This window comes from Erpetoichthys calabaricus, chromosome 13 (assembly GCF_900747795.2).
Source record: "Erpetoichthys calabaricus chromosome 13, fErpCal1.3, whole genome shotgun sequence".
In the NCBI taxonomy this organism is placed as follows: domain Eukaryota; kingdom Metazoa; phylum Chordata; class Cladistia; order Polypteriformes; family Polypteridae; genus Erpetoichthys; species Erpetoichthys calabaricus.
The window spans coordinates 69,653,983-69,798,161 of NC_041406.2; the positions used below are offsets into that span (position 1 = coordinate 69,653,983).

The following is a 144,179-nucleotide window of genomic DNA, read 5'->3' on the forward strand; positions in this document are numbered from 1 at the left end:
AAGTTTATTATATTAATTTAGCTGACACATCTGTCCACAATGCATTACCATCAGTCAGGTTTCTAAAATGCATGTACAGCAAAATATATAAGTGACTCAGGATCACCCAGAAAATGCATTCACCATTGAAATTAAATCTGCAGTCTTAAGGTTTTCGGTCCTTCTCTATTGCTACCATAACAAAAAACAGTTTATGGCACAGAGTAGTGTTTCATACTGATTTGGCACATTCTAAAAATGCAAAGAAACTCAGTCTTATGGTAGATAAATACTTGAGTCAAGAAATATTGATGGGCAGAGTTTAAGGTGTAGCCCGGGAACCCTAGCCCCCTAAAAGATGCACTATGTTAATAAAGTAAGCCTCAAATAAGGGCATTTTTTTCCTAAAAATGTTTAAGGCCACAACTAATGCAAATACTGTATGTTAATAATAAATGAACATGCAGTACAAAATACAAGGTAGAAACTGATTAATGTAAATGGAAATCCACAGTATCTGTCCATTAATTAATTGTAGAACTATGGCCAGTTCTCTTTAGAAGGGATGAAATTGTAAGAAAGAGAGTCAAAGACAAAGTCAGACATAGTCAGAGTCCTGGGGCCTCAACACCGTACGTAGAATTCACACTAAAACATGGTGTACAGACAAAAACAGTAATGTGCATACGCACAAAACAATCCACATGAATAAATCTGTTCGTATGCCAACTTCCACATTCTTCCGCTACATAAATCCCGGTCAGCGTGAAATGTAACGCATGTGCACGCACCTGCCACCCTACCTGACTCCTACCAGAATTACTCCTCTTTGAATATGCAAATCAATATAAATAGCCTCTTAAGTTCATCGTTCTGTGAAAAGACAATTGCAAAAGCACGGGGGAAAAAATATGAATTTCAGCGAGTTCCAGGTGGAGGCAAGGAAAAACTTACTATTTACTATTTACAAGTGACATAGAGTGACGGAGAAACTTGAAAGTTCAAGTTCAGAAAGTCGCACAGTGCCCAAAATAAAAAAGAAGTGGTCACATGTCAAAGTCGCGGTGAAAAAGTGAGTCATAGCATATGAAAGCATATTAGTGTACAGAGAAAAGAAAAAAATAGGGACACGGTGGGAAAAAAAGCTCAAAATGTCAACTTTAATCTGTAACTTTCCACTTTGATTGCATAGTTTATTTTGTCATTAAAGTAGAATGTCATAAACTTCATCTTAAAATCTTTTAATTTACTAGTTTCTCAAATCTCATTGTAACTAAAGTAGCACGTTATATGCTTTGTATTCTACGTGTTCTTCAATGTGCTCTATGTGTGTGAATCACTACATGCTTCTTAAGCGGGCTTTCTCTAAGCCGACAGAACACAGAATATATTACATGCATGATATTACAGCGCTATGAACAATTTAAATACTATGAAGTATACTTTATATCATTTTCATGATGATATGAATTAAAGCATGTATAAAACATGGGGCCATGGTGGTGCAGTGGTAGCGATGAGCTGGTGCCCCGTCCAGAGATTGTTCCTGCCTCCCACAAGATGCTTGCTGCGCCATCCGCGACCCTTGATGAAATAATTTATTGCAGCAGTACTATCTCTTTCAAACATACTATGCCACACAAGATCTGTAATACATGTCAAGCCATCTGTAAGCTTAGAATGCTGATTCTTCAAAACTTTTAAGGAACATTGAAATATCTTCGTAGTACATGTTTAATTATGCCATCCATCTATCCATCCAGAGTCACACCAGTCCCAGCAAGTATAAAGTGCGAGGCAGGAACAGTCCCAGGACGAGGTGCCAGCTCATCGCTACCGCTGTCCACCGTGCCCACACGTTTAATTATTAATAGTATACATTATTTAAATGAAGTAAAAAATGTATCTGTATAGTGTAATATATATACAGGTACTTTAGTGTATTTCATCTTAAAAATGATATCAACATCTCCAAGAAGATAGCACTTGGAAATCTAATTTGACTGAGAAGCCAATCGTCATCATTTGTCAATACGCGCTCTCTTCTATTGAATTGAATCAAGTTCCTTTATTGTTATTGTATGGTTATTATATGACTGTGTTGCAGGCACAGGGGAGATTTAGCAGGGCCTATGATTAGTAGTTTAGTAAATATACTGTAAGTGGGCATTTGTGACGTTAAACATGAATGCATCATATATGCTTTTGCGTTTAAACTCACTGTTTACATGATGACAGAATTTGCCACCTTTAATTATAGATAGAGAAATGTTTGCTTTGAGGTTAGATGCTGTCACAGATGTGCGCATGAGAGACAGCTAGAGGGACCAATCAAAGGTAATTCCAAGCCAGGACATGCCTGCAGATCAAATATGGGAAATTCTGCCTAAGTCCGGCCATGAAGACGTCACTTCCGGTTCCGACCATGAAGATGTCACTTCTGGTCGCGGGTCCATGGTATCACTTCCATTTCCGGTCACAAGAACCTCACTCCCAGTTCCGGCTACATAAATGTCACTTTCCAGTTCCGGCCCCAAGAACTCACTTCCAGTTCCAGCCCCAAGATGACATCACTTCCACCAACCTACTTTAAAAGCAAGACAACCTCCATACGTATTTAGTTCTGTTTTGGACTCAAACCTGTTCACAACTTTACTTGTATTTGCCCTTTTGCAGTCAGGAATTAAGTATACGGGTGGCTGCCCCAAACCTTTTTCTGTGTGTCAAGGCTGTTTATTTTCACAATGCATAAATTCTATTTATGGTTTACCAGTCCAACAGCAAACATAACATAAATGAGCATAAATGAACATAAATAATTAATTTATGGGATCTTGTTTTTAGGACCTGCTTTACCTCAAGCTATTGGGAGAAGAAAAAACACATGGGCTTAAAAGTATACTATATTAAAAATGTCTCCTTGCAGCCTAAGATCTACAAATGAGGCCTTACACAAGCCATTTCAGTACTCTAATAGCTCTGCCTTTAGGAAAAATGGGAGCTGTTTGTTGAATTATAACAAGAGGGGATAGACCTTTGTAAGGAATTGGCACTGAAGTAATAAGGTTTTATCTCTGAGGTCTAAACTTTAACTGAACTGGGAGTCAAACCCATATCCATAAAACTGTGAAGCAGCAGCGTTAATCGATGCACTATTTTTGCAATAAATATACAGTATATACTGTATATATAGTGCAAAGTTGACTAACTGACATACTCACTCACTCATCAGCAGAAACACTATTTCCTGTTTATCTGAAAAACTGAAATTTGACAGGATGGTACATTTAGTCCAGCAGGTATCTGCTAAGAAAAAATTTTTGATATACATACTGTATATCAATATTTATGGTGTAATGGACGGCTGGAGTTCTTACCTGGCCAGGGCACATTGCTGATGGAAGGATCAGGGGACGCCCAGAAGTGCTGCTGGAAGGAAATCATGGGATACCTAGAGCACTTCCAGGTGCTCCATAAAAGGAGCCGTCTCAATCCATTCAGGGAGCCAGAGTCGGGAGGGAGAGGATGATGTTTGCCTGAGAAGGAGTTTAGGCGGAAGATGGAAAAGAAACAAGAAAAGTGCTTGGTGCTGGTTGGAAACTTGTTTCCCACTGAATGTGTTGTGCTGGGACTTGTGCTTTCTGTCTGTTGTATCTGAGGTTTGGGGAGGATGGTGTGCCTCCTGGTGGTCACAAGGGTAAACACTCCCAAAACTGAAACAGAAAAACTATACCCCAAAATCTCAAAAATGCTTTGAGTGATTTGACTGAAATTTGGTGATATTATATAGAAAAAAATTAGCTGACATCTTTTTTTATTTCTCAATATAAAGCTGTATAAGTGGGTTATTCTTAGTCAGTGCATCCTTTTTTGCTTTTGCTGTGATTGCAAGGAGAAATGGGGTGTGCAGTTCCTGCAAATGAACATTGCAAGCAGACTGAGCAAGTTGTGGCTGTAACTGCACAAAGAAATGGGGCTGGGGTGAATGAAAAAGGACAAATGCCCTGCACATGTGGCAAGCTGCATGGAAAATTAGATGTGAAGTATATGAAAGAAAAGTTGGAGAAACCACGAAGAAGACATGGTTAGCAAGTAGGTACACACGGTACTCTGTATTCTGTCAGCTTCTTCTTACACCTCATAAAGTACTATAAAATACATACAAATTCAAGCCGGATTGGATTGCCAAGCACTCTTATATACATCAACTTCAAAGAACAGGAGGTTGGCAAGGGTAGTGCAATGGCATGCTTTAGTCAGTTTAAGAACTTGCACAAACCACAAAAGGGGTCCCCCATGGACAGAACATACAGGAGGTGGATACTGTACATAGTTCATGATTTTTTTTGTTTTCTTCTGTTCTTTTCTGTACAATGCTTAACATTCAGGGGTGGCATGGTAGCGCAGTGGTAGCGCTGCTGCCTTGCAATAAGGAGACCAGCGTTCGCATCCCTGGTCCTTCCTGCGTGGAGCTTGCATGTTCTCCCCATGTCTGCATAGGCCTTTCTCTGGGTCTCCAGTTTCCTCCCACAAGTATACTGGAAATACTAAATTGGTCCTGGTGTGGAGATGGGCAGTGTGTGTGTTCTCCCTGTGTTGGATTGGCACCCTCTCCAGGGTTTGTTCCTGCTTTGCACCCTATGATAGCTGGGATAGGCACCAGCACCCCCCACAAGCCAGTTCAGGACTAAGTTGGTTAGAAAATGACAGACCAAATGGCTCAACATTCAGTTCATTACATGAGATGCATAAATGCTCAGACATCAATGGTGTACTTAATAAGTTCAAGGAAACCACAACTCAGTGTATATTGATTTTAAACACTGAAACCTTTGTAGTGGTACAAGATTACAGATCAAAGCGTTACATTCATATCTGACTGAAGCTACCACTTTCACAGGATCTGCAACATTAAATTGGTTAAAAGTATAGTTACATTCCAAATTCCCATTATTACCACTAATTAGTTTGTATTCAAAAGAATACAGTTTCATGCAAAGACTATCAACAAAAGCCAAGTTAGCAGGAAAGGAAAGGATTGATCTGCAGTAAGAATGTTTTACTTATGTGCAATTGTATGTAGCATGTTTAAGACAAGGTGCTTGAGGATAGTAATAATATTAACCCCTGAATAATAATAATAATAATAATTATATACAAAAAAGTACTCAGTTACATACGTAGTACTTCTGATAAATCCAATTAACAGCCAGCACGATTACCGAGGCCAATTGTCTTAGGAGATTTCCCAGGCAAAACACAGCTAGTTTCAGTATGAGAACACAGATTAATATATGGATATTTCCAAACATATTAACTCTTGTTTCAAGTTATATAATGCTTAGATATTAAGGATGCTCCAGTATGCCATAAATAAACGCGCGCGCGTGCGTGCGTGTGTGTGTATGTTTTGTTGTAAATTGAAATGATTTTAGTGCAAGGTCTTGTCACACACTTTCCATTATTATATTTTACATTGCATATAGTCTGGATCTAAGTTGTCTTTATTACCCAAGTTGCGTACATATGGAAATGGAAATATGGCAAGCGTAACGGCAACACAGCTTTGTATAAATTCAGTAGGAACGAATAAACCGTGCACTCTGTACACTGGGGCATGATAAAAGTGCTGCACTAAACGTACCCCCACGTGTAGTTGAACAGCTTTAAACAGGATTTGCTGTGAGTTGGCGATTTTCTCTGTTTTATTTTTAAGGAATAGTATTTTCCATATTGCAACTACGTGGTAACTAGTGTTATTTATAAATGAAATGATGTATTAATCGTGTTCGAGAGCTATCATATGGTGTTAGTGTTTGAAGCTGATTTTATTAATATACTCCCTTACTAATGGAAAGGGTTTATTTAAATAATTTTAAATGTTTACTTGGAAAAATGTTTAATGACATTGATCATTATAACATTGCAGGTATTAGTAAATCATGACACGTATCACGAATTTATTTAGCCCTTAGTGATTTCATGGGCTTTGATCGTATTATTGTACAGTAGATTGGTCTGACTTTATTCGTGGAAGTTCATGGATGTTCAGTGTCTGAATGTGTAGATCAAATGTAAACGTTAGCACATGGCTAATTCTGCTAAGATGCTCAAGGCAGAACTACGTGCTGATATTTAGAAAAGAGATCTATATTATTGTGTTCTGAAAAAATTGTGTCTATATTTACAGTTGTCGGTATGTGTAGGCGCCAGTAACACTGCGATTTCTTGTAATCAATTAAGCATCCAGCATAGGATTGTTTTACCTGCTACTGAAAAATAATTAAGACCGCGTGGTGTGTAGTGAAGTTGTGTCCTTCAACCTTGCCATTAGCGATTACAATAGTTGTTGACTTTTTTTTGTATAAAGTATGGGGAAAGTATTGTAATCGTCCAAAGATTCGATGTAGAAATTTTGATGAATCTCGACGTTTTAGACCTCCCTGAGTCCGAAAATACAATGTTTGGAATTCTGTGTGTGTGTGTGTGTGTGTGTGTGTGTGTGTGTGTGTGTGTGTGTGTGTGTGTAAACACGATAACTTGAGTATGCTTTCACTTAGGTCAACCAAGTGCATACAAGTATTCGATATAAAACGTAGATTTCTATCAACTTTTGGACTATTTCCGTTAACCGGAAGTGGTACTTTACCTTTTATTCATGCAGCTTCAGAGTCCGATTTATTCAACTTTACTTTTATAATAATTGTTCAATATATTAATGATTTGATTTGTTGTGGGTGGTTCTTTAATGAACATTATTAAAAATGTAATCATTGTCTTGCGGTTTACTCCACAAATATCCATCCCCATATCGGAGTACAGTATACGAGAAAGTCTAGGGGAGACCACTCCCGATTTTTATAATATAAGGACTCTCGAATTCAGTTCTGAACTTTATGACTTACAGAATTCTCTCTATATATACTTATTTAGATTTTCTCATTTCTGTTAATAAATGTCAACTGGATATTGTTTAAATAATCATTTAACATTTTCTTTTCTATTATAAATTCCAGTTTTTTGCCCAAAATTGTTTTTGAAGAGACATCTTACGTGGTCCTTTGTCCATGGTCTGGTCAATAACATTGTTTATCTAAATACAAAAAAATAGGCATTTTAAGCAATACTTGAAAAGACAATTTGAGCCCCCATTTGTAACAGATAAACGGCTTTGGTTCTAGCTACTAAATTCTTAAGTTATTTCAAATTTAATCACTTTAAATGATATATTTATATGAAACGCTTGAAACATTTAAAACTTCTATTTCAACACTGTGGCGTACCAAATACCAAAAAAATTATATATTAGAAATAAAATAATTACATTTGGATTATTCTGAGGTAAGGCTTTATCATATAGATAATTTAAAAAATTAAAGAATACATTTTGCATGGTAAGTCTTTTTTTGTAATGTTGTTATTACTTATTTGGCTGACACCTTTATCCAAGGTGACTTATAACATTTGAGATACAATTGAATACAGAATTTTTTCCTTTTCCATTTTGAGCATAGGCAGGTGAAGTAGGTGAAGGAGTTACTTGCATAATATCGTGCAGTGTGAGTAGCTGGGTGCCATGCTGCCTTCCTAATTTATATTGTAATTAAACCTTGATTTTATAATAAATGTTTCAGTGCACAATACCCTTTTCTTTGTGCTAAAATTTTTTTTGAAACGGACAAAAAAAAAAGTTTTTTTTATATACTCGCTGTGAAGCACGCCAAATATCAGTAGTTTCTTAGCAGCCTTTGTTGGTCTTCATAAAGCGTTCGATTCAGTTGATTGAGCTGCCCTATGGGACATCCTGAGACTTTGCGGGATCCCCTCAAGGTTGCTGGATATCATGGCCGACCTGTACACTGGTACTCTGAGTGCTGTGCAGAGTGGAGGCAGAACCTCAGTGTTTTTCCCCCAGTTGATTCTGGGGTTTGTCAGGGGTGTGTTCTAGCTTCTGCTCCGTTTAGTGCTTGCATGGACTGGGTGATGGGCAAGGTCGTGGGGTCCAGCGGCTGTGGAGCATCTGTTGGCAAAGAAAAATTCACTGATCTTGACTTTGCCGACGATGCTGATCTTCGTGGAATCAATGGAGTCTTTGATTGGGGCACTCGGGAGACTGAGCGAGGAGTCTGAGTGTCTGGGCTTGTGAGTGTCCTGGTTAAAAACCAAGATCCAGGCCTTTAATGACCTCATGGACACAGCCATGAGCAGTGTCTGTCTGTAGAAAGAGTGATGTTGTCGAGAGGTTTACTTACCTCGTCAGTGACATTCATGTCTCCGGTGACTCTTCCTATGAAGTCAGTAGACGAATTGGAAGAGCGTGGGGGCGTCATGAGGTCACTGGAAAGGGGTGTGTGGCGCTCCAGATATCTATGCAACAGGATGAAGGTCCAAGTTTTTAGAGTCTTGGTGCTTCCCGTCTTGCTATATGGTTGCGAGATATAGACAATATCCAATGAGTCCCGAATGAGGCACATAACCGATGCTCCCTCACAAAGCTGGTAATGGCACTATGGCCATGTAGCATGATTCCCCGAGGGTGATCTAGTTCGTAGGATCCTCCATGTTGAGGATCTGAGTGGCTGGACCAGGCCAAGGGGACGCCCACGTAACACCTGGCTGCAGCAGATAGAGGGTCATTTCTGGAGGGTGGGACTGGACTGCGTGTCAGCCTGGGGGGTTGCCATCCAGGATCCTGAGCTGTTTCGTTGTGTGATGGGTGCAGAAATGCGCTGTACCAGTGCATGCTCCCCAACCTGAATGACCTGAAGCATGGATACCCCATCCAGGGTTGTGCCAAATACAGCCAGGATAGGCTTCCTGAACCTAAATTAGATAAAGCTGGCTTAAGGATGTTATATAAATAATTTACTTTTTTTTTTTTTTATCTTAATTGTACTGGTTACTGTACCAGACCACAGACATAAAAAGCTAAATCAACACACAATTGGTTGTTTCCCAAATGATAAGCTAAATGCAGGAATAGGAGACAATGTTTAAAGTACAGCTTTGTTACTAATTGAGAAATTTACAAAAAGCATTTTTTAATACAGGCATGTGGCATTACATACCAAAGTGTCACTTTAATTAGTAAGATATTTTTATGCCAAATATCAAAAGTAAAATTCTTGTTCTTGTTTTACAAAGCACTTGCTAGGTTAAACACTGAAAGCAGAATTTTAGCTGAAACCTACAAGAAATTTGCAGAGGTGTAAATGTAAATAATTGCAGTACTGCATAGGCAACTTAAATATTTTGCACAATGTTTCTAAGCAGCAGACAAAAAAAATCTGAATGTTGCCCTTTGCATGTCCTTGGTTGCTTGTATGGATAGAAAGATTGTGTAAGGTTATTTTTTTACTCGCAGGAAACAATGGTTATCTTTTTGCTTAATATTGTACCAAAATAAAATCAGGAGCAGCACATTAAGATAAAAAAGTGACTAGCAAATACCAATTTTTAATAGTGAACAACATTCTTACAAGATTATCTTGTTCTTGCAGATCTCTGGGATAACTTGGATACAGATGTATACAGTATACTGTTTTTGTTTTATCATTTTCTTATGCTTTACAGGAAAGTATGGAGGGAGAGGGAAAAAATCAGCTGGACACTAACATCAGTAATGCTAAACAACCGAATACTGACAGAGGAGTTGCTCCCATCAAAATTCAGTAAGTTGCTCTCATTGTACTGTCTCATTTAGTGTATAGAAAAAGTCATTATTTAGAAGTTGTACATATTGTGTAATATGACTCTGATAGTTTATGATTTTTGGAAAGTTTTTTTTTTTTTCTGTCATTTCTAGTTTTGTCCTTTTTTGCTGTTTAATCACAGCATTTGGCTTATTCATTTAAGCCTACATTTACAAGACAGGCTGGTAGGGTGGGTGGGCATCTAACAGATTTTTTTTAGTTAACTGTTTTCTGGTTGAACTACATACTGTTGTTTTGAAATGGTTAATGTTATATTACAGTTACTTAGTAGAGTTATAATATTTTATTGGCAAGTGTGTGGAGATTGTAAAAGAACACATTCGTGCATATTGGAATATTTAATTAAAATGTGTTCTTTTGTGTTAGCCAAAAAAATAAATGGGTATTGTGGTTATTTTAAATGGGTATGAATATCAACCTGTTTGGCACTGTGGAAGTATCATTGCTTTGAGATAGAGATTGTTTTCTTTTATAGCAGAATGAACATGTTTTGAATTTACAGTAGTATCCTGGTGAAGGGAGCTGATGATGTATTCATTGTAAGATTGCACTGAGCGTTTAGTGGGAACGAGTGCACTGCTTTATCTTCTTCCATATCGTTCTATCCTTTGCATCTTCTTCTGTTACACCCATTACCTGCATGTCCTTTCTCAAAACATCCATAAACCTTCTCTTAGGCCGTCTTGTTTTTCTCTTCCCTGGCAGCTCTGTCCTTAGCATCCTTCTCCCAATATACCCAGCATCTCTCGTCTGCACATGTCCAAACCAACACAATCTCGCCTCTCTGACTTTGTCTTCCAACCGTCCAACTTGAGCTGACCCTCTAATGTACTAATTTCTAATCCTATCCATTCTTGTCACACCCAGTGCAAATCTTAGCATCTTTAACTCTGCTACCTCCAGCTCTGTCTCCTGCTTTCTGCTCAGTGCCATCGTCTCCAACCCACATAACATAGCTGGTCTCACTACCGTCCTGTAGACCTTCCCTTTCACTCTTGCTGATACCTGTCTGTCACAGATTACTCCTGACACTCTTCTCCACCCATTCCACCCTGCCTGCACTCTCTTTTTCACTTCTTTCCCACAATCCCTATTACTCCATACTGTTGATCCCAAGTATTTAAACTCGTCCACCTTCGCCAACTCTACTTCTTGCATCCTCACCATTCCACTGACCTACCCCTCACTTACACACATGTATTCTGTCTTGTTCCTACTGACCTTCATTCCTCTGCTCTCTAGAGCATATCTCCACCTCTCCAGGGTCTCCTAAAACCTGCTCCCTACTATCGCTACAGATCACAATGTCATCAGCAAACATCATATTCCACGGGGACTCCTGCCTAATCTCATCTGTCAACCTGTCCATCACCATTGCAAATAAGAAAGGGCTCAGAGCCGATCCCTGATGTAATCCCACCTCCACCTTGAATGCATCCGTCACTCCTACCGCAGACCTCACCACGGTCACATTTCCCTCGTACATATCCTGTACAACTCTTACGTACTTCTCTGCCACTCCCGACTTCCTCATATAATCCCACAACTCCTGTCGAGGCACCCTTTCATATGCTTTCTCCAGGTCCACAAAGACACAATGCAACTCATCTGGCCTTCTCTATACTTCTCCATCAACACATCTGTGGTGCTCTTTCTTGGCAGGAAACCATACTGCTGCTCATTAATCATCACCTCACTTCTTAACCTAGCTTCCTCTACTCTTTCCCATAGCTTCATGCTGTGGCTTATCAATTGTATCCCCCTGTAGTTACTACAGTCCTGCACATCCCCCTTATTCTTAAATATCGGCACCAGTACACTTCTCCACTCCTCTGGCATCCTCTCACTTTCCAAGTTTCCATTACACAATCTGATTGAAAAACTCCACTGCCATCTCTCCTAAACACCTCCATGCTTCCACTGGTATGTCAGCTGGACCAACGGCCTTTCCATTTTTCATCCTCTTCATAGCTGTCCTTACTTCCTCCTTGCTAATCCATTGCACTTCCTGATTCAATATCTCCACATCATCCAACCTGTTCTCTCTCGTTCTCTTCATTCATCAGCCTCTCAAAGTACTCTTTCCATCTGCTCAACACACTCTCCTCGCTTGTGAGTATGTTTCCATGTTTATCCTTTATTACCCTAACCTGCTGCACATCTTTCCCAGTTCAGTCCCTCTGTCTAGCCAATCGATACTAGTCTTTTTCTCCCTCCTTAGTGTCCAACCTCATACACCTTTTCTTTACCCTTTGCCATCTCTCTCTTCACCTTCTCCCTAAACTCAATCTTGCAGTCTTCCTTTTTCAGCTTCCACCATTTGATCCTTGGCTCTGCCCTCACTCTCTTCCTCTTCTTGATCTCTGTCATCCTACAGACCACCATCCTATGCTGCTTAACTACACTTTCCCCTGCCACCACTTTGCAGTCTACAGTCTCCTTCAGATTGACTCTTCTGCATAGGATGTAATCTACCTGTGTGCATCTTCTCTCCACTCTTGTACATAACCCCATGTTCCTTCCTGTTCTTAAAATACGTATTTACCACAGCCATGTCCTTCCTTTTCGCAAAATCCACTATCCTCTGACCTTCTTCATTCCTCTCTTTGACACCATACCTACCCATCACCTCCTCATCTCCTCTGTTCCCTTCACCAATATGTCCATTGAAATCCGCTCCAATCACTGCTTTCTGTCCCTTGGGTACACTGTTCATCACTTCATCCAACTCACTCCAAAAATATTCTTCCTCATCCATTGCACACCCAACTTACGGGGCATATGCACTAACAACATTCATCATCACACCTCCAATTTCCAGCTTCATAATCCTTACTCTGTCTGCCAGTCTTTACCTCTAAAACGCTCTTGACATACTGTTCCTTCAGAATAACCCCATCCCATTTCTCCTCCTGTCCACACCATGATAGAACAATTTGAATCCATCTCCGATCCACCTGCCCTTACTCCCCTAACATTTAGTCTCTTGCACACACAATATATCAACCTTCTGTCTCTCCATCATATCTGCTAACTCTCTCCCCTTACCAGTCATACTGCCAACATTCAAAGTTCCTACCCCCTGTTCCACTCTCTTTACATTCCTCCTGCCTCCGGACACGTCTCCATCCTCCCCCCCACCTCTTCTCCTTCTTTTTCTCCTTCGGCCAACAGTAGCCCAATTTCCGCCAGCACCCTGTTGGCTAACAGTACCGGTGGCGGTCGTTGTTAACCCGGGGTTCGACCGATCCAGTATGGAAATTTGTATTGTTGTCCAAATATTGATTAGGCAAAAGTTTTACACCGGATTCCCTTCCTGATGTAACCTTCCCCATTTATCCGGGCTTGAGACCGGCACAAAGAAACACACTGGTTTGTGCATCCCCTGTGGCTGGGTTGAGTGTACTGCTTTATACATTGCTGGAAAAGGTTTAATTTTTTTGTTTAATACCACTGTGCAAAAAAAAAAGATAAACCTGTTATTTAAAATTTTATTTTTAAATAAATGACTAAAGAGTTTGTTGTACTTGCGTGAAAGCACATATAAAGGGTCAGGATCATTTTGGTCTCAAAAAGCAGACAAATATCTATTTTATTTTAGAGTTAACCTTTGAGTTGAAAGGGTTTTATTAACTTTCTTTACTGCTTTAATTGTTTTCTACACTGCAGTCATGAAAATTAAACGTAGCATTTTTATAACTTAACTGTTTTCATACCATCCCAGGAATTTGCGTCCTTTATTACAACGGGCCTGAAGAAGCCTTCCCGTGTGCATTTTCCAGTTCACTATGGCAAGACTGAAGGAATATGGAATTGCTTGATCCTGTACAGGCTATATTATTTACATATATTATTATATATTATATAACTATATAATATATTATTACAGGCTATGTTATTTTGCATAACATAACTATAAAATACATCGGTACTAGTCACTAAAAAAAAAAAAAGTTATATGATCTCATCATCTCTGTGGTAAATTTTGGTTAAACAGAAAAGAACAGAGAACATTTCTCGTACAGACACTATAGCAGGGGTCTCCAACTCCGCTACTGGAACACTACTGTGGCTGGATTCTAAACCATTTAATTAGTGACCGCTTTTTGCATCTGAGAAAATGAAGGGAAAAGAAGTTAAACTGACTTTTTAAGATTTAGCCCTCTAAATTGCTTAATCTTTTCTTTAACTCTTTTAGGGCGCATGTTGACAAAAGTCAACATCCAGGGGTAGAGGCCAACAATCAGCTGTTAATGGCGACAAAACTCACTGTTACATCACAGGCATTCCCTCTCTGCTTAGAGGAATGTTAGACTCATTGACTCGGCATCTAATCCTTGCGTGTGCGTGAGTTACGAAATGTAAATAAAGGCAAGTTGGCATCGACATCTCACGAGGGAGCGAAGCGAGTGCAGTAAAGAAAATACTCAGCAGGTGATGTTTTGCGCATTATCACTGAGTCGGACTCTGATTTTTCAGAATCTGATTTTGTTAACAGTGATCAGGAGATCGAGCAAGAGAGTGAGGCACCAGCCCAGCTGATCGTCTGCCAGCTTAGTGCATTTGCGTAGCCGACGCACCTACGGCAAGGTTCGTGTGGGAGGAATACCCAGACATTGATCCGTGGGAGCCAAACTGGCTACTGGACTTCACAAGACAGCATGGCTTGCTGTTGCACACAACAGATTACCAGCCGCCAGACTACTTCAGGCTGCTCTCTCCTGATGCTGCTTTTCAGCTACTGCCAGACGAGACAAACAGGTATGCAGAGCAATTTTTTGAATCGCAGGCTGTGCTTGCACCGCATTCTCATTTTTCAAAGTGGAAACCCACAACAAAAGATGAGATGAAGGGCTTTATGGCATTACAAATAGAGTTGGGACTAGACAGGTGATATAACTTCAGGGAGCATTGGTCCAAATGTGCTTTGTCCCCTTTTGGCTTTGGACAGGTTATGCCATGTGATGATGGGTACGTGCTGCTGCAAAGTTTTATTCGCTTCTGTGATAACCAGAAGCAAATTCCAAGGGATGAGCCAGGCTATAACTCCATGTATAAAGTTCAGCCCCGCTTGACAATGTGGAACCAACATATAAACAATTTTATCAGCCTGGCCGTGATTTGTCTGTGCATGAATCTATGATAAAATAAAAGGGACACCTTTTTTTCTGCCAGTATATGCCAGACAAGCCCACAAATTATGGCATAAAGGATTTTGTACTGGCAGAAGCAAACCGTGGTTTCTGCCTGAAAGTAATTACATATACAGGAAAGTATTTCTTTCAAAGAATAATAATAATAATAATAATAATTCTTTGCATTTATATAGCGCTTTTCTCACTACTCAAAGCGCTCAGCAATTGCAGGTTAAGGGCCTTGCTCAAGGGCCCAATAGAGTAGATTCCCTATTGGCATTTACGGGATTCGAACCGGCAACCTTCCGATTGCCAGTGCAGATCCCTAGCCTCAGAGCCACCACTCAGCCAAAGAGAGAACTGTCCCTTGACAAGTCAGGTTGTGCTGGAAATGCTTCAGGGCTGTGAACATTTTGGGTCATGTTGTGTAAATGGACAATTTTTATACATGCCCAGAATTGTTCAGGGAGCTAAAGAGCAGGGGAATTGGAGCTTGTGGCACAGTGAGTGTGAACAGGAGACACAGGCTGAAGATGAAAAGAGGCGACAATACGGTTTTCATGCAGGCAGAAAACTTGGTGGCAGTGGCATGGCACGATGTCAAACGGGTGACTTGTCTCTCTACCGTACACACTAACAATATATGTGAGAAAATGCAGCAACAGACAATTGAAAAGGAAACACCAGTGCAACACATATTGTAAGCAATGCAGTGTGGCAATGCATGCAATTGGCTGCTTTGAGCGATATCATACTTTGTAGGACTTTGCTGTGTAACATGTATGTGATATGTATGTGAAATCATATAGTATGCAGGCTAATACAACATGCAAGACAGTAAGATTTGTCAAAAGTAAATATTTTTTGCTGATTTTATATGTTAAACAATTGCTTTGTGTTCTTTTTTTAAAAAAAGTTAGTTTTTGAAAAAATATTCAGCCCTGGGAGAAAAGAGACAAAAAAAAAAAATTAGCCCTAAAAGAGTTAAACGATATCCAAACAAAAATGATCTGTGAAGTGAGCCAACAGATGAGCAGGGGGCTATTCCACGAATATTTGAAGCAAAGACTTAGCTGAGGACTCCTTGCTTTTCAATTGAGGCTTAGTTAGTTCTATGCACATCAAGCGTTTCTCATTAACTCAAGGCGGGAATCAGCAATCCCCAATTATGCACACACTTGTGAGGTTTAAACAGCCCTAAGAAACAATTGTCGATAACAGGGTTATGTGAAGCTTAGAGGATAGTGGAAAATCTGCACTTTGAGTACCTGTGACTTTAAAGCGTGAAACTGTTGCAATGCATGGCGTGTTATAGGATATCCATGAAAAGTTAAGTTTTATTTAATTGTCATAAAATAGAAGAACACAACACTGATAGTGGTATTCCTTTCAGCATTTGATCAAGAAATACTAGTTAATCAATAATAACACATATGTATCTGCTGTTAAGAAAGTTATAGAGGTTGTGAGGCAAGCCAGATCAATGCCTAAGTACATTATGGTTCTGAAATTGTTACATTGCGTAATTAAATATTGATGTCATTATTCACATTAACAAATGTAAATGTTAATTTGTGAACGCCATACTTGAAACTCATAATACAAGTATTCAGTAGCAGGAATTTTTCTCTGAGGTTTTGTTGCCAATTGAATGGCAATTTTGTTAACTCCAAATCCACAACATTATGTTAAGCTTCACTTTTAGCCTGGTATAGACCAGGCTAAGAAATGATGCTTCATTGCCTCAGTTAATGAAATTAAAAGGGGCTCGGACAAGCTTGGCATCTCCATTTAAACAAAGCTTACATGCTAAGTGCGCTTCGTGGAATACTCCCCAGTTATGTCAGTGCCTCAAACACCAACTAATTTCACTTCAACCAGTTTTTAAATTAAAATCCAATCCATACTGTAAATTTAACCCATAGTTTCATTCCATTGTTTGTTAGTGCTCTCATTCTGCCACAGCAGATATTTCCAAAACTGATCTTTTTATTTATTCCCAAAGAGCACTGTCAGAATACTGTATTTTGTTGACCCGAGTAGATCAACATTACTGAGACCTTCAACTTTTATTTTTTCTGATATTGTATGATGGATACAATTGCTGGTCATATGTTGGCTTGTTTTCTATCTTAATATTCTTTATTTAAGTAATTGATACTGTTAAGAATTATACATGTGGGGGTGGCACAGTAGCAAAGCTGCCTCGCTGCTCCCTGGTGTTCCCTGTCTGGAGTTTGATTTTTTTCCTGTTGGGTTTCCACTGTGTGCTCCAGTTTCCTTCCAAGGACATGCAGGTTTTAGGATTTGGTGATGCTAAAATGACAGTAGTGTATGTGTGTGCTTGGTTTTTTTTTGCGATGAGCTGATGCCCCGTCCAGGGATTGTTTCTGCCTTGTGCCCAATGCTATCTGGATTGGGCCCATCCCTGGATTGATGGATGTAATCATTAAATGTCCTTCCTTTTCAGAGATATTGTGCCAAGGTGTCCTGGGAATTTAATGGATATTTCGGGCAATTCACAACACCGTAAAGCCGAACGTTGTTTTCTCACCGTGATAATATCTTGCACTGCCACCTGGTAGAATCCTCCAGGTTTACATAAAGTACGAGCCCAAGTACAAACAGTATGCTTGCGTAGCAGCAGCATCTACAGACGTATAGTAAAGTATAAACCTAACCCAAGGGAACTGGCTGAAAAGTTAGGAGTATCTCTGTCAGACTTCACTCCATCGTGCATGCTGTGCCGGAAGCCAATAACCAATTGGCAAGGCACTATATCTAGTTTTCATATAGTGTGGGTGCACATACATAAAAGACAAAATGGGCTAGCATTTTCACTGGTGTTTTGGTTATTCCTTTCTGAGGAATGTGATTGATTTAAATGTGTTAAATACAGTAATCCCTCCTCTATCGCGGGGGTTGCGTTCCAGAGCCACCCGCGAAATAAGAAAATCCGCAAAGTAGAAACCATATGTTTATATGGTTATTTTTATATTGTCATGCTTGGGTCACAGATTTGCGCAGAAACACAGGAGGTTGTAGAGAGACAGGAACGTTATTCAAACACTGCAAACAAACATTTGTCTCTTTTTCAAAAGTTTAAACTGTGCTCCATGACAAGACAGAGATGACAGTTCTGACCTCACAATTAAAAGAATACAAACATATCTTCCTCTTCAAAGGAGTGTGCGTCAGGAGCAGAGACTGTCATAAAGACAGAGAATGCAAACAAATCAATAGGGCTGTTTGGCTTTTAAGTATGCGAAGCACCGCGGCACAAAGCTGTTGAAGGCGGCAGCTCACACCCCCTCTGTCAGGAGCAGGGAGGGAGAGATAGAGAGAGACAGAGAAAAACAAACATGCAAAAATCAATATGTGCCCTTCGAGCTTTTAAGTATGCGAAGCACCGTGCAGCATGTCGCTTCACTAAGCAGCTGCACAGAAGGTAGCAACGTGAAGATAATCTTTCAGCATTTTTAGATGAGCGTCTGTATCGTCTAGGTGTGCGAACAGCCCCCCTGCTCACACCCCCTACGTCAGGATCAGAGAAAGCGCAAGAGTGAGAGAAAAGTAAGTTGGGTAGCTTGTCAGCCATCTGCCAATAGCGTCCCTTGTATGAAATCAACTGAGGAAGCATGTACCAGAAATTAAAAGACCCATTGTCCTCAGAAATCCGCGAACCAGCAAAAAATCCGCGATATATATTTAAATATGCTTACATATAAAATCCGCGATAGAGTGAAGCCGCGAAAGGCGAAGCGCGATATAGCGAGGGATCACTGTAATATAGTGAAATAATTCACTTAATATTTTTTCTATATAATTGTCAAATAATAATGTGAGGTAAAGGTGGCAACAGATTTAATTTGAAAGCATTCATTCCATTTTACATTTGATATCTTATTTGAAAACGTTAGACTTACTGTATACTTTTATTCAATGCAGATTATTGGTAATCAGTTTTTAATTTTTTTCCTCCCGTTTTCTTTTGAGTGGTGTGCTACTTGCATTAGAGTACTTATTTAAGAATATGTAGACTTTGCAAAATTAGAATACCTCTTTTCACAGTAGGGCTAACAACTAAAAAAAGAATTTTCTAATTGATTAGTCTGTCAATTATTTGATTTATTTTTTTTAATCTAATCCACGTTTTGTGCAAATGTGGAAGAATTTTATTTACAAATGTTCAAGTAATCCTTTCAATGCTCACATTCATAACAAAAGTACAAGTATCTAAAATTTACATTTTTTCAAAAAACAGCATGGCAGAACAGTCAACAGAAGTTGCTTGAAATGTGTTGTTTTATTTATCCTCTAGATGGCAGCAAAACAATGAAATGAAATAAACTGGGTGTCAAAGTATTTCAAGGCTACTTTTTTTAAGAGTTACCTTGATAAAGAAATTTTCAATATTGAGTATGATTCAGATTTTGCACTGACATATGAGGATTCTGAGCTGCCAGAAGAAACAGGAAAAAGTGATAATGAGAGTGCGACTGAATTATTCCCCTATTCACATTTTATGGATGTTGTGAGAGAGGACATGAAAGTGATGGGTGTAATAGAACAAGATGCTGTGACAACTCCTAACGGGAGCAGCTGAAAAAAGATTCACATTACTATGATTTGTTTTCTTTTAAGCTGCTCCCACATCACACTTGTGTTCCTGTACCGAGTGAGCTTATTCGGATTTCTTACCAGATATAAAACTGAAATGAGTCCACACTTTTTGAGTGCTTTTGTCTTTAACCCTCTACCAGATTTACATCCTCCATATCTACAATATATCAATATTTATTAACGTTAGTGTTTGTCATTGAAGGGACATAGTGTTTATATATATATATATATATATATATATAATATATATATATATATATAAATACATAAGAAAGCAACTAACTGATAACAAAATTAGTTAATTTACTAGGGCTGCAGGAACATGTTTATGTCAAAAAGCTGTTAAATTTTTGTGTGTATTGTTGGACAGCTGCTTTTCTGTTCATGAAGCATAAGTAGAGAAAAGCCAAGCAAAATGACACCTTTCATTGGCTAACTAAAAAGATTACAATATGCAAGCTTTCGAGGCAACTCAGGTCCCTTCTTCAGGGAAGATGTAATCAATTACATCTTGCCTGAAGAAGGGGCCTGAGTTGCCTCGAAAGCTTGCATATTGTAATCTTTTTAGTTAGCCAATAAAAGGTGTCAATTTGCTTGGCTTTTCTCTACATTCATAATGGCTAACACAGTACAACACCCTAGTACTGAAGCATAAGTAAAAGTTAAAATTTCATGGATAGAGTTAACATGACATAACATTTACAGATAAACATGAAGTTTGCAGTTAATTCTCTCTTTCAGCATTCTTTGCAGCTCATTCATTAACATTAGGTGATCTAAATTTAGTTCAAGTTTCAGCTGTGGCCTTTTGTTGTTGTGTGTTTTTTTTTTTTTTTTGTTTTTTTTGAGAAGTTGTAGCAATTTGAGACTTTAGGGAAAAATTAATGCTGCACTTCCATTACCATTTTTTCAGATATGATTTGTGAATACAAGAATTTTTAAATGAGTATTTTTTTTTTTTTTTTTTGGATCCATACTATTCTGGGTTTTTGTCTGTTTGTTTATTTTCAGGTTTGTCACAACAAAAGAAAAATTCCATGAGTTCATAGATTGTGCTGGTAAACATTCAGATAAAAGTGTGGAAAATGAGTCGACGACTAATCAAGACTCCTCCATACATGAAACAGATGAACCAGAGTGCAAAAGAATAAAACTGGATGAAGGTCAGGAAGACAATCTAAAAAGTAAAAGTGATGATAAGGTGAAAGATAATCAGAAAAAGAAACTAAGGGGACAAAACAAATCTAGGCCCCATGTGAAACCCAACTGCTATGATGACAAAAAACTTTGCCCATCTGTGACACAGGTACAAAAAATTGCCCATCACTTTTTTAGTTTTCAGTTCAATATTCAAATTTGTTACTAAGGTGTGTTTGTTATACAGATTGAGTTGACATGTTGAAAAATCTCTTTAAAGGGGCTGCTATTTGTGTTGAATACAACACCCAGTTGCTGTCTGTGTGGAGTAGGGCTCTCAGATTATATAAAAATTACAGTTGGAATACTTTTATTAAAAATAAGTAAATATTTGCATATATTCAAATGTAAGTTAAAACTATGAAATGCTACTACATTTACATTTTGTATGTTAATGTGCCTTTGTATGTTTTATAATTATTTTTGCTTGTGATGCCTCTGCAAAGCATGTAGTGCTTCTGACTCCTGCATCGACGCAGCATCCTTGTAAAAAACATAGCTCTTTATAAAAATGGGATTTTCTCTGCATGAAAACTGACATGATCAAAGGGAAGAGTGAAACCAGGACACTTCACATACCTATAAATGCTGTTTAAATTTCGTAATTCTAAAGATGTTCTACTAATAAAAGTCAAATCACAAATAGGGCAGTTATTTCCCATTATGTTTAATGAGAAAGCAAACCATTGTGTGTTTTCTGCAGTGATTGCTTAATAGTTTTAATCCCCAGCAAATTAGCGATTTTTTCTGTTAGAGAGTGAAACGTGTCGGGATAAGGAGCAAAACAATACTTTTAGAGAGCTGAAGGAGTGTTTAAAAGTAGTTGTTAGTACACCCTTTATTCAAAAAGCAGAGTAGTGCAGTAGAAGAATCTGTCACTTTTATAAATAACGAATCAAACTAATAATTTAAATTAAAAAAACTGATCGCAGAAGAGATCTGCAAAATACAGAAGTATTGCAGCATAGGGTGTCTGGAACAACACAATGCCAAAATTAGTGTAAGGTAATATAAGGGACCATTCTTGTACAATCGAATGTCAGTGGTTACCTTTGAATAAGAATTTTTTTTTCCATGTAGATTCAAATTGTATTCGATCTGAGAGCCCTGGGGCCTCATGTATAACGGCGTGCATAGAATTCACACTATTAACATGGCGTACGGACAAAAGCGTAAATGTGCTTACGCACAAAAAAATCCAGATGCATAAATCTGTGCGTACGCCAACTTCCATGTTCTTCCACTACATAAATCCCAGTCAGCGTGAAAAGTAATGCACACACCTGCTGTCCTGCCCCAACTCCTCCCAGAATTGCGCCTCTTTGAATATGCAAATCAATATAAGTAGCCCTTAAGCTCAGCCTTCTATGAAAAGACAATGTTAAGTGCACGGGGGAAAATAGAAAAATTTCAGCGATTACCAAGTGGAGGCAAGGAAAAACATACTATTTGTTGGTTTAAGCAGTAATATAATCAACAAAAGGAAGTTGATCGAGTGACCATAGCGTGTCGGGGAAACTCGAAAGCTCATGTTGACAAAGTCGCACAGTGCCCGAAATAAAAAAGAAGTTGTCACATATCAAAAGTTGCCGTGAAAAGGCAAGTCGTAGCCCACTGTCTGTCATATGAAAGCTTATGTGGGTACAGAGAAAAAAAAAGGCACACAGTGGGGGGAAAAAAGCACGAAAAGTCAACTTTAATCTTGAAACTTCCACTTTAATCACAGTTTATTTTGTCATTAAAGTAGATCATCATAAACTTCATCTTAAAATTGTTTAATTTACTAGTTTCTCAAATCCCATCGTAACTAAAGTAGCGCGTTAAATGCTTTGTTTTGTATTTGATCTTCTGTGTGCTCTGTGTGTGAATCACTATGTACTTCCGGGCTTTCTCTGCCTCCGACAGGACACAGAATCCATTACATTCGTGATATTACAGCTCTCAGAATAATTAAAATACAGAGATGTATACTTGATATCATTTTCATGATGATAGGAGTTAAAGCATGTTATTAAACATGGGAACACGGTGGTGCAGTGATTGTTCATGTCTCATGCTAGATGCTTGCTGCGCCATGCACGACCTTCAATGAAATAATTTATTGTAGCAGTACTGTCTCTTTCAAACGTACTAACCCCCCCCCCTAATTCCTGTAATTCCTTTTCTTTCTCCAAATATCCAATCAGCTCTGTAATAGACGTTAAGCCATCTATAAGCTTAGAACGCCGATTCTTCAAAACTTTTAAGGAACATTGAAATATCTTCGTAGTATGTGTTTAATTATTCTATCCATCTGTCCTTCCAGTGTCGCGTCAGCACCAGCAAGAATACAGCGCGGGGCAGGAACAGTCCCTGAACTAGCTAGCGCTGCGGCGCTGTGTCCTCACATGTTTAACACTAGAATTGCCAGAGTCTACGAAAAAACTCATAGATCCGGCCCACCTTAAAACCGTTCTCACCTCTCTTTTGTCTTCTAAATGTGCCGATTAAGACGAGCAGCAAGCAGCTGGCTATTCCATCCCCCACCGTCGCAGAACGTTCACTAAGTTTTCCCAGCTCATGCCTTGTTTGATTATCTGGGGGTGCCTGAACTGCTCCTTCAGCTCTCTGTTTTAGAGTGGAAATAATAGATGTTATTTGGAACACAAGCATTTCATGTGTGTTCTGTTTCTACAGTAATCTGTGTAAACATGTTAAAACAAACTTTTTCATATTTTAGTAATAAATGTTACAAAATGTAGGCATAAACTATAGAATGTGTGAAGCCTGACGTCCAAACATCAAATAAACACTTTCACAAAAGGTTCAAGAACAACACAACACCTTCCGTGGCATAACACTAAGATTTACTGACTCAGAGCACAGCAACCCTGCCGTGCCTTAGAGCAGGGGTTCCCAAACTTTTGGACGTCAAGTACCACCTGAGGTTAAGTGAGTTGCGTTGCGTACCACCCGAATTTTTAACAAAAAATAAAAAAACAAGTACTGCAATGAATGATTAATTCTTAATTAGGTAATATACAGCAAATTCACGACACTGACTACAACCACCCTGAAACCTGAATAAAAGTTAAAGAATTGGAAGAAATTATGCATAAAATTAATGAAAAAATTTGTGCATGTACATAAATTGATAAATTCCATCCCGAAACTAAATCCTGCCTTTGGCCTGTATGTAACGCAGTTACCGAAGACGAAATGGTATCGGCTTTGTGCTTAGATCTAGTAACTACAATGCGATACAGCGGCAGTGCATGTATAACAACAAACGCGAGCGGTTTCTGTGAGTCAGAGTTCCCGAAGACTAAATAGTGTCGGCGTTGTGCTTTCATCTAGTGACCAAAAGCTCAAACAGTGAAGAAGTAGAAGTTGACTTCTGCGAAACGGAATTATGGTAGAGTTAAATGAACTAAATACTGATTTGAATAATAGGTTTTATTTATTCGGATGACGAAATTTCACACCACACTAAATTTGGGAATCCACTTATTATTGTATTTAAACAGTTTCATTGGTTTTTGCTCACAACAGGCTTGTCATAAATGCTTTTGCATAGATAAATTTCAGGGACCGCGATGCGTACCACCTGAAAAGGCTCCGCGTACCACTAGTGGTATGCATACCACAGTTTGGGAACCGCTGCCTTAGAGACCCGAGTTCGATTCCCCACTGGGAATGAAGTGTTTTTTTTTTTTTTTTTGTTTTTTTCTTTGTAGCCTCAAACGGACATAAAATTTATAAATTGGTATGCACTGTAAATCGTTAAGTTTAAAATGTCGATCGTAGTTATTTCTGTTGATTGATTAATGCTTTTTTTACTTAGTCAGAACAGGAGGTTATTCAGCTTCTGATCTGACTCTGATAGCGGCAGTATAAATTCACACCCGATCTGACGCTGTTCGTTTTCAAATATTGCATTACTTCGACGATGTTTTCTGATTGGTACTATTCGCGTCATAAAATGATTTCTTCAAAACGTCACATATATTTGTCTTTCTTTTTTTAAAATGTGCGTTGATGACTGCCAGCATGTAGTAGCACACAGCAACTGGCCACCTGCATGTTCTTGCGCGCACTGAATAAGACGGTGCTATATGCAATCATCAGTATCAAATGTTAACAATTAATAGTTCATACACACGCAAGGATCGTCTTTCCTACATTTACAACGTGTGTACCTGTTATAATGTACACACTTCTCTCTATGCTGTGGTTTCTATTACAAACCTGAAAGAAAGACAATATATGTGAAAACATCATCGCACTAAATGCAATATTTGAAAATGAACCCCGTCGGATCGGGTGTGAATTTATGTTGGAACTGGAAATTCTCTGATGTGGAATCAGTTCTGTATGGTTGTGGGCGTGGGTGTGAGTGTTGGACATAATTGGGAATTACTGTGAATGTGCGTGGTGTTTTGAGATAATGAACAGAGCTGCAAATTACAGGTGCTTGTTCAGTGTAATAGGAACCATAGCACAGAGAGGTGTGTACACTGCAACAAGTAAACATGTCGTAAATGTAGGAAGGGCGCTCCTTGGGTGAGCTATAGCGCATCTTTATATGAAAACAGCAGTGTCAGATGGGGAGTGTCTGATGATTGCATATAGCGCTGAAGTTACTGCTCTTTACTATGCTTTCCTCTGCATGTCCTGGAGTACAAAAGAAACAGCATACAGCAAAATGTGGGGACTGGCAGGATTGGGGGAATAAAAACACGCGGTCGTATGTATCGTGATACACTGCAGAGCTGTAGCACGTCTTTATGTGAAAACAACAGTGTCTGATGGGGTAGGGAAGGATCCTGAACGCAACTGAGAGAATGAAAAGTGAATAAAAAAAAATAAATAAATAAAAACAAAGCTAACCTTCACAAATATCATAAATTACACTGACTGTTACAGACTGAAATCAAATGTATCTTTTTATTCTAAAATAGTAAAAATAAAAGCAGTTCACTTCTCAAAAGGGAGTTGTGCAGGATTGAACTTGTGACCTTTTGAGTTATTGAGTTGCTGATACTGTTGCGTCACGGCAGCAGTCATTGTAAATGAGTGTCAATGCCACACACTAAGGCGGCTTTTTTTTTTTTTTCTGCAGGTATATTTTTGAATAAAAGCACACTTGTTCTGTTATATTTGTACTTTTTGTGAAAGTGTTTCTTTGATATTTGGACTTCAGGCTTCATACATTATATAGTTTATGCCTACATTTTGTCATTTACTACTAGAATATAAAAAACGTTTCTGTTTTAAAAATGTGTTTACACAGATTACTGTAGAAACGGAACACACATGAAATGCGTGTGTTCCAAATAACGATCTATTATTTCCACTCTAAAACTCCACTCCCAAGATAATCAATCAAGGCATGAGTTGGGAGAAGTTCGTGCATGTTCTAAGTCAGTGGGGGGATGGAATAGCCGCTGCTTGCAGCTTGTCTTTATCTGCACATTTAGAAGACAAAAGACGATGGCGATAAGAAGCAATTTAAGGTGGGATGGATCTACGAGTTTTTTCGTAGGCTCCGGTAATTCTAGTGTTAATTATAGTGCTGGGCAGTATACCGGTTCATACCAAAAACAGTTTTTTATTTTTGGTATGATACGGATTTTTCTTATACTGCAACACTGGTTTAAATTGCCTAAACGACATTCGGAACGTGGCACAGCTGGAAACTGTTCAAGTGGGGACCTTTTTCACTGCTACACCGCTAAACACAGAGGTGTTGCACGGGGGCTCTTTTTCACTGCTACACTGCTAAATAGGTGTGGTAGTGTAGGTATTGCGTGGTGAAAATGGACAGAGAACATTCCGAAACTGAAGCTGTAGCTGACGATAAAGTTGAACATGATGACACAGAAGAACTTTTGCCAAAAAAAAACGAGTCACGTCCGTAGTCTGGAGATTTGTTAAGTGTTCCCCGAGCTTCTTAAACTGACTTCCTCTTGCACTAAGAGGAGGCCCCAGCAGCAATCGCCGCACAGAATACATTCACTTGATGATATTCCTGCTCTCTGAACATTTAGAATGCTAAGATAAATACTTGATATAATTTTCATGGTGAAATGTATCAAAGCATGTATTAATCATGTGGAGGCACCGCGGCGTGGAGGTTGCACTGCTGCCTTGCAGAAAGGGTATCTCGGGTGTATCCTGTCTTGCATTTGCATGTTTTTCTGGTGGGTTTACTTCAGTTTCCTTTCAAAGTCACGTAGAATGTGGGGTTTTGTTATGCTATATTGACCCTGCTAGTGTATGTTTTGCTCGTATTCACCCTGCGATGTGCTGGCGACTCGTTCAGGGATGGGCGCCACCCTGAATGGATGGTATAATTAAACATGTATAACGAAGATATTTTTAAAGTTCTGAACACTCAGTGGGCTAAGTTTATAACTAGTTTTAATTTCACAAAGACGTTTATCGTGTGGTGATTGGTTATGTGGAGAAAGAAAAATGAAAGATAGGAATTGGGGTTTTGGTACGTCGGATAGAGACAGCACGCGTGGAATAAAGAAAGCCTGCTCAGAAGAACATCCATTGAATTCTGTGTTAGTGTCTCCGACCACCAGATCACAAACCCAACATTTACACAATATTTAAGTTAAACCTGTGCGATACCCATTCATACATCCAGTTTTTTGGAGCCGCGTCACACCTGCCATAATGTTCTCTACACTGAACATACACCTGGGGACCCCTTACTGCGAGGGAGCAGCACTACCGCCTCACTACCGTGCATGTTTAATACCCGCTTTAATTCATTTCATCATGAAAATGATATCAAGTAATTTTCTTAGCATTCTAAATTTTCAGAGAGCAGGAATATCATGAAGTGAATGGATTCTGTGCGGTGATCGCTGTCTCCTCTTAGTGCGGGAGAAGTCAGTTTAAGAAGCGTAGTGATTAACAACTGGGTCGGGGAACACTTAACACAAAGCATTTAATGTGCTACGTTAACTTATGACGGGGTTTGAGAAAATCTAGTAAATTAAACAATGATTTTAGGATGAAGTTTAGTTTATGACATTCTACTTTAATTATAAAGTAAACTATGAGAATAAAGTGGAAATGTCGACTTTATTCTTGACATATGGTTTGATTTTTTCTTCCCCGTGTCCGTATTTTTTTTTTCTTCACCGTGGCCCTAATACGATTCTGTAGGGCTATACCACAAATAGCATTATAAATGCAAGTTATATTATTTATGCATATAGCTCAGCTTGAAGCAAGGTCCATATTAATGCAGTTTGCCTAAATGATGGTTCAGTTGGTAAAGATGTCATCACCAAGATTGCACTTTTTATTTTATTTTAATTTGGTGAATACTGTGTAATGCACCTGGGCTTGAAGCCTTGAAGTAATAGTGCAACTATCAGTAATAATACTATTATTTATTTTATTGTTATTATTTATTAGTTTAAATATTATGCAGTTTAATGATGGTAAAGTTGTTTGAAAAGTCACTTTAATGTGTCAGTGGACAGAGATTGTTAACATTAACAGAAAGTGTAGTTGGTTTACAAAAATATTTACTATTTGTTCCTTTTCTAAGACATGTTCAGTGCAATACAACTTATGACAAGCACTTCTGGATATTTTACTAAGTCTAAATGCCACTTTGGATGGTTGAAAATATGTTGTCAAAGTTATAGTTTAAGTTTTTGCAAAATTTGTTCAATAAAAAGGTTCTATATTTTGACTGAATCTGTCATGCAATGTGATTCCTTCTCTTCACTAGTGCCACCCCCTTGAAAACTATCACTTTATGGGGCCATGCAAACCTGTATTAATACTTGTGTGCACATTAAAATGTTTTTATTGTACAATGTACAATGCACTTGACAGTGGAATAGGTTATTCTTAGCCAGTAACTGCAGTGGAAAATGTGGTTAACATCCACTCATGCATGGGGAAAAAAATTCCGTTGAATACCGTGAAACCAGGATAATTTAGAAAAATACTGTGATGTAGAATTTTGGTCATACCGCCCACCCCTAGTTAGTTATTAACAATATAGATTATTTAAATGAAGTTAGTTATATCTGTATAATAAACATAATTTGCTGCATTTCATCTTAAAAATGATATCGCCATCATATGTAAATATGCGCTTTATAAAGTGGCTCAGGTTGTGCAATATTATACAGTTAGGTCCATAAATATTTGGACAGAGACAACATTTTTCTAATTTTGGTTCTGTACATTACCACAATGAATTTTAAATGAAACAACTCAGATGCAGTTGAAGTGCAGACTTTCAGCTTTAATTCAGTGGGGTGAACAAAACGATTGCATAAAAATGTGAGGCAACTAAAGCATTTTTTAACACAATCCCTTCATTTCAGGGGCTCAAAAGTAATTGGACAAATTAAATAACTGGAAATAAAATGTTCATTTCTAATACTTGGTTGAAAACCCTTTGCTGGTAATGACAGCCTGAAGTCTTGAACTCATGGACATCACCAGATGCTGGGTTTCCTCCTTTTTAATGCTCTGCCAGGCCTTTACTGCAGCAGCTTTCAGTTGCTGGCTGTTTGTGGGCCTTTCTGTCAGAAGTGTAGTCTTCAACAAGTGAAATGCATGCTCAATTGGGTTAAGATCAGGTGACTGACTTGGCCATTCAAGAAATTTCCACTTTTTTGCTTTAATAAACTCCTGGGTTGCTTTGGCTGTATGTTTTGGGTCATTGTCCATCTGTATCATGAAACGCCGCCCAATCAATTTGACTGCATTGAACTGGATTTGAGCAGACAGTATGTCTCTGAACACCTCAGAATTCATTCGGCTGCTTCTGTCCTGTGTCACATCATCAATAAACACTAGTGTCCCAGTGCCACTGGCAGCCATACACGCCCAAGGCATCAAACTGCCTCCACCGTGTTTTACAGATGATGAGGTATGCTTTGGATAATGAGCTGTTCCATGCCTTCTCCATACTTTTTTCTTGCCATCATTCTGGTAGAGGTTGATCTTGGTTTCATCTGTCCAAAGAATGTTTTTTCCAGAACTGTGCTGGCTTTTTTAGATGTTCTTTAGCAAAGTCCAATCGAGCCTTTCTATTCTTGAGGCTTATGAGTGGCTTGCACTTTGCAGTGCACCTTCTGTATTTACTTTCATGCAGTCTTCTCTTTATGGTAGACTTGTATATCGATACGCCTACCCCCTGGAGAGTGTTGTTCACTTGGTTGGCTGTTGTGAAGGGGTTTCTCTTCACCATGGAAATGATTCTGTGATCATCCACCACTGTTGTCTTCCATGAACGTCCAGGTCTTTTTGCGTTGCTGAGTTCACCAGTGCTTTCTTTCTTTCTCGGGATGTACCAAAGTGTAGATTTTGCCACTCGTAATATTGTAGCAATTTCTCAGATGGGTTTTTTCTGTTTTCACAGCTTAAGGATGGCTTCTTTCACCTGCATAGAGAGCTCCTTTGACTGCATGTTGTCTGTTCACAGCAAAATCTTCCACATGCAAGCACCACACCTCAAATCAACTCCAGGCCTTTTATCTGCTTAATTGATCATGACATAACGACGGACTTACCCACACCTGCCCATGAAATAGCCTTTGAGTCAATTGTCCAATTACTTTTGAGCCCCTGAAATGAAGGGATTGTGTTAAAAAATGCTTTAGTTGCCTCACATTTTTATGCAATCATTTTGTTCACCCCACTGAATTAAAGCTGAAAGTCTGCACTTCAACTGCATCTGAGTTGTTTCATTTAAAATTCATTGTGGTAATGTACAGAACCAAAAATAGAAAAATGTTGTCTCTGTCCAAATATTTATGGACCTAACTGTAACTGCATCGCAAGCTTACAGTGAGGTAATTGTACTAATAAGTACAAATAGTTCTACAAGGAGCACTTGATGGACTGATTGAGTGCGTCTATAGTTCTTGGGATGAAACTGTTTCTGAACCGAGAGGTCTGTACAGGAAAGGCTTTGAAGCATTTGCCAAGTGAGTGCAGTCCAAATAGGCAGCATGGCTGAGGCAGCATGTGCTTGATGCTGTATACCAATAATTAATTTACCAATAATTAATACTCCGAGTGGTGCAGTGAGAGTAATATGGAAAAAGATGATCCGCTGTGGCAACCCCTAACGGGAGCAGCTAAAAGAAGAAAAAGAGTGCAGTGAGAGTAACAACGCTAAAGCAGCTATGGTATTTGGAATACTTTGCTATTCCCTGGAACATTATATTGTTACAGGTTAATTACAATCAGATGCATTAAACTAATAAACAATGTGCGGTTAGTTTCGGTGTATACGATAAAGCCACGTCAGGGATGTGGATCTAAAGAAAGGGTAACCACACAGGAACAGTAGCACTGCTTTGACGCTGGGTGCAGCCAGTCTGCAAAACAGAGCGGAGAACTTACGTATGCCAGGGTTGGAGCTACCATGAAAATCTCTGTGGCTTTACACCAAGTTTAGGCTTTATACATCGCAATTTGAGGGTGGAAACGTTCGTACGTAACATACGTAACATTTTTGTTCATACACACCATTTATACATGAGGCCCCTGGTGTGGTGTGTCGTGTTCTCGGAGTTTATATGGCATTTCACACATATCAGAGATGAGCCTATTAATTGTTAATTACATATAGAGCCTATTAATTGTTAATTACATATAGGCCTTGTGTGAATTTGGGTGTGTGCATTAGTGCTGTCAACGGTGGACTAACACCCTGCCCAGGGTAAGTTCTTCTTTTGATCCTGATGTCGATGGAGTAGGTTCTGTCCACCTTGACTTTGAACTGGGTCATCAGTGTTTGAAAATGCTATTTGTAGCCTAATGAAAAATTTACTTCTCATGTGTGGTCAGATTCCTATTTGTCATTTTAAAATGGCATGTTACTTAGGATTTGGGGAGTTACCTGAATGATGGTGACTGCTACATTATTCTTTTTGTGTAGTTTAATGATTGAGAAAATACACAGCCCTTTAAAGCAAAAATTAATGACCTAAGTGCCTGTCTGTTAGTACAATAAGCTTTATTATTAAACTGTGTTGCTAATGATATTTCTTGGTTTGTGGTTTTTTTGTTTTTTTTTTCCTTCTCAGGAATGCCAAAAGAAATGCTTCTTTGGAGAAAAATGCAAATTTCTTCATGATATTCCTACATACCTGTCTTTAAAGCCAGCAGATGTGGGAGATCATTGCTATCTCTTTGAGACTTTCGGGAAATGCCAGTATGGTATTACTTGCAGGTTTGCAAAAGCTCACATTGGTGAGAACTTCCAAAATGTGTTTAATGAAGAGTTAGTGAAAAAATGGCAGGGACAAGTGATGGTGAAAAATACCTTGAGTAAAGAGCTTCAACAGTCCTTGCGCAAAAGAAAATTCAGTTTTAAGGAATCCGAGAAATACCTGAAACAGATAAGTAAGTATAATAAGCAACATAAAAAAGGAAATGGAGAGACTCTTGAACAATGTGAAATGGTCAACAAGGTGGAAGCATGTTCAAAAGCTCAGACTGATGATTCAAATATGGTGAAACAGACTGGCAGTGAATGTGAAACAAATAGTGGACATTTCACTATTGTACCTCCAGAGGCTGAAACACCAGATTTGCCTTCTCAAGATACTTCTGGGAAAGTTCCCTGTATGAAAACACATGGTGCTGTTACTGATGAAGACATTATAAAGCTTAGACCCTGTGAAAAGAAACAAGTGAGTGTGAATTTCAGCTGAATTTAATTGTTTAATTTGGTAATTACAGTATATTAGACTTAATATTTTCCTCAGAGTGACATAACAAAGTACTAATTAGTATTACTTTTCATAGCAGCAGCTAAATGAAAAATCATTGTTAAAATGAGAAAAAATATAATACCATCATCTGAAAAAACTAATTTTTTTTCCTCTTGAATGACAAAATCACACTAATCTGTTCCTGCCCCAGTCCTTGTATTATGTTGTTTTACCTTGTATTTATGTGAGAACTCCTCCTATGAAAGCCACTGCTATCACACAAGCGATTAGGAAGCATATAGTTACCTCAAGAAAAGTAGTGCCAGAAATATACAATATAATAATTATTTCTAGATCACTTTTTTGTTGCAAACAGAAATGTAGAAGGCATGTTTCCCTATATCAAATTTTTTGCTTCTTCGAAGTGGATATATTTGGTAAGTTAAGCTCCCCACTACATAACCCCCCCCCCGGCCCTGTTCCCTTCTGACTTCCATTATAAAACATCAGGATATGCTATGCATATATTTTTTTTTTTTTTTCTTTTTTCAAATTTATTGAAAATACTTAACAGATTTGTGTAGCAAATGCATGCATACATACCATGTTTACGAAGTTAAAAAATACTGAAGCTATCCTTTAACAAAGTAAACTGCAATGCTAAAATGTCAAAGTGCAGCTTATTCATGAGGCACACTATTGTACACCTAAATAATCAAATAAAAAAAAATTCTACGATGACAAATAAAACACACTAGCCAACCCGCGGCGTAGCATACGCCACATAATTATGTATTGATGGGTGAACACTTCCTGAAAGACACAGTTGTCCAAATGGGGTGGGTTTGAGGATACGACGGTAGGTGAATGAAAAGATGGAACTCTGGAGAGGGCAACATACATTTGTCCGTGACTGAAAACTGGAGGACCGCCGTCGCGCCTCCACCTCCCAGAGTGAGGGACGGGGCTGGATGGTGATCAGGTGCGGAACGGGGGGGAGAGGGGAAGGACGCCCATTCCGAACCCTTCACCCCGGCCCCCCCGCCATTCTAGTCTGCTGATTTCTTAGTCATCTCTTAATCATCGTTAAGTACGCACTGCCTGCTCATGTGCCCGCCCCCAACTCCTCACCTGAGTTGCTTTTGTCTGTGTACAGTCCACATGCACCTGTAAGTCACGTTGACTGTTCTTTTTACAAACACCACCTCAGTCGCTTTCGTCTCTGCTACAGTCCACATGCACCTCTGAGCCACGTTGAATTATCATTGTTCTTTTCGGTTCCGGCTGCTTTTCTATACAGTATATAATCCACCAAGTCACCCGACCATGGTAGTAGCGACGGGGGGGGTGTGTACAAAGGGCAGGGACTTAATCAGTGTGAGCGTATGACCCGCACTTACTGGGAATTCCTCGTTCAAGGGAAACAATTACAAGCCCCGGTCTCCATCACGAATGGGGTTCAGCGGCTTCGCCACGCCTCTCGGCGCCGGGTAGACACATGTTGATCCATTCAGTGTAGCGCGCGTGCAGCACCGGACATCTAAGGGCATCACAGACCTGTTATTGCTCAATCTCATGTGGCTGAAAGCCACTTGTCCCTCTAAGAAGTTGGATGCCGACTGCTCTTTTGTTGCGTAACTATTTAGCAGGAGGGAGTCTTGTTCGTTATCAGAATTAACCAGACAAATCACCCCACCAACTAAGAACGGCCATGCACCACCACCCACAGAATCGAGAAAGAGCTATCAATCTGTCAATCCTCTCCGTGTCTGGGCCGGGTGAGGTTTCCCGTGACGAGTGAAATTAAGCGAAAGGCTCCACACCTGGTGGTGCCCTTCCATCAATTTCTTTTAAGTTTCAGCTTTGCAACCATGCTACCCCCAGAACCCAAAGACTTTGGTTACCCGGTTGGCTGCCCGGCGGGTCATGGGAATAACGTCACCGGATCGCCACTCGGGATCGTTCATGGTTGGAACTACGACAGTATGTGATCGTCTTCGAACCTCCGACTTTCATTCTTGATTAATGAAAACATTCTTGGCAAATGCTTTCGCTCTCGCTCGAATTGTTGGTGGGCGGGGCTCTATCGTGCGTGTGCCATGGTCGGCTGCTTAGTGAATTGTTGGTGGGTAGGACTCTGTCTTGCATGCGTCTTGCTTGCCATAGACTTAGTGAATTCTTAGAGTTAGTGGGCGTAGTTCTGTGAGTTGTCGTCGTATCCCATGGGTGTCTTGCGTGACCTATCGGCTGCTTAGTGAATTATATACAGTGCATCCGGAAAGTATTCACAGCGCATCACTTTTTCCACATTTTGTTATGTTACAGCCTTATTCCAAAGTGTGGGCAGGTTTTTCAGCGGCAGGGACTGGGAGACTAGTCAGGATAAAGGGAAATTGACTGCAGCAATGTACAGAGACATCCTGGATGAAAACCTGCTCCAGAGCGCTCTTGACCTCAGACTGGGGCGACGGTTCATCTTTCAGCAGGACAATTACCCTAAGCACACAGCCAAGATATCAAAGGAGCGGCTTCAGGACAACTCTGAATGTCCTTGAGTGGCCCAGCCAGAGCCCAAACTTGAATCCGATTGAACATCTCTGGAGAGATCTTAAAATGGCTGTGCACCGACGCTTCCCATCCAACCTGATGGAGCTTGAGAGGTGCTGCAAAGGAGAATGGGTGAAACTGGCCAAGGATAGGTGTGCCAAGCTTGTGGCATCATATTCAAAAAGACTTGAGGCTGTAATTGCTGCCAAGTGTGCATCGACAAAGTATTGAGCAAAGGCTGTGAATACTTATGTACATGTGATTTCTCAGTTTTTTTTTTTTTTTTTTTTAATAAATTTGCAAAAACCTCAAACTTTTTTCACGTTGTCATTATGGGGTGTTGTGTTGTAGAATTCTGAGGAAAAAAATGAATTTAATCCATTTTGGAATAAGGCTGTAACATAACAAAATGTAGAAAAAGTGATGCGCTGTGAATACTTTCCGGATGCACTGTATATACCAGGGCTACTCAAATATAAATTTGAAAGGTCCACTTACTAAATTTCCATTCAGTCTGAGGTCCGGAAAAGTGCCAGTCAAATTCCAAATAGAGAACTCCAAAAAAAGGCAATCCCCAAACTTTAGAACTATACACAAAAAAATGACATGGTAGGCCTTTTAGTGTGAAAGGTGACACCTTCTTTGTGCCACCAGTTGTTTGAACTTGGGCATAAAAGGTGTGAGGGCAAGGCAGAGGCACTGATGTAAATGTTCATTGGTGAGGGTGTTGCGGTATGTGTTTTTCACCATGTTCATAGTGGAAAAGGCAGATTCACAGCAGTACGTTGAGGGAAACATTGTAAGAATTTGAAGGGCCATCTTCTGCAGGAGAGGAACACCTGCCGCAGTAACCATCTTTGTCCAGAAGGTGACAAGGTCACAGTGAGATTCCTGCAGTGCTAGGTTTTCTTGTAGCTCAATTAACTCTGTTTGCAGAGAAGCAGCACTGGGCCATTGGAAGACTTTTGTGGCTTCATTTGAGAATTCTGCAATATTTTTGACAAGAAATGGATTTTCGATACACAGCAAGACTTGTTTTCCCAAAGGGAAATCTTCAAAGCGAGTTTGGAAATTTTTAATCAGCTTGTCCAGGAATTCAGCATAATTGTGATGGTGATGTTTTCCTGCAGTCTAATCCAAAAGTCTTGGGAAGTGAAGCAGGTCCTGCTGTAAGTCACATTTGAACACCTCCAGCTTCCTCTGGAAAGCACGGACAGCTAACATGAGGTCACACACTGTGCTGTTTTTGCCTTGGAGCTTCATATTAAGGTCATTAAGATGGGAAGTAATGTCCGTTAGAAAAGCAACAATTTCCATTTTCTCGTCATTCTTCATGAAATCCACAAACGGTTTGGCTTTTGCACTCTTCTGATCCAACAGAAATGTCTCCAGCTCTTTCTGCAGTGCCCAAAAACGCTCCAGTACCTTGCCTTTACTAAGCCACCGGACATTGTTGTGAAGGAGCAAATCATCAAATGTTGCATTCACCTCTATTAGAAATGAACGCAATAAACGATGTTGCAAAGCAGAGGATGCTCTCAGATAATTGACTAGTTTCATGACTGTTGTCATGACTTCTGAGTACCTTTCTCCAAGGCTGGCACACAAAACCATCTGGTGAATTATGCAGTGGTATGCCATGAGGTCAGGGTGGTGAGTTCTCAAGCGTGACACTAATCCCCTCTCTTTCCCAATCATACATGGTGCGCCATCAGTAGCAATGGAAACAACATGCTTCAGGTCTATCGCTCTGTCTCTAAGCATCTGTGTCACTGCTTCATAGATATCATCCCCCCTTGTGTGTCCATGGAGGTTTGTGAGACCCAAAACATCTTCATGAAATTCTCCCTTTTCTTCATCAAGAAATCTGACAAAGACCATGAGTTGTGCATTGTCCGTGATATCTGTGGATTCATCCACAGCCAATGAAATGAATTTGGCTTTTTTTATAGCAGAACTAAGTTGTTCAAGCAAATCATCAGCGAGTATTTCAGCTCGTCTTGCAGCAGTGGAATCAGAACAGGGTATTTCGGTTTATTTTCTGGATTATTTCATCCTTTTGAGTCCCTTCAAACAGAGCAGTCACCACTTCACTCATACACTCTTTGACTACTTCAGCATCAGAGAAGGGTTTCTTGTTTTTTTCCCAGGACCCATGCTACTCTTAGTGAGGCTTCTGTTGCCCGCTCCTGTTGTGTGGCTGATCTAACTATTACACTGCTTGTAGCTTCATATGATGATTTCAGCTGGTTTATTTTTATGGTCCTTACCTCTGAGTTCTGAGGGTAATTTTGTTCGAAATGTGCATGCTTGGTTTCATAATGGCGTTTCACATTACCACTTTTGATTATTGCAGATTAAACACATTGGTTTTCTGCTTCCCACGGGGAGCACGAAAGCATATTTTTCTGTCCACTCACTCTTAAATTCGTGGTTTTCAAAATCAACTTTTCTTTTCTTATCAATGTACTGTCTTGAGCCAGCCATCTTCACTTTCAGTCAGCAAAAAAAAATTTCAGTTATTGAAATTTGCACTGCCTGCGAGTGATGAGACTGCCTGTTCACCGACCTGACCTAGAGCACGTGACCGGTACATACATCTGGCTGCCGTGAATGAGCGAGCGAGTATTGGGGGGGAGGCGGGGAGTAGTGGGAACGTTGCTATGACGATACTGTTACAGCTGCTGTGATTGGACATAGATGAAGCAACCAAACCGAGTAGAAACCTCAAAGATATATCGCGCGGAATCACAATTGCGCACTTCATTGAGAACTCATTTGGATTATGATTAAATTTGCATGTTTGTTTTGGCGTCGGTCCAGATTTAACCGTATTTGGGTCCGGATGCGGACCGGAGTCCGCCTATTGAGTACCCTGGGTATATACTGTAGATTTGCTCCTTTTTGCCACGCTTCTTGACTCTCCTGTAATGAATAAGCACCTTCCTAATCAACTTCTGCTTCGGACATTCTGCCTACATTAATAATGAGGCTCCTGCCTCTGCACATGAAGTCACTTCAGGTGTGCCAGCAGGGGAAAAGATGTACTGTATATGTATTTCATAAATATTATGCATACAATAATACATACTGTAATAATACAGTATAATAATTTTAGGCGTTCCATAATCACAGACTTTTGAATCTTTTAAGCTTCTCCGTTGAAATGTCCCTACTGTCTTTCTTGTTCCTATTTTAGATGCATTTTTCCTATTTTCACAAAGTTTTCTTAGATTGGGGTGCCTTCATTTTGCTACCCTCCCTAAACTACAAAGTTCTTTATACAGTACACTCCCATAATTTGCGGGGGTTACATTCTCAGAGCACCCTTGAATTGTGAAAAAACGCAAATTATGGATGTGCTTAAAAAAACGCCCATTTTTATAGTTTAAATAAAACTATAAAAAATATGCCCCCAAAACACTTTAATTTCATTTCAACCTCAGCTTAATACATTACATAAAAAAAGAATGTAAAGGTAAACCCGTATACTATACAGGAGTGTACTGATATGACACCCTCAGTGCTAGAATGTAAAATACCGATGTTACTGCTATATGTACTGTAATTCATGCAAGCGCATTTTCATTGCGAGAAGCCTTACAAGGTGCAGGGCGTTTCAGTGGCATCTTGGGGCTTTAACCCTTAAACTGCCACATACTTGGGGGTTAGTGCATCCCTGGATGCCAAATACTTTTTTGCTGCACTTTTTAAGTAAAGTCACAATTCACAAAGAAAACGTGAAATTTTAATGGGACACATTTTTTTTTCATGCAAAGAGCATCACAATTACTGCAACACTGATCATTTTACACACTGCTAATGAACTGTAAAAACTATTTAAAAAAACTACTGGAACAATATGTACAAGGTGCAACTGACGCCATTGATATTCAGTAAATCACCGAGCCAACTGTGCTTGAACTGGCTGCACGCAAGCACACAGGGGCCAACGCTGATGATTGCAAGCTAGTCTAGTGCAGCGGCTGAAATCCCAGAGACAGTGAGGCTACAGTTCTGCAGGGGCTGGCAGTGGTCATGAGCTGGCTGCTCAATGGATGTATGGCACTGACTGATCAGCTCCGGCGTGCTGGTAAATTGCACTGGGAACCGGCAATAGCCGATTGCAGCGTTCAATGAATGTACGTCGTCGAATATACTCGGCTCCTATGTGCTGGCACTGGGAAACTACTATAGCCGGTTGTGGCAGTTTAAGGATTAAGAAAAACAAAACGGAAAACTCAAGAACACTTGGCTGGAGATGCGTCACAGGGCAGTAGTCAATTGGCAGCAAGGAGAAATGAATAACACCGTAGCGGTCCGGTGCCGCAAAGATTCACACCATCGAGAAGACGGTGATTATTTTTATGGTGGAGATTCCAGGGACGCACCCAGCCTTGACCCGAACTGCACGCACTCACAAACAGAGACTAAAACAAAACAAACCGGTAATCAAACAGCAAATAAAGAATGTAATGAAAACGATACCACCCCTGTTCCCCTTATGGCGATTATACATTAAAGTCTATGAAAAATGGCAACGGATGAAGTGTAATGATGAAGAGATCCAGAGATCTGCACGTTGAATGGGAATGTAAAGATAGTCCTACCGGTAGTTCCTGAAATGGTGAAGATGGGTGGACGGGTTCAGGAGCGCTCCTTTCTTCGCAGGATGGCAATGAATCCACTTACAGTCCTCCTGTACACATGCAGATGGCAGACAATCCAGACCCCAACCACAAAACGATCTAGGACAAAATGAATAAGTACAGGTAACTCAACAGAAGGCAGGCAGAGAGACAAGAACTTGAAATGCAAATTACAAAAACTTTTTTTTTCCCTTTGGTCGCCGGCCCCCTTTTTTAAAAGCCGCGCTGACATCCTTTGACCCCAAAAGCCCCTGCACCCTCAGCAGAAGACCAATCAGAGCCACTGCAAGGACTGCTGGGAATCAGTTTCAAATTCTAGTAGAGTACAACGCTCTCGGATTGGCTACTTTCACCATCCCAAGCCGCGTTTTCCTCTACGGTTGCTTCCTGTTCTGTCTACAGTGCAGTATTGCCACGAAAAAAGGCATAAAAAATTGCGGAGGATATTTGCGGTTTCCGCTAACAATTATTAGTTAGGTTCTAAGGAAAAATCCGCAAACGACTGAGGCTGTGAACCCTGAACCGCGTGTTTGCAGGGGTCTACTGTATTTAGACATTTTCTTGAGACTGATGGAACACCCTTCTTTTTGACGTGTATCTTTAATATAGTTGAGTCCAATCTCAAGTGTTTTTATCTGTTCACTTTCTGTCTTGCAAACATTTGCTCACTGACTATATCAGTACTCTGTTTAAATGCAGAGCACACTGGGGGAAGAGAGAATTGTCAAAGATAGTCACTGGCTGACCTAGGAAGTAAACTTAGTGTCTTGGGCTCTGAGGCTGAAAGCACTTTGCATATGTGTTGCTGTGAGATGTATTATGATAATGTTAATTAATTGTGATGCTATATGTTACCTTTGTTGTAAATTTATGCATACAGAGTATTAGTGTGTGTGTGTGTACTGTTCAAAAATTTTAGAACACCCTAATTTTTCCAGTTTTTATTGTACTTTAAGCAGTTCATGTCCAGTGATTAGAAATTATACAAAGTACATTGTGCAGTAAAACTGTAAACTGCCAGAGGTTTTAGAAAAAGTTTCTTATTGAAAACTAATTTTTAGAGTTATATTAGTAAGACATTTTTCAGGGAGCAAGTAATGGGTAGACAACTTTTCTGCAGCATTGTAAGGTAATTAAGCCATGAATGTTGGTGCAAAAATTCCTAAAGGAGTTCCACCTTTTGTTGATTACCGTCTGTATAAAAACTGTGTTGGAGCAAAATGTGTTGCTGTACCCTCTGAAACATTATTTGGACAATGGTGAACTGTATATATTGTTATCATAATGATAAGAAAAATGCAATTAATATAGTAAGACCAACAGCTCATTATAACAAAGGTAATTGAAAAGAAAGCCACGGAGTACAATTTCCTACACTGTCGAATCTGAAGGAAACTCTTATAGGAACATGTTAAGGAGACCCAAATGCACTATAGAATTAGAATACAAGTATCTAAGTCTCAACAACTTGTGTGATAGGCGCCTCACAGGACAGTAATTGAAATCGTTAAGTATCACTTTCAGGTGTGCAAAGAAGGCTTAGAGCCACAGGTTTGATGGGTCGAGTAGTAAGAAAGTCATTGCTAAAATTGCAAAATAAGAAAACAATGTTTGTTTCAGCAATGTTCCTGGGTTTGGAAACATGGACAGTCTCTGTGTACTCTGAATTTAAAGCTTAGAACAAATAAACAACCAATGTTTATTGATACTGCATGGCTTGAAGATGTTCTATTACATAAGCTTTTGACTCCGAGAAACCAGTCTTCATGCACATACTGTACTCTGTGTTCTCACTATTCTAAAGTGGCAATTTGAAAATAAAATGCTTGATTAGTTTTATGGCTACTGAACTCTGAAACGTTTTTTCTTTCCAAAAGTGTCACTGTATTTTTGTTAACATTTCAGGTTTCTACTTAAAATCACCTTTTTTGCTTTGCCTTTTAAAGCAGCTCCTCATGTTTAATATTTTTTTTTTTTTTGGTAATACCATACTAATGCCAGTTTAACTACATATACATATTAGATAGATAGATAGATAGATAGATACAGCTTTTTGTGTAGGTTTTTAGAATTATATTTAATTCTTTGTTATGTTTGAAGAATCCTGTTGTGGTATGTTGTTCTGAATTGTATTGTTATGTAAAGGACATTGTGAATATCTGTTCCTTGAAATATGCTATATGAAAATATTTGTTACAAGTTTATTCATATTTGGCATTCACTTACCTGATTTTGATTTTGGTTTTTCCTTATTTCCACAGATATCAATTTTCCAAGGTTTTAACCAAATGTGCTTTTATATTTTAAGGTGGATTTCCAAGATAAACTTTACCTTGCACCTTTGACAACGGTAAGCAGAAATAGTTATCTGCTAGAAGCAGCATTGTCATTTTCTGAGTTATGTTTAAGGTGTTGTTATTTAATGAGTGTTTGACATTAATGACAGCATACATTGCTTATGTCAAAACAGTAATAAAGTGTAAATAGAATTTTTTGGTGACTTAGTCCTTTTTTAATATGCTTCTTCTTTCGGCTGCTCCCATTAGGTGTCGCCACAACAGATCATCTTTCTGTCTTCTGCATCTTGTTCTGTTACACCCATCACCTGCATGTCCTTTCTCACTACAGCCATAAACCTTCTCTTAGGCCTTCCCCTTTTCCTCTTCCCTGGCAGCTCTATCCTTAGCATCCTTCTCCCAATATAATCGACATCTCTCCTCTGCACATGTCCAAACCAACGCAATCTCGCCTCTCTAACTTTGTCTCCCAACCGTCCAAAATGAGCTGACCCTCTAATGTACTAATTTCTAATCTTATCCATCCTTGTCACACCCAGTGCAAATCTTAGCATCTTTAACTCTGCTACCTCCAGCTCTGTCTCCTGGTTTCTGGTCAGTGCCACTGTCTCCAACCCATATAACATAGCTAGTCTAACTACTGTCCTGTAGACCTTCCCTTTCACTTTTGCTGATATCTGTCTGTCACAAATCATTCCTGACACTCTTCTCCACCCATTCCACCCTGCCTGCACTCTTTTTCACCTTTCTTCCACAATCCCCATTACTCTGTACTGTTGATCCCAAGTATTTAAACTCATCCACCTTCACCAGATCTACTCCTTGCATCCTCACCATTCCACTGACCTCCCTCTCATATACACACATGTATTCTGTCTTGTTCCTACTGACCTTCATTCCTCTCCTCTCTAGAGCATATCTCCACCTCTCCAGGGTCTCCTCGACGTGCTCCGTACTATCGCTACAGATCACAATGTCATCAGCAAACATAGTCCACGGGGACTCTTGTCTAATCTCATCTATCTGCCTGTCCATCACCATTGCAAATAAGAAAGAGCTCAGAGCCGATCCCTGATGTAATCCCACCTCCACCTTGAATTCATCAGTCACTCCTATCGCAGACCTTACCACTGTCACACTTCCCTCGTACATATCTTGTACAACTCTTACATACTTCTCTGCCACTCCCGACTTCCTCATACAATACCACAGCTTCTCTCGAGGCACCCTGTCATATGCTTTCTCCAGGTCTACAACGATGCAATGCAACTTCTTCTGGCCTTCTCTATACTTCTCCATCAACACCCTCAGAGCAAACCTCACATCTGTGGTTCTCTTTCTTGGCATGAAACCATATTGCTGCTCACTAATCATCACCTCACTTCTTAACCTAGCTTCCACTACTCTTTCACATAACTTCATGCTGTTGCTCATCAATTTTATCCCCCTCCTGCACATCGCCCTTATTCTTAAATATCAAAACCAGTACACTTCCTCTCCACTCCTCAGGCATCCTCTCGCTTTCCAAGATTCCATTAAACACTCTTAGTTAAAAACTCAACTGCCATCTCTCCTATACACCTCCATGCTTCCAAGAGGTATGTCATCTGGACCAACAGCTTTTCCATTTTTCATCCTCTTCATAGCTGTCCTTACTACTTCCTTGCTAATCCATTGCATTTCCTGATTCACTATCTCCACATCATCCAACTTTCTCTCTCTTGTTCTTTTCATTCATCAGACTCTCAAAATACTCTTTCCATCTGCTCAACACACTCTCCTCGCTTGTGAGTATGTTTCCATCTTTATCCTTTATTACCCTAACCTGCTGCACATCTTTCCCAGCTCGGTCCCTCTGTCTAGCCAATCAGTACAGGTCCTTTTCTCCATCCTTAGTGTCTAGCCTCTCATACAACTCATCATATGTCTTTTTCTTTAGCCTTCAATGCCTCTCTCTTCATCTAGCGTCTTATCTCCTTGTACTCTTGTCTACTTTCTGCATCTCTCTGACTATTCCACTTCTTCTTTGCCATCCTCTTCCTCTGTATACTCTCCTGTACTTCCCCATTCCAACACCAAATTTCCTTTTTCCAGATTTTCACACCAAGCACCCTTCTTGCTGTCACCCTTACTACATCTGCTGTAGTTTCCCAAATGTCTGGTAATTCTTCACTACCACTCTTCACTGCCTGTCTCACCTTCTCCCTAAACTCAACCTTGCAGTCTTCCTTTTTCAACTTCCACCATTTGATCCTTGGCTCTGCCCTCACTCTATTCCTCTTCTTGATCTCCAATGTCATCCTACAGACCACCATCATATGCTGCTTAACTACACTTTCCCCTGCCACCGCTTTGCAGTCTTCAATCTCCTTCACATAGATTATATCCTATGCAGAAGAGTCAATTGTATGTAGCCCTATGTTCCTCCCTCTTCTTAAAATATGTATTCACCACAGCTATGTCCATCCTTTTGGCAAAATCGACTATCCTCTGAACTTCATTCCTCTCCTTGACGCCATGCCTACCCATCACCTCCTCATCTCCTCTTTTCCCTTTACCAACATCTCCATTGAAGTCCGCTCCAATCACCACTTTCTGTCCTTTGGGTACACTGTTCATCACTTCATCCAAATCACTCCAGAAATCTTTTCTCATCCATTGCACGCCCAACTTGTGGGGTATATGCACTAAAAGCATTCATCATCACACCTCCAATTTCAAGCTTCATAATCATTACTCTGTCTGACACTCTTTTAACCTCCAAAACACTCTTGACATACTGTACCTTCAGAATAACCCCTACTCCATTTCTCTTCCTATCCACACCATGATAGAACAATTTGAATCCACCTCCAATCCTCCTTGTCTTACTCCCCTTTCAGTTAGTCTTTTGCACGCACAATATATCCGCCTTCCTTCTCTCCATCATATCTGCTAACTCTCTCCCCTTACCAGTAATACTGCCAACATTCAAAGTTCCTACCCTCAGTTCCACTCTCTTTACCTTTCTCCTCTCCTCCTGCCTCCGGACACGTCTCCCCCCTCTTCTTCTCCTTCTTCTTCAGCCAACAGTAGCCCAGTTTCCGCCAGCACCCTGTTGGCTAGTAGTACTGGTGGCGGTCATTGTTAACCCGGGGTTCTACTGATCCAGTATCGAAATTTTGTGTTGTCCGCATATTGATTTGGCAAAATTTTACACTAGATGCCCTACCTGACGTAACCCTCCCCATTTATCCGGGCTTGGGACTGGCACAAAGAAACACACTGGGTTGTGCATCCCATGTGGCTCGGGTTTAGTCCTTTGTTTAAAAAAAAAAAACAAAAAAAAACATATATATTAAACTCTTTAGCATCAGGCCAATAAAGTGGCCTAAGATTAAAATTTAATACCCAGATATTTCCTAAAGAAGTCTTTCCTAAGGGGTAAATGTGTCAAAATATCTTATTCTGCTTACTTTCCTTGTTCCATCTACTGTATTAAACAGCAAACTGAAAGTTTTTTGACACTGCAAGCTTCTGACACTACATTTGCTTGAGTAAATATCACATAAGCAAATTCTTAGCATGATCGTAAAGAGCTTTTCATTAATCATAAGCATGGTAAGGGCTATAAACTTTTCTTCTAAACCAGGCAGATGCTGTGACTGTTTGCATAACTTGCTTCCATATATAGGGTAGACTTAGGGGCCTGAGGGCATGGCCTGGGCACTCTTACCCCCCATTTAATTTATTAAAAATAATCAGGTTTGGAGAATGTCTATAATTGTTTAAAAAAAAAACAAAAAAAAAAAAACACACGCACACTACCTAGATCATATCAGGATAGTGCACGATACCTCAAATGCAAAAAATCATTTTTCATTTGGACCATGTGGATACGCTATGTCGAGATCTTGTATCCACTGTTGTTCCCTCTTTACACGGCAAGTCTTATTCCAATTATTATTTTGTTCGATGCCAAACATAATTGGTATGTTTTCTGTTTGTGTAAAATGAAGATAGAGGATGGTCAGTTTGGTTTGACCCTCTATGAAACGAAGATGCTGTATAAACCTAAACTTTAATTAATTTTTTTTTCATATATATATATATATATATATATATATATATACACACACACTGTATGTATGTGTATATATACTGTATATATGTATTATCTCATCCCACAAGTCAGACATTGGATACCATTAATACAATTTGTAGTATTCAATTGTAAATTTTGTAAGATAGGTATTTCTTTTTGTGTATGTTTATTACAAATCTGTTTAATTTTTAAATGGAATATGCCATGTAAATCGCTTCCGTGGTTTGATGCTGCACGAAGCATGGACCAGTATATCTTTTAGGTCTTTATTGCATCAATATGCTGGAGTATTTTTTATTAATTTTAATGGTTTAAATGTCTGTTGGGCTTTTTGCAAGTTAAATCGGAGAACCCAGATAGTTTGTCAGGCCTGAACATAAAAAGTAAAAAGCCACCGGGATTGTAATTGCATTATCCCTGAATTTATTCAATAATCTAGGAGATCACCTAATTTTAAAGGCTCCAAAACTGTCCGTCCTATGAAATTATTAGATATAATTTGTGATTTTTCGATAATCTAACCAGTAATTCCAAGTCCATCTTCAATCCATTTATGCCCAGGGTCCGTACAGATCCAAACATATGTAGTTTCGATTTTAGTGTAGAATTTAGTCGTAACATGTTCCTCCCACTGACTTTAGGGTTAGTTGATGCATTAATCCGTAGTAATCTTATATTATAGAAATTTTGTTTTAAGGGAATGGCCATCCCTCACATAGGGACAGAGAAGAAGCAGAGTTCCACAACAGGCACATTATTTAAAGGAGAGTCAGATGAAGTTAAGTTAAAGTTAAGAAAAGAAAAATAACCTGACCAGAGCAAACCCAAAGCCAAGTAAAGTCCATCCAATTCTATCAAACAGATAGTCAAGGTATAGGAGTCCAGGATGTTGTATGCTGTTCAATTCAATAAATTAACATGAATAACGTGTCATGAGAAAAGAAAACTGAGAATAAGAGGCAGACAAATAATCTGACTGGCAACTGTGGTATACCCACATATGTATAATTAATATTAGAATTGTTGCAGAGATACTAGGAATAAGTTTGTCAAACCTCATTTGCAGTGCCCCGCAAAATCTTGCAGGAATACCCCCTCTTATAAAGTGCCTGGAACAGAACATGGGTAGCGTGCTGAACATCCCCTATATTGGTATTGATCCTATAAAACCGAATTATGCCCCGGAAGGTATGTTTAGGGTGATGACTTGACTTAAAGAGCAAAGCCTGTGTGTCTGTCGGTTTGAAATATACTTTGGCCTGTAGTTGTTTGTAAGTAGAGGAATGCGAGCAAAAGGAGATTTCTGTGTCAAGAAAAGAAACTGAATGTGAATCTAGCTTAGGTTGCAATTTTATTGTTGGATGGTGGTGGTTTAAGAGGTGTAAAAATTGATTGAACTTGTCCTTTGTATGTGTCCATATCCCAAAAATATTAAGATACCTGAATTATAAAAATTGGATGCAGGGGCACTTCTCAAATACCCCCTCCTCCCACTCTGCCATATAGATGTTAGCATAGGAGGGCGCAAACTTCTTGCTCATTGCAGTGCCATAAATTTGTAAATAAGTTTTGTTATTAAACTCGAAATCATTACATGTCAAGCTAATCTTCAACAGTTATAAAAATAATGCATCTGGGTCCTCCTGTATAATGGCGTGTGTAGAATTCACAGTAAAACATGGCGTCCGGACAAAAACAGAAATGTGCGTACACACAAAAAAATCCGCATGGATAAATCTGTGCATACACCAACTTCCACGTTCTTCTGCTACATAAATCCCGTTCAGTGTGAAATGTAACGCACATGCATGCGCCTGCCGCCCCACCCCAGCTCCTCTCAGAGTGACTCCTTTTTGAATATGCAAATCAATATAAATAGCCCCTTAAGTTCGGTGTTCTGTAAAAAGGCAATGGCAAAAGCTTGGGAGGGTAGAAAGCAAGTTTTTCCTTGTCTCCATTTGGTATTCACTGAAATTCTTCTATTTGTTTGTTTAAGCAGTGGTATAAATAACAAAAGGAAGTTGATCGAGTGAAATAGAGTGGCAGAGAAATTCAGAAGTTCAAGTTCAAAAAGTCGCACAGTGCTCGAAATAAAAAAAATTAAAAAAATTGGTTAGATATCAAAGTCGCCATGAAAAGGTGAGTCACAGCCCACCATTTGAGTGTCATATGGAAACATATTAGTGTACAGAGAAAAGAAAAAAAGGTTGAAATGTCAACTTTAATCTCGAAATTTCTACTTTAATCATGTGTTTTATTTTGTCATTAAAGTAGAACGTCATAAACTTCATCTTAAAATCGTTTAATTTACTAGTTTCTCAAATCCCATCGTAACTAAAGTAGCACATTAAATGCTTCATATTCTGTGTATTCTTCTATGTACTCTGTGTGAATCACTGTGTTTCTTAAACAGGCTTTCTCTTATGCTGACAGGATGCAGAACACATTACATTCATAAAATTTAAGCTGTCTGAATAATTTACTAAGATGTATACTTGGTATCATTTTCATGATGATAGGAATTAAAGCATGCATTAAATATGGGAGCACAGTGGTGCAGTGGTAGTGACCAGCTGGCGCCCTGTCAAGAGATTGTCCTTTCTTTCTCCAAGTAACCAGTCACCACACACTAAGCTCTGTAATGAATGTCAAACCATCTGTAAGCTTAGAACACAGATTCTTCAAAGCCTTTAAGGAACATTGAAATATCTTCGTAGTACATGTTTAATTGTTCCATCCGTCTTTCCATCCAGGCTCATGCCAATTCCAGCACACATACAGTGCAAGGCAGGAACAATCCCTGAATGGGGCGCCAGCTCATCGCTACCACTGCGCCACTGTGCCCACAAGTTTTAATTATTAACAGTATACATTATTTAAATGAAGTTAAAAATGTAACTGTATAATGTAATATACATACTTTACTGCATTTCATCTTAAAATTATATCAAGAGCTCCAAGAAGGTAGCGCTTGGAAATCCTAAATCAACTTAGAAGCCAGTCGTCATCATAGGTAAATCTGGACTTTCTTCTATTGAATTAAATTGAATTCCTTTATTGTTATTGTATGGTACAATGAGATCCAACATGCAAATCATAAAAAAATGATAAAATAACAGTAATAATAATTATAATACTAATACAGTAAAAAAAAAAAAAACTTATGAAAACATAAGCGCAATATACATGTACATGTATTGCAGATAATGCAAATGGTTTATAACGTGGTTCTAGTTGTGCAATATTACAACAGTAGTACAAGTTTACAGTGAGGTAATTGTACTTATAAGTACAAACAGTTCTACTAGGAGTGCTTGATGGAATGATTGAGTGCTTTTAGAGCTCTTGGGATGAAACTGTTTCTGAACTGCGAGATCCTGACAGGAAAGGCTCTGACGCATTTGCTGTTTGGGGAGCAGTTCAAATAGACTGTGCACATGGCTGAGGCAGTGTGTGCTAGATACTGTATCCCGATAATCCTCTTTCCAATCAGCTGCTGTAGAGCTGTGATTCCACACTTTGATACAGTGGATTAAAATACTCTGAGTGGTGCACTGAGAGTAACAATGCTAAAGCACCTATTGTATTTGGAATAGTTTGGCCACTCCATGGACCATTATACTGTTACAGTTTGATTACAATTAGATACCTTAAACTAATAAACGACATGAGGTTAATTTCAGTTTATTTGATAAAGCCGCATCAGGTATGTGAATCAAAAAATTAAAGGGAAACCACACAAGGAACAGTAGCACTGCTTTGATGCTGGGTGTCGCCAGTTTGTAAAACTGAGCTGAAAACTTGCGTATGCAATGGATTGAGCTGCAGTGAGAATGTGCGTGGCTTTATGGCAAGTTTAGTTTTTAAACATCGTGATATGAGCATGGAAACGGGCATACGCAACATTTTTGTGCATATGCACCCTTTATATATGAGGCCCCTGGTCTTTCTGGATTTGGAAATCTCTCAAAAATATTTGCTATTGCCTTTAGGCCCAAAGAAATATCAATATTGGTGTAAAGCGACTCCACGTCCATGGTAAAAAGAAGTGCACTAGATGGAATATTGTATTTTTTTTCTTATGATGTTGAGAAAATAAAATGTATCCTCAATATAACTCCTATGCTGCTGTGTGATAGAGGGTTCAAGAAAAAATCAATTTACTCCAATATCCAGTAGAATTCTGAAGAACAATTGGATACTATTGGTCTACCCAACGGTACTTCAGAATAAAGAGAAGTTAATTGTATCAAGTTTACAATGTAGACTTTACATATCCTGCTTTAAAGGATCATTTACAGTCGGGCAAAAAAGTATTTAGTCAGCCACCAATTGTGCAAGTTCTCCCACTTAAAAAGATGAGAGAGGCCTGTAATTTTCATCATAGGTATACCTCAACTATGAGAGACAAAATGAGAAAAAAAAATCCAGAAAATCACATTGTCTGATTTTTAAAGAATTTATTTGCAAATTATGGTGGAAAATAAGCATTTGGTCACCTACAAACAAGCAAGATTTCTGGCTCTCACAGACCTGTAACTTCTTCTGTAAGAGGCTCCTCTGTCCTCCACTCATTATCTGTATTAATGACACCTGTTTGAATTCGTTATCAATATAAAAGACACCTGTCCACAACCTCGAACAGTCACACTCCAAACTCCACTATGGCCAAGACCAAAGAGCTGTCAAAGGACACCAGAAACAAAATTGTAGACCTGCACCAGGCTGGGAAGACTGAATCTGCAATAGGTAAGCAGCTTGGTGTGAAGAAATCAACTGTGGGAGCAATTATTAGAAAATGGAAGACATACAAGACCACTGATAATCTCCCTCGATCTGGGGCTCCATGCAAGATCTCACCCCATGGGGTCAAAATGATCACAAGAACGGTGAGCAAAAATCCCAGAACCACACGGGGGACCTAGTGAATGACCTGCAGAGAGCTGGGACCAAAGTAACAAAGGCTACCATCAGTAACACTACGCCGCCAGGGACTCAAATCCAGCAGTGCCAAACGTGTCCCCCTGCTTAAGCCAGTACATGTGCAGGCCCATGTGAAGTTTGCTAGAGCGCATTTGGATGATCCAGAAGAGGAATGAAACCAAAATAGAACTTTTTGGTAAAAACTCTACTCGTCGTGTTTGGAGGAGAAAGAATGCTGAGTTGCATCTAAAGAACACCATACCTACTGTAAAGCATGGGGGTGGAAACATCATGCTTTGGGGCTTTTTCTGCAAAGGGACCAGGACGACTGATCTGTGTAAAGGAAAGAATGAATGGGGCCATGTATTGTCAGATTTTGAGTGAAAACCTCCTTCCATCAGCAAGGGCATTGAAGATGAAACATGGCTGGGTTTTTCAGCATGACAATGATCCCAAACACACCACCCGGGTAACAAAGGAGTGGCTTCGTAAGAAGTATTTCAAGGTCCTGGAGTGGCCTAGCCAGTGTCCAGATCTCAACCCCATAGAAAATCTTTGGAGGGAGTTGAAAGTCCATGTTGCCCAGCGACAGCCCCAAAACATCACTGCTCTAGAGGAGATCTGCATGGAGGAATGGGCCAAAATACCAGCAACAGTGTGTGAAAACCTTGTGAAGACTTACAGAAAATGTTTGACCTCTGTCATTGCCAACAAAGGGTATATAACAAAGTATTGAGATGAACTTTTGTTATTGACCAAATACTTTTTTTCCACCATAATTTGCAAATAAATTCTTTAAAAAAATCCAGAAAATCACATTGTCTGATTTTTGTTGTCATTTTGTCTCTTAGTTGAGGTATACCTATGGTGAAAATTACAGGTCTCTCATCTTTTTAAGTGGGAGAACTTGTACAATTGGTGGCTGACTAAATATTTTTTGCCCCACTGTAACTGACTGCTGACATTTAAGATGAGGAATGTCAGTGCAGTGGCAAATGCATAAATCTCTACCTTCAACAATATACACAATGAATTTGATTTGATCCAGTTTGTGTTGTTTGGATTTTAGATAGAGAGAGCACTTAATTCATCGTCTTAGGGAAATTTGCCTTTTTACAGAAGCGCGCAGGAAGTAAATATATACACATACACTGCGGTCTGAACACACACAAGAATTACTAAACATAGTTATATATTTTCTTCTTTAGCTTTGTGAGCGTCCTTTCCTTCATTCAGCTTTTTCTTCAGTACGTGTTGGTGCATCCTTCAGAGCCTCATTGTCACCAGATTTGAATACTTTTTTATTGCCTCATTCAGAAGACTTTTTAGCTCCTTAGTAATCCAGGGCTTGTTGTTTGGAAAGCAACACACTACCTTTAAGGGTAACACAGTCTTGGCCCAGTAGTTAATACAGTTTGTGATGCAGTAACTGAATCCTTTTGATATTCCCTTTTGACTCGCCCATCATTTCCCAGTCTGCCATTTGAATGCAGTCATTCAGAGCTATTTCGCCCTCCAGGCTCTATTTCCTCACTATTCTGCTGGTAACAGGTTGCCGTCTAATAAGAATATGTACAGGGCATGTGTGTGTTTTCTCCTTCTGTAATGGTATATAGTATTAATGACTTCAATGTATGTAATTTTAGTTTTAAAATGTGAATGCCAGTTTCAATAGGCTGCATGCAACACACTCTTAATGCTATAAAACTTTCTAAATGTTGTTCTTGTCTATGTTCTTGCTTACATTTCATTAAAATATACTTATTACCAGCATAGACTGAACTTCACATCTGTTGCCTTTCCTGAGTTTAGGAGATACAGAATCCAATGTTTGCACATAGACTTTTTTATGTTCATTAAGCTTCTGTATTTTCCTCTCATTGTCTAGTCTCCTGTTACATATGCTTCTCTCATTTAGTCACTGCATTTTGTTGAACATCTCACTTAGTAGGGTATGGTCTCAACAATGATGGTTCTTTTAAGCCTGAAGCACTTGTTTGAAGAATGCTTGGTTGCTTCCATTAATATTCACTATTTTGCAAATATGAACTTTTCTCTCAACGGGGCAGGCAGTCAACAAAATGTCATGTCTCCTTTCAGCTGAAAGCAGTGAAGCACAACTAATGCATGGGTCTTCTAGGTGGAAAGAACTGGGAACAGAATCCCAGTAAACATATCTCCTAAGGTTCTATGAGAATAAATTTGCAAAGTCTCATGCCATTTGCAAACCGTATTCTGTTTTCTATCCTGAGAGGTTTCATAAATACATGATTGATGGCCTAGATATCTGGATTTTCATAATTAACTTCTTATATTACACAGTGATTATTTTGAAATTTGTTTGCAAGTCAGAAATTTCATGATAACATACACATTTCCTGAACTTTATTTTTTTATTTTTTTTTTTTTAACTGTAGTGTGGAAATTTACCTTTCCGACGAATATGCAAGAGGTACGGAGCAGACATCACCTGTGGAGAAATGGCTGTATGCACAAATTTACTGCAAGGTCAGCCATCAGAATGGGCCTTGCTCAAAAGACATCACAGTGAAGATATATTTGGTGTGCAGGTTAGTGTGTGAATGTTTTAATTTAATAGAATGCATTCAGACATAAACGAGCATTTGAATTGAAGACCACTTCCCCTTTCGTCATGTGTCAAGACCAGTAACTGCTTATTCATTGGCTAACATTGCATTTCATGTGATAACAACATTGCAAAGTTTACTGAGAGATGTATACAACTGAAGATTACAAGTTAAACAAAAGCTTGTGAAAATATTATGATTAAGAGAATATGCCCCTGACTTGCATATCCAAGATGCTCCAACAACCAGTAGGTTACTTCACCGGTGTAGTTTCATAGCCTGCCGCTAAACAATTGTGAGATACTCCATTTGAGGATATGAATCTAAATGTAATCACGGGAGGCAGTTCTACAATTTAAAAGATTGTACATGTCTAAATGTTTTCCTGTTTAATTCATGAGAGCATTTTCCAGAAGTGACTTATTTATATTTTAGTAAAAATATATGTGCTTGGGACCGATGACATCACATGAGAATTATGTAACATGAGTAATGTCAGGTTTATTTATGGACATTTTCATATACATTTTTTTTTATTTTGCTGTTGTCCAATGTTGGTCACCACAGACTGTAATGTATCAGGGAAAAAAAAAATTATCTCCCATTTTGCATATAGACATGAGATTAAATTTTTTTCTCGGTGATCACTACAAACTGCATAGGGTAAGTAACAAAGTAGAAAAATATCATTTTGATGTGGAGTATGACTTTAATTTTGATTTCTACAATTTATCTGCTACACTTGGACCTTAGTAGTGTTGTAGCTTTTTACATAAGGAAAACAAAGTAATCTTTGTTGTCAACTTAGATTTTTAATTTCAAATGTTAGCATGGTTGCTTCATGAAATGTGCAAATAGGTGCATTTTTATACTAATCAGACTGTTTAAAAAAAAAAAAAAAAAAATTGTATCTGGAAGTGCGTTTTTTTTTTTGTTTGTTTTGTTTTTATTTTTTTTTTTTTTATTAATCTTTAAGCACAGCCAGGATAGGATCCATATTATGTCTGCAATAAATAATCAGTGTCATCAATGATAAAAATATTTTTCAAAATTTCATTATCTATTATTGTTACCTGTTTAACTCATCGCTAATAACGAGGCAAGTTTTAATTTCCATGCAGTTTTGTGAAACTCGCATTAAAATTAATTTTGCCAACGATTTTGCAATTGTGAAATGTGAAACTCACTTAATTGTGTTTGGGTTTTTACTGATCATTAAAGCTTTATTCATATTTCTCTATTTGTTCTTTTCTGCTGCTAACTAAACCATGTAATCCATACCACACTGGAAAAATCAGTTCTACTTACTGCACTCTTGCAAGTTGATGTGAAAGAGGTGCATATGTTTTTTTTTTCTTCTTTTTTTTAAATGTGTTATGCTGTGTATTTGCCACACAAAGGAACACTAAGATGCACCATCATGTACTGTTTACTGTTTTAGTCACAGAAAAACTCAGTATGTGGAAATTCACTGGTAACAAGTACATTATCCCACCCCTGTTACCTAGCAATTGCCTGATCCTAGCTAAGGATATGTACCGTATGCTTCCCATGGTCCCTCTCCGTAGAAATCTTTATTTAAACACTAAATGTATCATTTAAATTTCACACCTAGTGTAAATTTCTTTCTTGCAAGATCTGTAAAAGTAAAGTCACTCAGTACGTTCACACAACCATTATGTGAGAGAACCTGAAAGTAAAAACACTGCAGTGATAATGATCCCTCTGTCGTTCTTGCTTAGGAGTAATCCTACAGCACTCTGTGTCAGTTTCTTCTGGCAGCTCAAAGTTCTTATCTGACAGTGCACAATCCAAGTCCTCCTCAATATCAAAACGTCTTTGGTAAAGTATTTCTTTTAGTGACAAGATATCCAGTGCTGTAAAGAAAAAGGTAGCTTGAAGTATGCCACATTCCATTCATCTTACAGTCTTTGCTGCCGTCTAAGTGATAATATAAAATATTACATTCTTGGAAATGTTTGTTGATGAAGTTTTTGCTGCCCGGTAGCACTGCTACAATGCAACTCCCAACAGTCCCTACAGTTGATCTGATTGGATGCCTACTAAGGGCGCTGGGGCTACTGGGGACAAGAAGGCCAGCGTGAGTTTTAAAGGAAGCCCAGTTATACAGATAAGACAATGTTTTGTGTCTGGAGTTACCGGTCTGTTTTGTTCTTCCCTGTTGTTGTTGTCCTGGATTATCTCCTGTTCATGTGTATGGACTGTCTGGTGTCTACCTGACCTTCGGAGAAGGAACGCTCCCGATCCCATCACTGTTCATCTTTAGGATATACCAGTAGGATTGTTCTACTACAGTGAGCTGATCTCTGGATTACTCAAACTCCATCATTTCACGACATCGATTACCGTTTCCTATGGACTTTGTTATGGACTTAATAGTGTGTGGTTTTTGTTATTTGATTGTTGCTTAATTTGTGTTTATTGTATATCTCTAGAAAGGAAACTGGGGTGGGATTGGTTTGGTTTGTGTAGTTAGATTTCCTTTTATTATTGTTTAATACATTTGTTAATTTCTGTTTTAATTCCTTTTGCTTTTTGTCTCTGTGGGGGGAGCGTGTGTGAGTTGGGCCAAGGCTGGGGTCCCCACCGAAAAAATAAATAAATCGCCGTCAACAGGCGTTGTGAATTGTAGCTGGGTTTTTAAGACTGCTACTATATAATTGGTATAAATTTGAAACAACTATTAATATAAACAACTACTGTACCTTTTAAAGTGTTAAATTTAGTCTTAAAGTTAGTAAGATGACTTGTTACTATGCACTTTTTGACATATTATTTTAGAGCATATTTTTATTATCTTTATGAAGGAGAGCTTGTGGGTATGTGTGTGTAAAACTCAGATTTACAAATGCAGGCTTTAGGTGACTGTTTAAGGAGGTGCAAGTTTAGGCCTTCTCACATTACGACAGAAAATCGCAGGAAAAGTCCCATCGTCTTCACTTACACAATCTTAAAAAGTCAGAGGAAGTCGCAACACTCCGTTGTAAATCCATTTGCCTATTGTGACATGCAAAGCGATTCACTCCAACTAGTTCACGACTTTGCCCAACAAAACCAAACCGGATTGATGTCTTTAGTTGTAAATGCTAATCCTGAAGTATAGTTCATGTAATGCAGTGATAAGGACAAAGAAGAAAAGTTCATTCATCTGATGTCTTCTGTTTTACATACTACTACAGAACAGAAAAAGAAAAAATGGCCAAGATTGCTGCTGAAGGCGAGAGCCACTATGCATCTAAGTATGCCAGTAGTCAACAGCAAAAAACGGTGCTTGCTAATGGAGCTTTTCATCTTCCTTGAGCTTTGCCAAACTTTCTCCTTACATTTCACATCATGTCACTTTTTTTTTTCTTGTCCTGCCCCTCCTTCAGTTGTCCATCCACCTATTGGTTAGTGGTCCTATTTGTGTGGCCTGTCAAGTATAGAGCATGTACTGTATGTAGCATAATTTTAACAAATATCAAGAAATAAATTTAAAAAAAAAAAAAAAAAGTCAGCTAATTTTTTTCTGTAACATCACCAAATTTGAATGAAATCTGTCAAATGTATTTTTGAAATTTTGAGATATCTAATTTTTTGTTGTTAAGTGAACGTGTATATGCCGGTGTAATGTTCTTTTGTAAAATTTTATGTTCTCTATCTTCCTGAAATATTGCCAACTTTAAAAGAGAAAATTGGAATGCCACACTTGACGTATGGCTGTTTTGCACATAGTTTACAGCAAGCAGTTGCAGAAAATATAACCTACTTTTACACTAAAAAAGAGGGAATAAGAGAGAAATTTGTTCAACTTAGCCCAAGACAATCTATATTAAACCAATTAAAAAGAAACAAGCAAAAAAATACAACATGTATGACATTTTATAGTTGTGGAGTTGGTAAGTTAAATTTGCAAACTAAGCATTTTCCTTTTTTTCTGTTATTTCCCCTAGCACCCCCAAAGTATAGATGCTTCCATATTTAAAAAAAAACACTTTGATGGGTCTTCAAGAGACACTGGAATTTGTCATTAGTATGTAATTGCTGAATCAGATATAGTCTCCATAACAAACCTAGTAAACAAAAATAGAACTTAAGTTCTCTGCCTACAAAGCAAATGTTCATACTGAATGCATGTGCCTGCTTTGTGATTCTTAATTGTACTACAGATGGCCTGATATATAAAGACTTGTCATTTTTATTGCAAGCAGTTTGTCATCTTGCTCCCCCAGTTCCAGAACTGTGGAGCAGTGAGACAACCATCTGCCCTATGCAATGTGGAGTGATCTTCTGTTTTTATATTTATGAAAGGTAAACAGTAGTAGTAGTAGTAGTAGTGTCAACACTGAATATGGTGGGGATGGTGCGCTGCTGACCTCAACTCAGGTCAGTGGGGGGAGTACTTTGAAGACCTCCTCAATCCCACTAACATGCCTTCCAATGAGGAAGCAGAGCGTGGGCACTCGGAGGTGGGCTCTCCCATTTCTGGGACTGAGGTCACCGAGGTGGTCAAAAAACTCCTTGGTGGCAGGGCCCCGGGGGTGGATGAGATACGCCTGGAGTTCCTCAAGGTTCTGGATGTTGTAGGACTGTCTTGGTTGACACGCCTCTGCAACATCGCATGAACATCCGGGACAGTGCTTATGGATTGACAGACTGGGGTGGTGGTCCCCCTCTTTAAGAAGGTGGACCGGAGAGTGTGTTCCAACTACAGAGGGACCACACTCCTCAGCCTCCCTGGAAAAGTCTATTCAGGGGTCCTGGAGAGGAGTGTCCATCAGATAGACGAACCTCAGATTCAGGAGGAACAGTGTGGTTTTCGTCCTGGTCGCGGAACAGTGGACCAGCACTACACCCTTGCCAGGGTCGTGGATGGTTAATGGGAGTTTGCCCAACCAGTCTACATGTGTTTTGTGGACTTGGAAAAGGCGTTCGACCCTGTCCCTCGGGGAAACCTGTGGGGGGTGCTCCGAGAGTATGGGGTTCCGGACGCCCTGATAAAGACTGTTCGGTCCCTGTACAACCTGTGTCAGAGCTTGGTCTGCATTGCCGGCAGTAAGTCAAAACCATTTCCAGTGAGAGTTGGACTCCGTCAGGGCTGCCCTTTGTCACCGATTCTGTTCATAACTTTTATAGACAGAATTTCTAGGTGCAGCCAGGGCGTTGAGGGGGTCCGGTTTGGTGGGCTCAGGATTGGGTCACTGCTTTTTGAAAATGATGTTGTCCTGTTTGCTTCATCAGGCTGTGATCTTCAGCTCTCTCTCTCTGGATCGGTTTGCGGCTGGGATGGGAATCGGCACCTCTAAATCCGAGACCATTGTCCTCCGCTGGAAAAGGGTGGAGTGCCCTCTCAGGGTTGGGAGCGAGATCCTGCCCCAAGTGGAGGAGTTCAAGTTTCTCGGGGCCTTGCTCACGAGTGAGGGAAGAATGAAGCGGGATTTCGACAGGCGGATCGTTGCGGCGTCCGCAATGATGTGGGCTCTGCATCAGTCTGTCGTGGTGTAAAAGGAGCTGAGCCGTAAGGCAAAGTTCTCAATTTACCAGTTGATCTACGCTCCTACCCTCAACTATGGTCGTCGGCTATGGGTAGTGACCGAAAGAATGAGATCGCGAATACAAGCGGCTGAAATGAGTTTCCTCCGCAGGGTGTCTGGGCTTTCCCTTAAAGATAGGGTGAGAAGCTCAGTCATTCGGGAGGAGCTCAGAGTAGAGCCACTGCTCCTCCGCATCGAGAGGAGTCGGATGAGGTGGCTTGGGCATCTGATCAGGATGCCTCCTGGACGCCTCCCTGATGAGGTGTTCTGGGCACATCTAACCGGGAGGAGGCCCCGGGGAAGACCCAAGACACACTGGAGGGACTATGTCTCTCGGCTGGCCTGGGAACGCCTCGGGATTCCTCCGGAAGAGCTAGAAGAAGTGGCCGGGGAGAGGGAAGTCTGGGTATCTCTGCTCAAGCTGTTGCCCCTGTGATCCAATCTCGGATAAGCGGAAGAGGATGGATGGATGGATGGATGAAACTTCAGTAAGCAAACCCCCCTTCACCCCTGTTACTTTAGATCCTGTTGACTAGGAAATTGACAGTATGAGCCCAGGCCATACAAAAGCACTATAACAATTTTTATAACAATTAAAATTAATGGTATACCATTTTTCAAAAATTTTATTTATTTTTTACTTTATTAAGAACTGCTAAATCAGCAATATGCCAGGTAAAAATGTTTTGCATTATTTATCTTGATTTCACTTTCTATATCAGCAAAAGCTAAAATTTTAATAACTGTAGAGAATATATCCATTATATCCATTTTATATTAATGAAACAATTTCAGATCATTGTTTAATTCCCTTTTCATCTGCTCCTTTTTCCTGTAAATGTTTAGTTAAGAATCTGAAGTACTGGACCTATAATTAATAACCATGTATAAAAATATATTAACATTAATACCAGAAACCTGACCATAAAGATCGTAAATGGAGATAAGGAAAGCTGCAGGTTCTGACACAGTAAGGAAGCTGTCTGCAAGGCCAAGACTAATTACATCTTCAGATTCACAGATTTTAATGACAATTTACTAATATTGCCAACTTTTGACTTTTATTTAGATCAATAGCTATCTTGACACACAGGAAGTCTAAACAATCTTACAAAGTTTCACTTAATATCAGTAGCAGCGACTTTAATTTGTTTAATAATAAACGGACTATACAGTCAATTTCTAGATCTAGAACCACTGTATCATAATGTCACTCCTTAGACACACCAGCTTATTCATTTTTAAAAATAATGAAAAAAACTGCATTATTTATTTCCAATATTGCCTTTCCAATTGGTACAAGTTTGTTTCCTCTTCACTACTGTACATATTTAGCATCTCTTTATTCAATAGCAGCATTCTAGAATCATTAAAAGTAGGCATTGTGAGGCTGTATTTAGAGATCAGATTAAAAAACATTTAACCGCAAACAATATAAAAATGTCCATGGAAAAAAAATCTCATGTTCCCTGTTGTAAGGATGTCTCAATATCAGAATTTTTGAATTTGATGCCAGTACCACTGAAAATTTTAAGATGCCCTGATACCAAGGCAAAAACAGAAATCCATTTCAATATCTTTTTATTAAAGTACATCCATCCATTTATTGAAGTGGACATTGTGTAGATATTATGCCTTTTTCTTTAATAGAGTATAAAACATAAATATTGACAGCCACAACAGCTTTAAAATACTGGTATATACATCAAGTAGTTACCCAACTATCACTTAAGTAAACTGGCACTGGCATTCATAAGGTGATCCCACAGTGTAACGGCAAATGGGGAGTTTATAATCTTGGGGGATTTCAGCATAGGGTTTATAAAGAATGATATGTCATGAACTGATTTATTTTTAGTCATGCACATTGTAAATTTATTCTGACATTTTCTGTTCAGTAACTGAAAACTACTGCTTAAAATCCATACTACATATTAAAAATTCAAACATCATTATATATGCACTGTTGAAATAGTGAATTTCAAGATAATTCCAGATATTTCCATTTGAACTGTTTTTGTTTTTAAAGCTGTTTTTGTAAAAATATGTTTTGTCTGGTTTGTCCGTGAACCAGTTAGGTTTGTAATATTTACTATTGTAAGATTTATAAAAAAGTTAAAAGAGTAACTCTTTAGGGATTAGTCAAATTAATGAAAATTTTAAATTTCAGAAACTCATGGTGTTTTTTTCAAATCTTTCCCTCTTTCCTTCCCTCATTGTCCCAATTTTAAAGCTTTCTGTGTGAAATCAAGCTTGTCAGTTTTACATTAATCATTTATTTCAGAACTCTGTTAAAACGGCCCTTGTTTCACTGTTTTCAATGTTTCCTTGCTTGAAAGATCAAACTGTTATTTTTTTGTATTCAGGTGTACAAATCCAGAATTTGAAAATTACTTGGGCTGTCGTTACTTCCACTAAATAAATTTATAACTGAGAAAACATTGCATGCATCCATCCATTTTCCAACCCGCTGAATCCGAACACAGGGTCACGGGGGGTCTGCTGGAGCCAATCCCAGCCAACACAGGGCACAAGGCAGGAACCAATCCTGGGCAGGGTGCCAACCCACCGCAGGAAAACATTACATTCTTCCACATAATTCAATGTATTGCCTATCATTTACTGTACTTTTTGTTTGTTTTGTTTGTTTATTTATTTATTTGTTTATTTATTTATTTTTGTCCTCTTACAGCTTGAGGGAGGCTTTCCGGATACAATGACAAAATGTGCTGAACTCCTTAATCAGACTATTGATGTGGACTTTGTGGATATAAATGTTGGCTGTCCTATCGATCTTGTCTACAATAAGGTATCAAAGTTTAAACTAATATTAAGAAATTTCATGTGCATTCATTTACTGGCTTTCTTATATTGCAATACAGTTTTAAAATGTATTGTTTAGTATACAAGTTGAACAAAATGGAAAAGCCTAACATACAGTGGTGCTAGAAAATATGTGAACACTTTTGAATTTTGTCTAAGCTCTGCAAAGTGGCCTAAAATATGATCAGATTTTTTTATGCAAGTCTTAAAACTAGATGAAGAGAACGGAATTTACTAAATGATACAAAATAGTATGCATGTTTGATTTATTTATTGAGGAAAATGATCCAATGTTTGGATCTGTGTTTGTGCGTTAAAAAAGTAATGTACCTGTAAACCTCTAGAATTATTATTACATTTCAATGGGAAATTAGAGTATTGTGCTTCAATCAGTATGATTGCAATCAGGTATGAGTGGAAGAGGCCCTCCCCTATTTAAACGGCCTAAATTGGGGTCTTTATTATCAGAGATTAATCTTTACTACACAGGTCTGTGGAAATTTGCCATGTCTCTAAGGAAGTTGTTGATGCTCACCAGGCTAGAAAAGGTTAGAAAAACATTTCAATAGAGTTTCTCCAGTCCACTGTCACACATCAAGTACAAATGGAGATAATTCTAAAGTAATCACAAATATTCTAGTGCCACTGTACAAAGTTAATTGAAAGGTGACTCCTCAGACTACAATTTTTTTTTTTTTTATTGCCCAGTAGCCCAGGTTTTGTGCTCCTTACACCAGGTTATGCATCCCTGTGCATTGGCTTTGGATATAAGTGGTTTTCAAATAGAAGCATGCCATTCATTTAATCTTTGTGAAGCCCATAATGTACGTTTTGTGTTGTGAATGGGCCTTAGAGATTCTGATTCAATTCTGTGACAATTTTTAAGGCTGTACTTTAACATGTAGCAGCAATCCCATGAAGGCTTTGTCTATTCTTGTCTGGCTGCAAAAATTTCATTTTCTGTTCCAGTTATGTACCAGTGTGCATCTATGTAGTGTTATGTACTTTTCAAAAGTCAGTTGAAAGCATATTGACTATGGTTAGCTGGGTTCTGAACTCCTCTTATTAAAATGTTTTTCCTGTGCAACGGGTAACGGAGCCTGTAGGTGAATTAATGTACCCTGGCTATGGATGCTCTGATTAATCATCTGCCAGTCGAATTTGATTGAGTCTGATTTTTCACAAAAAAAAAAAAAAAAAAATCAGTGATTTGTAAAAAAGTCAGTCACAAAAACTGATATATTTTCAGCCCCTGCTTTTCTAAGCTTTATGGTAATTTAGTTGCAGTGCTCCTTTATGCAAGGTATTATGGCACACATCTTTTATCAGTGAACGAGAGGCGATTGGTATATTTGCCTTTATGTTAAAGAAAGTGGAGTAATAAAGTGAAAAATGTGTAATTGGAGAAGTCGGCCTATGTAACTAGACAAATGGCAAGAAAAGCTGTTTTTAGGAATCCAGACCTTTATTTTGTCCTTTAAATGAAAATGGGCACCGCTTGAGTTTGGACAGCGAGCTTGTTTAAAATGAAGTAGCTTACACTTTTAATTGGAAAAAGAAAAGATAAAGACGACTATGAAATTGCTGCTTAGTAAACAATAGGGTTTTTCTTAAATATTTGTACTGCGTTTTATTATTTGTTCCTGTATGTCAAACAATTTGCAGCAAGCTTTGCCAGCAAGAGTTGCTTGAAATTTTTTGAAACCAAGATTATTACACTTAATTTTCACTGAAGGTGTCTAAGATGCTTCTGGGTGTAAAGTGGTTTGATACTTCCATCACATGTCTTATTTAAATTAACAAATTGTCTCAAAGTCTGTATATCCAGTGTTGGAACACAGCAAGGATTTGTACAAGTTTATTTACATTTGCATTGAGAAATTTTAAACTTGTAATCAGGAAGGATATTATTGAACAACAGTTACTTGTTGATGCTGGACAATTCAGAATACATTAAACCTAATGACTTTTTCATTGTCCCCATATACAGTACCTAATGAATACAGTTTGTAGATAAAATGTTTTAGGATAACAATGTGTAGACATTACACAAATGCTGGGGACAGAAATTTGCATAAATTTTCTGGGCTTTACTAGAAAAGTATGAAACGCCACACAATAAAATGATACCTAAAAAGCTGCAGACTGAGCTTTTAAGGTTTTGGACTTTTGGAAGAAAAGAACCTAAAACAATATAATATTGTGGACAGCTTTTACTGCTCCCAGGCATTACCCACCTCCTAGCTAATATATTGTGGCATTCTGCAGAGATTCTGAGATTTTTTTCAATAAACATTTAGAGCATGGTAACTTTAAAAAACTTCCTTGACTTGACTGTCTGTCACTCTGGTATTTTAATTGTTGACTTCATGGAGGGTTCCTGATTTAACAAAAACATTAAAACCTGAAGTAGATTGCAATGCAAATACATTGGTAAAGAATTTAAAATGTTAGTTCTTGCAAGGGTACTAATAGAGTAAGGAAAATGATTTTTAAAATTAACTGAAATACAACAATTATGTTTTTATAAACGTTTATATGTCAGTGGTATTGTTTGCAGTGACAATTTGATGCTTTATCTTTGTTATATTAATAATGAAAATGCTGTTTTACAGGCATTACTAGATTTAGTAATTGAAAACTGTAATTCAGGGCCAGTTGTGACTAACTAAATGTCTTATTATTTTAAGTTATGTGCAGTGATTGAAAATTGTATATTTATATTATCTTTCTGTTATTTGTTCTATTATCAGCAGCAGGGAAATTTAAAAATTTCTGCATTACATTTGAAAATTAAACATCACTGGAAAGTTGAAATCAATCAATGATGCATTCTTCTAAATATTTTAGAATATCTTTTTCCTTACATGTAATTTTGTTGAATTCAGGGTGGTGGTTGTGGATTAATGAATCGAGTTAACAAATTTGAGCAGATTGTTCGAGGGATGAACTCGGTAAGTGATCACATATTTTATCTTTTTGAAAAAAACTAATAATTGAAGTATTTAATTTTGTTTAACTGTACAATGATATACCCACAATGTTTATTAAAGCATGATTTAAAAAAAAAATAAAATCTTTCTTTCAGGTTTTAAATGTGCCATTAACTGTAAAAATTCGAACTGGTGTGCAAGAAAAACATAATATAGCTCACAAGCTCATTCCTGATATGAAAACCTGGGGAGTTTCACTAATAACTGTATGTATAATTACAATTGTATAATTTTATCATTGTTATAACCAGCTGAAAAAAAATGTGTACCTTAGTTGATACTTACTTGATATTTCTCTCTCCAACTTTTCTTCCTTCCAAAGCTTCATGGCAGATCACGGGAACAACGGTACACAAAATTAGCTGACTGGGACTATATAGACTACTGTTCTAAAGTAGCCAGTCCAGTTCCTTTATTTGGTAAGAAATAATTTCCTTTTTTTTTTAAATAGTATACAAGATGAATCTTTGGAATACATCCCCTCTGTCCCCCCATGCATTATACCTTCACTGGTTAACTATGTTTGGAGTCATAGACATACTAAGAATTATATTTTCCCCGTCACCCAAAGCTTGTTTTTATATATAGTTAAATTTTGAAGGATGATGAATACAGTAATTTCTTATGCTGCTAATTAGCCTCGGAAAGGAAAAGTAATGACGTGTAGTGATGGCGTAGATTAGTGCTCCTACTCTTGTCAGAAGATTGTGCTGTCCAACCTTGTAAGAAGTTTTGTCTGAAGACTGAAGTGGCATGCCTATTTTAATTTTAAAAGCTGTCATGAGGGATGTGTTGCAGTATCCTTGCTGAAATAATTTTTCATATGGAGTTCAGATACCAAGTACTGGGTGGGTACCAGCTTTTAGAGAAAGTTCAATATAAAGTATGCAAAACACCATCAGTTCAGGCAGAACTCTTTTTATCAATGTCTCACAGCCCTAATGCACAGAATTGATTTTAAATAACAGATTTTTTTTTTATTTTATGAAAAAAATTCAGCACTACATATTGCCAGTTACAGAGTAGTCTTTCATCATCTTTCTCAGATATATACTGTATATACAAAATATTTTGTTTTATAAGTAAATCAATATGATTTATAATCATTAAAACAGAAATCTTCAATTTACAGAGAAGCATCGGGGATTTAAATTTCCTTTAAAAGTAAATGAAAGTATTTCACTATAAGCCAGTTTCTCTTTCACCTTCACAGGACAGAAAGGTGCCCACCTATGGCAGGTGCCGTGAGCAAGTCTAGTGCTAAGGTACAATACAGTTTTGTACTGAACTGTAATAAATGTTAGGCAGGATACATTAATAGTACTAGAATCTGACTTGGATGTTTCATATGCTTTAGAGCAAAGTGAACGGAGTAGCTTGTAGTATCTCACAAGTGGTATAGAGAAGCATTAGTAGTCATCCAAAATTTGAAGGAGAAGCACAGTTTTGGTAAACTATTCCGGATTTGTAAACCATAAGTTGTAAACCACAATCCCATCATACACAATGAAAGACAGAAGAAAACAAGTAGGTCTTAAGCCAACTTTTAAAAACCTCAAATTGAGGATGAAGACCTGATGTGCAGAGGCAAGTCATTCCAAAGCCTAGGAGCAACATCTGAAAAAGCTCTGTCTCCCCTAGACTTCAGCCAAGATCATGGCACTACAAGGAGCAGTTGTCCAGATGACCTCAGTGCTCTTGGTGGCACTCTGTCTGAATTAACTGCATTATGTTGTACTTTGTAACAGGTAGCTAATCTTTATTATCCATACAAATTTGAATTTAGGGAAATAGATATAACTTTATTTGTAGCCAGGGGGAATTTTTGGCATTTTACAAAAGCTCATTAAATAAACAAATAATTACATATACACACACATAATGTGTATATTTTATATCTATTTGTGTATGTATACCCTTACAATACAAAAGTGCGTACACCTGACAAGCCCCAAATAAGGGCAAAACATGTGTACTCTTTTTGTATTCTTTGGCAGATACTGTACAACATATCTATGATCTGCTTCTCGCAACTGAGAGAACATGGCGGATGTTTGCCAACTGGCTGGTCAACCACAAGTGTTACCTGGTAGGTAACCACCCAAATAATTAGACGGTGACCTAATAAAGTAATACTCTGATCTTCACCTTATCAAATAAGCGAACCAGCTGCCATGGCGCAACATCAGAGGCTTCATCTCAGGCGCTGGTGTTAGAGGTTCAATCCCCTTAAGGGGATACAAATGTGCATACACCTCACAAACCCCAATAAGGGTGAAACATGTGTCGTGTACTCTTTGTATCATTTGACAGATACATACATACATACATACATGCAGTATGTATGTATGTACAGTGGTGTGAAAAACTATTTGCCCCCTTCCTGATTTCTTATTCTTTTGCATGTTTGTCACACACAATGTTTCTGATCATCAAACACATTTAACCATTAGTCAAATATAACACAGGTAAACACAAAATGCAGTTTTTAAATGATGGTGTTTATTATTTAGGGAGAAAAAAAATCCAAACCTACATGGCCCTGTGTGAAAAAGTAATTGCCCCCTTGTTAAAAAATAACCTAACTGTGGTGTATCACACCTGAGTTCAATTTCCGTAGCCACCCCCAGGCCTGATTACTGCCACACCTGTTTCAATCAAGAAATCACTTAAATAGGAGCTGCCTGACACAGAGAAGTAGACCAAAAGCACCTCAAAAGCTAGACATCATGCCAAGATCCAAAGAAATTCAGGAACAAATGAGAACAGAAGTAATTGAGATCTATCAGTCTGGTAAAGGTTATAAAGCCATTTCTAAAGCTTTGGGACTCCAGCGAACCACAGTGAGAGCCATTATCCACAAATGGCAAAAACATGGAACAGTGGTGAACCTTCCCAGGAGTGGCCGGCTGACCAAAATTACCCCAAGAGCGCAGAGACGACTCATCCGAGAGGTCACAAAAGACCCCAGGACAACGTCTAAAGAACTGCAGGCCTCACTTGCCTCAATTAAGGTCAGTGTTCACGACTCCACCATAAGAAAGAGACTGGGCAAAAACGGCCTGCATGGCAGATTTCCAAGACGCAAACCACTGTTAAGCAAAAAGAACATTAGGGCTCGTCTCAATTTTGCTAAGAAACATCTCAATGATTGCCAAGACTTTTGGGAAAATACCTTGTGGACTGATGAGTCAAAAGTTGAACTTTTTGGAAGGCAAATGTCCCGTTACATCTGGCATAAAAGGAACACAGCATTTCAGATAAAGAACATCATACCAACAGTAAAATATGGTGGTGGTAGTGTGATGGTCTGGGGTTGTTTTGCTGCTTCAGGACCTGGAAGGCTTGCTGTGATAGATGGAACCATGAATTCTACTGTCTACCAAAAAATCCTGAAGGAGAATGTCCGGCCATCTGTTCGTCAACTCAAGCTGAAGCGATCTTGGGTGCTGCAACAGGACAATGACCCAAAACACACCAGCAAATCCACCTCTAAATGGCTGAAGAAAAACAAAATGAAGACTTTGGAGTGGCCTAGTCAAAGTCCTGACCTGAATCCAATTGAGATGCTATGGCATGACCTTAAAAAGGCGGTTCATGCTAGAAAACCCTCAAATAAAGCTGAATTACAACAATTTTGCAAAGATGAGTGGGCCAATATTCCTCCAGAGTGCTATAAAAGACTCATTGCAAGTTATCGCAAATGCTTGATTGCAGTTATTGCTGCTAAGGGTGGCCCAACCAGTTATTAGGTTCAGGGGGCAATTACTTTTTCACACAGGGCCATGTAGGTTTGGATTTTTTTTTCTCCCTAAATAATAAAAACCACCATTTACAAACTGCATTTTGTGTTTACTTGTGTTATATTTGACTAATGGTTAAATGTGTTTGATGATCAGAAACATTTTGTGTGACAAACATGCAAAAGAATAAGAAATCAGGAAGGGGGCAAATAGTTTTTCACACCTGTATATATATACACACACACACACACGCTATGGTCTGACCACACACCAGAAACACTTGAACAGAAGAAAACTGTTGCTGTCAGTACAAAGGAGCCCCAGTAGCGTTGTTTCTTCTTCTTAATAATTTGCTGGATGAAGGTACTCTGTGTTAATGTGTCATGAACAGGATGTGTAGTATTTTTCATAATGGCAGTCGGTTTTAATTATTTTCCTCTGCTATTACCTCCAGGCAGTCCAGATTGCATCCCATAACTGAGCCTGCCCTTTTAATTAGCTTGTTGATTTGGTGGACCTCTCTTGAAGTAATGTCACCAGCTCAGCACACCACAGCATAGCAAATTGCATTGCCCAACACAGAGTTATAGAAGATGTGAAGGATGTCACTACCTCTGTTAAAGCAATGCAGTTTCCCAATGGGAAAAAAATGCCTGCTCTGCCCTTTCTTATATAGCTCCTCTGTGTTTCGAGACCAGTGCAATGTGTCATTGAGGTGGACCCTTAAGTACTTGTAGGTGTGCACCTCTTCTACATCCACTCCTTGAATAGTGATTGGACAGAGAGGCTCTTTGGTGTGGCGAAAGTCAGTATAACTGGTTCCTTAGTTTTGCTGATATTGAGATGCAAATGCCATGTACAAGGAATTGTAGTGCAAAAACATGTTTTAGCCAGTTTTTAAAAGGTCAAATTACTCATTTTAAAATAAGCATAGACTCCATTGGATGTACTTGAAGGTGACATAGCTGTCTGGTCTGCCTAGAGTCAAATAATATATATGTCAGTACCATATAGTATGTTCGAAGATGAAGTATTTTGAAATAGAATGCACTTGTATGATTCTTCCCATATCTATGTATTAAATCTTACACCGTAGGTAGAAAAAAAAAAATATTTCAACTCTTAGAGTATAAACTAAAGTGTCTTTGACACACTGCCTTGTAGGAGAAATGCTGGCCAAGTGAAGTAGTTATTATTTTCTAGTTTTGGTATGAAAAATGGTACAGGTCCTTTATCCAAAACCAGATTTACACAGATTTTAATTTATATCTGGCCCCAAAACGTGTGTTTTTTTGTTTGTTTGTTTTTTTTTTTTTTTCCTTTTAATTTTTCATTTATAATTTTTTGAATTGCAGAATTGTAAACAAGGGATTGCAGACCTTTATGTGATGTTATATTTAAACTACATATTCAAAGATATTTTACAATTAGGAAATATCCTCTGTGTTAAGTTGCAGGGATACACTTCCGGTCAAAAGTTTTAGAAAACCGCAGTTTTTCTTTAAACTTAATCATTTTTTTTTTCTGTTTTTGCTGACATAAACTTTGAATTAAAACTTCTAGCAGTTTACTGCTTACCTTTTCACTGTTTTAGGTCATTCATTGCATTCCAACTGGTGTTGTAAACCTTTTGGCTGGTAGTATAGATACTTATTACTTGAAGAATAAGGTGCGTTGCATATTACTGTAGTAAAGTATCATGTCCACGTTTTCAGGGAATGGTGATATCCTGTCCTATGAAGATGTGATAAGTGCTAGAAAGACAAGTGTTTCAGGAGTTATGATTGCAAGGTAAGCACAACACTTGAAATGTATTTCACTGTTCTTATCTGTCTGTCTGTCTATTTTGGCTGCAGCTCCATATGAGTTTTGTGCCGTGTTCTCTGCAGTTTGAAAAGTGGTGAATAAATTTAATATAAAACTGAGCATGATGCGTTGTCATAAAGTTTTTTTGCCAAAGGATTGATCTTGCCTCTGTTTAAGTGTAGAAAGACTGGTCAGTCTGCACTCATGAAGCTGATTACAACAGCCATAATACTCCTCACATCATTAAGTGAAAGCATTCCACAATGTTTGTGTTAATCCACGTACTTGGTTAATTCTTTGAGATGTACTGTGAAAGTATTATTTCAAAGCACTGAATCTGAACATTTTTTCTGTGTTGTGAAACTACAGTCAATATATAGATACCTTTTTGTATTTTAATGTGACATATGACATTTTATGTTAGAAAAAAATATCTTAAGAAAGCACTGCAAAGCAGTGTGTTCTTTAATCTGCCTGTATGATAACACATGGAGATGCAGGCATTTTGAGGGAAGGAAAACTGGTCATTATAATTAAATGGAGTACGGTAGAAAGTATTAATCCAAGGTAAATGTTGACATATTTTACTGGGTAACAGATGAGAAATTATGTAGATAGAAATTTATGTGGAGGTAAAGATGAGCTGCATTTGAGTGCATCTGCAAAAGGAAAAACAGGTGCATATTATCATAAGTTTTTTGCTTGTAGAAACCTTAATCAAGTATGTCATGTCTATCTTGTAGAATCTGTGTTATTAAGTGCATTGGCGTATAATGCAAAAAGCACCTGCTGTCATCTGTCTGTGTGTCAGTCTGGATAAAACAACTTGACTCCCATCGATCAGACCAATTTTTGTTTAAATGTGATCCACTTATTCTTCAAGGAAATTTGTTGGAAAAATTCTGTTTTTGTTGAGATATCTCAAATAGAGTGCATTGTGTATATTTTTGAATTTCAAAAACCTCCACTGAAAAGCATTTGTTGACTTTTCAATCTGTTCAATATTAAATCTGAGAAACATTCTCAGAGACTTTAATTATGAATTGCTTTTTAAAAAAATTTAATAAGCAAAATATAACATTCTTTGCTATAAAAAAAATTTAAAATGCCCCAACTTTCCAAATGGTTGTTTTTGAATGCACCTGAATGTTAAACTATACATATACTTTAATACATTTTTTTATACTATACGTACGTGTATGTATATATATATATATATATATATATATATATATATATATATATATATATATATATATATATATATATATATTTTTTTTTTTTTTTATTTAGAAAAGTTTTTTTATTTTATTTTATTAAAATTTAATGTGTTTTGGTTAGTTTGGAAAAGGTGTTTTTTTTTTATTTTTATTTTTTTTTATATATATAACGGTCTGCTGGTCAACAAAATAAAAATTAAAAAAAAAAAAAAAAAATTAGTGTGGTTATGTGGGAAGCTGTCCAACATAAACTCAAAATTTCAAAAATCGGCAAATAAAACAAGAATAACATTAACTTAGTTCAAAATGTCATTATTTCATTCAACAATAAAGAAAACTGCATAATTTGATTTTCACATTTTAAAGCTGAAAGTTAATACAAGTGGCCGTAATTTATTGCAGCATTTTCAGTTCATTCCATTACATGTTCATTGGTATCTGACATTGTCCTGAAATACAGCATTGCAGTATCAGTATCCTTTTCCACAATTTCTAACTATAATATTAATTTCCTACTACTATTGCCAGTTTGATATAAGGGACTTTTTATTTCAGGGGTGCTCTAATTAAGCCATGGATTTTTACTGAGATAAAGGAACAAAGACATTGGGACATTTCAGCCACTGAAAGATTTGACATTCTGAAAGAGTTTACCAGCTTTGGTCTGGAACATTGGGGAGCTGACACTCAAGGGGTTGAAAAAAGTAGAAGGTTCATGCTTGAATGGCTGTCATTTTTATGCAGGTAGGTACAATTTGCCAGTTTTATTTTTGCAGTCATAAGTTTAGAACCTGTATATAAAAAAGAAAGTGTAGAATTTTATTTCCTAGTGATGAAATTGCATTTAACAGCACATTGTTTCAATCAGAAATAATTGTGTACAGAATATTTTTTTTTAATCTGTGTTATCTTCCCTGGTACTCTATTTTCAGGTATATACCAGTTGGACTTTTGGAACGTTTGCCACAAAAAATCAATGAAAGACCACCATTCTACATTGCAAGAGATTATTTGGAGACTTTGATGGCAAGCCAGCATGTTGGAGACTGGATCAAAATCAGGCAAGAATTACTATGTAACAAACGAATTGCCCTTAAAATGAATGCATGTTAAGGTAGAACCAAAGTATACCATACTATAGTATTTACAACTTCAAGTTCAAGGGACTCTAATAATAACATTAAACTGAAAATATCACACTTTGCCTTTCAGATAATATAGTACAAGTTAGTTCAAGATTATGAAAAGAGCAATTAAGAAAATCTTTTAATAGAACACACATTAAGTTAAAAATGTAACTTTTTGGGTGGGCAGGTTTTCTCAGTTTGAAGAATAGAACCTCTTAAGACATCTACAAAATAGTATAAAACTAAATGTTTAAAGATTATGGATGATTATTTTTGGTTATATCCTTAGTTGAAATAAAAACTATAGCAATGGCAATTTTTATTTTTTATATTAATCATTTATATCACTTTATTTTAATGTTAAGCCTACAACAGCAACTGTATATATTGCATGGTTTATAGTTTTATGACTGTCATAATAGCGAAACAAATTTTATACTACTTGAACAGTAGCTAAATTCTGCCTGTTAAACTTTTAGAGATTCAAACTGAGGCAGGAAGAGTATTTTTATTATTTGTTTTAAATAGTGTTCTAGGCCAAGATGATTGTCCAGGTTGAGGACTTTGGAAACACAGTAGCATTAAAGTAAGCTATGACTGTACATCACCAAATTTCTTAAATGTTAAGGCAGGAAGCACCCTTGTGGCTTATATCCCCTTGTGAACAATGGCTGCGGCTAAAAATTCGGCTACATTGATGATGAATAATTTGGATAAAAAATCATTTGGAGGGATGTCCCCATACTTTTGGCCATATAGTGCATCTTGCACAAGGTGGAGATATTTTTAACTAAGGGAGTGTTTAAAGTTGTAAATGTTTAGGACAAGCAAAGACTGTAAACTGGTATTTAATCAACATACAGAAGTACTCTGCAAAAAGAAAACCAGTGCTTCTACTGTCCAAGGAAGAAATATCAATTTAGAGCGAAATCTAACATTATATCAATTAGTTTTAATAGATCTTGTACTAAGTTGGTCGGATTTTCTACTGGCTTAGGTCAGGTCGAGGAGCACACACTGGTACAGCGCGTTGCTGCACCCGCCACCTGATGAAACAGCTTGGCAAGCCATCCCACTGAACAGATATGTGGTCCAGTCCCACCCTCCTGAAATGACCATCTACTTGCCTTAGCCAGGTGTTACGTGGGAATCCCCTTGGCCTGCTCCAGCTGCTCGGGTCCTCAACAAGGAGGATCCTGTGAGCCGGATCACCCCTAGGGAATTGTACCGTAACTGACACTCCGTCATGATGCAGGTAAATGTACCTCATTCGGGACTCCTTGAGCAACTGCTCGTTTGACACAAAGTCAAACCAGCGAAGGAGTCCAGTCTTTGTCTTGTGTCACTAGATAGCGTCCATATCTCTCAACCATATAGGAAAACAGGAAGCACCAGAGACATGAATGTTGCTGCCGAGGCAAGTAAACCTCTCTATGCGGTCGATACACTCTCCTCAAATGGACACACTGCTGATGGCTGTGTCGAAGAGGCTATTAAAGGCCTGAATCTTGGTTTTTGTGCAGGACGCTTGCGAGCCCAGACACTTAGACTCCTTACTCAGTCTCTCGAAAGCCCCAATCAGAACCTTTATTGACTCTGCGAAGATCACAGTATTGTTGGCAAAGTCAAGATCAGTGAATCTTTCTTCATCAACAGATACCCCACAACACCTAGTCTATGCAAGCATTGAACAGGGTAGGAGCAAGAACACACCCCAGAATTAAATGAGGAAAAACGCAGTGGTTCTGCCTCCACTCTGTACAACACTCCCAATACCAATGTACAGGCCAGCCATGATATCCAGCAACCTGGCGGTGATCCAATGAGGTCTGAGGATGTCCCACAGGACAGCTCGATCAACTGAAATTAACACTTTATGAAGATCAACAAAGGCTGCAAAGAAACTTTGCTGATATTTGGCGTGCTTCACAGCGAGTATATAAAAGGCTGCAAAGAAACCCGGCCAATATTCACGTCTGCAGTCAATGAGTACCCTCAGTGCGAGGATGCAGTCGATGGTAGACTTCTTAGGCGTAAAACCAGACTGCTCCAGTCGCTGGTAGGTGAGCAAATGATCACAGATTCTATTGAGGATGACCCTAGCAAGGATCTTATCTGGTATAGAAAAGCAGTGTTAGCCTGGATTTTGGCAACTATAGGGGGATATCACCCTTCCCTTTCCAGATAGGGACGACGAGTCCCGATTTCCCGTCAGTTCTGATGATGCCTGTCTTCTAAACGGAAGGAAAGATTGCCTGCAATGCCAGGAGGATAGCCTTACCACCAGCCTGGAGAAGTTCACATCGGATACCACAGATCCTTGCAGCTTTTCCTACTCTCAGCAGCTGGTTTGCTGACTTTGCAATCTCAGTGAGATTTGGTGGTTCACAGCTAAGTGAAGGATCGGCCTCAAGAATCTTGTACCAAGAGCCATTTGCAGATTTTCATGTTGGCAGAAAAAGCAGGATTATTCAGATGGAAGCAGTAGAATAACAAGGTCACAACACTTAAATCTGAAAGACCTATGTAAAAAAGCACGTACTCAGGAAAGTATGTTCTTTCAGATAAATTTAACCCCTCCATTCTTAGTTCCAGGTTCAGGTGTCCAAGAATAAAAATCTAATTTTCAATATAGCACTCTGTTAACAACAAATAAGAAAAAGTAAAAATGCATACTGTATATACTCGCGTATAAGTCAGGTCTTGAAACCCAAAAAATCGATCATAAAATCAGACCCCAAATTATACGGCTATTCAAAATTTTCTTTTTTACATATTCTTGCCTCCTCCAATCTCTCAACCGTTTCTCAGACGCATTGAATTTTGTTGCAGCAGCGCAGTTACCCATTTCTTTCGCTGCTTCAACGATGTTTATTTTAAAACCAGCTTCATATTTTCTTCTGATTGAACTCTCCATCGTAGATAAGGGATGCTCTTATGATAAAGATGTATACAAAAAACACAAATCAGTGCAAATGTTGCTTCGGAATAGTTCTGGTATTACGGTGTGGTCGTGTAGGCATGAGAGAGAGAGATTGATTAGGAACATGCGCTGATATGCAAGAGAACTATATTTATATATACGGTAAATGCATTTGAATAAAAGGATACAAAAACACACATCTAAGAGCAACGCCCAACTGTTAACAGGCATAAAAATACATATAGTTATAAAACGGTTAAAAGTATAAAGTTATGCTAGTCTGCCAATGTGACCTAAAAGGTAGTAAATAAAACTTAAATTTTTAACTGATTTAAAATAATCATTTGTGGGAACTTGTGCTGTTTGGAGGGGCAGGCTGTTCCAAAGCCATGGACCCATTACAGTGAAAGAATGTCATGATGAACCATGTTGAATGCTGCACTCCGTTCCAGCAGAATTAACATAGCACAGCTCCCAGAATCAGCTATTATCAGCAGATCATTTGTCACTGTCAGTAGACCAGATTCAGTGCAGTGAAATAGTCTGAAACTTATTAAGACACACATTTACAGTAGATCAAGAAAGGGATAGAACCTTGACAAAACAACTTTGTCAAGGATTTTAGGAAGAAATGGTCAAGTAGACGGCAGAAATTATTGAGAAAGGTGTCAAGAATGGTCATTTTGAGCAGAGGTTCAACAATTGTATGGTTAAGACAAGATGGAACAGAAGGCATTGTTAAAGAACTGTTCATAACAAGCAAAACACCAGACTCAATTACTTCAAATACCTGTTTGCTGTGTTTTTATTGTGATGTCCAGGGGCCTCATGCATAATGCCGTGCGTAGAATTCACACTAAAAGATGTCATAAGGACAAAAGCAGAAATGTGCATACGCACAAAAAAAATCCAGATGCATAAATCTGTGCGAACGCCAACTTCCACGTTCTTCCACTACATAAATCCTGGTCAGCGTGAAAAGTAACGCACGTGCACACACCTGCTGTCCCTCCCAGTCTCCTCCCAGAATTACGGCTGTTTGAATATGCAAAACAATATAAATAGCCCTTAAGCTCAGCATTCTGTGAAAAGGCAATGGCAAAAGCATGGGGGGGAAATATAAGAATTTAAGCAAATGCCAAGTGGAGGCAAGGAAAAACTTGCTATTTGTTGGTTTAAACAGTGGTATAAACAACAAAAGGAAGCTGATCGAGTGACAGACTGTCGGAGAAACTCGAAAGCTCAAGTTCACAAAGTGCTTCAAATAAAAAAAAAAAAAAAGTTGTCATATCAGTCGGCGTGAAAAGGCGAGTCGTAGCCCACCATCTGAGTGTCATATGAAAGTTTATTAGGTTACAGAGAAAAGAAAAAAAAAAATAGGGACACAGTGAGAAAAAGCTAAATGTCCACTTTACTCTCAATTTCCACTTTAATCACACAGTTTATTTTGTCATTAACGTAGAACATCAAACTTCATCTTTAAATCGTTTAATTTACTAGTTTCTCAAGTACCATCGTAACTAAAGTAGCATGTTAAATGTTTTGTTTTGTATGTGTTCTTCAATGTGCTCTGTGTGTGAATCACTACATGCTTCTTAAACGGGCTTTCTCTACCTCCGACTGGACGCAGAATTCATTACATTCATGATATTACAACTCTCTGAATAATTTAAATACTGAGATGTATACTTGATATAATTTTCATGATGATAGGAGTTAATGCATGTTATTAAACATGGGAACACTGTGGCACAGTGATAGTGACGAGCTGGCGCCCTGTCCTGAGACTGCCTCACACAAGATGCTTACTGCGCTATGTGCGACCTTTGATGAAATAATTTATTACAGAAGTACTGTCTTTCAAACATACTAACCTCCAATTCCTGTCCTTTCTTTCCTTTCACCAAGTAACCAATCGTCACACAATCAGCTCTGTAATAGACGTTAAGCCATCTGTAAGCTTAGAACGCAGATTCTTCAAAACTTTTAAGGAACATTGAAATATCTTCGTAGTACATGGTTAATTATTCTATCCATCTATCCTTCGAGTGTTGTGCCAGCCCCAGCAAGAACAATCCGTGAACAGAGCGCCAGCTCCTTGCTAGTACTGCGACAGCATGTCCTCACGTTTAATTAACAATATAGATTTAAATAACATTAGTAATTATTTAATCTATATTGTTATATGTATAATATAAAAACATTTTGCTGCATTTCATCTTAAAAATGTCATTATATGTAAATACAAGCTTAATAATGCACACCCTGAGCCACTTTATAAACTATATCACAAGTTTACATTGAGGTAATTGTACTAATAAGTACAAACAGTTCAACAAGGAGCACTTGATGGACTGAGTGTGTTTATAGTTCTTGGGATGAAACGGTTTCTGAACCGCGATGTCCCTACAGGAAAGGCTCTGAAGCATTTGCCGTTTGAGAGCAGTTCAATAGACTGTGTTCATGGCTGAGGCAGCGTGTGCTTTATGCTGTATGCTGATAATCCTCTTTCTGATCAGCTGCTGTACAGCCGTGTGGTTTTCCACACTCCGATACAGTGGGATAAATAGTCTGAGTAGTGCATTGTGAGGAACAACGCTAAAGCAGCTATGGTATTTGGAATAGTTTGGCCATTCTGTGTACCATGATATTGTTACAGGTTAATTTCAATCAGATGCCTTAAACTAATGAACAATGTGCGGTTAATTTCAGTGTATTTATAAAGCCCTGTCAGTGATGTGCATCTAAAAAAAGAAATCACACTTGAACAAGAGCACTGCTTTCGACGCTGGATGCCGCCAGTTTGCAAAACCGAGCAGAGAATTGTGTACGCCAAGCATTTAGCTAGCGTGAAAATGTGTGTGGCTTTATGCCAAGTTTAGGTTTTATACATTGCGATTTGAGCATGGAAACGGGAGTATGCAACACTTCTGTGCGTACAAACCGTTTATGCATGAGGCCCCTGGTCTCTCTGTAAAAGCCTACTGAGACACAGATTCCTTTTTGACACAATATACAATAATTCAGTTGAATGAAGACTTAAGTCCCCATTGCCAAAGTCTCTTATTGTTATCCCACTTCCATGAGCATCAGTGCTTCGTAATTAAGGATGCTTTAATGTTTTACATCAACTGCCTGGATATATTTCTTCATTTTGTTCACAAGTATGCTAATTTGGAAAATTTCCGTATTTGAATGAATACCAGAAAAAAACTTTGGATAAAAACAATGTGCACATTCTGGAAGAGCAAATAACTATAGCAATATTGTTATGTATTTTTACCAGATACCAATAATTTGTTCTTTTCTTTTTATTTAGTGAAATGTTGCTGGGACCAGTACCACCCAATTTTACATTCCTTCCCAAACACAAAGCCAACTCGTACAAGTAAGATTACAGTGAAGAGTTCCTAAACAAGATGTTTAATTTTTTTTTTTTTTTTAATCCAATTGGTGTGCACATTTACATTTCTGCAGTAATAAACATGTAATCATTTACCTTATTAATTGCCATAAAGTTAAATTTTGTTCAGTCGTATATTTGTGTGTTGATTTATTGATTAAATTTGTAACTACACAAAACCTTTTGTCTAATTTGTATCATGTTTAATTTCTTTGTTGTGAACAATTAAAACATTTTACCTATAGTAACGTCTTGGTTGAAAATTGTAAACGTTTTATGGTATGGTAGGTCAAGTCTTGTTTATGGTACAGGAAGCCCTGTAGTCATCTTTACTTTTAGGCCATGTTGTGCAATTTCTTTGCACAAGTTATCTTAGTTTTATTCTATGCTATTCAGTATTTCTAAATAGCAAAGTGTTAATGATGTCAATCTCCTTTATGTCCTTTGATAAAAGAATGAAATTCCATTGCTTCCGGCAAATGATTAAGGGTCAGTGTGACCATACTGTTTGTGCAGAGTTGTCCTTGTGTGCATGCTGCCACTCTGTTTGGAAGAAATTCCCAAGGTGTTGACAGTGAATTGTGATTTGCTAAGGTAATTTTAATAATTTCAAGATCAATAATATTTCTGTAGTAACTAGTGGTACTTGCACATATTTTAGCCCAAAATTTAAATTATCTTAACACTTATTCCAAATATATAGTAATTGCTGCCACGTGGTGTAAGTTGGAAAAGTCCATCTGAGAATAACCTCCTTTGACTTTTACACAATATAATGTGCTATATAACCTAACATTCTTTGCTTCATCACTTCTATACATAATTTTCCGGCTTAAATGACCTATTAAAAGGGTAAGCCATGTTGCTGGCTGTCAAAACTGGCAAGGAGTTGTCCGCTCCGTATTAAAATGGGGAGCCAAATGCTACATCTCCGTAATCTTGTTGTATTATTTGCCTGCCTTTCCATCAGGTTGTGATAATTTTGACTAGATGCATAATTTCTCTGTTTGTTGCCATCACAGTGAAATACAAGAGAGGGGCAAAAAGCTGTAATGACGCATGATCTGCCTAAACATTACATATAACTGAAATGTCACTTTAGCTTAGACTAAATTACTTGCATATTTTGAAAAGAAGGTATAAATAAGCAGGTACATTTTTCCTGCCTTATAAAAAATAACAGTGGTCTACTCTAAATGGATAATAGACAAAATGTTAAAATACACGCGTATCTCATTTACTTAATTTTCTGTTGAATTTATGCAGAATTTCATTTAATTGGAGCCAGATTTATTGAACAAAATGGAAAGGCAGAAACCTTTTATATACTGTTCATTTCAGAAAAAAAAACATTAAAGCTAGAATTAGCAAATCAAGAGCCAATCATTTATTTAGATTAATGGATACAAAAAAGCTCATGTAAAAATTGACAAATGCAAATCATTTTAACAAAACATGATACTTTTGCAAACTGATGAAGGAATTTGTGGATTTAAAATATAAAATGTTCTTGAAGTCTTCATTAAGAACTCATGGTACACTGGATAAACTGAAATGACAAAATTTTCAGATTAGATTAAATAAACTGTTGACATGAAATAATAGTAGCTTTAGACTGAAATACACTTCACTGCTAGGCTGAATATTAGAATTTTCAGGTTAATTATTTAAGTGACCACATTGCATTTCCAGAAATTGTGTTGTGGAACAACTCATTTAGCAAAATTCGTCTGTGCACACTGATTAGGAACATTTAAAATGGGCCATGTAAGAAAACTTGATGCAGTACTTGGTATTGTTTAGATCCACGGTATTCAGTTTCAATAATGCCAACACTGCAGTTTTGCATTCCAACAAGGTTCACAATCATTTTTGGTTTTAATTGATCTCTGGTTAGTTATCAGACCTACCGGTGCTTATAAGAAATTTCACAAGTACTTATTCTTTGTCAAAGCTTTATGATCATGAGAAAAGTAAGTACACCCCACTGAAATGTTTAACAGATGTGAACCAAAATTTGATCTTTATTTAAACACTATAAAGGTCCTATAAAAAAAATCATGAAATATTTACATTTTGCAGTCCATTGTATAATTTAAACAAATGCAAATTTTGCATGTGAAAAATGTATGTAGACCCCTACATTTCACACTACCTCAAATAGATAGATAGATAGATACCTAATATTTTAATCCATTGCATCAGATCAGGTGCAGATATCACATTACAGATCTTGGATGAGCCTTGCTTATTTAAACTTCAGACATTTGCATGGGGCATTACCATGCCTAGATTGAAAAGATCTCTTGGAGGCATTCAAAAAGAAGGTTGTAGAAGCCTTTAAACATTCCACTGTCAGGTAGATCAGCTACAAGTGGAGAATATTTTGCACAACAGCAAACTTTTTTTCAGCTGTTATGCATCACAGAGCAGAGAAGAATTCTGCATGGAGGATTAGGAAAGGTTTCTCCCAGTTATGTTGGAAACTCCTAGACAGATGCAGGCAATGCCTATTTGAGGTTGTTTCTGGTCAGGGGGGCAATACCAGCTAGTAGAGCAAAGGGTGGACTGACTTTTTCCATAAACAGAAGTGGTGCATCTGTTCATTTTTTCTCTGAATACATTATTGCAAAGTCCAATTTAATTTTTTCTACCCTTCCCTTACATCACCTTTATCTAAAGATATTGTTTAAGTAAAGATCAAATAAATATTAATACATGCACCTATTAAGAGAACACTTTTGAGTTGTACATTTTCGCATGACTATAAATGTTTAAGCTTCTTTTGCAGTTTTCTTATGACTGAATACTTATGTGTAGTGGTATTCCCTTAACTGGCTGATTATTAGCAATGAACAATGCAGACACAGGTTTAAACACCATGAATACTAAAGGGAAGCTGGAACTTCACTCCCACTTCTACCTGTATGCTCATTAACACGTTTCTTACAAACAGACCAGGAAATATAGCACTGAATTAGCGGACGCCACTCAGCTTAGCATTTGGATATAATTATGAAGAGAATGCTGTAAATATTGAATTAGAAAAAATAGGTAAAGTTTTGGTATAAATACAAATTCAATGAAAAAGGACAGCTTACTAAACAATGAGATCAATTAAAGGAATGATGCATCAAGTATGAAATTGGTTGGAATAAAAACATGCACACACAGGGTCCCTAGGGACTGAACGTGGGACCCACTAGTCTAAATGAACAGAAAATTGAACTCTGTGTGAGCAAGATCACACCAAGAAATGGATCAGCAAGTAAATATAATACTCTGGCTCTGCTTTAACCACATTGTATTTGTATCTTTTTGTTAACTTTACTTTCACATCAGTGTTACTTCTATAAACTCAAACACGCTACTCTGAGTATGCAATTCAAAAATATCTATTTCAAACGCTGTTAGAATGAACCATACTTCTGTAGTTTGCTGCTTTGTTTTTAGATTTTTTTGTCAGATGTTTCTATGGTATACTGAAGTATAATTACAAGCATTTCATAAGTTTCAAAGGCTTTTATTGACAATTACATTAAGTTTATGCACAGAGTCAATATTTGCCGTGTTGGCCATGCAAATCTCTACAAAGTTTACATGTTGAGACTGCAGTATTTGTTTATAGTTGTTTGAATTCCCAAACAAACCAGTGGTAGAGCTCTGACCAGGGTCTTTCACGACTTGTTCTTTTTTGTCCAAGCCTCACAGCAATGCACTACAGTCACCATCATACTGAAACATGAACCTCTCTCCTGGGTTCACCTTTGCAGACTGAAGCAGGTTTTTCACAAGGATGCAGTTAAAATGCCCGAGTGAAAACATTATGCTGGATTTTAAATTTCTCAAAAAAGGCAAGATGATCACCACTCAATTACTGTTGTTTACATTTAACCGAGGTGGGTGTCATTTTGTTTCCACTACAGTAGCCTCCTGCTTAAGTACGCACCCATTTAAGTACACATTTTTCCCTAAAATTCTGGGTTCAAGATTTTAGTTAAACATGTCATGAATCGTCATTTGGCGAAGGTTTTGAAGTTTCTTGCGTTTGGCTTTGAGGGAGACAGCCCGGATCTTGCTCTGAAATGATTGAAACGATTTCTTAAGATCATCGAATGTATCATCAGCTTCAATTTGAACTTCAGAGCAGAGCAGCTGATCCTCGATGTCAAGAACCTGCTTGTAAAGGGATTCGAACCCCTGAAATACAACTCCACTTTCTAAACCGGCATTCAAGTCTTGAGGATCAACGTCGTCATCATCGTCTTCGTTTCAACAATTTTCATCGACTCCAAAAGCTCTTCAACACCTTCCAATACCGCAGCAGCATATTCTTGGTTGTTCTCGTCATCAATGTGAATGAAGTCCTCCAGTTCTGATGGAGCGATAGATAAAATTCAATGTTTCCAAAGCCTTCGCAACTTCGGTGCCCACATCTTCAACATTGCTATCAGCCTCCAGTTCTGATTCTAAAGTCGTCAGTTCGGCCTTGACGAAAGCATTTTTGATCGAGCTTGGCAAAACAGAATCCCAGGCTTCTTTCACATAACTTGCAGCATTGAGCAGGTGCGCTGGGTTCCCGTAAAATACCCCTGCAGCACTTCATCGCAATCTTCGCCCCTGATCTTTCTTTCGACTTCGCCTCCTCGTCAAGTTCGTAAAAGTCAAGAACATCCTTGAGATACAAATATTTATCGCTTTTTCAGAGCTGCGATTATTCCCATGTCACAAGGCTGTTTCCAGCTTGTACAATTCGGGGGAAAGAAAACTATCCGAATATTGTCGTGTTCGAAGGCTTTAAAATGTCCCGGAGCGTTGTCCATTAGCAATAGAACGTGATGTCCTGTTCGCTATCACTTCTGGAAAAAACACCTCATTGAACCACTTCCAACAGATTTCTACATCCATCCAAGCTTTCGCTTGATTGAAATAAGGAACTGGCCAATGTTGGTCCTTAATACAAGCTGGTTCTTTGGGTTTTCTGATCAAAGCGCAAGGAATTTTGTGAGTGCCGGTTGCGTTGGCGCAAACGATCAGAGAAACTCGATCTTTTGCTTTCTTTTTGGCTCTGGTGGTTGAGATATCCTCGTCTGGCATAAGACTGCTATATCTCGGAAGCAATCGAAAAAACAAGCCGGTCTCGTCCATGTTGTAGACATTTTTGGGGTCATATTGTGCGATAATCGTGTAAAGGTTTTCTAAAGAGCTAGCAGTTCTGGATCATTCTTGTTGACTTCTGCTCCCTCGCCGTGAAGGAGCATCTTCTGCAGTCCACGCCGAACTCTGAATCGACTTAACCATTGCCAAGATGCCTTAAAATCTGATTCCGGAATTGACAGGCTGGAAGCAATGCTTTTCGCTTTGGCAATGGCGAGGGATGGCAATACAGGAAGGCTGGCACGATGCATGCTGTCAATCCAGACATAAAGCATGTCTTCAAACTCCGTAAATCTTCCAACTGAAGCTCGAGAAGTCTTCTCCTTAGCCTCTTCAGTCAACAGGGCAGATCGTTCTTGGATCGCTTCACGATTCTCTCAAATCTTTCGGATAGCGCCTTCACTAACCTTGTACTCCCGCGCTATGGCCCTCTTACTGGGAGCAGACGTTTTGCTTAGCTTCGAGATGATTTTGCAGCGTTGAGACTCATTGAGACGCTTGCTGTTTGGTTTCTTTGACATTGTAGTGAAATGCAAGCTATTTGGGAGTGGCGGCTAAGTACGCGCAAACTTCACAGGTTCAAGTTGTGTTTGGGAGTGGCCAACCTAAAGTATGCACCTAGCGGCCAAGTACGCACAAACTTCGCAGGTTCAAGTTGCGTACTTAAAAGGGAGACTACTGTACTTGATAGTCAACGTGGCTATTCTCCAAATATTGTTTGACTTAATATTTACCTTTTTAAAATTTCCTGATAACAACATCCAAAACAAACTCCACAATTGTTTTAAGAATGTGTTATGGCAAAATGATCTCCTTAAATTACGAGATTACTAGTATAAGCTATACAATGCATCCTAAAAACTTAAATTATACACTAACTTCATTTATTTATATACTTACGTCATCATATGAAAAACTGGCTGTTCCTTGTTGAGCTTGGTCTCGTTTTCTAAATGAATCTAAAGAAAGTTTGCACGTTTAAGTCAATAGTGTAAGTAACTAAAATTATTAAGTTGAACAGTTTACTTTTACATTATATCAATTACGTTTTACATTGTATTGAAAATGTATGATTACTGTTTCAGTTTTGTCTCACATTAATTTCTTATCTGTGCAAATTAATAAAACACCTTACATACCTGTCAAGGTCCGAAGTCTTATACAACAAGCCATATAATCATCAAAACCAATCTTTCCATTAAGGCCATATCTTTTCACTATGATATTCATTGCTTGAGGACTTAGTCGGAAGCCTAAAAAAACATAACAAAAAAAAACACTCATTTAAAGAGAGCAGTATGTTTTATTAAAAATTAATGCACTGTTTTATGTTCATATTTTCTCCATCTCAGCAGGAAGATACTGATCAAATTGTTTTACTTTCGGGGGAAAAAAAAAAAAAAACCTGGTGAAACACCCCATTCCATTACCAACTCCAAGCTAGTATATTTAATAATTACTCTTCCATATTTACCAGAAAAAAAGAACCTCCATAGAGGCTAGAAGGAGCACTTACTACACATCTTCTCAGTTGCATATTATGTAGGTTTTGCAGTGAACAAAATCAGTCCAAAAGAATAATCCAAACTATTAGAAAAACCTTGATTTTCTGTAAAACCTATTTTCTACTTGAATATTCCCATAAATCATTTGCTTGTATGATTCATTAACTATATTATAAAAAATAGTTTCTATTATGTACTGTAAATAGGCAAGAGGCTATGTGCAGAATAGAGCAACCACTAAAAAGACAGCATAAGAGAATTATTCCCTAGTAGTATTGAGCAATGACAGATCATAGGTTTCTGTAATAGCAGAGGTGACTTTTTCTGTGACTTACAATGTCATCGGAACTGTAGATAAGTAGTACATTTGCCTAGTAAACCAGCACAGGTATGTACAGAAGAACAGCTAGCATACTACAAAAAGGAATGATACTATAGCACCCATCAATACTGGTATGTGCACAAAACACTCGTCCAGCAGCATGTTGATGCAGTACAACAACTTTGCTTATTACTAATTTATATGAACTCTTATGACATTTCAAAAACATTTCATACAGTTAGATCCATAAATATTTGGACAGAGAAAACTTTTTTCTAATTTTGGTTCTGTACATTACCACAATGAATTTTAAATGAAACAACTCAGATGCAGTTCAGTGGGGTGAACAAAACGATTGCATACAAATGTGAGGCAACTAAAGCTTTAACACAATCCCTTCATTTCAGGGGCTCAAAAGTAATTGGACAAATTAAATAACTGGAAATAAAATGTGCATTTCTAATACTTGGTTGAAAACCCTTTGCTGGCAATGACAGCCTGAAGTCTTGAACTCATGGACATCAGCAGATGCTGGGCTTCCTCCTTTTTAATGCTCTGCCAGGCCTTTACTGCAGTGGCTTTCAGTTGCTGTTTGTTTGTAGGCCTTTCTGTCTGAAGTTTAGTCTTCAACAAATGAAATGCATGCTCATTTGGGTTAGCCATCACACTGCCTCCACCGTGTTTTACAGATGATGTGGTATGCTTTGGATAAATGAGCGGTTACACACCTTCTCCATACTTTTTTTTTCTTGCCATCATTCTGGCAGTGGTTGATCTTGGTTTCACCTGTCCAAAGAATGTTTTTCCAGAACTGTGCTGGCTTTTTTTTTTTAGATGATCTAGCCTTTCTATTCTTGAGGCTTATGAGTGGCTTGCACTTTGCAGTGCACCTTCTGTATTTACTTTCATGCAGTCTTCTCTTTATGGTAGACTTGTATATCGATACGCCTACCCCCTGGAGAGTGTTGTTCACTTGGTTGGCTATTGTGAAGGGGTTTCTCTTCACCATGGAAATGATTCTGCAATCATCCATCACTGTTGTCTTCCGTGGACGTCCAGGTCTTTTTGTGTTGCTGAGTTCACCAGTGCTTTCTTTCTTTCTCAGGATGTACCGAACTGTAGATTTTGCCACTTGTAATATTGTAGCAATTTCTCGGATGGGTTTTTTCTGTTTTCGCAGCTTAAGGATGGCTTCTTTCGCCTGCATGGAGAGCTCCTTTGACCACATGTTGTCTGTTCACAGCAAAATCTTCCACATGCAAGCACCACACCTCAAATCAACTCCAGGCCTTTTATCTGCTTAATTGATAATGACATAACAACGGACTTGCCCACACCTGCCCATGAAATAGCCTTTGAGTCAATTGTCCAATTACTTTTGAGCCCCTGAAATGAAGGGATTGTGTTAAAAAAAATGCTTTAGTTGCATCACATTTTTATGCAATTATTTTGTTCACCCCACTGAATTAAAGCTGAAAGTCTGCACTTCAACTGCATCCGCGTTGTTTCATTTAAAATTCATTGTGGTAATGTACAGAACCAAAGTTAGAAAAAAGTTGTCTCTGTCCAAATATTTATGGACCTAACTAAGTGTGTACACTGAAGTACAGTGTTTGGCATGGGAGCTTCTCATGCCAAGATGAGATTTAAAAATATTGTGCCAAACTTGTGGAGGGTTGTGTTAAAGATAAAAGGTTGTGTAAGTGGCTTCATGTGAAAGGAAAATGACTTGCTAATCACTTGAAGCTAAACAAAAGACGAAAGTGATGGAAGATCATCTATGCCATTAAAACTACTATCAAAAACCTGTATCAAAGGAAAGACTCTTTCAGTGCATCAACTCTTTTTATGGATTATACATGATACTATTAATGTTTTAATCTTGTCATTAGCTGGCACTTCCATAAATATTTTGACAATCACTTTTGTTCATAAGGCAGCTTTAAAATCAGTTTTTCTGTACAGTGCTTCCAGACTACGTAAATCACATGTTCCCAGCAGAAGCAAGCCGATGCTTGTGTCCTTTATGGCAAGTGTCAAGTCAATAGGTGGTCAGCTGCAGTAACATCTGACAGTGATGACAAACTGCAATGTCTGCTTTGTTCAGCCTTTTGTGTATGGCACCCCACAGCTCACCGGTTTGGTGTTCAACACAGTCCATCCAACCACTAGCACGTCCACGTTCTCTCTCCAGATACTTAACTCTGTGCTGGAATCAGCTCTTTAAGTAAACTAGTTTACCATTGAAATAAAACAATTTTTCACAGTAACAACTGAAATAGTTATTTTGTTGACAACTTTATACTGATACCTACAGTGCATCCGGAAAGTAGTCACAGTGCATCACTTTTTCCACATTTTGTTATGTTACAGCCTTATTCCAAAATGGATTAAATTCATTTTTTTCCTCAGAATTCTACACACAACACCCCATAAAGACGACGTGAAAAAAAGTTTGAGGTTTTTGCAAATTTATTAAAAATAAAAAAATTGAGAAAGCACATGTACATAAGTATTCACAGCCTTTGCCATGAAGCTCAAAATTGAGCTCAGTTGCATCCTGTTTCCCCTGATCATCCTTGAGATGTTTCTGCAGCTTAATTGGAGTCCACCTGTGGTAAACTCAGTTGACTGAACATGATTTGGAAAGGCACACACCTGTCTATATAAGGTCCCACAGTTGACAGTTCATGTCAGAGCACAAACCAAGCATGAAGTCAAAAGAATTGTCTGTAGACCTCCGAGACAGGATTGTCTCAAGGCACATATCTGGGGAAGGTTACAGAAAAATTTCTGCTGCTTTGAAGGTCCTAATGAGCATAGTGGCCTCCATCATCCGTAAGTGGAAGGAGTTTGAAACCACCAAGACTCTTCCTAGAGCTGGCCGGCCATCTAAACTGAGCAATCGGGGGAGAAGGGCCTTAGTTTGGGAGGTGACCAAGAACCCGATGGTCACTCTGTCAGAGCTCCAGAGGTCCTCTGTGGAGAGAGGAGAACCTTCCAGAAGGACAACTATCTCTGCAGCAATCCACCAATCAGGCCTGTATGGTAGAGTGGTTAGACGGAAGCCACTCCTTAGTAAAATTCACATGGCAGCCCGCCTGGAGTTTGCCAAAAGACACCTGAAGGAGTCTCTGACCATGAGAAAAAAATTCTCTGGTCTGATGAGACAAAGATTGAACTCTTTGGTGTGAATGCCAGGCATCACGTTTGGAGGAAACCAGGCACTGCTCATCACCAGGCCAATACCATCCCTACAGTGAAGCATGGTGGTGGCAACATCATGCTGTGGGGATGTTTTTCAGCAGCAGGGACTGAGAGACTAGTCAGGATAAAGGGAAAGATGACTGCAGCAATATATAGAGACATCCTGGATGAAAACCTGCTCCAGAGCGCTCGACCTCAGACCGGGACGACGGTTCATCTTTCAACAGGACAACGACCCTAAGCACACAGCCAAGATATCAAAGGAGTGGCTTCAGGACAACTCTGTGAATGTCCTTGAGTGGCCCAGCCAGAGCCCAGTCTTGAATCCGATTGAACATCTGTGGAGAGATCTTAAAATAGCTGTGCACCGACTCTTCCCATCCAACCTGATGGAGCTTGAGAGGTGCTGCAAAGAGGAATGGGCGAAACTGGCCAAGGATAGGTGTGCCAAGCTTGTGGCATCATATTCAAAAAGACTTGAGGCTGTAATTGCTGCCAAAGGAGCATCAAAGTATTGAGCAAAGGCTGTGAATACTTACGTACATGCGATTTCAGTTTTTATTTTTAATAAATTTGCAAAAACCTCAAGTAAACTTTTTTCACGTTGTCGTTATGGGGTGTTGTGTGTAGAATTCTGAGGAAAAAAATGAATTTAATCCATTTTGGAATAAGGCTGTAACATAAAATGTGGAAAAAGTGATGCGCTGTGAATACTTTCCGGATGCACTGTACACTATTATACTATTACTTCCCGCTTCCCTTTTTTCTTTTCTTCGCTCTGACCTGTGCCCTCATTGGCTACCATTCAAACCGATAAAGCTAAATACCAGCATTTACTTTTAAGTTTAAAACATTCTAAATATACTTTAATTACATAATTTAACAACGTGCACAATAAAATACTGTTCTAATCCAATTTTAATGATCTCATGAAACCTTTCAGTAAGATGTACAGCTCATTATTATCCTGTGGTTAATATTTTTCAATTTTGGAAATTTTATCTTTGTAATTTTAAACTGTCAAGCACAATATTATGCAGTATAATACGCTTGCGCAAGTGGCGTAAAGATAATGCCACTGCCTAGCAATAAATGAGATGCTGGGCTTGTGTCTAGGGTCCTCTCTATGTGAATTTTGCAAAGCATTTTGAGTAATGAGTAAAGCTCGATATAAATACAAAGAATTATTATATTTGACCATTTATGAATATCAAATTTTAAATGTTTTTTCATCAATTAAAAACGTGTAGCGCTAGGACTCTCAGCCTCTAGATACCTTCACAGTACCTCAACAAACTTGATCCAAATGGTATAGGTACCACCACCTTTTTGTTTACAAAAGAGGCACAACTAATCACATATGTGGAGATTTAAAACAAACCTCTGTTCCCTCAGTGTATTCATGTGTGTTAGTTACTGTTATTACTTGTTATGGGGTTTGTGCACCAATAGCTTTGATAGTATTCATACTTTGTGATGGGACTGCATCATGTGACCAGAATATTTATTTTATTTCAAAAGGGAACAAATGTTATTGCCAATTCTGTGTACTATTTTCTTTTTATGCACTTTGAGATGTACCTAGGTCAGTTAGGCCCAAAATACTTTTTTTCTACTTTTGAAATAAAATAAATATTACTTGTACCTCAGATTTTATTGTGTATAAATCTTTATGTACTTTTTGATGTGCTGGTGTCAGATGTGGCCAAATTTAAAAGGGAATTAATGAATAAACATTACTTATTTTTCAATATGTTTATTTATGGTAGTTTAAAATTTTTCGTTACCTGCTGCATACCGGCCGCTGAAAATGTCTGGCCCTGCTAAATTTCTTGGTTTGAAAATCTGGCCCAACTGAATTTGAAATTGAATAGCCCTGGTATAAAACATAAAATATTATGCCCACAAGCTCCCCTAAATGACTACACCTACAAACAGAGGACAGACACAGTATTTAAGCACACTTACCCATTGAAGTGATGGCCTGCTGCATTTCCGGGGCATCTACAGTGCCACTCCTGTCTTTGTCCATGCTCATAAAGTTACCTCGCCAAGCATTTATTACATTACACAGCTCCTTGAACTCATTGAAACCCATTGTACCAGACATATCTCGCTGAAATGCCAGAATTAAAGAAAAAATTGCTATTTTATACAATAAAATCATGCAAAGAAATGTGCAATGCTGGAAATACAAGTTAATACTCAAACCCAAATGATTATTAAGGGGTTGGAATACTATGAAATACTATACCTTTTAGAATGCAAGACATGCTGTCACGCAATGTTTTTTTGTTAAATATTTGACTCAAGTATAGAAAAATGTAAACATTTCTTGATTTTTCCTTTTGAAATATTTATTACCTCTGATTATACACTTTATTAATTCACATTTCCAACAAAATAGTAATCATAAAAAAAACATAACTTGCCAGGCATTTTCTATTTTCGCCTTATTTAGCCTAGTATTTGACAAAAATGAATGCCTTATTTATAAAAAAAAAAAAAAAAAAAAAGAAACTCTGATTTAGAAAGTATCAAAGCAGCACTGCATTACTGTGGAAGGCTAGAAATGTTTTGTACCCTGACCCCTCCCCAAGCCGGTTTGAGAATGTTTTATTTTATGTTTCATCTCATATCTGTACATTACTCTCATCAGTGAAAATGGACAACCACCTGTCTAAGAAAAAAAAACTTTTTTCCTTTTAAAATGTTGGATGATCCACAGAGCCTGTTGGTGCTCCAAAATCTATCTGAACTCCTGATGAACAGTGCACTTAATTAAAAGCCAGTTCATACTTTTTGGTGAAAAAGTTCTGATTCTCCCTGCATAGAAGTTGATATGATCAGTAAAAATTAGATGTACATGTATACTTAAGATTGTGTGTCTCATTCTGTCTGGGCTGCATTTTTGCAAAATTAAAAAAAAAAAAAAAAATAAAAGCAACTATTTCACACTATGATTTTTTTTTTCCCCCGAAGCCCCCAAATACAATACAATTTTTGTATAGCCCAAAATCACACAAGAAGTGCCGCAATGGGCTTTAAATAAAATGAAATTACCTTACTATTGTAAGATGGTAAAACATTAATTTTTTTAAAGGGAAGCACTAATCATATCAAAGATGTCCCACATATTTTTGGAGTAGGGAGAACTGGAACAAATGTCACCTAAAAATGGCTTTTAGTAAAAACTTTCTACAAAAGATTGATTTTATTAAAATACTGCTGTTGAGAATACTAAGGGAATAAGCAGAAACGAAAAGGATACATCCAACATGGCTATCATTAGCCTGCACGTTTCCAGGTTGAAAGCTATGTTTGAAAGAAGAAAAAAAAAAAAAAAACTTAAGTTAGCAAATTAATAAATGCATACATGAAATAGAGTTAAAGCTCCTCTGAAACAACTGTTCAGCAGATGAGACCAATATGTTGATGTATAAACTATGTGATTGCAAATTAACATGCAGCAAACTGCAATGAAATAACACATCACTTTATACCACAGCAAAGCAGAGTGCAGTGGGTATACCAAGTTACCATGTCCAGGAAAGAGTGCAAACAGTCTTAATACAGACATGAGAACTTGAGATCTTAGGGATTTTATTTTCTTTCTGATGTGTTAATTTTCAAGTATTTTTGGTTCATGAGCCTATGTTTTTTCTTTGACTTAATAACTATACATTTTTTTCCCCCCCAAACTGTCACTGGTGAGTGCTTTGTATTGTACTGCAACTACACTGTCAAAGGCACTAAAATCATTTGAATACGATGAACATCACCTACAGTACTACTGTGTTACTCTAATACCCTATGAAAATTTTATTTGGATGCATTTTAAAATTTGGCATTAGACATTTATTTATTTATAAAACAAGAATTGAGTATTACACAATGATGCTTTTAGGAAACTCCAGATAATAGGAGCTTTGATTCATCTGGACATGCCTATGAGGAATTAGCAGTTTCATCAAAAGGATCTGTACTATTGTAAGTCAAACAAAAATCTTCAGTGAGAACAAGGCATAAATTAGGCAGACTGCATTTTAAATGTACAGTAAACACTATTATAATAAAAATTAATAAAGTAAACCTCATGAACAACATATGATGCACTAATTTTTAGGTTACTTACGTTTGTTGGTACCAGTAAAATTTGCTTGAGTAAGGCATTTCTGTAGCTCCTCAGCATCTATTTGGCCATCCTATATGAAACAGCGATGTGAATAAAAATCACTTATACATTTAGATGAAGATGAAAACCATTTAAGAAAAAAAAAAAAAAAATGAATGTTAGCCCACTAAGACGCAGCCCCTCTTCACATCAAAACACACTTTACAAAGAAACTATTACAATATACGTAGCATCGAAATGCAATTTGATAAGGAAGCTATGAATCACATTAACACAACTGAATCAAACTAAGTATAACACAGGAATCTCGGATAGATCCGGGTAAAATGCCTTGTGGAACCCTTTCTTGCCAAGTTCTCCTCAATTTGCACATTCCCAATGATGTGCACAATATGTAAAAGGCAACAGTACAAAGGGGGCATACTGTATTTATAACATGTGGAAGTAGCAGTGATGATATAATAAAATAAGCAAGTAGAGTGAAAGCATATTATTGCAAGTACGAGATACTGCAGTGCGTAGAATAGGGACACTAAAAAGAAATGTCAGAACTTTCTTGGATGCAGAACAAAATATGAGGATTATAATAAGCTGATAAACATTATCATATATAATATTGGATTGCAGTGCGCACTTGGTGCTTTAACTATTACAAGCACAGATGGTGTTTGCTTGTAGCTAGATTACACTTTTGCTTACAGGCACCGTCGTAGGCTGGTGGTATACACAGCGGAATGTTGTTCGCCCTTTTAGTTTGTATAAAAGAAAATTATGCACATTTTTAAAGTGTTGTGTCTAAAGCTAAACTGTCTGTATTCTTATAGTTTTATTTGTTCCTAACATGGTAATGAGAGAGGATGTGGCACTCGAGTATTTATTAAGTGTCCAGTAGCCTGCGAGTGCTTTTCATGCTGTTCTAGCACTTTCAAATTACTATACAAAATTAATTTATATTTTCATATTCTAGTGACTTAATGTGACCATTATGTGCACACACAATTTTTTTTATTCACCCTAATGTCATATAGTCTTCCGCAAGTTACAAAAACCTTGACTTGGGTGGGAAGGTGATTTGACAGAAATGACATTAGCGACAGGGTAGAATCGAACCTACAGTTTTAAAGTGAAACATAACATTCATTCATGTTAACTTCTCATTTCAGAAAATCCTAACTATGGTGAAGCCTTACACATGTGAAATACTGGAAATGTGCGTTTGTCTATTGGGGAATTGAACTTTAAATCTTTCTTAGAAAAGCCCAACAACTTTATCCACCGCGTCAATATTTCCAAATCACTGAAGAGTATTGTGCCAAATTTGTATATAAAATGATGAAAAATGATCAAAAATGTTATTAAAAAAAAAAATTTCTGTACATTGATCTTGAACCTTTGATTGAGCGTCCAACACACTAACCACTTGACTAACACCACTAATTCATATATATGTGTGTGTTGGCGTGCAACCAGAAAGAACTGATAGGAATGCGGTCATACATAATTGATGAAATCGCATAGTATTAGGCTGGAAGATACATAAGCAGCAATGAAGCTGTATGGCGAATTCTTTCATTTTCCATACATGAACGAAGTCCAGCTGTTGTTCACTTAGCAGTACATCTAGAAAATGGACAACGCGTTTATTTCACAGCTGCAAATGTGCAACAAATAGCCCTGAATCCACCGGCTACAACGTTAACTGCTTTCTTCACGTTATGTCAAAAAACACGTTTGCAAAAACACTGCTGTATTCGGAAGTGCCTACGTATTACACATGGAATGCGAGTAGAAAATCATTTGAACGACGCAAACGAGGAGCGCGAGTCGACGGACAACCTGCCATATTCAAAGAAACTATGACAGGCAGACTATACACCGTGCATCCCAATCAAGATGAATGCTTCTTTGTTCACATGCTGTTGGTAAATGTGCCCGGTCCAACGTCTTTCCAGCAATTGAGAATTGTCAACGGCATTACACATGCCACTTTCCGCAGTACATGTCAAGCTCTGAATTTATTGGAGAACGACCGACACTGGGATGTATACATTAATGATGCGTGCAACACGTCACATCCAAATCAAATTCGTGCATTGTTTGCAATCATATTGACCACCTGCTCTCCTTCATCTCCAACACAGTTATGGAAGAAATATAAATCGCACATGGCTGAAGATATTTTCCGTCGAATACGCAAGTAAAATTCAAATATAAACATGGATTTCACAGCAGAAATCTACAGCTAAGCATTGATAATGATTGAAGATTTGTGCTTAGAAATCGCGAACAAAGTTCTCAATCAATTAGGAATGCCATCACCGAATCGATCTGCTGCTGCTGCTTCGTTCGATGTAGAATTGCGTCGTGAACAAAATTACAACACGGGTGATCTTTTGTCGTATGTGCAATCAAATATTCCTAAGCTAACGCTTCAGCAAAAAGGCATTTACGATCAAATAATGCAAACTGTCAATAACTGGGTTGGAGAAATCTGGAAATTGGGAATGGAAAGGTGCCGGTTGATCTGACCTCAGGACGAATTTCATTGCCTCATAACTTCTGCAATTTAGTGACGTCAAAAGAAGAATTGGTTGAAAAAAGTATTTCCCAATATTCAAACCAATTATAAGAATCACGATTAGCTGAGTGAACGAGCTATTCTTGTGGCCAAAAACAAAGATGTCTACGAACTACGAAAAAAACTAACTTTTGAAAAATCCTTCATTTATACAAAAACTAACCATAAACAACCAAGAAAACTAACCTTGAATGAGTAGAGTTCTGGCATGAAGGAAGTGAGGAGGAAGAACTAGCCACTTGTAGAAGGATAGTTTTGCAGCAAATCACCATGAATCTTCCTGGCTTTCTCGCATAACACCGCCTCGCTTACGCTATCCCCTGCAAGTTGCTTCTTGTTCAACCACACTAGCAACAGTTTTTCTACCTCTTCCAGCACTTGAGACCTCTGCTTGGTTAACACTAACTCCTTCTGCAACATCAGCTGCTTTAATGGCCTCTTTCTGCTTTAGAATAGTCGAAATCGTAGATTTTGACTTCTTGTACTCGGTGGCAAGATCAGTAACACGAATGCCACGCTCATACTTTTCAATAATTTCTTTCTTTAATTCGATTTCAATTTTCTTCTAACCTTTCTTCTCACCAACACTACCACTCTTCACTTGCTTAGAGGCCATGGTTAATTGCAAAATTAATGCAAAAGCACACAAAATAGAGCACAAAGTTCACAGCGAATGCATGCACGTCTGACCGAGAACAATGTACAGGAGAGGATGAACATGTGTGGAAATCATCGGCGTGTACGAACTGGAACGGAAACTGGCTTGTTCGTCATTCGAGTGTGTGGTCATGAACAGATACAAAAGTTTGGCGAACATTTTGGTCGTAACACAATTTGTACGTGTTCCGAGACGATCATGACCCGAGGTTCCACTGTATGCGTTTGTGTGTGTATATATATGTGTGTGTGTGTTCGCTAAAAGTATAGTAAATTTAAATTTGATGCAATTAATGTACAGATCCCGGGTCAAAACTGATGAAATATTGCATTGTCACCAGAGATCAGCATGCATGCAAAGTTTGAAAGAAATCAATTCAGTAAAACTGGGTAAAAAACTGATTGCAAAATTTGACCCAGACAAACAGAGAGGGCAAGTTGAAAAAAATCATCTAATAATAAAATGCTAAAAAAAGCAAGAAAAAAGGTATTTTTTCCAGGGGAGTTTTGTTTTTATTACTTGAGCCCCATTTAATAGGAATCTGTTACCCACCACATGTTCAGATCCCCCAAGCCACACTGTGTATAAAAACACATATTTCTATTATTTTTTCAAAGACAAACTGCAAATATTTTGCAATGTACTTACCTGGCCAGCCACAGAAGAGAAAAAGGCAAAGAGGGGATCCTGTTGAGGACCTGGGGCTCCAGGTGCACCACCATACTAGGGAAACAATACATTTAATTCAGTGTTACTGGTTTAGATAACAATAAATCACAGAACAAAACATACCACAAGTCAAACTATTATACTGTCGGTAATGGGGATGTGCAAGGTACTTAAATAAACGGTTATCTGTCCAGGTAAGAAACAGCACTAATGTGTAAGATCTGTGATGCTAAACTTTCCATCAACTATTCAACCAGTACAATGCTCAGTCATACAAGTATGAGATTAAAGCATCCTGTAAAAGTGCTTCAGTCAACAGATGAGCACAAGCAACTGGCTGGAAGTGCACTTAATAGCGCACTTTGAAAATGGGATTTAGTCAAAGCAGGAAAAAAATATCAAAACTGATCACAAAAATGACAGCAGAGCACATGCTGCCCCATCAGCTCTGTTGAAAGGAAGGGCTTTAAAAAGCTACTAAATTATGTTAAGCCAGAATGTAATGTACCCTCCCAAAGAGCCAGAACGAATAGTGTAGAACAGCAGTTTGAATAACTAGTAACAGCCGCAAAAAACAAGCTCCAAGTAGCAAAGTACATGGCAATTATAACAGACATTTGGACTACATTAACAACAGAGTCCTTCATGACAATCGCTCGTCATTACTTACAAGATGATGAGAATTTAAAATGTGTCATCCTGCAAATACACAAACTAGAAGAGTGACACACTGGGCAAAACACAGCTAATCTCACAACAGCCAATGCTTGGGGTTTCTGAAACAATGTCACTACATTTGTACGTGAGAATGCCAGTAATAGGATTTCAGCACACACGTTGTTGGATGGGGAGTTTTCATATTTCACTCATTTGCTTCAACTTGTTATTAATGATGGATTCAAGGCTGCTAACATGAATTATCTGTTGAGAGCCTGCAGCAGATTACCTCACCACTTTCATCACAGCAGTGTTGCTACTAATACACTGGAAAACTATGACAGCAGAATGAGCCGGAGCACAAACTTGGGAGTTCCAGCTGGTCAGACATCACTATGTATGATATGTTTGAGCACATACTTCAGCAACAATAGGCAATTTGTGCCATGCTGCCTGAAAGAAATTTGATCAAATTAACAAATGGCAACAATTGAAGATGACTGGCAGACTCTCAAAAGACATGCTTCCTGTGCTACGCACACTTACAGTAAATGTGCTACCCTTGTTTTGTGCAGCGAGTCCAATGTCTACATGTTCATGGTCTACCCTATGGCCAAGCACACTCCTAAATAGGCATCTCACAGGAGGATGTAGAATCTGCCAGTGTGCGAGTTTAAAAACGCCCAATTTTGAGGCTTGCCAGTGCAGTTGGTCTCAGACACAAACATCTGGGCATCCTCAGATCGGTGGTTTAGAAAAAAAAAAAAAAAAATAAACCCCAACCACACATGAAATGCAAAAAGTTGAACAGAAATTCAACACACTGTCTGCAACCAGAAAGAAAAAGAATGATGACTGAAGATGCAGTTGTGGCTCTGTTTGGCCATGACTATGGTACTAAAACTGCAATGGTAATGTGTGAGCTGGAACTTCTCTCAGCACAGCCCTGCTTGCCACCAAATGAAGACCCAGTTTTGGGGAATGTTAAAACAATACAAATAGATTTCCGAAATTCAGCCACTTGGCCCAGCACTATGTATGCATCACCTCAACGTTATTGCCCTCTGAAAGAGCATGTTCCACCACTGGCATAACTGTTAAGTTCAGAAGTAGACTTACCCAGGATGTGCTGATTTTCTTATACAATAAATATGTGATCTGATGCATTATTGTCTGGCTGCAACTACTGTAGTTAGGCTACTAACTGTTGTTTACAGAGGTAGGGAAGTTTATTTTTTGTAAAGTACAACTGAGTAGTGTTTAGATTTTATTTTTACAACTAGTTGTAAAAAGAATTTACACCTTTTATTCATTTAATTACTTGATCCACAAATCAATGTAGCACAAAGTTTTTGTTTATTCTTAAAGTTGCCTTAGCCCATGCTGACATTAAGTTTTTTAATGTACTTTGGTTAAATAAATGTTTAAGTTCTGATGTATGTTTGTTCAAATTCTCAAATAAATGTTGTGTTAACCTTTAAAGTATTCCTTTCTGTGTCTCAGATAACGTGCTTCAACTATTGGCAAAACTCTTGTGGTTAACCAAATACCCGCACATTCACTTTTATGTTTGAATATCAAAATTTATCATATTGCAAACCCCTAGTGGGTAAGAGCAGAAGGATGTGATTTCACCCTGAACATTACATGTGCTGATACACCCTGCCTTACTGAAGTATGCATTTTGAACAGTCCAGCTGCTTATCTGGCTTTCTTGTCATACATCACAATGGAACATGAATCATGAATTGGAGGATTAGCACTATGCGCCCCATATACGGTGTACTGAAACACACACTACAGTAATCCTTCCCCTATCGGGGTGGTTGCGTTTAAGGCCCCCCCCCCCCCCGAAAGGTGAAAATCCGCGAAGTATAAACCATATGTTTATATGGTTATTTTTATATTGTCATGCTTGGGTCACAGATTTGCACAGAAACACAGGAGGTTGTAGAGAGACAGGAACGTTATTCAAACACTGCAAACAAACATTTGTCTCTTTTTCAAACGTTTAAACTGTGCTCCATGACAAGACAGAGATGACAGTTCCGTCTCACAATTAAAAGAATGCAAACATATCTTCCTCTTCAAAGGAGTGCGCGTCAGGAGCAGAGAATGTCAGAGAGAGAGAGAGAGAGAGAGAAAAAAGCAAACAAAAATCAATAGGGCTGTTTGGCTTTTAAGTATGCGAAGCACCGCCGGGCAAAGCAGCTGCAAGGATGTACAATGTAAAGGTAGTCTTTCAGCATTTTTTAGAGGAGCGTCCGTATCCTCTAGGCCAGTGTGCGAACAGCCCCTCTGCTCACACCCCCTCCGTCAGGAGCAGAGAATGTCAGAGAGAGAGAGAGAAAAACAAACAATCAAAAATCGCATACTTAAAAGCTCGAACGGCAGGTATTGAAGCAGCTTGCGGGAAGCATGTCGCTTGACAAAGCAGCTGCACAGAAGGGAGCAACGTGAAGGTAATCTTTCAGCATTTTTAGACGAGCGTCCGTATCGTCTAGGGTTGCGAACAGCCCCCCTTGCTCACACCCCCTCCGTCAGGAGCAGAGAATGTCAGAGCAAGAGAGAGAGAAAAGCAAACAATCAAAAATCAATACGTGCTGTTTGATCTTTTAAGTATGCTAAGAACAGTGCGGGAAGCATACTGCTTGACAAATCAGCCACATGTAAGCCCAGCAAGGAAGAGAGCAATGTGAAGGTAATCTTTCAGCGTTTTTTGAGGAGCGGCTGTATCCTCTAGGGGAGCGAACAGCCCTCATGCTCACAATATATTTGAGGAGTTTTATTTAATACGTAATACGCACTCTGGTTGGGTAGCTTCTCAGCCATCTGCCAATAGCGTCCCTTGTATGAAATCAACTGGGCAAACCAACTGAGGAAGCATGTACCAGAAATTAAGACCCACTGTCCGCAGAAATCCGCGAACCAGCAAAAAATCCGCGATATATATTTAAATATGCTTACATATAAAATCCGCGATAGAGTGAAGCCGCGAAAGTCGAAGCACGATATAGCGAAGGATTACTGTATATACTAACATATACCACAGATTGAACAGAGTAAAATCAGTCAATTCATATTGAAACATGTATCTTAAAGTTGTGCACTTTTCTGGCAATGGGAAGACTGAAATGAAAGGATTTTAAGGATTACAGCAAGTGAGCTGTTCGAAATTAATGAAAGAATGTGCTGAATTTTGAGGGTGACACCAAAGAGCATCATGAGCATTTATAAAGCCTGTCAGGAAACCGCAAAATCAGAAACCCTGTCAGCACAAATGTTACATTGACTCCGCCAAGAACGACTAAGTGCTCCAATGAAACAGGGAAATGCAATCGCCAAAGATCCCATTGAAGTGGCTTCTCTTCAGCTGTATATGTTATACTGCAGTACATATTAGGAGTGAGAGCTGATTTGAAAGTAAGTTAAATATATCTGTCTATTGTACCATATTTTTTGTCTTAAAATTTCTGCTATGGTCACTAAATGGTATACTGTATATAGGTTCAAAGTAGGGATGCTCTAATAAGATTTTTTTTTAGGACTGATACTGATCACTGATTTCATGTTGAATAAATCACTGATCCAGATTTTATTTTAAGTCCTTTTAAAAAAAAAATAAAAAAAAACACTTTGTACACTAAGCTCCTACATAACCAGACTCGTAGAAGCCTTATATTCTATATTAATGTGTTCATTTCGTTGTTTTTATAATTAAAACTATAGACCACAGGTGTTACCTGTTCATTTTTATTGACAAAAATGAAATTTTGTAGGCTTATTTTTCAGTGAATAAAAATACTAAAATAAAATCACCTTAACATATACTTTAATAAAATATGTAAAGAAATTATTCTGTCTCTCTCTATTATTTATATACACATATATTTATTTTATTATGGCATAAAGAAAATAAAATGCTTAGCATATATCTGCAATTTGCTTATCTGAAACAAAAAAGTAAATTTTACCATTTGTCCAACAAAATATATTCTCACACATTGAATCACTGCTATTAAAACACACATGTACTACTTTTTTTTGTATATAAATACAGTGTACCTGGTACTGTAGCTATTCCTATATATATTGTATATACCTTCTTGGTGTAATTAAAAGTATGGATTACTATTTTAACTCTGTAGTACTTGTTTCTTACCTATGACAAATAGTCATTTAAGAAAGCCAAAAATCATATCAAATGTTCATAAGCTGTTTATCAAGAAGAGACAATGCCAATATGCTTAACAAGCTTATAAGTAGACATTTCTGCTTTTAAGCCAACAAGCCTATTGTTTGACTGAGCAGTAACTTCAAATTCTTTTTCATCTTTTCTTTTCCTAACTGAAAATATGAGCTGCTTTGTTTAACACAAGCTTGCTCACCATCCATACTCAGAAAAGCAGTGTCCAATTTAAGAGACAAAATAAAAAGATATGAATTAAAGTAGCTTTTCCTAATGTCTCAGGTTATTACTACACTTTTACTGTAAAAGGCTAATATTTTGGTCTTGCCTTGTCTATTTTGGTAAAGTCTACCTCAGTTTGCAGCAAAAAAAAAAAAAAAAACCTGTGGTAGCTCAACTACCATAATATCTTGCATACAGGAGCACTGCAACTAATTTACCATACAAAACTTAGAAAAACAGATTCTGAAAAATCATTTTTTGTTGTCAGCCAATTTAACAATCACTGATTAAGTCTTTTGTACTGAAAAATGCCCGATTTAGATTGGAGGTCGAGTATCACTACACAAAACACTGCTAATGAAGAAATTTGATTTTTATAGCAACATGCAGTATATCCAAAATAGATATATTATCTTCAAAAAAAGGCTACAACAAACCTGTTGCTTGGAAAGAGTTTCTCATTCTTTTTCAAAACATTTTCTTTGGTTAACTACTTTTAGGAAATATATTATGTGAATGCAAAATGAATATATATTTCAAAATGTCTTTAGCTATGCACCATAAAATGAACATGTAACTATTTACTTAGCAACAGAACTCCTTATTTTATTCATTGTGACTCTGTGTACATTTCTTAAAACACTCCCAATAGGCCTGGCTCTTTTAAACAGGATTTCCTTTACAAAGGAGACATTAAAAACAAAAATTTGAAGTATTAACTGAACAAACAAATGGGTTATAAAAAAAGTTTGAATTGTTTGAGATTCAAGAGCAAAACTGAGTAACGTCTTTTCTTTTTTTAAAAAAAACAAATATATAGGACATTACTTTAAAGTATTTATTACAAGTCAGAACTGTTTTTATGTAACATGTAAACCTCTAAGGCTCCACACTTCACAAAAGAGAAACTTACATTAATTGCCTTTGAAGTTAAGCATTATTTTTCAGATCTGCATCTGATTTAGCTAAGTTTTAAAGTAAAATATTAAGTTTACATGAGTAATGCAAAGCAAATACCTTCTATGAAAAGAAAAAAGGGAAATGTCATGTGTGAATATTCAATAAATTTTAAATTCTTACTTAGTAATGTTGACTTGGCAAAATTAAATAAATGGTCATCTCAATAAAACATTACAATTAGCATTTGATACAACACACCCATCACAATGTCTTATGGTGTTCTCATGTTGTGTTGCTACAACAAAGAATAAAGCTACAAACTTGTCTTTAAGACAATAACTGTGGGATAATTGTCAAACCCTCCTTAAATGAATGACCCCTAACCACCAAAGTGCATGCGACACACCCGTGTTACAGAACTCTGCCTATTTAACTTCCAAAAATAGTGTATTGGCCCATACTGACTGTTTGGCCTATTTTCCTATTTTTTTTTTTAAATCCACCAGATGTTTTAAGTAATGATGAGTTGTAAAGTATTACACGAAAGGTTATATATGTTTGAATATTACAACTGACAATGCTTCAAAACCTTAAATAAATCACGTTTTAACATGTTTTTAACAAGCTAAGAGCACAAAGGAAAAAGTTAATCTGTCATTCCTGACATATTTTCATAGCACGATTCCTGTGTGACAAACCATCCAGTTTCACACACAGATAGCATAATATGCCTAAACCTTGAATATGGATATTCTGTGCAGCAGATTCAAAGTATATGACAGAGTAATTTTACATTAATTTTTCTTGGAACGGTTTAAAAAGATCTGCATTATACAAGTCACACACACAAAAAAAAGTTAAATATTTAAAAGTGGTAGTCACTTTTTATGATCAAGTATTATCTCGTTAGTTTCTTCATATTTGTGAATCATATTCCCAGTACACCTCATGTCTACTATAACATGCAGCAGTTACTGGTGCTGCCTCAAAGCGCCAGAATCTTGGTCCAGTTACTCTGTTTTAGAGTTTGTGTGTTCTCTCTGAACATTAAAAGGCTGCTTTGGTAGAAACACTAAAAAAAAAAAAAAATCTGTAATGTTAACCCCTTTGTTAAACTCAATACCCCGCACCAACATAGCACTATAATAGAAACAATACAAGAAACTACAAGATAAAAATTCATTATGACACAAGAAAGGGTATACAAAATAGATTTGTTTTCTCTGTGTTTTAAAAATGATGTCTTCACGGTGGTGGCCATCATTAGTGATACGGTTTGAGAATTCCTGAACGCATGACTCACTCGGCCATTTCAAGGAGAATGGCGGCGATTTCATGGCGAATAGTGTCCTTGAGGACTTCAAGGTTTTGAGGTCAGTGTGTGTATACCTTCGACTTGAGATAGCCCCACAAGAAGAAATCGCACAGAACTAGATCAGGCGAACGTTAAGGCCACCAGACATCGCCTCACAAGGAGATCAGCTTCCCAGGAAACATCTCCCGCAAAACTTGCATGGATCTCTGCATCGTATGAGCTGTTGCTCCATTCTGTTGAAACCAAGCATCCACCACATCGATTTCTTCCAGTTAGGGCCGCAAACAGTTCTAGCATTTCAATGTGACGTTCTGAAGTGACAGTAACCGTTGCCCCCCCCCCCTCAAAAAAGTAAGGGCCTACAATGCCAAATTCTGCAACACACCAAACTATAACACACTCACTGTGCAGGGGTCTCTGATGAAGTTCATGAGGGTTGGTTTCAGCCCAATATTTGTGCTTATTTACACAACCAAGTGGAAATGTGCCTCGTCGCTGCACATAACGATGGCACCTCGATGAACAGTTTGCAGACTGTTCGCTCACAACTCTCTACGGTTCTTCCAGTCTCTCTCAGAGAGTTCCTGCACTACTATCAATTTATATAGATGGAAATTAAGGCCCTCATGCAAAAATCCACCTCATAGATGTGTTGGAAATGCCAAAGGCAGAAGTATGTTTGTACGTTGAACATCTAGGAGACTGCAAAATTGATGCCCTTACAGCTTGGATGTTTTCAGACATTTGTACAGTCCGAGAACAGCCTGGAGATTTTCTGTTCAATGTTGTACCTGTCTGTCTGAATTTAGACACCCAATGAAGAATTGTTTTCCAATTTGGGACGCCACCATTAGGAGGAATGCTAAAGTGCTTTCAGAAGGCTCATTGTGTAGTGATGATGGAGTCATTGTTTTTGAAGAACATTTCGACAGCGAAAGCACAGTGTGCACCAGACTAGGGCATGTTGCCAACTGAAAACTACAACGGTTTGCTTATCAAATTATCCCCACCCCACTCGGCTGCTTCTACCTCACACAATGACCTTGAGAAAAGTGGTACTTCATTTTGGCTCACCCTGTACATTTTTTTAACACTAGAATCCCTGAAGCCTACAAAAAACACTTGTAATCCTGCTTAAATTAATTTGCACCTCTTCATTAGCATCTTTTGTTTTATAAATGTGTCAAATGGCACAAGCAGCCTGCTATATCACCCCCTGCCCCTCGACGGAGCTCAACTCGGGCAAAAACTTCTCCCAGCTCAAGGCTCCTTATCTGCGAGGGAGGTGCCTGGAATCGTATTGGGTAAATAATACAGTATATCATTATATGGAACACATGCATTTCATGTGTGTTTCATGTCTACAAAGATCTGTGTAAATGTAGGATGAAATACAAGGCAGGCATATGAAATGTTTTTCATTATTTAGTAATAACTGACAAAATGTAGGCATGAAGTGTATAATGTGTGAAGACTGAAGTCCAAATATCAAATAAACACTATCACAAAAAGTACACGTATAACAAAACAAGTGTGCTTTTTTTCAAGAATATAACCAAGAAAAAAGAAATCGGGTTAGGGTACAATGCTGACATGACCGCTTGGTACTTGTAAAGGCTAATTACAAAATGTAGTTTAATGATACCAACACATTAAAGACAGAAAAAAACAGCGCCATGCAAAAAAATGTGGAAACGCAGCATTGACTGGTTAGTTCAGTTTTAAATGAGTCACTCTTAATGAAACAAGCCACATTTTTGGCGTATGAATCAATTTACTTTGGGAAACGCTAATGTTAAATCTTACTAGATGGTATTAAGTACGTAATTTGGTATACATTTTGCGGTGTTAATTTTTAGAAGGTAACGTGCCTTTTAAACTCATCTACAAATAAACTGTAGGTTTACCCGTTCTTCGCTATCAAGGAGTTCCGCATAAATAACTTGCCTGAAGGTTTACATTGCAACATAACTAGATCTTCGTGCACAGTATTATCCCTGCTGATACCGAGTCGAAAATTTACAGTTTAAAGCAGAAAAATGTATGCTAGTTTTTCTTTATGATTAAGTTGCCTACAACTCTCATTGGTGAGGGTTAATCTTGATTTCTTGGTGTAATCAATAAGGAAATGCAGCCCAAGGCCTGTGTAGGTCAGATAGAGGGGTTTTACCGGGGGTACCGGTATCTCTCCCTTAGATTTATTATTATTTTTTATTATCATCATCATCATCATTATCTACTAAAGTTTACTGAAGGTTAAGTAAAGAAGCATCCGCGGGGTCGGAAGTACGTAGAACCGAACAAGAAAGCATGGTTATGCGTTAAGTTGTAAATAAAACGTACTTCAAAGCACTTACAAATACATGACGCAACCAGTCAAATTTTTCTAATGTAGCAGATTATTAAAACACGATAATAAAACTAATAGCACCACATTAATTACTAAAGCATGAAATGCGTCTCTGCAGCAAGGCTCTTGAGAGTCTGCAATGAGAAATAGCAGTACGGTGAGTCATCTGCGGTATTTAAAATACAGTAAAAAGAAAAAAATTCGAACTTACTACATTTACGCAACTTTTTCTCTGTCCTACTTGTAAGTTGCTCTACCCAAAGAGGGAAAGAAACTCGAAAGCGAAATCACAGATCCTACTCTGTTAAACCCAGTATTCTTTCACTCGTTAATTAATAAATTTCAAACGTCTTACATACCCCTCCGCCGTAACCTCCAGAACCTGGCTGCCCCTGACCGTAACCGTAAGACATAGTAATTGTCACCGGAGATTTAGACAACCTGGAAAAGCAAAGCAGCACTTCGCACTTCAGTACTTAGCAATCAGGTGTGGCAACGGCCTCGCGCACGGTATATAGAACTGTAGGGGGAGGTAGCATTCTTAGTATTTATTACGGAAACTTGCTCATCCCTATAAACTAAAAGTAAAATATAGCATTTATCATACAGATAACAGTAACACAGTAGCTTGCTATAGATAGCTAGCTGTAAAAAACAATGATGTTGCTTTATTTGTTTTACTTTTATAAATGGTACATTCCAGGGAGCGACTGGACACACCCAGCTCTTCGCTTCGCTCACTCTTGTTTCAGCACAAGCAAGTGGGCGTGTCCTTGTTTAGAATCTTACTTTGCAGTGTGACACTCCCATTTTAAACTACATAAGTGTTATCTTTATATGTCGCTCCGGTTTGCTACTGCGTGTTAGTAAACGAACGAGTTATGGCTACTCGATTTTCAAAAGGATTAATTGTTAACAGCAACCTACGCGCTCTTGCATAACGGAACAAAAAACCTGCGTAGAAGAAGATGCCGCAGGCCTTTGGAGTTTTGACGGGAGGGGGCGTGTGCGCCCTGAAAGTCAAGCCCCTAGAAATGGTGCAATTCTCCAGCATTCACTAAACATATCTTGTCTGACATGCGCGAATGTACTTGCATTATTCTGAATATAAATACGAACGACGTTTTACAATAATATAAATATCAGAATTTATTAGGAGGCACAGTAACTTCAATTTGCATTTATGTTTTAAAGTTAGTATCTACTTAGTTGAGGTACAAAACACGAGAAAAATACTTGCTTGACGTACTGGTTAGTTTTCAATTTGTGAAAAATGCACATGTTTTCTTCAAGCGAACTCTCAAGGTATGAAATTTGGTACAATAGTGTACAGTAAGTAGACTTTGTTCACAAGTGGTAAAACAGTAGCGGTCTGTAGAATTGGAAGAGTTGTAAGTCGACAGTTTTTTGTGACCCCTGAAACGAAGCTTGCACCTCCTCTCCCTAATGTCCAGCCCAAAGTGTTTTAAGAAACCTGTACAGACAGGTGAGTTACCGCCCCCTCCATAAAGTCATTAAGCCATTTTCTGTTGATTCTTCTCTGTCGACATAAGGGGCGAAGGTGAAGTGTTTCCTTTGAAAGGACCATTACCTTACAATAAAAACTAATATGCTTTAATAGGAGTGGACCATGATCCATTTTACATATATTTATCAGTCATGTTGTAACCTGCTTATTCTCAAACAGGGTTGCAGGGAGGTGCTGGAGCCTATCCCAACTATCATAGGGCACAAAGCAGGAACAGTCCCCTGAACAGGGCATCAGTCCATCACAGAGCAAACACACACACCAACCATACACCAGGGCCAATTTAATATTGCTAGCGCACCTAACCGGCATGTCTTTGGATTGTGGGAGGTAACCAGAGCACCCAGAGGAACCCACGCAGACACTGAGAGAATATGCAAACTCCACAAAGGGAGGCCCTGGGTCGCAAACCTAGGTCTCCTTGCTGCGAGGCAGCAGCGCTACCACTGTGCCGCCCCATACATTTTTCTTTGATTAAAAAAATAATTCCCAGTAAATCCCCTATTTTCTGTTATTCAATATCCACAAACCTTTCCATCTCTCTTTAGAAGCTGTGAAATCCACTTCTTAATATCTGTTTTTACATTCCTTTCCACCTCCTTTTCCAAACACATTTGTACCCACTACACAACTCTGGTCACATTTAAGTTTATTAGAATAAACCAGGCATCTCATATCCTCTCCTTTGCCAGACAAATAATCATCCATATCAAAAAGGCTTCCCTTGAGCTCCTTCCATTCTCTTCTAGGCCTTCTCGTTTCAAAGTTAAATCATAAGACAAATCAACTGTACACTCCTTGTGCCTAGCAGTACTGCCAAATATGGGTCTAATCATCACCACCTATACAGTGATCTTGGACACTTCTTTGTGACAAACCTTGTCTAAACATCGTCTTCATAACGCATAGTCTTCCCCACACCATCATCCAAATTAGATACTTTAAAATATTGTTCACCCCCTTTGGCTGTACCACATTCCATATTTCTACTTTAACGTTTGTTTTCAAACTCCAATCATCACCCATTTGCAGCACAAACCAACATTTCCAAATCCTCTGTACTTCTTTTTAAGTTGTACTGCATATTTATAGCCTACAGGTCTCTGCTTTTGACACCAAATTCAATCACATTGTCAGAGGCTGCATCAATAATATGAACCACAGATCCACAAAATTAAATTTGGATTAAATCCAAATCCTTTGCACAAAGGTGCATAAAAACCCAGTCCATCTTCAGTTGAATGTCAATTTTTTCTCTACTTCCATTTTCCAAACTTTATTCTATACCACATCTTACTCTCTCATGCCTCCATCCCTAAGGAAACCAAAGTACCACTGATTTAACCTTTACCTCTTAATAACGAGGTAAAGGAAAATCCTTCCTTAAATACATACATAGTGACAGAGACCCTGTTTTAACTAATGAAGTTTTAACCAAAAGTCAATGTTCTTCCTTTCTACAAATGCAGCCTATTCTCTATCTTTCTTATTTTGTCTAACCAGTTTCTCTTCACAGTTTCAGTTCTGTAAAAACCAGCACTTATGAATTTTAAACAATTCTTCAGTTTTTTCCTCCATCACGCCAGCTCACCCTTTAGGAATTACAGCTGGGCTGAGATGCTGACAGCCATAGTTCCTCTCTCTAGCTCTCATTCTGACCACCATCCTTTGGTGTCCACCATTATGCTTGGAGCTGCACCCCCATTATCCTGCCACCTAGTCGTCGGTCCAGCAGGACCACTGGAGCCCTAGGTCACACCTGTCCCTTCAGACTTTTCAGCTAGAAAACAACCCACCCCTGGAGCACTGTTACTCTTGCTCCTTCATAGGACCACTGACCGCCTGCCTCCTCACCATCGCACTGGCTCACACTATCAGTTCGTCATTTCTTGACACTTGGTTTTTATTTGCAATCCCCCACCATCTACTCAGGTACCTTAAATATTTCATGAGTGCATGTGCCTTATTTGCACCCCGTGAAGTGTGAGTGAGGAAATAGGATCAACTGATTACTCCTTCACATGCAAAAGTAATTCAGACAATCTCCTCTTCGAATGCTGCAAGGCTCTGAGGCTTTACCACTGTATCCTACACTTATGGAGCCTGAGTGCACTGTTTTTATTGTTAAAACTCCCTGCGCCACAGTCCCCTAATGTCTTGCCCCACATCACCTCCCCCTGCAAGTTGCCAGTTACATGGGAAGAATGTACAACCAGACTACTACATACAGCAAGTAACCAAGATCCATAGCATTATCCTTACACACTTGCATTAAAAACAAGAGCACTCAGAAATCCCCACAATAAAACACACATAAGCCCCAGCTTTTAAAACAGACTGTGGAAAGAATAAGGACTTTTAAAACTGCAATAATAAACAGACAATAAATTGTCCATTAAAGGTTCATCGTTCAAAAGAAAGTCCTTCTGATTGGGTACATGGGTTCTTTTCTGTATCAGTGAATAAATTTACTTGATGTTCATTTGTTGAACCAGGGCATGAGTTATCCAGTTCCTCGTGGTCTGTACACCTACTGTATAGTCCATAGTTTGGGTCACAGAATACAAGAAAACAAGTTAGAAAATGTACATATGGCATAACATTTAGGAGCATTCAAGGAATGTACAGTGTGATGGATGGCCGGCTAAATATTCCGGCCCACACCTCCAGGCCGCCAGGTGGAGCTCTCCCAACAGCATGGAGGTGCCCTGAATTCCAGCAGGGCCTTATGGACCTTGTAGTTTGTATGTGCAGCCCTGCTGGATACCATGGGGGCCACCGGGAGCCACTGTAGGGAGTCTTTCAGACTGTTATGTGCCCTATAACCTGGAAGAACGTCCTGGTCACATGAACAGGAGAAACGACGTGCTTCCAGGTTGAAGAAAAGGACTTTTACTCTGACCCGGAAGTAATGAGGACTTGTGGATTGTTGGACAGGAACCACTTCCGGGTCAGGGGGTATAAAAGGACTCTGGGAAAGCCCAGACATTGAGCTGAGCTGGGAGGAAGGGTGGCTAAGTGTCTGGGAGAGGAGGATTGGTTTATTGTATTGATTAGTGATTATTGTAGTGTATGTGTAGTGTGGAGTGGAGGGTGCTTTGTGCACAGTATTATTATAAAATAAATAATAATTGTAGTTTTACCCAGTGTTTGGAGTGGTATCTGAGGGTTCGAGAGGTTGATAACCACCTCTACTGCTACAACAGGTACTGTAGACCTCAAATGGTCTGAGTTCAGTAGGCAGATTCTAAATCCTTTCAATCCATTTCTGGCTTGTGGGGGCTAAAGGCTATTCCACCAGGATTGGGCAAAAGGCAGTAAACAAGCCTGGGCAGCACTCAGTCCATCTTAGGGACCACTCTCACTTACTTACATAAAGAAGTATCACACACGTGCACTTGGGAGTCAACCAAAAGGACCAGGAAATGACAATTCCACGCCAGGCCAGGGGGCGGTGGGGTGCACTAAACCTCTCTCTTTTCTCTCCACAGACCAAACACGAGAAATCGTTTCTGTCCTGGCCCAGAGGATGTCACTTCCTGTCCCGGCCCCGAGGACGTCACTTCCTGTGAACCAGCTATAAAAACCCCTCATCCTCCGTACTTAAACAGTTCTGTTTTGGACACATTTTGGTACACATTGTACTCTGCTTTAAAGCCTTTTGCAGCCAGGGAAACTATATGGGTGGCTGCCCCAAACCTTTGTTGTGTGTCCAGCTGTTTCTTTCACAGAGGGTAGAGCATCCCTTATTTATTTATACTAATCATAAAAGCTTGGTATATTTAGAAATGGCTAAGAGATTGAATTCTAGACAGACTCAATTGTAATTTTTTAGCCATTTTGATTGTCATTTCAAGAGATGAGATCTGTAATGCTGAAGCCAAAGACTATTTGATATGAGCAAAGAATTTAACAATCCAGAAATTTTTTTACCTTCAGAGAGATTTTTGGTAGCCACTTTGTTAGACTGCCCCGAGGATTAAGTGTTTCAAATCATTTGAGTATAATCCTGTGAAGTTATCACTGATAGACTGCCAAATTGTAACCTTTGTGTTCTTACCCAGGTTAGAAGGGATTTCCTTAATCAGGCAGATTCTTTGATATTTATCCTGGGGTAATCCAAACTTCGGAATTTAGAAAAAAATATTTTTGGTGGGAATAATTGCATCAGGACATAAGAAATGTTGTCATGGCATGCAAAATCTATAGTTGAAACAAGTCAGCCCAGGGTTGCCCTGTGGGTTTATTGCAATCTTTTTCAGCCTGTAGTTACTGTTAGATGATTGTTCTGTAGATTTTATTACAGATTTACCTCTATTTAAGAGGCATACCACAATTTTTTGGTGGTGGATAGATTTTCCAAAAGCACTCATTTCTTTACCCTCAAAAAGATGTATACTTCTAAGGAATCAGCCAACAGATTCACCAACGATGTATTCTTTTTGTATTAATTCCCAAAATTATTAATTTCTGCTAGAAAAAAAATTCTGGCAATTTTTCTGTTTGAAAGTGGACTGCAAAAACAATTTGGCTTATAGGTATCATCCTAAAAGTAACAAGCAAACTGAGCAGGATTTGGAAAAAAAATTAGATGTGCAGTAAATTTATTTCATATCATTTGGAAGAAAGTTCAGACTTTAGCAGAGTTTGCCCAAAATATTTGATTATGGGTTTCTCAAACTATTTTCTTGGCACACCTCCCCCAGGAATTGAAATGCTTATAAGTATCACCATTTTTTCAGCATTAGATTGTTAGATATTGAACTCTTGTTATCTAAAACTAATTCATTATTCTCCTGCTCTCCATATCTATTTGCAAATTTTGAAAAGGTATTACAGTTTTTGTTGATGTGTCTTTTAATTGTTACATATGCCTAAAGCTTTTTATTTAATTACATTTTAATGTAAGAATAATAGTGTGATTTGATATGGAATAAAATAAGAAAGTCTAAAATTTTCATACTTTTAATTTTCAATATTCATATAGTTACTGGGACATGTCCAGATGTATGGCTACAGTAGCTGTTAGGACCTAACTGATTACTTCCAAGCACAGATGCACACACCTTTTTCATTGTGAGAAACAGAAAAAACAGCGATAAGCAACATGCCCCATTAACCCTGTTTACTATCCTAGCCTCAATCGATGATGGCAAGCGCAAAAGGATTATCATAAAGTGGAAATTATTAAAAACTGGCCAGCCTATATTGCTTTTAAGGTTGAAAGAACTAAGGTGCGGCAAGTTCCAGTATTGTGGCATTTTAGGTATTGCAGCGAACCAGCTTAAACCTTCAGATGCTATCTAAAGTTGGGCAGGTTACATCTGATATGATCAGACAGAATGGAAAGGGATATGGAGACTTAAGTGAACAAAATCTACCAAAAGAGAGAGCACATTATAATTAAAACTTTAATGTGCGATAGAGACTTTAAAATGTAGTCTGAATTCATCTGCGTTGACTAGAAGGGAGTTGAATCATCCTGTTAATGTCTATTTTCAAATTCAGCAACAGAAATGATTCACCCTGTTGTGAAAACTCTTCTCAATGCTGCTGTCTTCAGCCAGGCAACTTTGGATCTAACAACATGTTTCATTTGTGGACACAGCAAGCTGGACCTGCAGTATTCAAATGTTAATTTTTATTTTTTTTAATAAACATTTTATTGAATTTATTAAAAGCAAGTAACATTCCGTGGAAGCAAGTCAAACTTAACAAAACTAAGTTCAAATCTACCCCTACCCATGAGAAAGAGAGCTAGGCCAATAGACAGAGTGAAACTTTAAGAGTAGGGGGGAAAAAAAGGGAAGAAAATCCTTTTCCCCAATTTAAATGCTTATTCTAAAATTTTATTGATTAGATCCTGACACATTTAAAAAATTTTTTTTACATTTTCAAAAAGTATATAAGATCAGTTACCCACAAATGTTAATATCTTTAATGTGATGTTAATATTTTAATATCTTTAAATGTAAACCCGTGGTACATCTGCACAGGCCTGACCATCTTACTGCCACCTACAAGCCTGTGTTTGACAGCAGCAGCTCCTCATTATCCAAGGCAGTGTTATGTGTGTTTTGTGGAGTGTTGTTTGTTTATAATATATATTGTGACAGTGGCGGTGGTGGTTGCTGAAGATGGTGGCTCCTCTGCTTTGTAGTCTGCTCTGCTGTGTGCTGATACCCCCTTAGCTACAAGCTGACTTTCTGTTGCACAGTAAATCAATGGCAAAGAAACACAACTGCCCTTCGAAAACTCCCTCCTAAACAGTATTTCTATGGGAAACAAACACACTGTTAACCGGCTCTTTTGTGGAATGAGCTGTGTCATTGCTCTCTTACTGTTTAACATACTTTTCTCATGATGTTTAGAACATTTAAAATACTGAGTCCCAGCCAGCCCAATTGCTCACACTCAATTTGTCTCTCCCCTGGACCATGTCTGCCACACCTGCTGCTTCCAAGTCATTAAATCTGCTTGAAGAAGAAGACAATGTGTTCTTTTAGGCTGAAGGGTGGATCTGGAGTGCAACGTTTGCCTGTGCCTACCAGTGCGCGTGTGTGCTGAAGATAAACTCCTTTTGAATAAACTCTTTGTGTTTGTTCCTGCCAGTTCAGCAATAAATTTAATCTTCCTTGGAAACCCCTGTCTCCTGTGCAATTCTACTATATATATATATATATATATATATATATATATATATATATATATATATATATATATATATATACAGTATATAGTCATGCACAAGCGCATGGGGAGAAGCTTAAGGACCCGACGCACACCGCGACAAGTCGTGCCAGGGGACAACGGCAGGGTACTAACCTCTCTTTCTTTATTTTCTCAGAAAAAACGAAGCACTGCTGCCATGACTTTACCCGGATGCCTAAAGAAACGAGTCACTTCTGGGTCCCTTTCTACCCTCTGGTCCCTGACTGATGACATCATTTTCCCATCCACCACAACGATTTTGTCCCAGCATCTCATCGATTCACTTCCGGTCCCACCCAATAAATTGTCCGTCTGCCAACCCTCATGTGTCTGTTGTAATTGGAAAAAGAACACTGACCTTTTTTTGTTTACAGTATACGGGGCTAAAAACCCCAAATCTTTATGATTGTTTGTGGTTTCTTACAATATATATATATATATATATATATTGTCACACACGTGTGCATGGGAGGCAGCTAAAGGGCAGTTCCGAGGCATGCCGGGATGTGGCAGAGTGCACTGACTCTTTTTCTCCCTTTTCCGTAGACCATTCACGGGAGATTCCACCTGACTCTCTTGACGTCACTTCTGGGACCGAGCCTATGGAAGGAAACCTTGCCGGCTCCGGCCCCTGTGATGTCACGTCCGGGCTCAAACCAATGGCTGAAGAACATGAGCCCGATCCCTATGACCTCACTTCCTGTCTTCCCCTTTAAAAGCCTGCACCTTTTCCCTATTCCCTCAGTTCTGTTTGGACTCGGTTTTGTGCACATCAGTGCTGTGTTATTATTGAAAAGCAACTTTGCAGCCAGGATACCAAATTATATGGGTGGCTGCCCCAAACCTTTATATGACTCTGTCTCGAGTTTGTGACAATATATATATTTGTAGTTGGAGATCCACAAAGGGACAAAATGAATCACATATCATAAAGTAATTTTTATTCCTGAGCCTTCGGCAGCAGAGACACGAAACATAGTTTATAGCATTCCATGCAGTTCTTGCCCAGCGGTATACATAGAACAAACATCAAAAAGAATCACAACACGTATACAGGAGTACTAAAACGCCGTCAGAAGGGAGGACTCACAATCACTGATTTATACGAACACAAATTCAACCAGACATACATTTAACTGGGACAATGGACAAGTAAGATTTAAGGCCTGTACTAAAAGTGCCAGAGAGCTGACTGAATCTTGGCTATCAAACGAAAATGCCATTAACAGACGTTTGGACATGAACCCAGCATATGCAAACTTAAAAAGAAGAACATCCTCATAATAAATAAAACTACGACCAACACCCTCTTAACCCCACCTCATACTGTGTGTGTATATATATATATATATATATTGTCACAAAAACGAGACATAAACAGATAAAGGTTTGGGGCAGCCACCCGTATAATATGGTATCCTGGCTGCAAAGTCATTTTTTTATCAATAAACAGCACTGATGTGCATACAATTGAGTCCAGAACAAGACTGAGGAATTAGGAAAAAGGGCAGGGTTTTAAAGGGGAAAACAGGAAGTGAGGTCATAAGGATCAGGCCCATGTTCTTTAGCCATTGGTTCGAGCCTGGACGTGACGTCAGAGGGGCCGGAGCCAGTAAGGTCTCCTTCCATTGGCTCGGTCCCGGAAGTGACGTCAAGAGAGCCAGATGGAATCTCCCGGGAATGGTCTACAGGAAAGAGAGAAAAAGAGTCAGTACACTCTGCCAGCTCCCGGCATGACTCAGAACTGCCGTCACTCAAGTCCTTTAGCTGCCTCCGTACGTGTGTGACAATATATATATATCCATCCATCCATACATTTTCCAACCCGCTGAATCCGAACACAGGGTCACGGGGGTCTGCTGGAGCTAATTCCAGCCAACACAGGGCACAAGGCAGGAACCAATGCAGGGTAGGGTGCCAACCCACCGCAGATATATATATATATATATATATATATATATATATATATATATATATATATATATATATATATATATATATGTGTGTATATTTATTGTGGCGGGCAGCTGGGGGCTGTGCCCAGCCAGGATGCCAAGAAGGACCGAGAGAGGGATTATGCCTCACTCGGACCACGAGAGGGCACTCGCCCCCTTTTTTGTATGGGGGCAACGGGAATTGAGCATGGAAGCTCAACCCTATCGGGGCCCGTGGCTGCCGCCAAGGAGTGCCTGGACAAGTAAGGAGCTCTGGACATCAGCACATCCATCACACCTGGAGGTGCTGGCGGAAGAAATACCAGGGACACCCGGAGTGCTTCCAGGTGCTTATGCGGCACTTCTGCCACACCAGAAAGTGCCGCAGAAAGCTCATCAGGAGGCACCTAGAGCACATCCGGGTGGGAATAAAAGAGGCCACCTCCCTCCAGTCGTCAGCCAGAGTAGGGTTGAAGAGGACGAAGCTCGGAGGAGAGGAGTGGAGGCGGTGAAGGAAAGACAGACCAAACTGTGTGGCGTGCGGGACAGTTTTTATTGTAAATAAACATGGGTGTTTTTGGACTTACGGCGTCTGCCTGTTTGTGTCCGGGCTGGTTCTCCACAATATATATATAATCTAATCTAATCCAATCCAAATAAAATATGGTCTATGATAATTACTTGTATTAAATTCACAAAAAATGTATCACTTTTGTGTGCTGGTTGTATAATGGTATGAAATGGAAGGTAGCTGTACTGTTTTCACTCAAGTGGTACGTATTCACTGTGCTTGCAGTATGTTAGCAGCTTTTCTAGTTGGGTAATTATGGTTTTCAGCTGCTAACCACTTTAAAAAAGTATTACAGATTTACAAAATAACTTTTTCACAGTCCACAGCACTTTCTGCCTATCAACTAATGAGCACTGCAATCATGTAAAGCATCATATATGCGTGTGTCTGTGAGAAAACATCTCCATGTCTACATTTGTGTCTCCATGCTCTGAGAGGAAAAAAATGGGACCAGATTCAGGTTTCAGATTTTGGCAGTGCCATTTGAGCTCACTTTGGTCTGGTCAACTAACAGAGCTGAGATGTTTTTGCTCTCCATCCTCCTGCCCAAACAGTGTCCAAGCAATGCTAGCTACTGCAAGTACAAAGTGTTTGACGCTAATGTAGTGTTTCCGTCTCTGTTTTAATTGGTGAAAATCAATGCCAAATTGTCTTTGTCAACAGCAACAGCTGAATGTTTTTCCAAGCTCAAAGTCAGATACTGCACATAGTGAAATACATTACTATTAACAAACATGAAGTCATTGCAATCTAGAGTTTACTACATGAAACAAAGAAGCTGACAATACTTAAAAGCATAAAGATATTACAACTGTTCTTTTTCATACTGAGAGATTTTAATAGATGTAGTATGCATAAAATCATTGTACATTGTACTTCAGTTTTCTAGATCACTGTAATTGTAGTTAAAATGTCTCATGCACAAAAAAGAATGGTGATAGATGATACTAGCGGCTTCCCAAATATTTGACCTGCCAAAGGCATTTCATGTGGGAAACAATATTTGATATACTGTACAATGACGTAAACTCTTGTCGTTAAGGTATTTTATGTAACTAAATAGGAGTTCTTTTATTTTCTCTTTCTTCTTTGTAAGTGTTTGTTTCTGATAATCTATATCAGAGGTGAGTAACGTTGGTCCTGGAGGGCTACAGTGGCTGCAGGTTTTTCTTCCAACCCAGTTTCTTAATAAGAAGTCATTTTTTGCTGATGAAGCACTTATTGCTCAAGCAGCATTTTAATGCTTTAGTTCAGATGTCTCGCTTGTTAACATTTTCCACCCTTAATTGCTTATTTTAGTCTTAAAAAGCTGCATTCACACTTTTTAATTGCTCCTTATTAACAAAAAGATGTAAACAACTAAGGAACCAGCAGTTCTCCATCTAACATGTTTCCATTCACACCTGTGTGTGTTAATTGTGAACTATCTGGTTTAAAAAATATTTGGAAGGAAACTAAAGAGAAAAAAGTGAAGGACTGAAAATTACTCATCTGTTTAAGGCTTCAAATCATCTGGATGATATCCTTAGAAAGGTAAAAAATCTATGATATAGGAATGTCCTCACAAGCCATGAAATAAATAAGATCAATTAAAGGTAAGGGCTGGTTTCTAATTAGGCAAAAGAGTTGGAACAAAGACCTGCAACTACTGCAGTCCTCTAGGATCTATGTTACTCACCTCTAAGCTATATAAGAGGCATCATGAACAAACATTTTTTGCAAAGTTTGTGAATATTATAATGCCACTGAGATTACCTCCAGATTTATAAACACAGTAAAAAGTGGGCACTAATCTGTAAGAAATCCTTTCCAGTAAAGTGCACCCTCCCCTTCTGAGCCACTGTGCAATAAAAGGTTGGTGTATGTCACTGTACAATTACCTATGAATTTTGTCCAAAGGAAGGTACACCTTCATCCCATAAAAAGTAGATCAATGTTGCTCTTTTTGAATTTGACTGTCTCCACAGAAGTAGTAGGATACTCTGTTTCTCTCCCCAGCTAGAAATCAGTCAACACTTTCTTTCAAAGCTATCTCAGTCCTTCATCACATGAACGTTCTATCAGCTCTTCTGTTTCTTTGGTGCAAAAAATTTCAGGTAAAAGTTAAATCTTTGGCAGTAGAAAAATGTTCACTAATCCAAAAGTATGGTAACAGATTTTCAGAAAAATATTCACTGAAGTCAACAACTAGGCCAAGAAAGTGTTTCCTTTTTTCCTTCTGAAAACATACAGAATCAGGCCGCAATTCATTTTCTATGACTAAATCTTCAAAAGATATTTCTCCCTTCTCTGTTTCTCTGGCTGGTAAAGAGCATTTACAGTTTAAAGCTTTCATTTTATTTTTGACAAGGAGCTAAATTGTGTTAACTCCTTGAAGGCTCCTGTTGACTTTATTTAAGCGGCCAAAAATTTCAGCTAATTTTACCAATTTTTATAACAACATCTCATCAGTTAATCCATTCCAATGTGTTTTGAGACAAAAACATCCGGACTTCACAACGCAGGTCAAAAATCAATGTGCTTCCCCTAGATAACCAGCATTGATTATTATGTTTTTATATTCACTTCCCACCTTTGAAGAAATGACAAAAAAGGTAAGGTTTTACTCCTTGAATTTTCTGAAGTTTCAATTTTTATTGCCTCACTAAGACTAAAGTTTTCGCTTACTAACACCACTTGGTGAATTCTACAGCACACACCACCAGTGTGCTTTCCTCTCATAGACTGGGAAAAATGTGTGGGTGTTGGTAGAGATTGAGGCTGGGCTACTGTATATCACTGGCTTACCTAAAGCCTTCTGTTTTCTAGTTTGATGTTATTCAGTCAAGTGATTCTTCATAGAATAAAACATCTGAATTATTTTAATCAAAATTATCATATGCCAAAATCTGTGATACCATATATCAGTAGTTTTGTCAAGTTTATTGCAAAACATTTAAAGAAATTAAGTTTTGGCATGTCATTTATTCTTCATAACAGAGTACTTTTGGAGAAAGAAATTACAATAATCTTTAAAGCCTCCTCACCTAGAACTGAAGACAACTCTTTAGCTGCTGACAACAATGACTCTCAGAAACAGGGGCTTTGCCAGTACCAGCTATCCCCAAACTTGCCTTGAAAGTAACTAATAAATAGTATACAAAGATACTCAAACAGTTATTAAACCTGATATTTTCTTAGTTGTAATGTGAGCAAGAGGATATTAAATAAAAAGTACTTCATCACTTGTTTTCTTTCTAAATATTTTGTGAGCTAGACTGTGCAAAACCATTTTATGGCATCTGGCTACAGTTAAGTTGCCCCATCTGTGGCTCTTTTGCCCCACCTAGTCTGCTTGAGTGGCTGCTCAGTAAGGGTGCTGCATATGTAGCTTTTGGGCTCACTAGTAATGCTGCATGTACAGTTCATGAGACTCTCAGTTTTTGTTCCCCTGCTGCACTCCTCTTGTAATTAATGCTAGGGGCTGGGCACACTCAAGTATGTAATCTCAAAGGAATACTCTACCCAAAAATGATTTTTTTATATGTTACTTACCCTATGTAATTTGTAGTGATGGCCAAGTAAAAATGTTAATGTCATATTTTCATGCAGAATGGTAATATAAAAGTTTCTGATATAAATCAATAGTGGCCAGCGTTGGACAACAGCAAACAACATCAAAATGTTCATAAAGAGTTATGTTACAGAAACGTTTTTTTTTGTTTTATCTCCATTTTGCATGGAAACACAGCATTAAAATTTTTTCTCAGCCATCAGTACCAACTACATTGGGGTGAATCCATCCATCCATCCATTACACTGCACAACAATTTTTTTGAAAAGTCTTGCTTCCTGAAAAGTTTTTGCTGGTTGTGACAGGTACCTACAGGGTATGCACAAATATAGTTTTGGTTTTACTGCATCACAAGAAATAGACATTTATATGTTTACTAACAATAATGTATTTAGTCATGTTTATGTTTCGCATAAGCTATTAAATTCAACAGAACTAAAAGTGTTTTGCTCCTGATTTTCTTTTGTATTCGATGTCTGGTGCATCATGTTGCAGTGTTCAGCAGTAGTCAGCAAGCATTGATGGATTCCAGTTGCCCTGTGTTGTGATGTGAGATTTTGCATATAACTTGATAAATATTTTGTATGTCTTTATTTGTAATTTAGGCAATAAATGTAATTTAGTGAGAAGCATTTATGTTTACAACCCAAGGAATGGATCTCTTTGAATTTTACGACAGGATTTGGGGGGTGTGCTTTAAACCAGTTTGGCGAGTATTTCTCTGCTAAAGTCTTTCAACCCCTTCAAGGAAGCCAGGTTACTTTAACATATGGTCTTGGGGGGTTGGCAGGTTTTAAGGTGTTGTATTCCCCCATTGGTCTGAAGTATGGCTGTTTGGAATTGGCTTGGATCAGAAGCTTTTAAGTACCATGATGTCCTATTGGCTCTAGGGTCTGGACAGCGAATCTATAAATCTGCTTGCACAACCACATTATCTCTCTCTTACTAACCAACAACTGATGAAGACCATCACACCATGAACTGAAAGGACAACACAATGGAGACCAGAGTTTAGCAGCCATATTGGAACAGGCATACGGCCTGTTCTGAAGAAAGCTGAATGATGCTTTAACTAGAGACATTTTAAATAACTAGAAGTCTGTGTGCCGCCTGAAACTACACATCACCATTTAATCTGGTTGTATGGTTGCCAATATTCAAATGTACTTTGCATATTGTTATTATTTATGAGTATTATCAATAATACATTGTTTTATGTGTAACTTAACTCATGCTTGTCTTTTTACTGCATCTAATTGCCTGAGGTTATAGATATAGAAGGGAAGGTGGGGATAAGTTATATACTATAATACCTTATAAACAGTGGTAAGTCTGTGAGATTAGGTATTCTGACAAAGGCTACATATTAATAATACAATAGGAGAAAGTAGAGCAATACATTACTCTACCAAGACAAAACACCCTGGTATCGTTTCTCCATCGTAGCAATGTCCTGGTGAAACCTTTCACCGTGTTCGTCACTGACAGCACTGAGATTTGCGGGGAAGAAGTCCAAGTGTGAGTTGAGGAAATGAGTCTTGAGTGACATGTTGCACTTCATTGTCTTGTATGCTTTGAGAAGTTTGCCTACCAGCTGAATGTAGTTTGGGGCTCTGTAATTGCCCAGAAAATTGTCAACAATGTCTTTGAAGGCTTTCCAGGCAATGTTTTCCAGCCCAACTAACAGATCTTCAAACCACTTGTCACTCATAACATGTCTGATCTGGGGGCCAACAAAAATGCATTTTTTGATCTTGTCATCAGTTATTCTTGGGAACATCTGTCTTAAATAATGAAAACCTTCGCCTTCCTTGTTCAGTGCTTTCATGAAATTCTTCATGAGTCCCAGTTTTATGTGAAGAGGAGGCAAAAATATCTTTGCCGGGTCGACAAGCGATTCATGTGCCACATTTTTCTGTCCTGGAAACAACATTTTTATGGAGTGGCCAGTTCTGTCAAGAATAGTGCGACTGTTTGGCTGTCCCATTCACAGATGAAACAACAGTACTTTGTATAGCCGAGCTGCAGTCCTAGTAATAGAGCAACGACTTTAAGATCTCCACAGATATTCCAGTCATACCTGCTGTACTGGACGTGCTTCAGCAACAGTTCCATATTCTCATAAGTTTCTTTTATGTGTGCTGCATAGCCAACAGGTACTGAAGGATAAACGTTGCCATTGTGTAGCAGAACAGCTTTCAGGCTTAACATTGACGAATCAATGAAGAGACGCCACTCTTTCGGGTTGTGATCACAACCCAAGGCCGAGAACAATCCTTCAATGTCACAACAGAAACAGAGACTGTCGACTTGTGCAAAAAATTTGGTCATATCATGATGTCAGCCTCGAAACACAGAAATTTTTGTACCTGGTGACAGCAAACACCATTCCTGCAGTCTCGAACCTAGCAGCTCAGCTTTTGACAGACCCAAATTTCTGACCAAATTGTTCAATTCGGACTGTGTTATCAGATGTGGATCACCTGATGAGCACGGTTCAAAATCCGGGTCACTGTCACTGTCAGTACCCTGCATTGCAGTTTCTACATCTAGTTCGTCATGTGGCACGGGTGTCATTGCTGAAGGCAAATTAGGATATTCAATTGACTTCTTGTTTTTGGCAGAGAAACCAGACACATTAGTCAAACAGAAGTAACAGTCTGTCACATGGTCTTTCTGTTCTCGCCATATCATCAGAACAACAAACGGCATCATCTTTCGAGTGCCTCTGAGCCAGGCTCTCAGACTTACAGCACATGTCGCACAGCAAATGTGAGGCACCCATTCCTTGTCTTGATCACCAATTTTGCAGCCGTCATCCAACGGCTCTGAGGCCCAAGTGTAATTCACCACAGGTATAGCAGAATGTATCGCGGCTGTTACGACATTGAAGAGACATATCGCCCGACAGCAAAACATCTATAGCATCAAGCTTACTTAATGTTATATTGCTACAGATACTGTACTTTACTATATGGATACTATACATACATGCATGCCCAGGATGTCAACTTCCACAGAACAGATTCCACCCTGGCCTGATTCTATGCCTGGACATGCCCAGGCTGCACAAACCGTTGTTGATAAGTCACTTACGGGAGTGAAAATGTTTGGATACAAATATAAGGAAAATCATGACAAAACTGAAGATTTCTCTGAAAGGGTATGTGATGGGTAAATTTTGATGTGATATTCATGACCAGCACCCAAAAATCTATAAGAAACACCCAACAGTGTTCAAGAAGCAAAAACTTTGTTGTGCAGTGTGTGACAGTGTGTGCGCTATCACTCCCTTGAACCCTCAGACACCAGGTAAGAGTCCAAATAATGGTTTATTATAATAATACAGTGCACAAAGCACCTCCACCTCCACTATACTTCAATAAACAATTAATTCTCAATAACAATCACAATAATCAATAATCCTCCACTCTCCCAGACGCGTTGCCACCCTTCCACTCAGCTCAGCTCAACGTCTGGGATCTCCCACAGTCCTTTTATAGTCCTTGAAGTGTTTCTCTCTCTGTCCATGTGACTGTTAACACTTCCGGGTCAGATAAAAACTCCTTTTCTTTAACCCGGAAGCACATCATTTCCTCTGTCCACGTGATTAGGACGCACCTCCGGGTTGTAGTGAAAATAATCCTTGTTCCTCCCTGCAGCATCCTCTAGCGGCCCCCATGGTATCTAGCAGGGCTGTGGATAAAAACTCCATTGTGAAGGATTCCCTGCTGGCCTTCGGGGCACCTCCATGCTACAGGGAGAGCTCCACCTGGTGGCCTGGGGGTATTGGCCGGGATGAACGGCCGGCCATATATCACAAGTGTTATCCAACCCGCTATACCCTAACACAAGGTGACGGGGGTCTGCTGGAGCCAATCCCAGCCAACACAGGGCATAAGGCAGGAACCAATCCTGGGCAGGGTGCCAACCCACCGCAGGACACACATAAACACACCCACACACCAAGCACACACTAGGGCCAATTTAGAATTGCCAATCCACCTAACCTGCATGTCTTTGGACTGTGGGAGTAACCGGAGCACCTGGAGGAAACCCATGCAGACACGGGGAGAACATGCAAACTCCTTGGGGTGAATAACATAAAAAATATCATTTTTGGGTGAAATTTTCTTTTAAAAGATAGCTTTTAAATGGGTATGTATAAAAAGAGAAAGCTGTTACATAAGAGATTGGGTATCCAGTTCCAAGACTTGCATACTCTTTTCCTTTAAAGATATACACCATCCATCCATCCATTCCCTTTCTTTCTTTCTTTCTTTCTTTCTTTCTTTCTTTCTTTCTTTCTTTCTTTCTTTCTTTCTTTCTATTAAGAGTTGTGCTATGTTCTGTGTTTAGTTCAAATTATATTCAGGAAAAATAAGGTCTTGCAATTCTAGTGTAATTCTTGTGAAATTCATCCACCTTAACAACGATAAGTGTATGTTCAGTGCTATATCTCTGTCATTTCAAAAAATGGTGCATCCCAAGCATTTTTGGTAATAAAATGCACAGCATTTGTCATTCCAACATTTGTCATTACCACTGTTTTTATGAATTCCATACCAAATAGCATGTAACGGAGGCATATGCATTGCATGCTGCACTGTAAGCGTTAATTCTGAGGTCTACGTTGATCCCATTTAGACAAGTAGCACATTTATAGTTTATAGCAGTTATAGTTAAAAGGCCAACATTTATTTAAAAATCATTTTCAACCACACATCAGTTGCTAGAAGAAGTCAGTCTTGTGCAAGCAAATATCTATTAGCATTAGCTACTTGTGAACAAGCAGTCATATAAAAAATAAACTTAAAAGCACTGTGCACACTTTTGATTTCTTGTAATATTCTGTCAGTCACTGGATATTTCCAAAGACAGAGGAGAGAATAAATTTGTGCTTCCAGATGAAAAGCCTAGATATCCATGAGCTGTTAAAGGTGAGCTTCTAATGGATAACTATTGAACTTTAGAGTAACCTAAGTTATAAAAGTATGAAGTACAACAGGAAAACACTAAAAAGATAATTAACTGTTGTGACCAGTAGGGGGTGTTGTAGCACTCCATATCCCCAAACACAATCTCACAACCACAAGTTCTGAGTTAGAACAATTTATTGTGTAAAATACCACAGGTCAATCAAAATCACAAGCACAGGCTCAATTCTTCCTTTTCTCTCTTCCTTCATTTGTTCATTTGTTTGTTTGTTCGTTCATTTATTCCTTCCTTCCTTCCTCCAGGTGAGTGTTGTCCAGCTCCTCTCCCAACTCCAACTTTTCTATAGTGAAGCAGAGCTGCTTTCTTTATGCAGGATCTGGGAGTACTTCCAGGATTACGAGACTGTCTGATGGAAGCACTTCTGGGTTAGGTGGAAGTCCCATAAAGTATGGACTAATCCCTTCAGCACCCCCTGGTGGCACTCACAGAACTCAACAGGGCTGTTCCATGGGACTACAGTTCCCAGCATGCCCTGTGGGTATGCATAGAGATACCATAACCCAGGAATGCTGCCCCCTAAAGTTTTGGAGGAATAAAAAACCTGAATAAGCTTTCTTCCTCTGTCCTTCCATTGTACTGGCCTCCTGGCTGGTTAGGATCCTTGTTGAGTATTGGCCAGTCCCTCTATGCCATCTGTAACATTGTGAAATACAATCACAAGCATCAGTCTTATGGGAATAATGGCACTGATGATACATTAGCACCATCAGTGTATTGTGTGTGCCTAACAAAGTTACTCAAAATCATAACTGTATAAAGACATTTGATGCACAAAAGTGTAGGTCATGTTACCTGGAAGTTTATTAAATTCCAATTCTGTGATGAATACATAAAAATATCCAGCCATCTCTGAAACCATTCATACATTTTCAGTTATACCTAAATGAGATCAAGGTTGTGAGTGCTGGAGCCCATCCTGATTGCACTGGGCAGCAAGATGCTAAGCCTGGCCACCAGTCCCATTACAGATAAATAAAAATGGTAGCAAGAAATAAAGGTACAGAGTAGCTCTTTCGTGCAGCCAAAAATTAAAATTTATCTTATTTCAGCTCAAATGAAATTCAGTATTTCCATTCCCTTTAAGCTGATTACTTTACTATCTCTGATTGCATAAGCTGTTCTTTAACTTAATTGGAGTTTCTTCCTGTGGTTGAAAACATTTCTCTCAAGATCATTCTTTTTTAATTGCAAACTTATGTCAGTTTAGCCCTTTAGCACACCCTGCTGTAGGATTCACATACAGTATCTTCATTTTGTTTCTTGCATCTCTCAGAGTGTTAATTACTTTATTCTGCATTTTTACCTTTTCTGTAATTGCATGTCGTGAGACCCCCTACTAATTTGGTGATATGAGTCTATTTTCATGATTATATTTAATGCACTTGGGTTTCATTGTTTTTCACTGAGCTATGTTTGAAATGGTAATGTCAGAGATTAAATGTGGTGTAATATAATTACTCATCTGTGTTTATTAGAAAAGCAGGAGCCAACCTCTGTACCCATGGAACTCCATCGCTTTTCATAATTGCTTTGAAATGGATGTTGTGTTTTATTTGAACAGCCCATTTGGTAATTAAATGATTCAGCTGTTTTAAAAGTTCTATATTCTTATAGAAATGAGTATTTACTTTCTGTAATCATTTGAACCATTATATTATACACAAATGCTTTTCGGTTGCCAAAATGCATGGTCAGCACAGTTTTATAAGCCTAAGATAATTTAGTTTTGCATACTAACACTTTCAATTTTTGTATGACCCATAATAATATTTTGAGAACTTAATTTTGAATAAACATTAAACTTAGAACAAGAACACAACATTAGTGATTCATCAGGACTATTGCACATGCTACAAATGTGTAACTTAAGGCTCAACACAATTTGCCAGAAGAATCTTGGTAGATCTGAAATTCACAAAATGGAAAATCAAATTACATTTTTCCAAATATATTTATTGGCTGTTCTCTTTGGAAGTCATTTGAATATTCACCATTACAATTTACAGTTTTTCTGATAATTCTCCCATTATTCCAGTCAACACTCTCCTTATAGTGAACAAGGGAGTCCAAAGTCATTAAATGTTAACTTAATAAAGCTGTTGTCCTTTCACTTATTATGTAACTAAATAATAAACTATATACTGAATAACTTCACATGTGACTCAGGTGACACAAGTAATGTGAGATTTTTTTCATGGACATTTTTGACATTGTTTGTTGTTGTCCAGTATTGGTCACCAAAGGCTCCCATTCCATCAGAAATATTATGTATGTTCTTCAGGAAAACATGAGATAAAAATTTTATTGACTATTGCTACAAACCACATATACTGTATAGGGTAGAAACTAATATATCCATCCATTCATCCATTATCTAACCCGCTACTGTATATCCAAACTACAGGTCACGTGGGTCTGCTGGAGCCAATCCCAGCCAACACAGGGCGCAAGGCAGGAAACAAACCCCAGGCAGGGCGCCAGCCCACGGCAGAGAAACTAATATAACTGCACAAATTTCTGCTTATGTACAACAGTGAACTGCTGTAAGAAATGAGAAGAAATTTAGATTGGTTAATTAATTATCTATCTTGCCTTCAGCAATGACAGTACAGAAGGCTCCTACTTTATGTACCTCACTTTTCTCTGTTTTAGAGGTTGGGTCTCCAGCCATTAGACTTACACCAAAGTAACTGAAGCACAGGCGTTTTAAGAAACAGTTTAATAGAATTTATTGATAAACACAATGGCCATAGAAATATCATAAACACATATATTTATTGATATATATGACAGAACGCAGACAGAGTAAACAGACAAACATATAACATTGAAGAGGCTGGCTGTTTACTGATTATTTCAAATTCTAATTTATCTTGGCACAGATAAATAGTTTTACGATACAAAATCATTAAAGATGATAGCTATCTTTGTGTGGATTTGTTGCTTTGTTGCAGCTCCTGGTTCAAGTGGAGTATTCTTCTTGCATTAGAGTGCACATGTTCTCTTTGCTGCATGATCGTTTGTTTTTGGTGTTCTGTGATGCTGTTTTCTCAGCTCGCTTTCTGTTGTGTCTTAGGCAGCTTCATAGGGAAAAGCATTACTCCTTCTGGCACAAGAGTTAAGATGCTGCAGTTCCTTCCTTGAATTAATGGCTACTTCCCAGCAGACTGGATCACAGCTTTCAGCTCTACCCAAAAAGAAAGCACCTCATCAGCTTTTTGGTTCCAGAGGTCATTTCAAATTTGTTCACTGATTTCGGAGAATGAGATTAGAGCTCCCATGGGGCTTCCTCACAGTTGCTGAGAATTCCTTTGAAAGACTAGTGGGTTTTTTTTTTTTTTTTTTTTTTGAGAGAATCCTCCAGATGGGATGAGTGCAACTGGTTTATAAAGGAAAGTGGAATCTCTCCTGGTTGGTATTAAAGTCATTTCTAGTTACAAAATTAGGGCCTGCTCATAAGCAAGTTATTCTGTCCATCACAGTTGTCATTCCTTGAATTATAGGTCTTTGTTCTGGTTTCAGAGGTGTTGCAAATGTTGAAATCTTTATCTACTTTTTGTAATTGTATTGCTTGGAAATTTAAACAATGCTGTTGTAAAAAGTCAGATGGTTCCATGATGAAACTAGAATTATGTTAGATTCAACACATGCACATATCCTTATTTATTGTGTTTTGTGTGTGCATATGAAGTAACCTAAAAAATGAATTTGTTGAAGCAGTAAGACCAGTAGGTGTACGGTATGGCCACTTCTTCAGACAGCATTTTGAAAACTGTCTGTGCATGTCAGAGGACACAAACATGGAGTAGGCTGGACTTCCACTAATCAGAAACAGGCTGAAAGACTCTGGATTAGCCAGGGTAAGTAGGCATGGTCATGTATGTGCAATGTTTGTTTTACCATGTATTCAAGAGCTGGTTACTATGTTGCTTTGGGTCCTGAAAAAGAAAATAATGGATGCAGACAACTATACTTATGTCAATATAAATTTATTTTAGTTGTTAAGAGATAGAGCAGTAATCGTTGTAATGTACATGATAAGAGGGAGCCTGAACCAATCTAACATACATGTATGTGTGCAATGTATAAGAAACTGTGATTTTCAATTGTTTCTTTCTTTTTCTTTCTCTGTGACTTAAAGCTGTTGCAAACGCACATGAAGTGGGAGTATCCATATAACAAGTCAAAAGTAACAACTCATGAACTGGGGAAACACTTTCGCTAATTACCTCTTCCTTTCCATTTGTAGCCTGGATGATGAACCCTGCTGACATCACATCCACACCAGCTGGTATACAATGACAATGACAGGCTTCCTGTTTTCTCCTTCCACACCTCACATGTAGACTCATCTACTCTTGTTACTACATAGGAGAAGACTCCTCTTTTATGCTGGAACTGGGAATACTTCTGCTGCCACATTATTGCATTTTGGAAGCACTTCTGGGTCATGTGGCAATCCTTCAAAGAAGGGGCAAGGCTCCCTAGTAGCTACTCCTTGTGCCCCCCTGGAACTCTGTCAGTCAACAAGGCACTATATAAATGAAAGGATTTTAAAGCACTTTTTTGACATCTCTGTCAGGTTAGACACCTGTAGAAGTGTCCCTAAGTTCGTACACAGCAGATCTGGCCTAAGTGGAAAAAGATAATGTGATGCCTCGTACTTTAAAAAGAACACATCAGCTGGATTAAGAAGATAAAGATTTCAAGACGACTACAATTCCCATCATTCCCTATGGGTATTCACATGGTAGTGGGATGCTGCCACTATGTGTACTGGGGGAACAAATAGCACCTTTTGTTCTTCTGAACAGGTGTTCCATCTTGGTAAAGAACCAGCACCTATTCCAGCTAGTACTCTGTTCTATCCTCGACTTTCTCTTATAGCCTCCTGTCCTGTTAAAGAACCAATACACATCCCAGTTAGGATATCAGTCCACCTCTGCTCTTCCATTATGGCTTCCCTCCCTGGCAAGGGCAAGGAACTATAATCCATCTGGGTAGGGATGCCAATCCATCCCATATGGTACTCATGACCTTACATGTAAAATAAAACAGCGCTACCCTCAGCTTACTTCCACTCAGGATGGATTGACAGATATTTCCATCAACCAGCATTCTTCTTAGCGTTTTAATCTGCACATACCTTTTCATACATTTCACTCCAATTCACTGCTGACTCTTGTATTTTGTATACATCACCTTTTTATTCCTGCTGCTCCTCTCATTTTCCTTTCACCACTTCTTAATGCTGCCACCACTCTTATTTTGAGAATGATATTTCTTAATATGGCCAGCCCTTGTGTTTTACAGGTATTACCACTTAATGCTTCTACTCTTTAAATTTTGCATGTACCAGTTCAGAATCCTGTCAGCCCTTGTTTGCTCCTTTGCAGTTTAAATTCAGAGATTTTACAAAATTTATTTTGCCAATTATATGGATGACAATTCTAGAATGTTTTATATGCCCCTCATTCTGTATAGTGGTACAAGGATCCAGCATTCAATGAGAAGCTGCACACTTATTCACATATACAGACTCACTTATATCAATCTACACTCAAACTAAATTCATGTCTTTAGAGCAACAGAAAATAGCAAAATTCCAGTCAGAATATATTTATGGGCCCATTGATAAATGGTGTAAGAAGTTACCTTTAAGGATTAATGTTTGTATGTAATCAGAGTCTAACACATAGCTATTACTACATTAGTGATTATCATCACCTTAGTACAAATCAGTTTAATTTAAGCATTATTGGTTATTGATTATAGTATAGGGTTTAACATGAAATTTGTTAACTGAGAAGAATAGCAGTAAATTTAAGGGATGGTAAATAACAAGTGTTTTTGGAATAGGGACACTCAGGACTCTTGCCACAAGCAAAATGCACCATTTGTTTGATAGCCATTTATTTTCATGGTGGATGTGAATTTTATGTGTGTCATAGTAATTGACGAAACAAATATCAATATTACCTTGCATTAGGATTAGATACAACATTAGGGAACAAATTGTATGATGTCGAGTTTTAGGATTAAACATGCTAAATTAGATACACATTTTACAGGGTACAGTACAAACATTTTTAAGATAGTAGAGCAAGGTATAAGGGAAACAAATCTTGTGGGATAGTGTTTAACAGTTCTTTTAGGAACTGGGGTACTTAGGACCATATAGACGGAAATAGTTGGTGGCAAAACAGGACAAATAATATGGCTTCTTGGGTCTAAATAATATAGAAAATAACCAAACAAAGTAAATTGTGCACAACAGAGATGGAATGTCTTATGCAAAGAGTTGGTGAGTGTGTAGTTTGTGTCATTGACAAGCAGGGAGGCATAGACGGATCAGGAAAGCGCGAGCAGCATTCATGCAACTACAGAACATCTGGAGTTCCAAGGAACTGTCAGTCAACATCAAAGTCAGGCTCTTCAACACCAACATTAAGGCAGTCCTTCTATCCGGAGCATAGACATGGAGAACTACAGCCGCCACCATTAGTAACAGTGAACTCTGGCAGAGAACAAACCAGCTACCCATAGAAGAAGAAATCAAAAAGCAGCATTGGGGCTGGATAGGAGACATCCTGCAAAAACCTGCAAGTAATATCACCAGACAAGCCCTAACAAGGAATCCCCAGGGAAAGAAGAAAAGAGGCCGACCTGACGCTGGGATTTGGAGGCAGATATCAAGACCATGGGGATGACCTGAAACTAGCTAGAGAGAAAAGCCCAGGACAGAGATGCTTGGTGATCCGTTGTTGGTGGCCTATGCCCCAGGAGGGGTAGTAGGTGAAAAAGAAGTAAGTGAACACACGTGCAAATGACATATATTCTCCCCCAAAATCTTCAGTTAGCAGATTTGGCAGCTGTTTTGTTCAATTCTACAAAAAAATTTCAAACTGATATGTTACTTGATTCTCAATGAAAAAAATTCTAGCTTCAAGCAATGTGTTACAGAGAACTAATAATGTGATGTAATTGAAACTTGGATGGCTGTTTATGTTTGCCTAAGGTCAATGTCCTCCACCTAGTTCTGACCTGCACAATATTCAATCCACAGATCGAATGCCATACTTTGTATTTTTTGATTATGTGTATTTAAACAGGAATTTAACAGGCAAGTGCCTTTTTGGACAGAAGGATGGGTCAAACAAACACATAATGGTGACTTATAGAAATGAATAAAAGTTCTTCAAGAACATTTAAGAAGAGGATATTGGCATGTATGCAAATAATATTGGACAATATTGGTAGATATACAGATGTAAAGGAAATTCTAAGAAAGTGTTATACTGTAATTATTAGATTGCATAAGTTTAAGCTCAAATAAGCCAACCAGTGTGTTTGTTTGTAAGAAGGTATAAGGTAAGTGTTTGGGACCTGTTAGCCAATATGTTATCGTATTTAGCTAAAAGTAGTTTTACTGACAAGTAACAAGACCATTGGAAATTATCAGTTATCTGTTTTCTGCTAATGCAATTAATGCTAATTCTTGCATAATAAATCAACAAGGCGCTATATAAAGGAAAGGTTTTTAAAGCACTTTTTTGACATCTCTGTCAGGTTAGACACCTGTAGAAGTGTCCCAAAGTTTGTAAGCAGCACATCTAGCCTAAGTGGAAAAAGATGATGTGATGGCTCATTCTTTAAAAGAACACATTAGCTGGATTAAGAAGATAAAGATTTCAACAGCTAAGAAGCCAAACAAACTATCTGATGTGAAGTTTGTGGTATGGACTTTGATTTGAATTGCCCAAGTTGTATGTTTTCTTCTGCTTTAACTGCTAGTGTTTGATGTGCCTGGTTTCTTTGCAAATAAACATAGGTTTAGAATGTAATAATGTTTGTCGTTATCTCACTGAAACAGCTTTGCTGTTTACTGACACTAGCAGTCGCCCAGGTTGTATAGGATGAGGAACTGGGATACTTATCCAGGCTCTATTGTATCCTAACCATGGTCATAAGTGTTAAGGAAGTTGTGTAATATAAAAGGACGACATCCCATTCAGGTTTAGCCCTTGCAGAGGGAGACAGCCCTTGTTATTGAGAGTTCAACCCTTTGCAGTGTGGGAAACTAAGAACAAGACTGGTCTCATCTCATTCTTATTAAGGATTCCAGATGTAAGTATTGTAGGGTGTACATGTAAGGTTTTAAAGCTCATGAGCATAACTTAGGTGTTTCTATTATTACCATATCCACCAACAGCAAAGAACCTTAGGACATTAAAAAGTCTTTTGTAGACACTTTCATGATAAAACACCATCTGGTTAAACAGCATAAATTACAGATGAATGACATGGGTAAATAGTTTAGGGATGTCTCTGTGCTGCACTGTGTACCACCATGATCAGTGAAGGAGTTAATCATAACTCAGCCTTTAAAAATCTTGGGAAACAAAACTTTTCTCCAGTTATGAAAATTAAAGGTAGCAATAGCAAAATGTCCACTCATTCCTTTATAACCAAGTGTAAGCACTAGTTTTGTATTCCCTGCCTGTGCTGTTCCTGGCTTTAACTTCTTCTTTGTAGTAGGACCTGTTGCCCACAATATAGCCATAGGCTATAAAATCTGGAGCATCCCTTCTACTCCAAATGATAATCTAGTGCCTGACTGTAAGAGTTGAAGACCATCCATAATGGAGCTGGATGTGGAAGCCACATTGACTAGCCTTGCTAAAGGACAGCAAGGTGCAAGCGAGATCTACATAAAAATGAAGCGCTGATTGATCACCAATTTTTGGCAGATGTATTTTATGCTATCAAAAGGAGTACCACTGTGAGACAACAGGGAGCAAGTGCAGGTGAACTGTGAAGAAAATCCACATTGCTATTAATGCAAGCAGATATTGAGAATTTTACAACTAGATAAGAACTGATCCATCTAACTGGCTAACAGGCCAGATCTCCTAAGGAACCATTTAAAAGCCATTGCTAAAAAAATAATGTCTCCTTGGCAAATATGTTGGCAGAGAGTTGAGAAAGGGAATAAATTCTTAACACTGTGCCTTCCACTATAGGAAAATGGAAGACTAAACCCAACAAACCTAGGTATCTGAGTTGTGTTGTTCGTTAATTGTTTTATGTCTGTATATACCTGCATTTATCCGTCTTCTGTTACCCTTCTAGGTGAATAAATTATTTTGTTTATTGCATCAAGAGCATTTATCCTATTTATTGAAAATCACTACTGTATTTGAACCACAAGCTAAGAAAATGAAGGTTGATTTCTGTTTACCTTCACCAATATATGCATTTTGTTTACAAGCCATATCTCTTCATTGTCCTGGAACATGTAACAGAAATGTCCCACAGCATGAACATCTATTGCTGCCTTTGGTAACATCAACATTAAACGGGGTTTTCTTGTGTTCACCAAATCTTTATCTTGTTTCACAGTATTTACGTACAGTATTAACACATAAAATCACTAAATCCTAAAACAAATGTTTGCCAGAAGGCTGTCTCCATTGTTGGATTACCTTCATGAAGGGTAATTCTTTAAATCAGTGTAAAACAGCACAGATAGCACTAGTTTAGATCAAATATAAATAATGTGATCTATAAGTAAGCAATCATTGGAACAGTGTACAGTATGCTGCATTTTAGTGCAAGGTGATTTTAAAATTTAAAATGATGATGTCAGAATAGTTTCAACACCTCATGCAGTAATATTTTGGTAATGTACCAAAAAGTTGCAACTTTAATCCAGCAGTTTTGCCAAAGATCCTTGTTAGCTAGCACTGAAGTCATTCATTATGTTTCATACAGAAATGGGATAAATGCAGTTAGAGTAACAAGTTAAGTGAACTTCTGAAGTAGCTATCACAGTACAGAAATATGCAGGATAAGACATTAAGCCAGGAAAACAGTTTGATGATATCATATTGAGTTTGAACGTAATCTGGTCATTTATCAAAATTAAGAGTACATAGTGACTTTGTTAAAAGTAGCACTGATGGGGCTACAAATCATGACTTGGCTTTTTTTTTGGAAATGCAAAGAGAACTGATGAGTTAAGTTGAAGTGAATGGCCTGTTGTTGTCAAAAAGTACTTATGTAAATTACACTTGTGCAATAATATTTTAACAAATATTAAAATGGTTGACTATTTAGCTAGGGACATAGTTTCCATTACCCTATTTGAATAAACAGTTTGCCTTATTTTCATCCGCTGGCCATCAGCCTAAATATAATTTGTAGGTCAATGAAGTTTAAGAGACAATATGGAACTAGGTAGCACTTTGGTGGTAGACATCCCAATGAAAATTCGATTTGGAAAGTGTTTCCTTTTTGATAAGTTGAGTCTTTTAATTAAGCACATTTGTTACAGTGGTATTTAAATAGATGAATTATAATGTTGTTAGCATAATAAGTGACTCATTGAATAAAAAGAGTGCCTAACATGCATCCAATTTAAAACTTTTTATAATTTGTGAAGCATTTGTTTTCATTCAAAGCTCTTTTCAACAAGTACAGTGCATATTCTAGGCATCACTTTAGATGTGAATAACATCAACCTGCTAAAAGAACATAATTCACAACTACCTAAAAATATAATTTACATATTTTTTGCAATAAAATTACCTCTATGTAATCTAATCTTCCTGCCTCCCTTGACCCTCTTCAGTTTGCATACCGCTTAAACAGGTCAACTGAAGATGCCATATGCTCTGCCCTTCACCTCTCCCTGACACATCTGGATAAAAAAGACACATATGTCAGGATGCTATTCATAGACTTTAGCTCTGCCTTCAACACAATCATCCCTCAAAAGCTGGTTGTAAAACTGAGCAGGTTGGGCCTGAACACCACACTCTGCAATTGGGTTCTGAACTTCTTGACAGAGAGGCCCCAGTCAGTTCGGATGGGCTGCAACACTTCCAGCATCATTACACTGAGCACTGGAGCGCCGCAGGGCTGCATGCTTAGTCCACTGTTCTTCACCCTGCTGAGTCACGACTGCACAGCCACACACAACACCAACCACATCATCAAGTTTGCGGATGATATGATGGTGCTGGGACTGATAAGCAGGGATTATGCAACAGCATACAGAGATGAGGTGGAACAGCTGTCCGCATGGTGTGAAGACAACAATCTATCTCTCAATGTCGACAAGACAAAAGAGATAATTGTGGACTTCAGAAAATAACATCCTGCCCACATCCCACTCAGCATCAATGGTTTAGATGTGGAGACTGTTAGGAGTACCAAGTTCCTCGGTGTGCACATAACTGAGGAACTTACGTGGACGCATAACACCTCATCCCTAATCAAGAAAGCCCAGCAGAGACTACACTTCCTGAGGCGGCTGAAGTGAGCAAGTCTTCCCCCTTCCATCCTCACCATGTTCTACAGAGGCACCATTGAGAGTGTTCTGACCAGCTGCATCACGGTCTGGTATGGTAACTGCAACATATCCGACCGCAAGCTCCTGCAAAGGATAGTTAAGATAGCAGAGAACATTATTGGGGTGCCTCTCCCTTCACTACAGGACATATTTTACAAACTCAGTGTCAGCAAGGCCTGCAGAATTGTGCAAGACCCCTTACATCCCTCACATGGACTTTTCACACTTTTGCCATCCAAGACAAGATACTGCAGCATCATAACCAGATCTTCCAGGCTGCAGGAGAGTTTCTAACCCCAAGCTGTCAGACTCCTTAACACCATGCTGCCACCTGGGATCTTCCGCACTGTCTCAAACACCTCTAAAAACACTTTCCTGCAAACAATAGTGTGCATGTAGAAAAGAATTGAAATTTTCATACTGTCCTTAAAGTATTTTGAAACTCTTGATATACTTCTGCTGTGAAACATTCTGACCTGTCATTGTTTACACGTCTTAAAAAACTATTATCATACACTGATAATTTCTGTATTATCTATATCTTTTATTTATTTATTTATTTATTATATTACATATCTATTGACTATATTTATGTATTGTTGCAGGTGGCGGGGGGGGCGACCCGGCTGGGACGCTCCGGAGGACCGGAAGAGGACTTGCGCCTTCCCCAGACCACGTGGGGGAGACCACCCTGGCGGCTATGGGGATCACGGGTACAGAGCTTGGAGGCTCATCCCTGTAGGGGCCCGTGGTCACCGCCAGGGGGTGCCCGAATGCCTTGGGAGCCCTGGACCTCAACACTTCCACCACACCCGGAAGTGCTGGGGGGAAGAGGATCGGGGACACCCGGAGTGCTTCCGGGTATGTAACCGGCACTTCCGCCACACTGAGGAGTGCCAGTGGAAGATTGCCGGGAAGCACCTGGAGCACATCCAGGTGATTATAAAAGGGGCTGCCTCCCTTCATTCAGGACATGAGTCGGGTGGTAGACGGACGAGGTCTGGGAGGAGGTAAAGAGGCAGCCTGAAGAAGAGAAGGCATTGTGTGTTGTTGGCCAGGACTTTTGGGGACTGAGGAGCACTAACTGTAAATATGCAACCTGTAAATAAACGTGTGTGGGGTGATTTAAACGCGTCTGCCTGTCTGTGTCCGGGTCATGTTCCACAGTATCTAGATTGCCAATACCATACATTGCATCAATGTTCATATTGCTTACTACACCTCAATAGTGCTGCTACTTCTTTGTCTTGTCTTTGCACAATGTCTTGTCTAGTTTGTGTTTTAATTTTAAATTTTAATTTAAATTCTATTTTTTATTTATTTTTAATTTATTATTTTCACTTCATGTTATTGCACTGTGAACTCTGAGCTTCGCAATTTCGTCTATCTGTATGCTTGTATATGGTTGAGATGACAATAAAGTTCGCTTTGACTTTGACTTTAGTAACATGAGATCTTATCATCTTCAAACCTAAGCCAGCAGCTCAATAACTGTCAATAACTTGTTAAATAACAAGTCAAGAAAATTACATTTCTGTATGAGTTAACACTGATTTGCTATAATATTTCTTAATTAGTTTAGTGTGAGGAACATTATTTTCCCAAATCGTATATGTTTATTTAAAGCACACCAGACTTATTACTGCCCACATTTCTGCAGATACAAGTTCTCAAAGTTAATTTGTAGTGGTACATGTGTGCATATGTCTTTCATTGTTTGCCCACACCTTTTGATGTCAGTTTGTGTTTCAATCACCTACTTTTGTAAGCAATTTCTTGGACAGGGTTACTGACCAACTGCGACATTAGCAGAGGGGGAACTTCCGGTTCAATCCAGGAAGCAAGCCTTAAAAGCAGCTTTATAAACACGGAAGAAGGCAATAGCAGTGGCTTGGGAAAAGATTCCTTTGTTTGGTGCACCTGTCATTTCCAGCTTCGTCCAGGTCTTTTAATTCATCATTTTTCAGCATAAGGAAAGGAAACCTGACCAGGCTGAAGAAATCAAAGTCATGGAATTCAGGTAATTTATAGGTTTATTCATTACTTAGCTTTCCTCTTCTGCAATTTTCTGTAACAACAACAACAACAATTTATTGTATTTCTTGTATAGCCCAAAATCAAACAAGGTATGCCTCAATTGACTTTACCAGGTGTCAAAAATGGGGTAAGTACAACTCACAAAACAGAACAGAAGTTCTTCACAGAGCTAGATGGTCAATTTATCATTGTCACCTCAGAAATTTGATACAATAGTACAAACTGTTTTGTTCTTGCACATCTCTGCTCCTCATCAAGTGCAGATGCAGAGTGCCGCAACAATTCTTTAGGCAAAATGCAAGAATAAATTATACTACTCACAAAATACAGAACTACATACAAATACATGAAAAACAAAGTAGAAACTAATTATTTAAATGAGAAAACAGCAATATCTGCTAATTCTAGAACCACAGCCAGATTGTATAAAAGGATTCAGACAAGCCAGTTGCCCCCGTCCGGGCATTCTACAGCGCAGTCAGTGCTGGGCTGGCCAATCTGTTGGAAGGACCCTTCTACCTGATGATTCCAATGTTCTCTTATCTTAGACAATGTTTCCATGGTATGCAAACAACTTGGTAGCAGATCAGTGGCACCAAGTGCCACATGAGGATACCAAGAAGAGAAACAAAATAGGTGAGCATTAGTAACAGTTTAAAAATATTGTATTACTTATATTTTAGTACTAATGTCTAACAACAGAGATGCAGTATGCACCGCTAATCAGCAGCTCTACTCAGGGTATGCTAAACTGAAGTAGTGAGTCTCTTCAGCGTGGATTTAAGAACAAGAGACTGAATGAGCACCTCTTATAGTAGCAGATAGACCATTCCACAACTTTGGGACCCTGTAACTGAAAGCTCAACCTCCTACTGTTATTTATTATTATTATTTATAGGATTATTATTACTAATCCTTGGAATCATAAGCACACTGACATCTTGAGTTCTTAATGTGCACTCTGGTTTGTAAGAAATGATAAGCTTAGATAAATAAGATGGACCTTTGCCATTTAAGGTTTTATATCTTAAAAATAGGATGATGAAATCTGCCCTAAATTTAACCAGGAGCCAGTGTAAGGACTTAAGAACTGGATTTATGTGTTCATAATTTTTGGTTCTTGTAATAATATTTGCAGCAGCATTTTGAATTAACTGTAGCTGTATAAAGAACAATTTGAACACCCAGTGAACATTGCATTGTAGCAGTCAATCTTATTAGAAATAAATTAATGAATTAATTTTGCAGTACAGTGGAACCTCGGTTCACGAAAGTCTTGGTACATGTACAAATCGATTTACGACCAAAAAGTTCGCCAAACTTTTGCCTCGGTTCACAACCACACACTCGGTATACGAACAAGCCACACAGGCAGCTCGAGAGAGAGATGCACAAACACACAGGCAGCGCGAGAGAGAGGGGGCTGGACGCTTAAGGTAGGAAGGCAGTTAAAGAATGCATTGGGCTTGATTTTGTTTTCACTTCTGTTTACAGCGATCGGTTCGTAGTGTGCATTGTTGCAATGTTACTTTTCTTGGTGGTTTATTAAATTACGGATTTTTTCAAATGTTCATTTTTTTTTCCCTGTGCTTAAAACTCATTAAAAAAAAGTGTTTTTAGCGAGCGGTTTATAGCGCTATAGCGCGAACTCTTGCAGTGTTAGTTTTCTCTGTTGTTCAAGGTTTTCTCAGTGTTATTCAATGTTTTAACATTTAGTTTACTATTACGCTGTGCATTCTATGGTTTAATTAACTATATTTGTGCTTAAAAACTTAAAAAAAAAAAATATTTACATACAGTTCGTATGGTCTGGAACGGATTAATTGTATTTACATACAATCCTATGGGGGAAATTGCTTCGGTTCACAACCAAATCGGTTTACGACCAGAGTTTTGGAACGAATTATGGTCGTGAACCAAGGTTCCACTGTATCCTGCATATTTAGAAAATGCCATATTTTCCAACGTTTTTAAGATGGAAAAACATGTTTTGGATAGTTTGGTAATGTATGCTTCAAACAACATGCTGTTGTCAAAGATAATGCCTAATGATACAGTAAAGCTAATTGTGATTCCAAATGATTTAAATAATGACAAAATATTGTTGCTAGTGTATTTTCTACATTCAATCATTTCACTTGGGACAGTTCAAGCTTACATTGGGACTGGCTTTAATATCCACATTACATCCATCATAATTGTGTACACATTATTTGTGTAGTTCAGAGGTGTGTATGTGTCTCGACGGTATGCTGCAGCAGGATAAAGGGCTTTGTAAATATTGTATGTAATTCTGTTTTTTGTTTCACTATATAATATGTATATTTCTCCTAAACTAAAATTAACCATTTAATTTGTTTGTGTGTGTGAGGGTCAAAGGAGGGGAAGTGAGCTGTGGGACCAAAACCTAAAAAGTGCTAAGGGTTTGTTACAACTCTTCTACTCTTATTCACATTGGACAACACAAATTTTACTTTCTGAATACTTTTGGGAATATCTTATGGAGTTTTGGCCATTACTGTCACATATGGTTTTATTGTAATCACCTATTTTTGTGAGGTCCTCTCATATATAAGTATACATATGCAGTACAATAACTAAAATCCTAACCCTAAGCCTAACCCTACAATCTAACCCTAATTGATCCCAAAATTAAGGAAGGTATTTTTGTTGGTCCACAAATCACATATGTCATCATTGACAAGTGGTTTGGAGACCTGCTTGTGGGGGTGTGAGGAAATCACATGGAAGGCGTTCAAGGATGTTGTTGGAGTATTTTCTTGGCAATTACAGAGCACTGAACTACATCCAGCTAGTTGACAATTCCTTCAAGCATACAAAACCATGAGGTGTAACATGTCGCTAAAGGTTCATTTTCTGCATTCGTCCATGGACTTGCTCCCTGCTAATCTTAATGCAGTCTGTGATGAACATAGTGAAAGGTTTTACCGGGACATTGCAAACAATGGAAAAGCAGTATCAGGGCAAGTGGAATCCATCAATGTTGGCCAACTGTTGTTGGACACTAAATTGAGAATCATTAAATACTGGGTACAAACGAAAATCAACAGCAAAACATTTTTTAGCTCAATTGAACTAATACAACATGTCAGCATAATTAAGCAACTAAACACACTAAATTTGATTGAATTAATTCCATGTTTCTCCAAGTTCCGACATAATACAATAAATCTGAAAAAACATTTGTGTTTAGTTTTGAAGCTATCTATTATAATCACTAAACAATTTTCAGGAAGCAAAACTTTTGAAAATAAATTGTTGTCCAATATTTTAACAGAAAATTAGCAAAGTTGAAACCAGTCGCCTACTACAATTCAGTTCAGGCATGAATTCCTTCATAGTCTCTTCCATGGATGGAAAATATTGTCTCAAGTTAAAATGAGTGGTCTTACCCTTCATTTAGCACAAAACCATCCATATAAATGGCCACGTATGAGTGAGATGGGTGTATGTGTGAAACTATTGCTTAAAGCTACCAGGAAGCTCTTGTACAATAAATTTAGGCTTTATAAATAGTTGTTAAGGCAGTTAATAATCAAACATGATTAACTCCTTCAGATGCACATTATGGCATATCTTTATTAAATATAAGAAATTAAAAGTGCCCTTTTCAAGTTTAGGATTATTTTATGGACAAGTTAAAAAATGAGTTCCTGATAAAATCTATTCATTACTGCATCATACATGCAATACAATTTAAAAACAAGTTAACATGTATACTATAGTAGTAAAAAAGCATCTCTGTCTGAGCTCTTGTTGGTATCTCCCTTTCCTTATCTTTGCTTGGATTAATATTCCATGAAGACCTTCCCTGTCTCCAACTATGCCACTGAAGTCACTGCCAGTGAATGTTATACAGACACCAAAACCATCCTTCATTCGGTGCAGGTTCTCCAAGAACGCTCAGGTCAGTGGTGCCAAAATTTGGCACCTACTAACCTACTTTAGAATTATTAAGTGTGGGAAATGAAAAATTTGGCTGGGGCGTCGGGTTATCTTCATAATTCAGATACTGTTAGGATATCATAAATTAATCAACTGTTACATGTATGTTATGTTTGAAAATTTTCAGGATGACAGTTTCATGCATAATTCTAACATACTTTTTTGCAACTCTCACTGAACTCACTAGATGGCAGTGAAGGCACATGGAAATCCAGAAAAAGGCCTCATCTGCCCATTATTTCTAGCAACATCCAGTGTTAAGTGAAGACAGAAAATCACATTAAAAATTTGTTTATGGACAACTTCGTCACATTTCCAAAGGTGAAATTAAGAATTTTTAAAAGTTATTTGAGAAGATGATCACCTTAAATTAAGTGTCAATTAAAAACAAATTATTGCATATATACTAAAGATTTGCTTTTTTAAAAAAATCTGGCAATATTTCTTAAATGTGTGCATACGTCTGATGCATTTTTCTTTACTTTCCTAAACTTTTACAATTAGTGACAACTAAAAGAAAAAGCAACTCCTTCAATATTCAACTGCTACTATTTACAGTCAGTTGCGTCACCTTTCTGCAATTCAGTTTTTATTTTTTTCTCAGATGCTTTAGAAATTTCCAAATCGTAGTGTTCTGTGGTGTGATTTATCTAATGGC

The 144,179-nt window shown here is 38.2% G+C and overlaps 2 protein-coding genes across 2 annotated transcripts; one reads left to right on the top strand and one right to left on the bottom strand.

Moving 5' to 3' along the window:
* The first annotated feature begins 5,594 nt into the window (after positions 1 to 5,594).
* On the top strand, positions 5,595 to 79,120 carry dus3l (dihydrouridine synthase 3-like (S. cerevisiae)). The gene is made up of 14 exons (XM_028817116.2): positions 5,595 to 5,661; positions 9,553 to 9,650; positions 20,462 to 20,756; positions 31,714 to 32,322; positions 41,848 to 41,889; positions 53,261 to 53,413; positions 61,658 to 61,774; positions 64,677 to 64,742; positions 64,877 to 64,987; positions 65,104 to 65,200; positions 70,240 to 70,315; positions 72,106 to 72,294; positions 72,483 to 72,611; positions 78,920 to 79,120. Exons 2-14 carry the CDS (start codon positions 9,559 to 9,561, stop codon positions 78,990 to 78,992), a joined length of 2,049 nt encoding a protein of 682 aa, XP_028672949.1. The 5' UTR covers positions 5,595 to 5,661; positions 9,553 to 9,558; the 3' UTR covers positions 78,993 to 79,120.
* A 1,247-nt stretch (positions 79,121 to 80,367) lies between these two features.
* Positions 80,368 to 107,390, bottom strand: LOC114663403 (sorcin-like). The gene is made up of 8 exons (XM_028817118.2): positions 107,227 to 107,390; positions 97,214 to 97,288; positions 93,330 to 93,399; positions 92,466 to 92,509; positions 91,163 to 91,310; positions 85,300 to 85,413; positions 85,061 to 85,119; positions 80,368 to 80,552 (listed from the first exon to the last, which is right to left on the bottom strand). Exons 1-8 carry the CDS (start codon positions 107,278 to 107,280, stop codon positions 80,526 to 80,528), a joined length of 591 nt encoding a protein of 196 aa, XP_028672951.1. The 5' UTR covers positions 107,281 to 107,390; the 3' UTR covers positions 80,368 to 80,525.
* Between the last annotated feature and the right edge of the window lie 36,789 nt (positions 107,391 to 144,179).

Coding starts and splice junctions, on each gene's coding strand:
- dus3l (XM_028817116.2), top strand. CDS start 9,559: ATGGAGGGAGAGGGAAAAAATCAGCTGGACACTAACATCAGTAATGCT. Junction 20,757..31,713: donor TTTGCCCATCTGTGACACAG/GTACAAAAAATT, acceptor TTTCCTTCTCAG/GAATGCCAAAAGAAATGCTT. Junction 72,295..72,482: donor TGGCTGTCATTTTTATGCAG/GTAGGTACAATT, acceptor CTCTATTTTCAG/GTATATACCAGTTGGACTTT.
- LOC114663403 (XM_028817118.2), bottom strand. CDS start 107,280: ATGTCTTACGGTTACGGTCAGGGGCAGCCAGGTTCTGGAGGTTACGGC. Junction 93,400..97,213: donor TCTCTTCTGTGGCTGGCCAG/GTAAGTACATTG, acceptor TGTTTCATATAG/GATGGCCAAATAGATGCTGA. Junction 85,414..91,162: donor GCAGGCCATCACTTCAATGG/GTAAGTGTGCTT, acceptor ATGTTTTTTTAG/GCTTCCGACTAAGTCCTCAA.